Raw genomic sequence first — 144,179 nt, forward strand, 5'->3', positions numbered from 1 at the left:
CTATTATGTATCTAAGAGAGAAGTCAGAAGCATTTGAGAAGTTCAAATGGTATATGACTAGAGTAGAGAAGGAAATAGGGAAAAGATTGAAATGCTTAAGATTAGATAGAGGTGGTGAATTCATCTCTAATGAATTCAATAACTTTTGCATTGAAAGAGGAATCAAAAGACATGTATCAACCCTGGAACTTTTGAGTAGAATGGAATAGCTGAAAGGAGGAACAAATTTATCATGGATTGTACAAGGACTCTAATGATTGAAAAGAACATTACTATCAAATACTGGAAGGAAGCTATCAGCACTGTAGTTCATACCTTGAACTGAGTACAATTGAAGAAAGACTCGTTCAAAACCCCCTATGAGTTATGGTATGGCTATAAACCCAATGTAAGTTATCTAAAAGTATTTGGAAGTAAATGTTATATCTTAAAAGAATCTAGAAAAGGAAAATTTGATGTGAAGGGTGATGAAGGTATATTTTTGGGATGTTCTTGTAAGAGTAAGGCATATAGATGTTTGAATTTGTCTACTCACAAAATCATAGAAAGTGCACATGTGAAAGTTGATGAGTTTGTGGAAAGGACTGAAGAAGAAAGCAAAAAGGAACTAGAATATTATAGGAGATTTATTTTCATTGAACCTGATACAGTGCCAGATACATCTATCAATTAGGAGACTTCTACTCCTGAGTCTTCTTTAGTCAACAAGTTGTAAGAAATTCAAACTGAGTCACAAAGACTCGAGTCACATTCTGAAGCCACTAAGCCAATGCCTACTAAGTCTAAGCAACCAAAACCTAAATTTGAAGTTCAAGAGGATGAAAATGCAACTCATTCAAGAGGCAAGGAACCTATATTGGCCAAGTATGTTAGAAGGCATCATGCACCAGATCAGATTATTGGAGACAAATTAGAGGGTACTATGACAAGAAGTAAGCTAAAAGGTACCTATTTACTTGCTGATTTTGAATTTAGAAATGTCAAAGATGCATTGGAAAATGAAATTTGGATTGAGGCTATGAATGAAGAGATAGAGAAAATAGAGAAGAATAAAACCTAGACTCTTGTACCTAGGCCTAAAGACAAAAATGTAATTGGAACAAAGTGGGTATTCAGGAATAAGTTGAATGAAGATGGTAATGTATCAAGAAACAAAGCTAGATTGGTATGTAAAGACTACTCTCAAGAACAAGGAATTGATTATGGTGAGACTTTTTCTCCTATTACAAGATTGGAAGGTATCAAGACCCTACTAGCATATGCAACACATAAAGGATTTAAGGTTATATTAGATGGATGTTAAATCAAAATTTCTCAATGTTATTCTTGATGAAGAAGTCTACATTGAGCAACCTGAAGGTTTTGTTGATATAGACAAAAAGGACATGGTCTACAAATTACACAAAGCATTGTATGGTCTAAAACAAGCTCCTAAAGCATGGTATGAGAGATTGCATAACTACCTTATTCAGATTGGTTTCCAGAGAACTAATGATAATAGTAGCTTGTACATCAAGGAAGGACTAGATAGCAAGATTGTTTTGGCAGAAATATTTATGAATGATACTTTGTTTAAAGGGAATGATGATCTATGAAAAGAATTTTTAGAGAAAATGAACAAAGAATTTGAAATGTCTATGTTTGGTGAGATTAAGTTCTTTGTCAATCTTTAGATTCAGCAAAGCAAGAATGGTATCTACATCACTCAGTCTAAGTACATCAAGGAGATACTCAAAAAGTTTGGTATGGAAGATTCAAAACTAGTTGGAAAACCCATGTGTACTGGACTAAATATTACTGAAGATGATGATTCAAAAGAGGTAGATCAAACCTTATATAGATCAATAATTGGAAAATTGCAGTATGTAGTTCATACAAGGCCTGATATTGCTCTTGTAGTTGGTATAGTGGCAAGATTTTCAGCAAAACCCAGAGAAAATCACATGATGACAATCAAAAAGATCTTGAGATACTTGAAAGGCACTAAAGATTATGACTTGTGGTATAAAATAGGAGGAAATTTGGTCTTAAAAGTGTTTATTGATGCTGATTAGGTAGGAAAAATTGATGAGAGAAAGAGTACAAGTGGTGGAGAATTCTTTCTTGGAAAAAAGTTGGCATCTTGGAAAAGAAAAAAGTAAAATTGCACATCCCAATTTATAGCAGAAGTAGAGTATGTTGCAATAGTAGTAAACTCTTCTAATATTGTTTGGTTTAAGTAGTTATTGGAAGGCATGAAGGTTGAGATCAAAGAACCAATTGTTATGTTTTGTGATAATACAAGTGCAATTAACATATCATAGAATCTAGTGATGCATTCCAAAACCAAGCACATTGCTATAAAGTACCACTTTGTTAGAGAATTGGTGCAAGACAAGGAAATCAGATTGGAATATATACATACAAAAGAATAGATTGTAGACATATTAACCAAGCCATTACCTAAGGATGCATTCTTGTATCTAAGAGGTAAGTTAGGGGTCATTCCCTAATTTGAAGCTCACTAAGATAAATTTTTAGTGATGCATCAACATGAACTAAGTTGAAGATCTATCAGTTGATGCAACATAATCAAGGGAATATTGCATATGAATAAGTACTCAAGGTACATTGATATTCATTTGGTATGTGTTGTCAAAGAGGGAGAGTTTACTATCATATCTTTTTAAAATTTGTTAGTGGAAGAGTTTACTATTTGGAAAAGAAGCTATGTAATTCCTTTACAGAGGGAGATTACTGCATTAGAGAAGTTTATGGCATAAAATCTAAGAGGGAGAAAAAATTTTGTTAGAGAAAGACTTGTTTTCGAATTTCATTGTGCTATGACATGTTGTGTTGCCATCAATGCCAAAGAGGGAGATTTTTGGATATAATTGTCTAATTGTGTGTTGTCTTTGATGTTACACAAATGTCATATCAGTTGGCAATCAGTATCTACCGAGCTCAGTTGGTTAGCATAGCAAATTTTTGTGTCTACCGAGCATTCCTAGAAATTACTCCAAGGAAAGTTAGTGATTACCGATTTCACTTGGTCTCTAAAGGATTTTTGCACTGTTAACCGAGCCTCTATTGGTTAACACAAGAAATCTTTTCAGGAACAATGTTTACCAAGTAGTGTCGACTAATGAAGGATTTTGTTAATTTGACAAATAAAGTTTAATTATTTGAATTATTTATTCTAGCAGGCTGAGGTAATGATTATTGGTAATTATAAGTTGTAAATGAGCCGACTTGATAATCTGAAAGGTATATATGAAAGGTCAAGTTGAGAATTCTATTGTGTAATGAGAAAGTATGCAAGTGTATTGATTGTTTGAAGAGGAAAGTGTGAGAAAATTTGAAGGATGGATGGATATCCTTGAGGTGCAGCATAGTTTTATTTGATTAGGAAGGATCTAGGGAAGCAGAACAAAGATTTGTAATTAGTAATTCAATTACATCTCATTTAGGTCATTTCATTGTTACTTTCTTACCATTGTAGTAGTGATTCCTAAATCTATTAACAGAGTTAGTCTAATAGCCATTTGTAAATCCTCTAACAAGGTGACAGTTCCATTGAATAGTTCTAAAGACCTCTTGCAAGGCCACTCTTAATAGGGTGATTAAATCCTCTAACAAGGTCACACCTAACAATGTGTTTTGTACCCTTTAACTAGGTTGGCTCCTAGCAGGGCTCACTTTAGAAGAGTGAAAATCAGTAGCTAGTTACTTGGTGGTTTTCCCATATTGGGTTTCCATGCTAAATCTGGTGTCTCATGTGTTCATGTTATTTCTTTTATGCTTGCATGCTAATCATTATGAATGTTTAAGATCTCTTAAAGTTAACATACACTAGATCTACTAAGTTACAACATTTTGTGTATGTTTACCGAGTGTCAGTAGTAACTAGTTTTATCAGACATCTAAGGGATCTCTAGATTTGTTTTTGGAGTAATTGATTTGCCCCCCTCTTAGTTACTCCATCTAGATTTCCAACAACTACAAGCCACAAGAAAGTGTTCAAATGCATGGCCTAAGATGAGTTAGAGTTGATAATGTTGCAAGAGCATAATAAGCTATTGAAAGGATACCTAAATGAGGTGGTAGGACCTATAGAACTAGATAATCCTAAGCTCTCTCTTAGAGTTGCACTTGGAAGGAAGTAGGAAGGGCCACAAATACATTCATTTTTGGATGCATGTCACCAATGGTGTCACAATTTTGAAGAGTGAGAAGTGAAAATAATATAGGGAAATTTGAACCTATTACACAACATCCAAACTAATGTCAAATAATTAGTTTCCATTATAAGCTAAGATTTTGGTCTAGTGGATGAAGTTTGTACCTAGGCTAATGACTTGTGGGCACTTAGATCTATAAAGGGGCAAAGGTACCAAATGGTTATGGAGATATATTCAATAGAGCTACTAGATAAACTATATGATTGAATAGAACGGATATCACTAGGGAATAAGGTCATGGAGGGACTACATGAAGGTATTCAATAGATAAAGAGAAAATCTAAAGAGCAATTTTTGGAAGTGGATACGTTTTATAATGCCGCTAGCCCTGAGATTTTTGAAGATGAGTTGAAGACCAAGCTTTCCTCATTGAAAATAATGGTTCAACAATTTAGATATACATTTCAAAATTATTCATCAGAAGACGATGCACAAAAAGTGTTTAAAATTGAAGAAGCATTGTTGGAACTAGACACCAAGCTTGATAATTTTTTGGATATAAGAATAGAAGTAAGCAACTAATGAAAAGTAGTCAAGAATAAGTATGATTCATTAGATTTATTGAAATCTAGTAAAGTAGAAAATATAATAGATAAGTTCAAAAGAAAGCATCGAGACATCATTTTGGTATAAAGGGGAAGAAAAACTAGATGCTGGAAATTAAGTTTTGACACTTCAAAGATTTTTTTGGATTTTTGGGTCCTGTCATCAAGGTGGGCAAGTGTGCAAGTGCACTTTTCTCATATGTGCACCAATAGTTTTGAAGAGAAGTAGAGCACTGATAATTAATTGCCAGCTACTATTTTAAGGCATTCCATGCATCAGAATCACATTTTGACAATAATTCAACTCCTAGAAACACTTAGAGAAGGTTGAGCTTCCATTTTTAGGGCTCCTAAAGACTCCTAGATCATCTCACTACTTCTTATCTTCTCATTCTTTTATTGTTTTAAGTCACGTAAAGGCTCATGTACGCATTAATAAAAATAAACAAGGGTGGAGACCTACTTGGCACCATTTAAAGAGTCAATTTGTATATAATTAGCTTTGTTGTATTAATTTTTAGCATGAGTTTGTATTAAAAGAGCTCTTACTCCTAACACAAAGGGAGGAGATGATTTATTTAAATACATGGATGTAATATGTACTCCAAGCTATTATTTTGATGCAATAATATATGATATTGATGCACTCATTCCAAGTGTAGTTATTCTTGTTGGAGTGTGTTATTTTTGTGAATGCATGCTCATGAATAATAATGGAGCCAATGATTTTATTACGTTGTTATGATTGTGTGATCTTTTAGTTCTAGTTTTTTCCTCGTGTTAATGAATTCCTCTATTGTGACAAACTAGAGAAAGGATCATCTTTGTTATTACATAGTGTTTTGTCTTGTATGAGTGCACTTTTTGTGGCCTCACAATTTCATGAAATGTGAAACATCTTTCAGTTATTATTGAATTTCCCATTGATGATTGCATCAGTGGAGTTGAGGAAGTGCTACTCCTAATTTCATTAGTTTCCTACCTAGACCCTTTTGATAATTTAATTTGCAAACATGTTGTTACTTTGGCATATGTCTGTTAGGAATTTCTCTTTCAATAATTTTCTTTAATCTCTTGTCACTCTATCTCTGTTATTTTCTTTTCAAATACTTGGTTAAAATAAGAATTCATATAGTCACATTTATAAACTGCATTCATCATAAAACAAAAAATACAAAAATATATCTCTTTTGTGGTTATATTTTGGCAATAGGTGTGCAGATTGGTTGCTACCAACAAAGGCCTCCTCATGAACATACACATCTATCTTTTGAGTTACCCAATAGGTTGAAAGAAAACCATATAGAACCTTGGAGTTGGTCATTGATCATCTTTTCAAGAGAGATATTCGAAAGGATTTGTGTCATTCAACATCGTGCAAAATGACAGCTCAACATATGCAGGGTGTGCATGTACGAGTTTCGCTTAGGGGGGTCTTAGTTTTATTCTTTTTAAGGGGCATTGTATTTTAGGTGCACACATGCACATCTTTTGAAGGTGTGCACCTTCACTTGTGTGCACCTCAAAAGGGTGTCGTATTTACCTTTAGGAAGGTTTTTCAAAGATGCAGATGTAGAGCTGCAAACTTCATAGTAGTGTGACATTAGAGAGGGAGGCAAAAGATAAGTGACTAATATTGGGGAGAGGAGGTTTATTTATAGACCTTGACACAAGTGCATGCCTCCAGAGGGTGCATGAGTACACACTTAAACCTTTATGCATAAAATCTCCCCCTAATTGACATTTTTGCCCCTCTAACCTACTCGACATTGCCTGATTAGAGACTTGGGCTTGACCTAAACCCAAAGGAGGGTCCTAAATGACCAAGGCACCTGAATGGGTGCCTCATAGAGGATTTTAAAATTAGGTAGTCCCCATTTTGTGACTCAAAATGGGGTGTGCATCGTGAGACCACAACACATCTTTGGGATGACCTTTATTCCTCCTATATGACCTCTTGTTTTCTTTTTAATTTTGTGTGGCTTTCTCTATTGTTCCTTAAGTTTGTGATTGCAATGACATAATTTGTAATGATAATTGTTATATTGAAATACTTTATTGAGTAATAATTTTCTCCATCACTTTCTTGACCTCATCCCAGGAGTCCCTATATTTTGTTAGGATAAAACCATAAATAGAAATAATAGTTACATGCAAATATAGCCAATAACAGAAAATAATAGGTCACATAGAAAAGAACACAAGGCACCAAGATTTAACGTGGTTCACCCAATCCCTAGGCTACATCCACCAAACAACAAGTCTGATATTTTTATGATCAAGTGATTATAATCTTATTACAATTTGTAACCCCTTACAGCTCAATACCGCCGCAAGAACCAATTTTGCATCACAACTCTAAAACAATCCCTAACCCTAAGCTCTTTTATACAAGTGTTTTTATGGCTTTAGGGTTATAATTAATAATTACATGTTAGCCCAAAACCTTGATAAAATAGGGCCCAAAATTTTTTTTCAAGGCGATGCCCCGAGGCCCAAAGAATTTATGAAGTATGTACAGTAGTTTCCTGATCAGTCACCACAATCTAACATATTTTAATTCTTATATGAATGGGTTTTCTTCATGTTGATATTTGGATGCTGAATTTATATTATCTATAACCCTTTACTGAATGATTTTTAATGAGTCTTATTGCCAATAATTGTACATCTACATGTAAAATTTTCAAATATTTATGTGCCACAATAAATGCATTTTTTGAAAGTGAACTCTCCAAGTGACGAAGGTACCAAAGGAACTATACTCTTCTTTTGCTAGTCATAGAAGAGTTCATCTATACTCTCCATCTGTTTTACATACTCTAATGAAAAACCCTCTCTATCACATGATTGTAAGTTTGTGGAGATTTATAGTTGATCCATAAAACCTTAACACAATAAATTCTTCAATGAGGAACCAATCTGCCAAATGTATTTGAGATTTGAGTTAAATGAAATATCTACAAGAAATAGGCAATCTAGGCATTGGATTTCCTGTAATTTTATGATATATTGGTGCCAAAAATAAGTCTATAAAATGGTTATAGTTCTCTCTATTATCAGACATCCTTATCTTAGGTGACCAATCATATATTGGAGCCACTATTCTATCCTTGTTATTCTTATACACTTTATTCTAAAGCTTGTTGCTCTGGAATGTTGCTTGGTATTTTGCCAAAAGAAGATGACACAAGTAGGATGTGAACCTAAATATCTTTGAGGAACCTTCTTTAATTAGTACAAATTATTTTTGCATGGAGTGAACAATGTGGTCCACAAAATTATATATAACTAGTTCACTAATACAATGGATTTCAAATATCATTTGAAGAAGGCTTGCACCGACTTCTCTTTCACTATCCAATTTGAGGAAAAATGTTAGTGGGATAATAGTATACTTAACCAATTCCACAAAAAGAATCAAGGTTATAAGGATGTTTATGCTTGTGTTCTAATTTTCTACTATCCATTATTATACCTCTTATAAATGCATCTATCTCAACTTCACTGACTCTTTCATAAGCCTATACAAATTTATCTAGGTCAATTTAGACATTTGAGTTGGCATCTTGAGGTCCTAATCCCAATAAAAAATCTTAATTAATTCTTGTTGATGTAGAGGAATTTACTTTTGGGTTCTCTTATTAACAATATCTCTTATGATTTTATTGTTGTGTTTAGTGCATACCATGATAAGTTCTAGGCAAGGGAAAACTTGAGGTAAAACCATGTGTCCCAAACCAACATCCTACAATACAATCTTATTTGCATATTCTCCTATCAAATTGTTATAAACAACCTTTTTGCACCTCACCCTCCCAATGGGAGTTTCTGACTTACTCTCCATTCTAAATCTATTTTTTAATGGTTTATTTTCATGGAGCATGGGATGAAAAATGTCATGGTATTCATTAGTTTAACCTATAGTTTGAACTAGTTTGATATAGGTTTCAAATTCTTTCAGAATCATTGTTATTTTTGTTTTTGTCACCTTTGATGATAGTTAAAAAATGGTTTTCTAGCAGATCTAAATATTAAACTTATTAATTGCAAAAAAAGTATTGGGGTTTGGTATTTTACTCAAAAGTTTATGCTTTAATTTGTAGGGTTGAATACATGAGTCTCAAATAGGTGCAAGAATTTTTTTTTTGTGTCCCTTTATGTCCTTCCTAAATCTCAATCTTGCTTAAAAAACATAGATTTTTCATTTTTTCCTCTTTAGATGTATTAGTTTTCTGAAGACTATGTCATGATTTTATCCATTCTCACAAGTTTGGCCCAAAATAGAGTTCTTACCATACCTCTTATGTTATCAAATGGTCAATCATGAATGGATGGATTTTAGTATCTTTAGACATAATAATTAATAAACTTTGTTAAAAATTACATCTTTATTAATATTACTAATGGAGTTTCGCAAACATTTGTAGTGGATTCTATGTGGATAGTTTTGTAAACATACATACATATGTCTTGATTTCAGGGACTTTGAGAAGGTAATTTGTCTCATAAGAACTTTGGCCCATAAATAGAGGTAATGTTTATGAAGTATCCAAACTAGCCTATTTAATAATTTAAAATGTATTAAAGTTATCTATGATCAAGAGATATTTTTACAATCTATGGCAATGAGAATGGATAATTGATTGTATAAAATATATAAATTTAGAAACTTGCATATATTACTTGATAATGCAAAACCACAAATTGGGAACACCTCTCTGTGTGAAATTAATTGATCTTTTGTAGAGGCTTTTGTATTAGTACAAGTCATGTAATGATCACAGGTTGTCTCATCTTATTAGGGATGGATGTTTTCTCCTTCTATAGATTTGTAGCTTTAGATTAAAAGGAGACAAGTTGCGTAAACTCTTAAAATAGACAAATTTGGAAAGATAGAATTGGGTAGGAAATTTTTTGTAATGCCAGAAGTTAAGGGTGTGGAGGAATTCTTCACCCCTTCAAGATAATCATTGGAAGTTCTTAGATAAATGAATAAGAGGACTATGAAATTGCAAACCTTGCATTTGAAGCCCTTTTATATCATTGGAGATTCACCTATGTCTAAGAGGTTATACTACTTTTACATTTTCCTCTTTGAATATGGGTAGCTTTAGACTAAAGGATTATGGTTACTTTTAGAGTGAGGAATAGTTGGTTCTCTAACTGCCCTCTTTCCCACAAACACCTCAAAAAGAACAAGATGGAACATGGCATTTCCTTCCTTGAATTGTATTGGCCTCTAGTTGGGAAAAGTGTATACATTGTGAGTGATCCCATCTTTTAATCATGACTCATAATTTCCTCTTCAAGGGAAATCATAGGAGGAATGGTATGGGAGTGGTCTCATGTCTAGAAGCATTGGTTACATTGGAAAAAAGAAACAAAAGTCTTAGAATTGAGAACATTGGCTTACAATTGATGGAATTGGAAAGGGGGGATTCTTTCCATAGCCAAAAAATAATTTGTCTCTTTATAAAAATGTAATATTATGATTCATTATTAACAAAATAATTAATTACTAGTTTTTTTAAAATCAAAATTTTCATAATAAGCTAATGTTGGTAAATAATTCTTCACTATTGATTTGTAATAAGGAATTGTTGTTTATGAGAATATTTGTCAAAAAAAATTGATTAGTAATTATAGATTTTATTAATAATGTAGATTAGCATTACATAGAAAAAAAATCCACAACATGGAAAATGGTATGAACCCCTTACTAGGCACAAACCATAGGAAAAACAATATTACCCACTAACCTTGAATATAAACTAACACATTAGAGATCACCAAATTTGAATTGTATTTCTCATTAACCTTTGACATCATTGGTTTCATATACAATTTTGATTTATGAAAAATTAACAAAATATGACCCAAATTTAAACTACCCCTCAATCATCTACCAGGTACATCCTTATCCATTTTTCTTATTCCTAGTCATATGGCCAGTGAAATTGTGTCACTTTTCCCATAGCCACTTGGTAAGGATTGTATCCAACTACTGCCTAATAGGCATCTTAATAAGAATATTCATAGAAGGTGCTAGTTGAAATAACCATATCCATGCACTCTCCCAGAATATCTATATCCATATCCTCATAAATCCTTTCATTCTTCTCTTCAACTGCATCTGTGGCTTGTTGTTTCCAAACATGAAATGGCTTCATGTTCCTCTACTCATCAATAATTGGAGAGACAAGGATATCTCTGATCAAATTTAAACTCTCTAGTATGTCTCTTCCCTTTCTCTCAATTTCCTTAGGCAAGAACCTATAATCATTCAAATTTTTAACCAACTCATAAGTTGGTATCATAAGGGTAGGTCTCTATGTGTAAAACTTTGAAGCCTTTATCACATCCTTCACATTATATGTTTTTTTTAACCACATCTCCACTATAGGGAATGTATTTTCCTTTTCAATTGCTAAGGTCTCTACCATAATCATCAATAGGTTGTACAAATCATAAAATTGAGAAATCCTCATTTTCACCCTATTGTTTAGGTGGTGCAACATTGAAGATATAACAACCTCTTTGTTTATTCTCTATTGCACACCTAGCCTCATTTAACAAATGCTCAAGCTCCTCAATTATTTTCATGCACTACTCCTAGGTGGGATCAATAGACCTCGTTGTATCTATTGTAGGGATCATTTTCAATGGGGGAGCCCTAATGACAAGTTATTTTTGGCTCTTTGACATTGTAGTTGGGGGAGCTATTGATGATGAAGCACCACTTTCAAGAATTTGTATCCTTTCCTACAATACCCTCTTCTCATTTTGCATTTCAATATTGGCCCTAAGAAGCTTAGGATATTCTTCAAAAACTTCTTCATACTTAATTTTATATTCTTGTTTTGCAAATATCTCTCTTTTGGATGTATCTTAAGAGGTCAAAGTAGCAACAATTGTGAGTTAGTTTCCTCAACTCCCAAGGTCTTAGATTCTCTTTTGATTATGAGACTCCGAGAAAGGTTGGGATACCCAACACTAGATCCATTACCTATACCTCCCCTAGATAGAGACCAAATATCTAGTGTTGAAAAATTCTTGTTCCAAGGAGATCCTTTGAGATATTTTCTTACCTCTTCCTTTGTCTTGTACTTTTGTACCTTTTTTTTCCTCACAAAGTTTAAGGTAGTTGCATAAACAATTTCCAAATACAGAAAAAGGAGGACATCATCTTACTTCACCATATACCTCCCCTCACTCAAACAAAGGCTCATTAAACTAAATAATCATGTCCTCCTTTACCATGGCTTCTATCTCATCCTTTATATTATTAGGATTAGTAGCAAAAGATTTCTCACACCTACTCTTGTAATCCTCTATCCAATTCTACCACATCCATTGTAAGAAGGTCTTACTCTTAACAAATATTGGATGAAGGAATCAAAAGATTCCTTTCTATCATCCCTTAAAGAAACTCCCCTCAAATAATCTTCTACCATATCTAGGGTAGTGGTAGGAGGGAGAGTAAGAAAACCAACTTGTAGTTCCCTATTTTTGATTCTAACTAAACCAAAATGATTAACCCCCATAGGGTCATGTATTTTCTTAATCTTCTTCTTTCATGGTGAATTTGGTGCATAGGGGGGACTTTCACCATAATGATAAAAATTATTGGCTCACAAGATCTATCAAGTGGAAAAGAAACAAGAGTACTTCTTGAAGAAATATCCTTACATGTTCTCTTCTTCTCCTCTTGATAATAAATTGCACTTTCTTCAACAATAGGAATAGTAAGGGTAACCTCCATACTTCCTGCCACATTAATAGAAACCTCCTTAGTGACTTCTTCCTTTTATAGCATACCAAGGATGTTTGGCAATTCCCAACCCTTGCCTTCCTAAGATGAGCTAGAATTGTTCACCACTGTGTATGTCCATCCATGAGTAGGATGAACTGTAAGAATTTTCTCAGTCTCATCTAGTTTAGGCCTAACTTCCTCATTTGGCACATGAATCTATTGAGTGACTACTAAGATTCCAAAAACTTTTCCCTCCATAGATTTCTCACTTGGTAACATCTTAACACTATTAGAAGGGATTCTATATTTAATATTCCCCCAAAAGTCTTTGTCAATCTTTAGGATTTACATTATTGCTTCAAACTTTTCCATTAAACCTTGGATCTTAGTGGATAACATTGTATACCCATTTGGATGGTCATATGTTGGACTCAAATTCTTTAAAATTCCCCATAAATTATTGTAGGATAGCCACTTATGCTTGTACTCAACTTGTAGCTACAAAGAAAAAAAAATAGCAATAGAATCTTCAGGGTGCTTATTCCATTTTGGAATTGTACATTAAAACTCTCTCTATCATTAAACTATACAATGTTTGTATACAAACAAAAAGGCTCAAGGAATTTTTCAAGATGATCCCACCCTCCTCTACCAATCAAAAAGTAAGAAACTAATGTATAATCTAAGAACAAATTTCCCTTTATTTGATTAGTTAGCTCTTGGTCTTCAATCTATCTCAATTGGAACATAAGCTCTTCAAAACCAAACCTTAGAAGAACCTCAATGGAAGCATGTTGAGTGTTCCCTTAAAAAAATATAAACTAATTGTTGTGCAAACAAAATATGGAATTATGTCTTCCCAGTAGTGAGAAATATGGATCTCTAGCCTCCTTTCCTTGGGCCTGATAAAATCATGTAGCTCCACAAGAATCTAAGTTACATTTTATATTAACCTAGCCCTTAACTTAGATGCAAATAAGTTCTTAAACCATACAAAACTAGCATCATCCTTGTCCCATGATAGGTCCACTCTCTAAAATTATACAAGCATATCCTCACCTACCCCAACTCTTGCCAAATTCATAAACTAAGTAGTCAACTTGATTATAAAGAATCATATGCATTACAAGAGTATAGTGATAGAAATGCAATACTTCCTTCTTCACTTTAATTATACCCTTGTGAATTTCTTGTGCAAGAAATGTACCATAATCATAAATTGTGATGAAGTCTGGATGTTGTATTTGAATCACCGTCTATATGTAATTTGGGGGAATGGCCTTCCTTAGGTGCCAACCAATGATCTTTCATAGAGAAAAGAAAGTACCATTTGCATTAAAATTAAATGCCTCAATAGGGAAGGTGTTGGAGTCATTTCACCCACATAAAATTTTGAACCTTTTTTTTTTTTTTTTTTTCTGAAGTGGTGTGACAACAATGTTAACTCTTATGAATTCCTTCATTGCAATATAGTCCTCTAAAAATTTCTCCATGTCAATTGGAAAATTAGTATTAAAAATGATTAGAATAATTGATGGGGGGGGATGGTGAATTAGTTACTCAAGGTCTCTATGTACCATTTGAACAATAATTAAAATATTCATTATTCTATTAATCATGTTGTTTCTCAGTCTCTACTAGAAATAATGTCTTAAACATAACTTGTTTTGCATAATTAAAACATTATCAATTGTAAAACATATAAATAATTCATCATAGATTTGACACTAGGATTTTTACATGGAAACCCAATTTGGAAAAAACCACCCCCAACATGTCACTCTTTTTCACTCTTGCAAGGTGAGCTTTGTTATGACCCAACCCTATTAAAGGTTACAAAATACACTGTTAATAATGACCTTGTTAAAGGATTTAATCACCCTATTTGGAGTGGCCTTATCAAAGGACTTTGATAATTCTATTTAGAATGACACCTAGTTAAAGGATTTACAGAGGCTGTTAAGCCTTCTAAATGATTGTTAGGTCAACCTTTGTTAAAAAAATTTCAATAAAAAATGTTTAAAATGGCTAGAAAAAATAGTAGGTTTTGATATGTGTGATTACAACTTTCTTTTGTAGGTTTAGATCTCGGTTCGTTCCTTGTGATGTCTTTTTGATAAGCCTTCCATTGTCATCTTTGATCTTGATTCACTTGGAAACCCTTCAAGCAATCAATCCACTCTTCTCAACAACACCTAAGCCTTTTGATCATATATTGTTATCAACATCAACATCATCTCTATGTTCTTTCTCCTTTAGCATCACATTCACTCACACTTGTGTGTTTCTAACCAATCTTGCTCTGTACGTCTCTTTTCACATACGCTTGCACTTCACACATACATACACACAACACCAATTATTTGGCATTGTATCTCTTTAAATAGGCAATTCATCCTTTACCATTTTCTACATCCATCATAGATATTTGGGTTTACGATTATGTTCGACTTGATTCATTGTATATGTCCATCTTCTTGATCTTCTTCTAGAAACTTCTCTAGAACCCACTCATTAGATCTTTACCTAATCCTTGCCTTGAATTTAATCCTCCAACTCATCAATCTTATCTTAAACATGGTTTACATCTCTAAAGAAATCAAATGTATCATCTTGAATTCATGATTTCATTCTCATATTTTTCACTTGACAATCTCTAAATTCTGAAACTTGGTCATCACTAAATTACTTGATCACTATAAAGCTTTGTGGCTCAGCATTGTCTCACTCGGTCGATACTAATGTTTGGTCAACACTAAATTTTCTTAACACTAACTATAGCTTGGTTGAGACTAGTATTACTTGACATTAGCATTTTACTCTATTTCTTGACTTGGCTTAGCTTTCTTGACGTAAACAATCACTTTGCTTTATTAAAGTCTATCTAATAAAATGTACATTATAACTTCCTTCTCATAACTCAACCTTTCCTCTAGGTGCTATTGTTATGAAAAACTTCTCAAATTCTCTTCATCAATCAAATAGATACAACATTTAGATTAAGTAGCAATATATCTTATCAATAGATTTGACATCAATGACAAAACAACAATTGTTCCAATTGTAAGTTTCTAACAATCTCCCTTTTTGGCATTGATGGCAACATCTCAATATCTCAATTATGTAGCAATACTTGTTACCATACAATCCAATATATTTCACATTGATTTCTTTTTAAAAAATAATTCTCCTTCTTTGTAGTAATTCACTTTGTAGTAATCTTTCCCTTTGTCAATAATCTCTCCTTCTTTCAGTAATCTCTTCCTCTTTGACAACAATGCCAAAGACACTTTGCTCTCTAAGCTTCAAACTCTTCATACATCTGAATTGTGTAGATTTTGCATGTTTAGCTCAATTCTATCATTTATCTATGACTGATTAGTTATCTTGTACTAAATTATCTACCTTAGGCATGTCCCAAAGTAGAGCTGTATTGCATCACTGTGTAGGATGTTCTGAGTAGCACATATGATGCATTGCACCTTAACTTCTTAGGTATCCTTTTAAAGGGGAATCACCACTAATTTACCTCTAAGATATTCTTGAGCATCTTTAGGTAAGGTTTTTTGGAATATGTCATCAATCTATTCTTTAGTATTCACCTATTCTAGCTTCACTTCTTTGTCTTGAACTAATTCCCTCAAGTAGTGATACTTGATAGAAATGTGCTTTGTCTTAGTGTGCATCACAAGATTCTTTGAAATGTTGATATAAATTGTGTTATATTAATAAATAACCACTAGATCTATAATTTATTCTTTCATACCTTTCAACAATTTTTTGATCCACATAATATATGAACAATTTACTATAGCTGCCACATGCTTAGCTTCAATTATTGATTGAGAAATAAAATTCTACTTCTTGCTTGTCCATGAGACCAATATCTTTCCTACAAAGAATGCACCTCCACTAGTGCTTTTTCTGTCATCAATATTTCCTACCTAATTGAGTTAGTAAATACTCTAAGTTCAAACTAACCACTTCTCTTGTAATACAATCCACAATCTTCTATACCTTTCAGATATCTCACGATCCTTTTCACTACCATCATGTGATTTTGATTAAGACACAAACCACAAATAGAATGAATGCAATAGGAGAAAAGGGGAATATTATTATTAGTAAAATATTCTACTACATTTAGTCCATGTAAACAAACCTAAATACATGCTCTATGGGCTTACAATGGTCAGATCCTGGAGAAAAATTCTCCTCACAATACCTTCTCTCAAACTCCACCAAGAAGTGCCTTTACAATGTTAGAAATGTTCTTAAATAAACCCCAATTAGGTTTAGGGTTAGGAATAAATTCTAGAATATTCCATTAGGAATCCACCACCAAAACAGAAGGTTCTAGAAATCACATTAGAAGCCGATGTAAATTTAGAAGAATCTAGAAATGGTAGTCCAAATTCTGGGAGGCATAACTTTTGATGCGGGACTTTGATTGACAAACTGTTTACATTTCTAGAAAGCTCTCAAAGCACTCTATATCCCTATGGACCAGTTTTTTTTGTACCCCATTTTTTGAGCCTATACAGGGTCATTTAGTGCCTCAAATCTGACTCAAAAGCACTGTTAGGAGGTCTCCAAGCAACTTAAAACTACAATAACTTTCAAACTGTAAAGCCTTTTGACCTAACTCTTTTTTTGGAGTGTTTTAAATTACAAATATAATCATCTCTCCAAGTTACACCCTCTAACTCATCATAATTATGGCTCAATTATGAAATAACCTATTTTCTACATTGACATGTATCCCAAGGTGCTCAAAAACTCTAACCTAGAAAACCAATAGTGGAACTATGAGAGTTGGAATCTTTATTTGTCCCAAATGGGTATCCAAAAATGAAAACACTTTAAATAGAAACTAAAAATAAGCATATTTTTAGGTGATATAGGATTGCCCTTACACCACTGGATGCTCTTGCATCAGACATCCAAGGTAGATTGAAAACTGACCCTATCACTTTATAGCTGGTAGAGGAAAACCCAAATGGGAAACCTCCATTAGCGATATCCAAGTTGATTCTTCTATTGGTCATCCTTTTCACTTCACCAGGTATTCTTCACATTGCCTATTTCTGGTACTCTAGCCCACACGACTATCCAGAATGTCTTCAATCTCTTCCTTCACTGAAGTAGGAATTAGGCATGGCTCTAGCATCAACCCCTCATCTGTACCATCATCATCATATTTTGTTAAGTCTGTATTATTGAAGATAGGAGAAATGTGAATCCCATGTTGTAACTCCACCTCATATGCATTTTTGTTGTCATTTTTCTTCAAGATTTTGCAGGGACCAAATTTCTTCACCTTCAACTTGTTGTAGGTACCTATTGGAAAGAATTCCTTCCTCAAGAATGCCATAACCAGATTGCCTACTTGAAACTCTTTATGTCTCCTCTTTTGATCTGCCCTAGCCTTATACTGTTGGTTCATCTTGGTAAGATGTGCATATACCTCCTCATGTAGATTCTTGACATGTTCAACAAATTCTTCTACCTCAACACTTGTCCTCTCCCCTTGCTCCATCTTTCTCAGCTTTGGTGCAGTCCTTGGACTATTCCCATACACAATTTGGAATGGTGATCTACTAGTACTCCTATTTATAGAATTATTGTAAGCAAATTCTGCTTGTGGTAGAATTAAATCCCATCCCTTGGGCTTATTTCCCACTAAACACCTTAGCAAATTGCCCAGACTTCTACTCATCACTTCAATTTGTTTGTTAGTCTATGGATGATGCATAGAACTAAACTTCAATTCCATCCTCAACTTCTTCCACAAAGTCCTCTAGAAATACCCCACAAATTTAGTATCTTTGTTAGAAATAATACTCTTTGGGAGACCATGTAGTCTCGCCACTTTTCTAAAAAACAAATCTACAATATGTACTACATCATGAGTCTTGTATCATGGAATGAAATGTGCCATCTTAGAGAACCTATCAACCACCAAAAATACTAAGTCATTACCCCTTTGTGTAATCGACAATCCAAGAACAAAATCCATACTTATGTCCTCCCAAGGCTTTGATGGAATAGCCAATGGTTGATAAAGTCTATTATTGTAACTAAATCCTTTGGTTTCTTGACATACTTGACAACTCTACACAAACTTCTTCACATCCTATGACAATTGAGGCCAAAAATAATGTTCTCTAATAATAGCAATAGTCTTATCCCAAACAAAGTGTCCTAACATTCCTCCATTGTGTTTCTCCTTGATCAAGTTCTCCCTCATAGAACTCCTTGGAATACATAATTGACTACCCTTGAACAACATATGATCTTGAATTAAATAATCTAGCCACTTGGTCATGTCTAGAGTAATAGGTTCTTTATAAGCCTTCCATGCTTCAACAAAATTAGGATCCTCAGGGTACATATTCTTGAGTTCATCAAACCCAACCACTTCAACCTACATTACTATCAACAACAACTATCTCCTACTCAATGCATCAGCTACCCTATTAAACCTTCCACTTCTATGTTTCAATACAAATGTATAGCTTTGTATTAACTCTACCCATTTCAAATGTCTCTAATTCAATTTAACTTGGCTGTTTAGGTATTGCAATTCCTGAAGATTAGTATACAAGACAAATTCTTTTGGAAATAAATAATGCCTCCATTTCTTTAAGGCTTGAACTATTGCATAGAACTCCTAATCATAAACATAATACTTATTCTTTGCATCATTCATTTTTTCACTAAAGTAGGCAATAGGCTTACCTTCTTGGCTCAATACATCCCCAATAGCAATTCCACTAGCATTGCAATCCACCTAGAAAACTTTATTGAAATCAGGAAGTGCCAACATAGGTTGCTCTGTCACCTTCTTCTTCAATAATTCAAAACTCCTTACAACTCCTGTAGTCCACTTGAACTCTCTTCTATTCCCCCCTCATTGTTTCAGTCAGGAGTGCACATATGCCGCTGAAATTTCTAATGAACCTCCTATAAAAGCTAACCAGACCATGAAATGACCTCACCTCAGTAGTAGACCTTGGAGTAGGCCATTCTAAGATGGCCTTTACCTTCTTTGGATCCATTTTGAGACCCTCAACTAATAAAACACACCCCAAATAGACCAACTCCCTTTTGATGAAGCTACACTTCTTCAAATTAATCAACAATTTCTCTTCCCTCAACCTTTCAAGGACACTACAAATGTGCAATAAATGTTCATCCAAAGACTTGCTGAAAATTATTATATCGTCCAGATAGACAATAACAAATTTCCCCAAGAATTTCTTTAGTACCTCATTCATAAGCTGCATGAAGGTTCTTGGTGCATCAGTTAGTCCAAAGTTCATGACTAACCACTCATATAGACCCTCCTTGGCCTTGAATGTAGTCTTCCACTCATCTCCCTCTCATATCCATATCTGGTGATAGCCACTCTTGAGATCAATCTTTTTGAAGTATTGAGCTCCACTCAAACAATCCATAAGATCATCCACTCTTGGCAAAGGGAACCGATATTTGATGGTTATTCTATTTATAGCCCGAGAGTCTATACACATTCTCCACTCTCCATCCTTTTTTGGTGCTAGCACTGTAGGTATTGCACATGGACTCAGGCTCTCCCAAATTAAACTTTTCCTCAATAGCTCTTAAATTTGTATGTTTAGCTCCTTAGCTTTAGTAGGAGTCATCCTATGAGTAGCTTTGTTAGGCAAACTAGCTCCAAGGATTAAATCTATTTGATGAATAATTTTCCTTACTAGTGGGAACCCTTATAAAACATTATTAGAGATGACATCTCCATACTCACTTAATAGGCCTAAAAATTTAAGTGAAATTTCACTACTTCCTTCCTTATCTTTTTTAGGAATCAAAGCATAACACATATGTTGATGTTTCATGCCATCCAAAAATTTTCTTCCATCAACAAGACAAACCCTAGGACTACTGCATACCTTTTCACCTTCCTTTATCAAGGGCTTCAGTTTGTGGCAAATTCCATCCTTTGTTAGAGAGTATGTATTTGCATGACCATCATGTACAACATGCCTATCAAACTACCACAACCTTCCCAAAAATAAATGGCAGACATCCATTGGAATGATGTCACAGAGAACCTCATCATGGTAACTCCCAATCTCGAACTTCACCAGACATTGTTCACTAACTAGAACCTTATGATCATCCTTCACCCAAGCAATCCAATAGGGTTGGTGGTGTTTCTCTCTCTTAAGATTTAGCTTTGAAACCATCTCTTCTGACACCAAGTTGTCAATGCTTCCACCATCAACAATCACATCACAACATTTACCCTTGCATTTGCACTTGGTATGAAAAAATTCCTCCTTTGTCCAGGTTTAGTCTCACTGCTTAGTAAGAGCCTTTCATTTACTAGAACCTCTCCTCTTTCTATATCCTTTAAATGTGTTGACTATGCATCCTCATCCACATGAGCAACCCTTGCTTGTCCATCAACTCTCCTATCTATCCTTCCTTGGCGTTGAGGACATTCAAAGGCACGATGACCTTCTTTATTGCAATGAAAATAGGTACCACATAATCCTCCTCTTATATAACCTTGTCCACATCCTCTACCTCTTCCTCTCTAATCTCCAAGGTTTTGACCATGAGAGTGGTTAAAACTCTCATTCCTTTGGTTTTGGCTAGTACCCACATCTTCATTTTTCCTCTAGTTCTCATTTTGACCTCCAAATGACCTGTCACCACTCCTTCCTCCTTGAACATGCCCTCTTTTCCATCCATCAAACCATTTTTTTAGCTTCTCCTCAATTCACAGGGCAAATAGCATGCCTCTTCAATGCTAGTCATTCTAACAAGACTTAACTCCTCTTGAATGCTAGGTCTTAACCCACTAATGTAATGGGAAACCTTCTCCTTGTTTGCTTCTACACGTCCTACCCTGATAAGAACTCTATAAAATTCCTTTTTATATTCCTAGATAGATTTTCCTGCTTGCTTTAACCCTTGCATTTTATTGAATAAATCAAGCTCATAATCAATAAGAATGAATTGCTTCTTTAGTTTGTCCACCATGCGATCCCATCTTGTGATTTTCTCCTTTCATCTTCTATTTCTTTCCAATTGAACCTTTTGCCACCATATTTTAGCATGGCCTTTCATTTTGGCCTTTGCATAATTAACCCTATCTAGGTCCCCAATATCCTCATAGTCAAAATATTCCTCTAGTTCATTGATCCAGTCGATCAACTCATCCAGGTTTAGACTTCCTGAAAACATACCCACGTCAATTTTAGGTCTTTTCCAAGATTAGAAATGGCCCTAAAAAGCATCTCCTCTGCTAGGTTTAGGACTTCTCCATCTCGTTCCCCTTCTACCCCAATATTTCCTTCTTCATTTTCTTCCTCACTTTCATCGACTGCGGCAACATTCATCCCTCTACGGATCTCCTCTTGCACTGCTTGGACTTGTCTTTGGAGGGCTCTAACCTCAGGAGGAATAAATATATCCCTTCCACCACACTCCCTTCATGGAGGAATCTTCTTGTCTCAAACCCACAACCACACAATCCTAGTGCAAACTGCCTTACAGTCGGTGCTTTGTTTACACATATAGGAAAACCTGCTCTATTACCACTTGATGAAGACACAAACCACAACTAGAATGAATATAATAGGGGAAAAGGGGAATATTATTATTACTAAAATATGCTACTACATTTATTACATTTAAATAGACCCAAATACATGGCCTATGGGCAATGGTTAGATCTTGGAGAAAAATCCTCCTCACGATACCTTCTCTCAAACTCCACCAAGAACTACCTTTACAATGTTAGAAATCTTCTTAAATAAACCCCAATTAGGTTTAGGGTTAGTAATACATTCTAGAATATTCCATTTGGAATCAACTACCAAAATAGAAGGTTCTAGAAATCACATTAGAAGCTAGTGTAAAATTAGAAGAATCTAGAAATGGTAGTCCAAATTTTGGGAGGCATAACTTTTGATCTGGGACTCTGATTGACAAACCATTTACATTTTTGGAAAGCTCTCAAAGCTCTTTATAGCCCTATGGATCATCTTTGCTTTTCCCCCATTTTTTGGGCATGTACGAGGCCATTTAATGCATCAAATTTGACTCAAAAGCACTCTTAGGAGGTCTCTGGGCAACTTAAAACTACAATAACTTTCAAATTGTAAAGCCTTTTGACTTGATTCTTTTTTTGGAGTGTTTTAAATTATAATTATAATCATGCCTACAACTTACACCCTCTAACTCATCATAATTATGGATCAACTACAAAATAACCCATTTTCTACATTGACACATATCCCAAGGTGCTCAAAAACTCTAACCCTAGAAAACCAATAGTGGAACTATGAGAGTTGGAATCTTTATTTGACCCAAATGGGTATCCAAAAATGAAAACACTTTAAACATAAACTAACACTAAGCATATTTTTGGGTGTACAAGACTGCCCTTACACCATTGGATGCTCCTGCATCAGATTCTCTTGAAGATTTGTTGAAAATCTAACAACTATCCCAACTACTAAAGAAATACTTGGTCTACTATGAACAACATACTATAGTTTTCCAATCATTGATCTGTATAGGGTTTGGTTCACATCAGTAGAATTATTAGTCTTAGATAGCTTATGTCCTATAGACATAGGTGTACTCACTGGCCTAGAATATTCCATACCAAAAGTCTTTAGTATCTCTTTCATATATATGGATTGTGTAATGAAAATACCAAATTTCATTTGACATAAATGTAATCCAACAAAGAATTGCATTTCACTAAATACATACATTTCAAATCCCTTCTTCATTTCATCACCAAATGATTTGCATAATGCTTCTCTTCCTCCCAATATGATATCATTAAAAAATAGTTCAAATAACAAAACTTCATTGTTCTTACCATTCTTCAAATATAGATTACTATTATCATTTATCCCTTCAAAGTCAATCTTCACCAAATAGTTATGTAATCTTTCATACCATGCTCTTGGGGCTTGTTTTAATCCACAAAGGGCCTTGTTTAGCTTATATACCATGTTCTTTTGGTTTGGATCTAAAAATCATCTAGGTTGTTCAATATATACTTCTTCCTTCAGTATAAAATTTAAAAATGTAGATTTGACATCCATTTGATATACTTTGAAATTCTTGTAGGTTGAATATGCAAGCACAGTTCTGACTCCTTCAAGTCTTGCCACAAGAGAGAAATTTTATCCATAATGAACTCCTTGAGCATAACTCTTGCATACAAGTCTTGCATTATACTTCTCCATTCTCGTTGAACTTGTTCCTAAAAACCTACTTTGTCCCAATGACATTTTTGTCTTTAGGACTTGGCATTAAGGTCCAAGTATTGTTCTTCTCAATCTGGTCAATTTCTGTGTTCATTGCCTAAATCCAATCTTCATTGTCTAAAGTATCCTTTATTGATTTGGGCACAAACTCACAAAGTAAGCATGTATCATCTTTGAGTCTTTTTCTAGTCATAACACTTGATTCAACATCACTAATGATTTGTTCAGGTTTATGGTGTCTTCTCACATATTTTGTTAGCACAATCAGTTTCCTTATTTGTTTTTCTATAGGCTCATCTTGAAAATTAATATCAAGTTCATTTGCTCTTTCTATTAAGGTTTTGCTTCATTCTTTGCATGCTCAAAATTTTCTATCTAATGGTTGACATTTCCTATCTATAACTTGGCATCTAAAGTCTGTTGCTCAACACCCTCTCTCTGTTACTCAAGAATTTGCATTTATGTTTGATTAGTTTCTATCTACTGAGACACTGCAATTTGATTTTCTTGAATATTAGGAGTGCTTGTAGATTCACCATCCACATAGATGAGTGTACTATAGTCTTTAAGCTCTTCTTTACATGTAGTGTCACTTCTTTCTACAAACTCATTAACTTTCACTTCACACTTTCCACAGTTGTGTTAGTGTTAGAATTTAAACACTTATAGGCTTTGCTCTTGGTGGAATAACCTAGGAATATACCTTCATCACTTTTTGCAACAAGTTTTCCATTTCTATTATCTTTAAGTATACAAAATCTACTTTCAAGATTTTGAAATACTTTACATTCGGAGCATAACCATATCATAGTTCAAAAGATGTAGTATTTGTACCTTTCTTGACTTGTACTATATTTAGGGTATAAACAAGAGTACTAACTGCTTCTCTCCATTAATTCTTTGATATACTTTTCTCCATCATTAATGTTCTTGCACAATCCATTATTGATCTATTTCTCCTTTTAGCTATCCCATTTTGAGGAGGGACCCTTGGTGCTGACATCTATCTTTTAATTCCTCTTTTATTGCAGAATGTATTGAACTCATTTGAAATAAATTCACCACCTTTGTCAGATCTCAAGCACTTCAGAATCTTCCCTATTTCTTTCTCAACTTTGGCTAAAAACCAATTGAATAAAAAATAAAATCAGAATTAGCTTTAAGAAACATCACAATCATCATCTTAGAGTAGTCATCAACAAATAAAATGAAATACTTATCACCACTCTAGCTTTGAGCATCAATGGGTCCACATAAGTCAGTATGAACTAATTCCAACATATTACTAGAAGTGTATATTTTTCTCTTGAAACTAGACCTGGCCATCTTTCCCAATTTATATTGTTTACACATAACATTGTCAAGATTCTTGAGTTTAGGGAACCCTCTTACTGTAATCAACTAAAAATGGTCATCTAGACTATGAGCCCCCTTTCTAGCATTTTTCCATAATTTATCTAATGGTTATTTTTTATTAAATCCTCAAAAATCTATTTATTTGACTATAACCTATGGTATGACCACTTTATCCCAAGTTTATACTTAATTAAAAGAACATGTCCCCCTTTTGATTAAATAAAATTCCCAACTCATCTCTTATCCTAAGTGTGCACACATAAAATAATATTCCTATTTTAGAAATAAAAGAAAAGGCATTTTTGTCTACACATGAATGCACAATTTCCTATTTGAGAGGAATCTTCTATTTTTTAAATAACTTTAATTCTCCTCCACACATTTCAAACCTTCTCAAAAGTCAATCATTAATTGTGATTGGTTGATATACTTATGCACAGGGACCACTCCTAATTTCAAACTCCACCCTTGATTACATTCATCTTACCTCTTAATTGTAAGGAAACTCGGGTGTGGAAACAACTTCCTACACTAATATCATAAGGAAAGTATGATGCAAATCCTATTAAAATCTTCTACACTTACAGATTCAATATCATGTAAACAACAATATTGCAACCAACCATGCATACAGAAAATAGACAGAGAAAGGAACACATAACACAAGGATTTGCCGGTGGGGAAAAACCTTTCGGTAAAACAACCCCACCCCTTCAGAACCTGCACAATGTATTATCTTCAACACAAGATTACAATACACTTGCAATGAAATTTTAGCATCAACAACAGAAGACTCCACTAGCTACTCGCAGTACCAACAATACACCTTTTTCGCATCTCTTCACAACCCTAAAAATGCTTATAACATGCACTTCAGTTTAGGGTTACTCCCAAAGGTAAACCGTATTAGGGTTTTACCATTCTCCGAGAAAATAGGAACCCCACTATTGGGGTAGAGTGTACAGTACTCAAATATCTTAGTTGCCACATGTCTTCACCTATCATTGAATCTTCCTAACATAGCTCTTATGTGTCATAGGAATCTGTCATAATCGTTTTAGTCATGAACTCCTTACACACAATTCAAGATGTCGACACATCAACATTATTTGCAAGAAATACATTTTACAAAAAAAATAATAAGAATAGGAATTATATAAGGTTGAGACACCTTATTCCTCACATTCTCCCACTTGTCGAACACCTTGTAAGAGCAATAGGAACATAACAGGAACTAACCACTATAGGCCGAAAGGCCCATAGACTCTGAACACCATCTGAACTTCTCAGCGCCCACCGATTTCATTAATGCATCTGCAACATTCTTCACAGTATCTACCTTTTCCAAATTTACCTTTCCATCTTCCACCATATCTCTCACAAAGTGATACTGCACATCAATGTGCTTCGTTCTGGCATGGAAAGTTGGATTCTTTGCAAGGCAAATAGCACTCTGACTGTCACACCAAATAGTAATATGTTTTGTATCAAAACCAACATCAGAACACAATCTCTTAAGCCAAATGGCTTCCTTACAAGCATGAGTAGCAGCCATGTACTCAGCTTCTATAGTGGACAAAGCAACCACAGGTTGTCGCTTGCTCATCCAACTGATGGCACCACTAAACATAGTGAACACATAAGCACTGGTGGATGTCCTGCGGTCAATATCACCTGCCCAATCTGAATCCACAAACCCATGAATACAAACTAAATGCGGAGATCCAGAAGAGTTACCATGATAACATATGGAGTAATCTGATGTACCCCTCAAATATCTAAATACTCGCTTAACTACATCCCAATGTATCCATCCAGGATTAGCCATAAATCGACTTAGGACTCCCACTACTTGGGCAATGTCTGGTCTAGTACAGACCATAGCATACATAAGACTACCAACTATACTAGCATAAGGTACTCTACTCATGTCCTCCACCTCACTAGGAGATATTGGACAATCATCTATAGATAACTTTGTTCCCATAGGAATAGGAACACATAGTGGTCTACAATCTGCCATGCTGAACCTGTCCAACACAGACTTCACATACTTACTCTGACTCAACCAAAGTTTTCTGTTAGACCTGTCTCTACTAATTTCCATACCCAAGATGTACCTAGCTGCCCCAAGATCTTTCATCTCAAACTATGCTGACAACTAAGATTTAAAATCAGAAATCATACCCTTACCCTTCCCAAACAGCAACATATCATCAACATATAATGCAACAATAAGAAGGCGATCATTTTCAATTTTGAAATAAACACAATGATCTGATTTCAATCTTACAAATCCAATTGACAACACAAAGGCATCAAACTTAAGGTACCACATCCTAGGAGATTGCTTCAAACCATATAGAGATTTCTTTAATCTGCAAACTAAGGATTCTTTACCTTTAACAATGTAGTGCTCAGGCTGTGACATATAAATCTCTTCCTCCAAATCACCATGAAGGAAAGCTATCTTCACATCCATATGTTCTATCTCTAAATCATATGATGCAGCAAGAGATAACAGAAATCTAATGGATGTCAACTTTGCAACAGGAGATAATATTTCACCATAATCTATTCCCTCTACTTGTGAATACCCCTTTGCAACCAATCTAGCTTTGTACCTTTCAACACTACCATCTGCACAAAATTTCTTCTTGAACACCCATTTATAGCCAACAGATTTTCTCCCTTTAGGAAAAGGTACAAGGTCCCATGTTTTTTTTTCTCTAATGAAGCCATCTCATCATCCATAGCCTCAATCCAGGAACCTACATCTTCCATGCCCAAAGCCTCTTTCACAGATCTAGGCTCATCAGTGTTAGTAATCAAAGAAAAAGCACAACTGGAATCCAACATAGAATAACCAAACCTTTCTGGTTGCTTTCTTTCTCTCGTGGATCTCCTCAAGGGCTGAGGTTGAGGTTGTTCTTCCTCTTCTTCTTAACTATCAGAGCTGCAAGAGCTCTCCTCATCATTAGACCTAACATGGTCTCTCTATTCAGTCTTCTCAGGGGTAGGAGACAACTGAACAACATCTTTTTCCTTTTCTTTTTCATCTGGTTGTAGCACAATAGGATAAGATGTTAGCTCTCTAAAAATAACATTTTTACTATACAACACCTTACTAGTCACAGGATCCCAAAGCTTGTATCCTTTAACACCAGCATTGTACCCGATGAAAATACATTTAATAGCTTTGTTTTCCAACTTAGATCTTTTCTCCATTGGAACATGTGCATAAGCTTCACAACCAAAAACATGAAGATGTCTAACTAAAGGCTTCTTACCAGACCACACCTCCATGGGTGTCTTACCAACAAGAGTTGATGTAGGAGATCTGTTAACCAGATAGCAAGCAGTGGCCACAGCTTCGGCCCAAAACCTTTGTTCTAAACTAGCTCCACTAAGCATACTCCAAGCCTTCTCCATCAGTGTCCTGTTCATTCTCTTTGCAACTCCATTTTGTTGTGGGCTATATGGAGTTTTCTTATGCCTCTCAATACCTTGTTCTTTACAGAACTGTTCAGACTTTGCTGAGCAAAACTCACCACCATTGTCAGTTCTCACACACTTAATCTTCTTACTAGTCTGATTCTCTACAAGGGCTTTAAATTCCTTGAATCGACTAAAGTCTTGTGTCTTACTTTTAAGGAAATAAATCCATGTCCTTCTACTGTAATCATCTATGAAAGATACAAAAAATATAGACTTGGAGATTGAAGGAACTTTTACAGGACCAAATACATCAGAATGAATAAGATCCAAAACATCAGAAGATTTGTGAGAACTAGAATAAAAATGAACATGATTTTGTTTACCATATACACAGTGTTCATAGAAGTCAAACTCGAGATTGCAATCATTTAACCCCTCAACAAGATTTTTATTTTTTAGGGTTCTGAGACCCTTCTCACCAATGTGACCAAATCTCAAATGCCACAACATTGTAGCTACTCTCTTCTTTGAAACAGAAGAACTATTACACTGAGAAATGTGTGCATCAAGTTGAAACAAAGTACCTCTCCTAGTACCCTTAGCAAGCACCATAGCTCCTCTCATCATAGAAACAGAAGAACTATTACACTGAGAAATGATAGCTACTCTCTTCTTTGAAACAGAAGAACTATTACACTGAGAAATGTGTGCATCAAGTTGAAACAAAGTACCTCTCCTAGTACCCTTAGCAAGCACCATAGCTCCTCTCATCATCTTACATCCATCTTTAGAAAAAACAACTTGCACACCTACATCATTCAGCATACTTACAAATAATAGGTTTTGTGCCAAACCTGAAATGTGCATAACTCCATTGATTCCCTTTACTCGTCCATCAGGAAATTTGATAGTGACCCTTCCGCGTCCAACTATCTTTAGGTGAGAATCATCACCCAAGTACACCTTTCCACCATCAAACTCTTCATATCTTGAGAACCAGTTTCAATGAGAGGTCATGTGAAAAGATGCACCCGATTCAACCAACCACACATCATCAGATGCATGGGCTGCCAAAGCTACGATGAATGCATCGCCATCTTCTTGAGATTTTTCAAAACCAGAATCTGAGGCTTTCTTCTTCTTCTTAGGCTGTTTATAGTCTTTACGGAAGTTCCCAATCTTATCACAGTTCCAACATTTTGCCTTGGACTTATTGGAAGTCTTTGACTTCCCACGGGATTTGGATCTACCCTTATTGTCAGACTTATTGTCATTTTTTTTCCTCTTTTCGTGGATCTCCCACGAACAACAAGGGCTTCTTTTTTTGAAACAGAAGCCTTTCTCCGCATCTCCTCTGATAGCAATGAAGACACCACATCATCCATTTTGAAGGTGACTAATGTGCTTTCGAGAGCCATCACAAGATGGTCCCATGAATCCGATAAAGAACACAACAGTGTGTAGCAACGATCCTCCTCCTCTAACTTGACACCAGCTGATGTCAACTATGCAGCCAGTGGATTAAATACATTTAAATGATTCGTTAAGGATCCACCTTCCTCCATTCACAAAGAATACAACTTCTTCCTCAGGAACAACTTGTTCACCAAAGATTTGGCCTGATACATGGCCCCAAGTCTCTCCCACAAACTATATGCAGTTTTCTCATCTAGAACATTCAGAAGGACCGCATCGGTTAAACAGAGTCTTATGAGACCCTTAGCTTTATGATCTTTGACATCCCAATCCACTTGAGCTATAGTTGCTAGTCTTGTAACACTTGTAGTCACTTCCCATAGGTCACGATCTTCCAACATGTCTTCCCTTTTGAGTTTCGACAACTCAAAATTAGTGCCATTAAATTTCTCCACCTCCATTCTTCCATATGATGAACTCACCATCTCAATCTGCAAATAAGATTCAGGATGCTCTACACAAGACTCCCACTCAACTTGAGATTAGCTCAAAAAACCCTACCCAACAACTAGGATCAAAAGTTGATCAAGCTCTGATACCACTTGTAAGGAAACTCAGGTGCGGAAACAACTTCCTACACTAATCTCATAAGGAAAGTATGATGCAAATCCTATTAAAATATTCTACACTTACAAATTCAATATCATGTAAACAACAATATTGCAGCCAACCATGCATACAGAAAATAGACAGAGAAAGGAACACATAACACAAGGATTTGCCGGTGGGGAAAAACCTTTCGGTAAAACAACCCCACCCCTTCAGAACCTGCACAATGTATTATCTTCAACACAAGATTACAATACACTTGCAATGCAAGTTTAACATCAACAATAGAAGACTCCAGTAGCTACTCGTAGTATCAACAATACACCTTTTTCGCATCTCTTTGCAACCCTAAAAATGCTTATAACATGCGCTTCACTTTAGGGTTACTCCCAAAGGTAAACCGTATTAGGGTTTTACTCAAATATCTTAGTTGCCACATGTCTTCTCTTGTCATTGAATCTTCCTAACATAGCTCTTATGTGTCATAGGAATCTGTCATAACCGTTTTAGTCATGATCTCCTTACACACAATTCAAGATGTCAACACATCAACATTATTTGCAAGAAATACATTTTACAAAACAAATAATAAGAATAGGAATTATACAAGGTTGAGACACCTTATTCCTAACATTAATCTCTACCATCTATTTTTCTTTAAAAGGGAGGGCTCTCTCTTCATTCAAAAGATCTTAGTCTCTCATGCTATTGTTATGTTGCAGGCTTTCTTGGTGATTTTGAAGACTTAGAGCATTCTTGCATTTTTGCATTTTTGTTTAGCTCTCATTCTACTTACATTATGCATATTTTTTTATCTTAGTTTCATTTGTGATTTAGCTTAGTTCTCTTTGTTAGCTTGCATTTCATTTAGAGTAGCTTGTATTTGCATTGCATTTTATTCTATATTCTTGGATATTGGCACTCTTGCCTCTACTCTTTGAATCTCTTGTTCTATAGTACACCTTGCAAGGGTTGTATAGTTTGGTTCATTTGAGATCCACCATCTCATAGCCTTTTCACATCATAGATAGAGAGCTATAAGCCGGCTCTCTAGACTCCCTCTTTCATGGGTTCTCTCAAGAATAATGGTTTATAGAAGTGTGATACTTTTATGCATACATTTTTTGTGCCCACCATGGGGCTAGAACCAAGTTTCTAGCTCCATTTTCTTGCTTGCATTTTGGTTATATTATCATTTCTGATTTTTTTATAGCAACTTCTTGGATCTAATCAAGTGGTTTTGCAAGTTTCTTACTTTGTTTTTAGGCTAAGCCTTGTGAAGATTTGTTTGAAGGCCAAAACCCTAGTTTTGAATGATTTGATCATATCTCTTAAACCACTTAGAGTTTAGTTCTAAATTTTATTTTAGGTTGAATATGTGTCCAACATGTCTCAATTTGATTTTCAGATCATTTTGACTTGATTTTTGTTAGTTATGAATTTTTCTTTGTTTTTCATAAAAAGTCATTTTTGGTCACAAATTAGTGACTTTTTCGAAAAAACTTACATTTTTAGAATTTTTTTTTGAATTCTAAAAGGGGTTCTTTCTTTGTGGTTTGAATTTTGAGGTCATATTAAGGATCAAAAACTTGATTTGATAAATATAGTATGTTTTGGAAAAATAGGTCCCTAGGGCACAAATGAAGAGATTTTTTTGAATTTCTTACATTTTTGGAAAGCTCTCTGATTTTTAGTCAAGATCTCTTCTTTTAAATTCTATTTTTGGATCCAAAATAATAGGAAAAGAGTTCAATCTTGTTGACTAGGTCAAAAGCAAAGTATAAAAATGAGAGCATTTGTGATTAGCTTGCACTTTCTTTGCATACACTTGGTTGGAAGATAAATTGAATTTTTGAGGCAACTAACCACTTTTATGTTTCAAGTATTACTTGGTTTTTATGCCCTTACCTTGGTTGGTTTGAAGGGAGTTTCTCATTCTCATTGCTAAAAAGAACACATGTCAAAGCTTCAAATGCACAAGGGCTACTAACACTTGTTTTTAGGGCTACCCAACTCAGAAAAACCCAACTTACTTACTTTTTTTTAATTTCATGTGTGGCATCTACTAGTTGTTTATTTTTTATAGGCACATTAAACTTGCAATTGTGATTCCTTTGTGATAGGAGAGTATGCTCTTCACCTTTGTGGCAAATCAAAAATCTTGACCCACCTTTGAATTTTGAAAGCAAGTCAATAATTGAATCTACTTGGTGTGTTTGGGGGAAGCAATCAAGGTAGGAGAGTATGCTCTTCACCCTTGAGGTGAATAAGAAATATTTACCCTTGAGAGTGGATCAATTTTGTGGTAGTTAGGATCCTTTAGAGGGCCTGCTCTCAAACAACCTGAGAGGAATGACCCAAGTGGGGACAAGAAACTTACTTGGCTCTTCCAACCCACTATAAACTCAAGGCTATCAAGGACACAAAACCTTGGTATACATAGTGTTCATCTTCTCTTAGTGTGTTCGCTTATGGGATTTCGACCAAAAGGGGATCACTAGGCAAGAATGCTTAAGGTGCTCTTGTGACCATGATGTTTGTTACCCACCGTAAGGTGGAGTGTCTCTTAATTAGGTGTGAGAGGAACATTATGAATAGAAGCCCTTTCTAAACACCCTAGGTTAGTATCTACCCTATTTTTCTACTCAACTTCTTGGTGCAAGGATCAATCCTAGTGGACTACCTAGATCACCCCAAGATTTTACACTCACCATCTATGTTCCCTTGGTTGTGCTTATGGAACTTCCATGAAAAATCTAATATCTCTTGTGGGAAACCACCTAGTGTGAGGTGAAGGAGAATCAAGTTTGGACCAAGTTGTTGAGTAATGAACTGTGGCTTTTAGGTAGATATTGCTTGATGTGTTCTCAAATGTGCTAGACTTGTGGAAATATTTTGAACATACACATGACAATAGTTCTAGGGGTTTCTTTTAAGACCTCACATATGCTTGTATCATGCAAGGTTTCTTTTTCCCTTTCTTGATTGTTTGAAGACTACTCTATGTGTCACTATCTGGCTTGAGAAGAAATTTCTTTTGAACATCAAACTTTCTATGCTATCAACTATTGTCAAACTTGGTCAACCAAGTCAAAACATCAAGTGCAAACATTTTCTTGTGTCACTTACTAAGGGAGTTTCATCATTTGACTTTAATTTTCTACATCTCTAGTTTTTGAACTTTCTTAAAGTGGCTCTTTGTTCTTAGTGTTCTTGGTCTTTCTATCTTCATGGTCTATGTTTGCTTGCTAGTTACCTTTTTGTTGAAATGGTTACCTTGATTTCTTGACTACTCTCTTGTGTTGGGAAATTTTTTCACTTGTCACTTTGCTTGCTCTATCCACTTGGAAATTTGGGCTTCTTTCCTAGCTATTAACTTGAGTCATTCATGTCATAAGTTTCTTGGACATGTTGTTTGACAAGTCATTTTCTCATTGGTACTACCCTCTATTTGACAAGTGAACACTCTACCTCTCTAGTTCGGACATCAAGTTATCTTCTTGTCTCTTTCATGCTTACCTTTTTGTTTACCACTATGGCATTCAAACCTTGTGCTACCAAACCTCAACCAAATCTATATTATCATGATATCCTCTATGCCACTAAAGAGTTTCAAGATCTATACACTCAATACAAAGAGCTAGAAGAGACAAACGATCTTTCTTACCTTCATCTCTCTAAGCATATAATAGAAATTAAGTCTAAACTTGAGAAAAGATTAGATAATATTTCATTCTTAAATGAATCTCTTTTAAGACCTTTACATACACATGGTTCATCTTCTTCAAGGTCTACATATTCTACTCTAAGACATCAAATGTCTTCATCTTCTAGATCTAAAGACCTCCTTAAAGAAAAATAAAGTGGTACCTCCTTTGAGCCTATTCCAAGCTATCATGATGGACCTATCTTTGACCAAGATATGGATGCATAACATTCACTTGAGAAACAAAAAAAGGACTCTAGACACACTTTTAATAGAACTTTTGCAACCTTGGAAGATTCTTATGATTACACTTTGCAAACACTTCTTCGCACCATGCTCATCACGTTATCTAAGTCTATTTCATATGGAAACCCATTCTTGGATATCTATTGTGCTTATCATCAAAATAATGAGCATAGTACTTTATATTGCATTGAGCTAAAACATAAAATCCAAGATCTTATTGATAATGGGATTATTGATACCTCTAATGACTCATGTCATGAGGATACTTTTCTTGAGAGATCATATTAATGAACCTATGTCTAGTGGTGTTTTCCTTGATACCTCTACTTCTTCTATCACTCATACATCTCCCAAAACTTCAAATACTTCCAACATGCCTCCATTAAATAAAGAACCTAATGCTTTTCACATACATTATGCCTATCCTCAAGGGCTACATCTAAATGAAACCCGAGCTAACCTTCACTTGGCTACAAACCTTTTCCATGCTATTAAGCCTAAAGATCCAAGCACTACTCCATTCACTCTTCATTATCCCTTGTCCTTAGAAGTGGCTCCATGTCAAGATGACTCTCAAAAAGAAAAATCTATAAATGTCAAGAAAGATCAAGATTAAGCACCCTTTTATCTCCTTCAAAATTTCACCTCTTTGTATCCTATGTCTTTTCTGTCCCTCAAGTATGATGAAGATACCACTTCCATTATCTCCCTTGAGATTACTAAAAATTATGAGAAAAGTTCTCTTCCTATGCTATCCAAAGCTACTTTTCAAGATCAAAGCATCCCCTCATGTTCTACTTCTCCATATCCCTTTCAAAATTGTGCTCAAGCTTCAACTACTCCTGTTAAAAATGTTGTTCCTATCAAAGCTACTTATGAGGCTATTGATGGATTTGAATATTTTGCTCACTCTAAAGATGTTGATATCCATTTTCACTATCCATTTGCATATCCAAAGTCTATCCTTGGTCCTTATCCATCAAAGCTAAAGCCTTCAAAACTTCCATCTATATTAGGACTTTATGTTCCTTTATCTCCTACATTTTTCACTCTTAGCTCTTCCATCATACCTCAAGATCAACAAAGACACTCATCCTTGATGAATTTACACCCATCTATGCATCTAAACTAGTCATATCATCCTTACTCATCCACAAATCCCAAGTCTTTTGGAAGCAAGAATAAACATAAGAATCCATTGAAAAATGAAGATTACTATGTCTCATCTAATCGACATGTGAATGCAAAGAAGAAATTCAAGAGACCACAAAGGTCCACTATTAAAAAAGATAAATCAAAGAAAATATGGGTTCCTTAACTTATTATTGAAGAAATACATTTTGAAGTATCCAAAGGAAAATCTAAAGCTATATTGATTCCCAAGTCTCTCTTTAAAGACTTGAACATTGAAAAGAAATAAAAGTTGACATTCAAGCTTCGAAAGGCTTACATTCCATCTTCTTCCAAAAATCTTCCTAAAAAAATTCTAAATCCTTCCATTCCACTTTTTTCCAAATCTCTCCTACCACCTCATACATCTAAACCTCAGGCTATTTCATCCATGATTTCTCCATCATTCTAATACCCTTCAAGGTATGTGTCAACATTGATCTTGCCCAATATTTTAGCTAGCCTCATGAAATCCTCTAAAACTTACACTTGCTATCCATGCTTGTTCATTTGTTTACAAGAAATGAACCCTTATCCTTCATATACTCCTACTATCATCTCCCTTCCATCACCCTATCAACATCTTTGAGCATACTTCTCTGTGGTCTTATCATGACTTATTCTTCCTATAGGAGCACTATCTAAATTGACAAAGCTTGAGCTCTTTCTAAAAATTCAAAAAAAAGTAGAAAAAAGATAAAAATTCAAAAAAAAAAAAGTGTCTTGGTGAAAACCACTTGTTATGGCAACCTGGTAGTAAAAGTAAAGAGAAATAAATTTTTCCTATGGTGAAAACCACTTCTTGTGGCACCTTGGATAAGTACCATGATGAACACCTGGTAAACAGGCATCATGCATAATTCTTCCATCATCCATCTATCCCCTTTTCCCTCTTCCTCTTTGATTTTGACATTGTTGAGCTATCCTTTTGTATTGGCTATCTTATCCATTCAATTCTCTATTATGCTTGCTCATTTGTTCGTATCCTTCATATCCAACTTTATTCTTATTGCTCCATCCCATTGCTATCCTATCTAGTTGACCCCTTGGTCTTGATCACACAAAGAAAATATGGTTCTGAGAGGTCTCTTGACATGGATGCTCATTTATACTACATGTTTTCATGCTATCTCACTTATTATCTTCCACTACTTATGCCATATGCTATCTCACTTATTGGATTGACCACTTATCCTATACGCTATCTTGCTCATTGCTTCCATTTCTTATCCAAAACCTAATTTATATGCCTATCTTTCCCTAGCTTGGGTACTTTTGAGGAGTCAAGTTCTTGAGGAACACTTTCACTTGCTTCATATTCTTGCCTATCCATCTCTATCTATCCACTAGCTTCCTACTCCATATTATACACCTTGAGACATTGGAAGAAAAAAATGTGATCTTGCTTGAGAATTAGTGATTTCTAAAAATCGTATATGGTCCTAAAAAAATTCTAAAAATTAAAAAATGTCCTAAAAAAATGATCATCTTAGTGAAAACGTAGCAATATGCACTTTGATGTATCACCAAAAAAATTTAAAAAATTAAAAATACAGAAAAAATAATTGAAAAAAGTTATGAATTTTTTTTCCAAGTGGTGAAAACCTAGAAATAGGCACTACTTGAGACCCTTGCACCTATGTCTATCAATCTTAATCACTCACTTTGCAACATACTTCCTAGCTTGGGATTGTTTCTTATCCTCGTCTTGGGGGGCACAACTACTTAGTCTATTTGAGGTCTCCTTGTGCATTAGGGTTTCTTTGGCAACTCACCAAACAATGTTTTTCAACACTACCCCCCAACTCAACATCAAGTCTTTCTCAACACTTTTTGAATAGTTTACCTATAGTCTCTAATGTTGCCATATTTCTCCTTTTTAGATTCAAGTCTTGAAGAAATGGCCAAGTGACTTATACACACACACTTAAACATTTAAATGACTGAGCTATGATGAACTTTATCTTCTTTGTGTATTGTCTACGATGATTTCTTTGCTATGTGTTCTATCCCTAATAAGTCTTTTGAGGATATCATGGACTAGAAGACTAGGGGCATGGGGCATATTTTCTTGATTTCTGCTTATTTGTTTATAGTGTTTAAAGCGTTCATGCTTGTCCTATCTGACACTTTGAACTATAAACATATCATACTTGACTATTTTTCAAGACCACACTCGGGGGTTATCATGGCACTTATGCCTTGATACAAGTGTAAACTTTCTATAGTAATCTTAGGGAATATAACTACATAGTCACCTTGACCTATATGTCTTTGATGCTTAAGTTGGATTCCTACATTTCTATCTGACGTAGATCATATTCATATCCTCATAGTTTTACTAGTGATGATTGTATAATCTTATGATGTCCCTAACAAGGCTTGATGATAAAAACTAGACCTACTTATGTAACCCTTACAATTGCACCTTTTCATACCAGCTTGCATTCTAGGGCTCATTCCAGCTTAGCTTTGCATTTTGCATGTTGAGAGAGCTCCCTTCTTTATCTTTCATGGATGTTTCAACTAACTATGTTCATCCTTTTCTTACCTCTTCTCGATCTTATCTTATCTCTTCTTTTCTATCTTACCATATCATCTATGCTTTTGACCTATCTTTGCTAATCTCAACATCTTGGATCCGTTTTCAAGATCAAAATCCAAATTTGGGTTCATCTTGCTACTCAAAATTTCTTCCTTCTTCTATGTAGTTGGCTAACCTATTGAGGCTTAATCTTTGAATCTTGTAAGGGAAATCATCATTTCTTCATTTCTTCTTCATTTCTACTCTCTTCCACTCTTTGCTTTCATTTCATTTCATCTTTCTTCTTTCTTTGACCTAATTCTTATGCTCTATCTATCATTATCAAAGTTAGTCAAATAGGGGCATATCTTCATTGCTTGGTGGTCACTCTTTGGTCTTAATCTCTTATCTATCATCGTGAACTTTTCTTTGTTTTAAATTTATCAAATCTAGCTTATTTTTGCATCTGCTCTATCTCCTTTTGATTTTGATCCTAAGGGAGCATGACTATTCTATCATTGTTGAAAATTTATTTCTTCTACAACTATCTATTTTCTCTTGATTTATCTACTTTTCCTAGTGTCAGTACTCTTCTTGAGTTCTTATATAATCTCTATCCTATCGTTTAGTAGTATCGCTATTAGACTATACATTCAAGACTTGCTATCTCTTTCTGCATTTCATTCTTCATAATCATATCTCTCTATCTATTGCTGCCTACTTGGCTTTTATTTTCTTTGATGTCATGTTTTCCTAGATCAATCATACATTAGTCAAAGAGGGGCAAATATAATCAACTAAAAATGGTCATCTAGACTATGAGCCCCCTTTCTAGCACTTTTCCATAATTTATCTAATGGTTATTTTTTATCAAATCTTCAAAAATCTATTTATTCAATTATAACCTATGGTATGAACACTTTATCCAAAATTCATATTTAATTAAAATAATATGTCCCCCTTTTGATTAAATAAATTTCCCCACTCATCTCTAATCCTAAGTGTGGACACATAAACAATTATTCCTATTTTAGAAATAAAATAAAAGGCATTTTTGTCTACACATGGATGCATAATTTCCTATGTGAGAGAAATCTTGTATTTTTGAAATAACTTTAATTCTCCTTCACACATTTCAAACCCTCTCAAAAGTCAACAATTAATTGTAATTGGTTGAGATGCTTATGCACATGGATCACTCCCACTTTTAAACTCCACCCTTAATTACATTCATCTTGCCTCTTAATCTCTAACATCTATTTTTCTTTAAAAGGGAGGGATCTCTCTTCATTCAAAAGATCTTAGTCTCTCATGATATTCTTATGTTGTAGGTTTTCTTGGTGATTTATAAGTCTTGGAGCATTCTTGGATTTTTTCATTTTAGCTTAGCTCTCATTCTACTTACATTATGGAATACTTTTTATCTTAGTTTCATTTGTTCTTTAGCTTAATTCTCTTTGTTAGCTTTCATTTCATTTAGAGTAGCTTGCATTTGCATTGTATTTTATTCTAGATTCTTGGATATTGGCACTGTTGCCTCTGCTCTTTGAATCTCTCATTCTATGGTGTACCTTGCAAGGGTTGCATAGTTTGGTTTTTACATCATAGATAGAGAGCTATAAGCCAACTCTTGAGACTCCCTCTTCCATGGGTTCTCTCAAGAATAATGGTTTATAGAAGTGTGATACTTTTATGTACACACTTACTTTCTTCGTCTGACTAATATTCACCAAATTTTCAAAGTTCACATGACATAATATCTTGTTCCATAACCAAACATCTTCTTGTTGCGCAAATAAACATCTCTCACTTGATAGATCTAGATAGTACAAATTACCTCTTATATTTTCACCACTTCCTACGAGCTTACCATCAACACCATGTATCTTGGCCTTCCTATTGTGTAATCCAACTCTATAACCTAATTTGTTCAGCTATGAACACCCAACAAATTATAGTTAAGTCCTTCAACCCAATAAACATTGTCACATGTTATCTTGTTGGTCAATTAAATAGATGTTCCCTTACCCTTCACAACACATGGAATATCATTACCAAATTTAACACATCCATCTTTTTATGGACCAATATCTTCAAATTTAACTTTGTCACTAGTCATATGATTGGATCATCCACTATCTATTATCTATATGTCATTGTTGTTTACATATGAAATTAATGTAGTCTTCTTATCTTCATCAGAATCTTCTTTCATAGAAACATTAACAACTTCATCATCATCACTCTCAAATTCATTGCAGTTTCTTCTTCAACAATATAACCATATTTCTTACCTTTTCCATCCTTTCTTTTCTTGTAGTCTTTGTAATCTCTTCTACCTTTGTACTTTATTTTCTTTCTTTACCCCTTATCCTCTTTGTCAGGATACCTAGCAATAATATGACCTACTTTGTTGCATGACAAATAGATAATAGGTAGTTTACCTTTGTATTTACCTCTTCCTCTTCCAATTTTTTTTTGAATAAGGGCTTCAAGTTCATCAATTTCATCATCAAAACTATAACTATTACTCTTCACATGTTTACCTTTCTTCTTGCTAAGTACTAGTTGTGACTTGAAAGGAGATTCAATAGTAGTAGGTGTGTAGTTATCAAAGTTAGACATATCAAAAGCAATAATTCTACCAATTACAACTTCCAAGGTCAAAGTGTTACCTGGTGTGCATCTCAGTTCTTGGATTACAGAGACTCTAATGGAATAGATAAGGAGTAGAGTCCTCAATACCTTGCTTATCATTGTTTCATCTTTGATTTCTCCATTTGCACCATGAATAGCATTAATAACCTCTTTAACTTTTGTGTAATATTATACTTTGTTCTCACCTTCCATCATTCTCATGTCATCAAATTTTCCTCCCAAGCTTTTTGATTTGGCTCTTAAGAAGTTTTCATCACCTCTATATATGGTCTTTAGTCTATCCCTAAATTTCTTTGCATTCTCACAGTCTTTTAGGTCATCAAACTTGACATAGCTTAGGGATGAGGCAATCTCCAACATTGCTTGGTTGTGTTCTAGCTTCTATTTTAGTTGTTCAATAGTAAGAGAAGTAGTTGTTATCTTTACATATTCATTGCAAAAAAAATTGACAACAACATCATTGATATTGGATATGTGCAATCTCACCAAGGTCTGCCATGTAGGAAAGTTCTCCTTGTTCAGCTTAAGTATATCTATTTTATGAGTTTTGATCTTTATCTTTAAGTACCTTCAAACGTGACTTTGTAAGCATCAAGCTCTGATACTAATTGTTAGAAATGTTTATAATAACTTGGGGGGGGGGGGGGGGGGGGTGTGAATTGGTTACTCAAGGTCTCTATGTACCATTTGAAAAATAAAACAAACATTCACTATTCTATTAATCCTATTGTTGCTTAGTCTCTATTAGAAATATGATATAAGGAGGCTGGAAAAACTAGGGCCAAAGGCACACCTAGCTATCCAACACCACCATGCAAGAGTTAACACAGTGGAAACACAATACAAAGGATAACAACCAAAGGAGGAAAAAGAGAAAACACATTTGTTGATTCATTGAATAATCAACATACATGCCCAGCTATAAGGCCTTCATGGTTACAACCACACAAACACAAACACACACACACACACACACACACACACACACACACACACACACACACACACACACACACATATCAATTCAATTACAATCTTTGATGATCAAAATTTTCATTCCTCTCTCTCTCTCTCTCTCTCTCTCTCTCTCTCTCTCTCTCTCTCTCTCTCTCTCTCTCGCCTCTCCCTCTAAGACTCAAACCAAAGTCTCTTAGATACATGCACAGTCACAATTTGACCTATTGCAAATACAAAAAAATAAACTCCCATATTAAATGCTAGGACAAGCCACAAGTTAGCTCGTAGAAAATATCTAACACTAAATTAAATGCAAAGGTCAGCCTCAATAGGAAACCACACATAGGAAACTCGACATCCAAATGAACTTAGCAACAACATAAACTTGGCATCCAAAGGATGATTCAAAAACCAAAGATCACTTGGCAGCAAAGGACACTCGACAACCAAAGAACATGTGGCAAAAAAGGACACTCAACAACAACAATAAACTCAGAAACAATTGGGAATCTTGACACCCACTAAATGCTTGACAACCATTTAGAACTTGGAAATGGAAGACATAGCAACTCGGTAGAAACTAAGAAAACTAAAAATATGCAAGACAACAGTGCAACCTAGGATGCTCCTGCATTAGAAAACTAGGGTAGAAAGAAATGATTCTCTTGAATCATTGAGATGTGACAACTCAACCTAAATCCAACTTAGATTAAGAAACCCATGTAGCATATTCACTAAGTCTATTTTTCCATTTTATCAAATACTCATAGTAATCTTTCCCTCTCGTACTCTTACCAACTCTCTACTCCAGTATTTGTTCAACTTCTTCAATCTTCTTCTTAGGATAATCATTTGACACATCCACTTCATCTTTTGACTCATGATATTTGTATAAATCAGAAACATTGAATATAGGAGATATATCCATGTCTTTAGGTAACTCAACTTCATAAGCATTACCACTATCAAACTTCCTCAAGATCTTACAAGATCCAAACTTATTCATTTTTAGCTTATTGTATGTTCCAACAAGAAATCTTGTTTTCTTCAAATGAACCATCACCTTATCAAAAACTTCAAAAATATGATTTCTTCTAGACTTATCAACATTCTCCTTATACTTCTTATTACTTTGTTCCATCCTTAACTTTACTTCCTTATGTGGAGACTCCATAAAATCAGCAAATTCTTCCCCTACAACACTTGTCTTTTCTTCACGAGCAACATATCTGATACTCCTCTAGGCTGCATCCCTATAACAATCTCAAAAGGTGTTTTCCCTGTACTCCTATTCACAAAATTATTATATGCAAACTACAATTGTGCTAATACCATCTTCCAATTACTTTGCTTATTTCCAACTAAACATCTTAGCAAATTATCCAAGCTTCTATTGACAACCTCTGTCTATCCATTTTTCTATAGATGGAATGTAGAACTAAATTTCAACTTAGTACCCATCTTATTCCATGAAGTCTTCCAAAAATAACTAACAAACTTATTGTCTCTATCAAAAATAATACTTCTTGGTAATCTACTCAATCTCACAATCTCTTTAAAGAAAAGTTCAACAACATGCTCAACATCTGATGTCTTCTTACATGGTATGAAATGAGCTATCTTAGAAAATCTATTCACAACAACAAATATAGAACCATACCCCTTCCCTATTTTAGGCAATCCAAGAAATTTTTTTTTAGTAATGTCACTCCAAGGTTTCTCAAGAACAACAATAGGTGTATACAAACCGATATTCTAACTTTATCCTTTTATAACTTGACAAACTCCACAACTCCTTACAAATCTCTGAACACCCTTATACATTTGTGGTCAATAATACTTATCCTTCAACAAACTCAATGTCTTATCAATTCCAAAATGTTCAACTAATCCACCACTATGTTTTTTCCTAATCAAATTTAACCTAATAGAGCTCCTAGGAATACACAGCTAAATTCCTTTGAACATCATACCTTCTTGAATGAAATATTTATTATACTTATGTGATCTATTAGATTTGGTGCTCTATACTCTCTCCATACCTTAGAGAAATTAGGGTCAGTATCATATAACTCTTTCATGTCATCAAAACCAAGAACTTCAACCTTCATCTCAGTCAACAAAGAATGTCTTCTATTCAATGCATTAACAACTCTATTAGTAACTCCACTTTTATGCTTGATAAAAAATGTGAAACTTTGAAAGTACTCAACCCACTTCATATGTCTTTGATTCAATTTATGTTGACTTCCCAAGTACTTTAAAGCTTTATGATTAGTATACACTCCTTAGTAATGAAATAATGTCTCTACTTCTTCAAGGCTTGAATAATAGCATGAAACTCTTGATCATACATAGAATATTTCCTTTTAGCATCATTCAACTTCTCACTAAAGAAAGCAACAAGTTTACCTTCTTGATTCAATACAACTCCTATTGCACTACCACTTGCATCACATTCAACTTGAAATATGTTATTGAAATTAGACAAAACTAGTATAGGCAACTCAACAAGCTTTTGTTTCAAAATCTCAAAACTCTTGTCAGCTCCATGTGTCCACTTGAATTCCTTTTTATCTGCTCTCATTGTCTTAGTCATAGCATTACAAATGGAACTGAAATTCCTTATAAATTTTTTTTAAAAACTAGCCAAACCATGAAATGATATTACCTCACCCACCTTCTCAAATGTAGGCCATTCTAAATTTTTTTAAACCTTCTCTAGATCCATCCTCAATCCATCAACTGAAATCACAAATCCCAAATACACAATTTCCTCTTGCATAAAATAACACTTTTTAAGCTTAATCATTAACTTCTTCTCTTTCAATCTTTGCAATACTTGTCTAACATGATCAATATGTTCTTCCTCAGCCTTAGTAAATATCAAAATGTGATCCAAATAGACAATTACAAACTTACCTAAGGATTTCTTTAGAACTTCATTCATTAACCTCATGAAAGTACTAGGTGCATTAGTCAAACCAAAATGTATAACCAACCATTCATACAAACCATCTTTTGTCTTAAAAGTAGTCTTCCACTCATCACACGCTATGATTTTGATCTAATGATATCCACTCTATAAATCAATCTCAGTAAAATACTTCTCCTAACTCAAACAATCCATTATGTCATCCATCCTCGGTATAGGAAACCTATATTTCACTTTGACCTTGTTAATAGCTCTAGAACCAGTACATATTCTTCATTCTCCATTCTTTATAGTTACTAATACATCAAGTACAACACATGGACTCAAACTTTCTCTAATTAAACCTTTCTAAAAACATTCATGCACATGTCTATTAAGTTCTTCATTCTCTATAGGTGTCAATCTATGTTGGAAACAATTGTTCAATTGTGTGTTGTCTTTGATGTGACACAAATGTCATATCAGTTATTAGTTAGAGTCTACCAAGCTCAGTTGGTCAGCAAGGAAAAAGATAGAGTCTACTGAGCTCAAAAGGTTAGCAAAGCATATTACAGAGTCTACTGAGCATTTCTGGAGGTTACATTGTGAAGATAGTTTCTATCGAGCTCACTCAGGCGATGAAGGCTTCTATGGCAGAAGTTAGTTTCTATTGAACTAGCAAGGTTAGCGAAGGAAAGTTAGTTCTTACCGAGTTCACTCAGTCTCCAAAGGATTTTTCAAAGTTTGCACTGTTTACCAAGCTTCACTTGGTTAACACTAGAAATCATTTTTGGAGAAGTTTTTGTTGAGTAAGGTCAACCAATGAAGGATTTCATTGTTTTGGAAATAAAGTTTATTTGTTTAATGTAATATTTGTAGCTGACTAATGTATGGTTTATTGGTAAATGTAACTTGTAAATGAGCTGACTTGATAGTTTGTAATGTATAAATAAAAGGTCAAGTTGTTGATTCTAAAGGTAAGGAAAAAGTATGCAATGAGTTAATTTTGTGAAGAGGAAGTATAAGAAAATTTTGAAGAAGGATTAGATATCCTTGAGGAGAAGTAGAGTTGTATTTGATCCATGAGGATCTATTGAAGCAGAGCAGAGATTTGTATCAACAAAGTTCAATTGCATCTCATTTTAGGTCACTTATTGTTCCTTTCTCACCATTGTAATAGTAATTCCTAAATCTCTTAATAGAGTTGGTCTAACAACAATTTTGTAAATCCTCTAACAAGGTGGACAATTCTACTAAAATTTTCTAAAGTCCTCTAGCAAGGCCACTCCTAGTAGGGTGATTAAATCCTCTAACAGGGTCACACCTAATAGTGTGTTTTACAACCTTTAATAGGGTTGGCTCCTAACAGGGCTCACTTTAGAAGAGTGAAAATTGGTAGCTAGTTACTTGGTGGTTTTTCCCATATTGGGTTTCCACATTAAATTTGGTGTCTCTTGTGTTCATGTGGTTAAATTTTGCATGCATGTTAATAATTATGAATGCCCAAAGATCAGTAACAAGTTAATCTATCGAGTTACATCATTTCTTTGTGTGGCTACCAAGTGACAGTAGTAACTAGTTATTTAAGACATCTAAGGGATCTTTGAATTTGTTTTTGTGGTAATTGATTCACCCCCCCCCCCCCCCCCCCCCCTCCTCTCAATTACTCCATCTATAATTCCAACAATTGGTATCATAGCATTTGTTGCTTGCAGGAAGGATTTTGAGGATCTAAGCTAAAGGTCAGGATGTCTTACAAGAGGGAAATTCCAAGGCTTAATAGGGATAACTTTTCAGCATGGCAAGGTCTCATGAGACTCCATCTGGCTTCCATTGGAGATACATGACTCAAATATCTAGATGAAGCATATGTAACTCCTTCTAGTACATTATCTACAAATGACATTGCTGAGAAGAAAACTCATAACATCATGATGATAGACATTGCATCTACCTTAAGCTATGAAGAATTTGATGATGTCAAGGACTGCAAAACTACCTTTGAAATGTGGAACAAGCTGAAAGATATCTATGAAGGTGATGATAATGTGAGAAGAGCCAAAGTAGAAAGTTTGAGAGGCCAATGTATTAGATGAGGATGAGAGAGGATGAAAACATTGCAAAATATGTTGAAAGAGTCAAAGCAAGTGTTAGTGCAATCAAACCATCTGGAGGAGATATCAAGTAGGAAACATTTATAAGTAAAGTTCTTATAACATTACTTCCCATTTATGCAATCAAAGTTTCTACAATTCAAGAAAGAAGATGTGAAGCAAATCATAAGATAAATCTAGAGGCCATAGTTGGAAGATTGACTGCGTTAGAGCTAGATAACTATGATAACTATGTTCCATCTACTAAGAACATTGAATCAGCATTTGAAGCCAAGCTTTCACTCAAGGAGAAAGGAAAAAAGATAAAGGATTCTCAGTCAGAAAGTGAAGAAGAATTAAGATAGAGTTCAAATAGTTATCTTGAGGTGGTTGAAGCTCTGCTAGCAAGGAAATAGTCAAGAGGCAAAGGGAAATACAAAGGTAAGGTTCTCTTAATCTATTTTTCTTGCGAAGAAATTGGACATATTGCTGCTAGGTGCCCAAATAAGTAGAACAAGGATGAGAAGAAAGGTCATAAGTGCAATGGAAAGAAAGACTTCAAATCATTCAAGGACAAAGGTAAGAAAACATGTTTTATGGCTAAGAATTCTAATGATTCTAATGATGAAGAAGAAGATGAAATTGTTTAAATTGCTATGAAAGATGAGTCTGATAATGATGAGGAAATGGCACTCATTTCTCATGTGAGCGAAAATGATACATGGATCATAGATAGTGCTTGTTCTCATCATATGACTAGTGATAAAACTAAGTTTGAACATTTTGAAGACTATGATGGTGGTAGTGTGAGGTTTGGCAATAATGAACCTTGTTGCATAAAAGGAAGAGGAACAATCTCACTAACCAAAGAGCTTGTATGTGATAATGCATATTGGGTAGAAGGATTAAAACACAATCTGTTAAATGTGGCACAACTAATCAATAATGGATTCAAAGTGGAATTCATGCATGGAAAAGAAAGACTGTTGGATGACAAAGGAAATCTGATTGGATCAAGCACTCAAACAAAAGGTAACTTTTTTATCTTGAACGTGGTGAATGTTCATGCTTTATTGCTCAAGCTGAAGAAAGTTGGTTATGGAATAGAAAGTTGTGTCATGTAAAATTTGATAACTTGGTGAAAATAAGTAAATTCAGGAAAGTAAGAGGCATTCCTAACATAAAGAAACTTGAGGTTGGTCTATGCAAGAATTGTCAAATTGGCAAGATGGGAAAAACTAGCTTTAAAAGTAAGAACTATCAGTCTGAAGAAGTTTTAGAAATTGTGCATACTAATTTGTGTGGACCTATTAGAATTGAAAGCTATACTAGTGAAAAGTTTTTCATTCTTTTTGTTGATGATTATTCAAGAATGATGACTGTCATGTACTTGAGAGAGAAATCAGAAGCATTTGAGAAGTTCAAATGGTATTTGGCTAGAGTTGAAAAGGAAATAGGCAAAAGACTAAAATGTTTGAGGTCAGACAGAGGTGGTGAATTCATCTCCCATGAATTTAATAACTTTTGCATTGAGAGGGGAATCAAAAGACAAGTATCATCCCTTGGAACACTCGAGCAAAATGGAATAACTAAAAGAAGGAACAGATCTATCATGGACTATACAAGAACCCTAATGATTGAAAAGAGCATTGCTATCAAATACTGGAAGGAGGCTATCAGCACTGTAATTCATACCTTGAACTAAGTATAGCTAAAGATGGACTCATTCAAAACCCCTTATGAGTTATGGTATGGCTATAAACCTATTGTAAGTTACCTTAAAGTATTTGGAAGAAAATGTTACATTTTGAAAGAATCTAGAAATGGTAAATTTGATGTGAAGGGTGATGAAGGAATATTTTTGGGATATTCTTGCAGGAGTAAAGAATATAGATGTTTGAATTTGTCTACTGAAAAAGTCATAGAAAGTGTACATGTGAAAGTTGATGAGTTTGCAGAAAGAACTGAAGAAGAAAGCAAAAGGGAACCATAAGACTATAGAAGATTTGTTTTCATTGAACTTAATACAGTGCTAGATACACCTATCAATCAAGAATCTTCTACTCCTGAGTCTTTAGTAACTAGGTTGCAAGAAGCTCAAACTGAGTTGAAAGAACTCAAGTCACATTTTGATGCTATCGAGCCAATGCCTATCGAGTCTAAAGGACTCGAGCAGTAGATAGAATAGCCAGAACCTGAAGTTGAAGTGCAGGAGGATGAGAATGCAAAGTGTTCAAAATGCAAGGGACCTATATTAGCTAAGTATGTCAATAGACATCATGCACCAAATTAGATCATTGGAGATAAATCTGAAGGAACTATGACAAGAAGTAAGTTGAAAGGTACTTGTTTACTTGCTGATTTTGAACCTAGAAATGTCAAAGATGCATTAAAAAATGAAAGTTGGATTCATGCTATGAATGAAGAAATAGAGTAGATAGAGAAAAACAAAAAATGGACTCTTGTACCTAGGCCCAAAGACAAAAATGTAATTGGAACTAAGTGGGTATTTAGAAATAAGTTGAATGAAGATGGTAAGGTATCAAGGAACAAAGTTAGACTAGTATGCAAAGGATACTCTCAAGAAGAAGGTATAGACTATGGAGAGGCTTTTGCTCCTATTGCAAGAATGGAAGGTGTCAAGATCCTACTTGCATATGCTGCATACAAAGGATTTAAGGTTTATCAGATGGATGTCAAGTCAACATTTCTCAATGGTATACTAGATGAGGAGGTGTACATTGAGCAGCCTAAAGGTTTTGTTGATCCAGACAAGAATGTTATGGTCTGAAAATCACATAAAGCATTGTATGGTCTGAAACAAGCCCCTAGAGCATGGTATGAAAGACTGCATAACTATCTTATTAAGATTGGTTTTCAAAGAACTAATGATAACAATAGCTTGTATATCAAGGAAGGACTAGATAATAAGATTGTTTTGGTAGAAATATTTGTAGATGATACTTTGTTCATAGGAAATGATGATCTTTGCAAAGAATTTTTAGAGAAAATGAATAAGGAATTTGAAATGTCAATGTTTGGTGAGATCAAAGTCTTTATTGGTCTTCAAATTTAGCAGAGTAAGAATGGAATCTACACCACTCAATCTAAATACATCAAGGAGATACTGGAAAATTTGGCATGGAAGAGTGCAAACTAGTTGGGACTCCTATGTGTACTAGATTGGAACTTACCAAGGATGATGAATCAAAGGAGGTAGATCAGATAGTGTATAGATCTATGATTGGAATGTTGCAGTATGTAGTGCATACAAGACTAGATATTGCCCTTGCAGTTGGTATTGTAGCAAGATTTTCAGCAAAATCAAAAGAAAATCACATGATGGAAATCTATAATTCCAACATCTATATGGTGCTTTATTCATAAAACTAGCTCTAGGAATAAGATCCATACAATGACTTATACTCCTTGTTGGTGGTAAACCATTAGGTATATCCTCTACAACAATATCTTTATACTCATTCAACAAATTTTTAATTTCTACTAGTACTCGGCTTCATCAATTTCTATTTTTCGGTCACCACTATTTTCTATCACTTTTTTGTTATTGGCACAACTCTGTCTCCTTAGAATTATATAAAAAATAGACTTGATTCTTTTTTATTTCCTTTTCAAAAATTTTCCCATTAACCATGAAAATTCTTACAGTAGTAGAATTAACCTCATCTGGACATTCAATCAAAGGAAACAATATTTGCTTCTTCCCATTCACCCAAAGAGTATATTGATTCAATCTTCCATCATGTATAGCATATCTATCATATTGCCAAGGTCTACCCAACAAAATATGATAAAAATTCATAGAAATAATATCCACAAAACATCTTCAAAGTAATGTCCAATCTTGAACTTCACAAGGCATTACTCTCTTACCAAAATCTTATGCTCATCTTTGATCCATGAAACATGATAGGGTTTAGGATGCTTCAACCTCTACAACTGCAACTTTGTAACCAGCTCTTCTAATGCCAAATTTGTTGAACTTCCACTATCAATGATTAACTTTCCACATATTCTAGCCATCTTACATCTGGTTTTGAAAAGACTTCTCCTTAGGATAGGTTCCTTATCACTTCCCTTATTACATAAGGCTCTTCTCATCGATAGTTTTTCTCTAGCCTCAAGTCCACTAGGTGAACCCTCAGTGTCTCCTTGAACCACAATATTTCTATTATCTTACCCATTTTCATAGAATTTACATTGAAAGGATCTATGCCCTTCTTTACCACATCTAAAAAAATTATTACAAAATCCACTTCTAGAATAAGAATTACCTATTCCTTGATAAGAACTAGTACCTCTTTGGTAAGAATTTCCACCTTTCCACTCAGTCTTGCCTTTTTCATCATTCTTCCATTTAAATTTTCCCTTATCTTGCATAGAATTATTAGATCTAGCACCTTCTCCATAAGATCTACCTCTGCCTCTCTAGAATCTACCACCTCTACCTCTTTTTCTTTGTTTATGCTTCTTTGTCAAAATCTCTTTAGCTTTCAAGGCATATTGGTATGCTTCTTCCACACTTTCAAATTTCACAAAACTTATGTCATCTTGAATTCCAGATCTCAATCCATTTATGTACCTTGCAATTTTCTCAACATCATCATCCACATGTCCAGATCTAATGTCCAATGTATAGAATTCCTCAATATACTCCTTCATAGTCATGTTTCTTTGTCTCAAATTTTGCATCCTTCTCAACAAGATAACTTGGTAATTAGTAGTAAGGAATTTGATCTTTACCTTTCTCACCATTTTCACCCATGTTCTGATCTTCTCCTTTCCTCTCCTTTGTCTATCATTTTGAAAATGCTCCCACCCTAGTGAAGCATGACCTTTCAACCTTGTAACTAAAATTTTCACCATCCTATTATTAGGAGTGTTTTCATACTCAAAGAACTTCTCCATTTTAGAGATTGAATCCAATACAAAATTGGTGTCCAATTTCCCATCATAAGGAACAACTTATACAACAAGCTTTGAATTTTCCCGAGACAAAACACTCAATAACCTTGCTTCATCTTGGTCTTCTTCAAGTTATGGGTTAGGGTTTGGTGCTACTACTTCATCATCACTTACATCATCAATATGTGTTCCTCTCCTCTAGGCTTTCTCTACAACATCTAATCTTCTTGCAATTTGACTTAGTGTATCCAATAGTGCATTATCAACATTTCCTCTACCTTGAACCATCTTTATAAATAAGGTTCCTACAAGATTGTAACCCTCTGCAAATTGTAGGTCCAATCCTTAGATCTACTACCCCACAACCAAATTCACTTAGGGTGCTACACAATCCAATCTCCACTAGGACAAACCTCAAGCTTTGATACCACTTGACACAGGGTGGGGTGGAAAAACTAGCATTAAAGGCACACCTAGTTATCCAACACCACCATGCAAGAGTTAACAAAGTAGAAACACAACACAAAGGACATCAACCAAAGGAGGAGGAAGAGCAAACACTTTTATTGATTCATCAAATAATCAACATACATGTCCAATTGTAAGGCCTTTTGGGTTATGGCCACACACACACACACACACACACACACACACACACATCAATTCAATTACAATATTCAATGATCAAACTTTGCATTTTTCTCTCTTTCTCTCTAAGCCTCTCCCTCTAAGAATTAAACTAAGGTATCTTAAATACATGCACAACCATAAGTCAACTATTGCAAATACATCCAAAAAAACTCTCATATTAAATGCTAGGATAAGCCATAAGTTGGTTCACATCAGATATCTAACACTAAATTAAATGCAAAGGTCAGCCTCAACAAGAAATTGCACATAGACAACTTGACATCCAAACGAACTCAAAAACCGCATGAACTCAACATCCAAAGGATGACTCAACACCCAAAGAACACTCAACAACAAAGGACAATTGACAACCAAAGAACACTTGCTAGGAAAGGACACTCAGTAGCAACAAAGAACTTGATAACAATTGGGAAGCTTGGCATTCACTAAATGCTCGAAAACAACTGAGAACTTAGTAATGCAAGACATTGTAACTTAACAAAAACTAAGAAAAATGAAAATATGCAGGGTAGCAATGCAACCCAGGATGCTATTATATCAAAATATTATTTTAAACATAACTTTCTTTGTATAATAAAAACATTATTAAATGTAAAACATATAAATCATTCATCATAGATTTGACACTATGATTTTAATGAGGAAACTCAATTTGGGAAAAACCACCAACAACATTTCACTCTTTTTCACTATTTCAAAGTGAGGTTTGTATTAGGATTAACCTCAGATAAAATAATAGTTACTTGTAAATATAACCAATACCAAAAAATAGTAGATTGCATAAAAGAGAACACATGACACCAAGATTTAATGCGGTTCACCCAATCCTTGGGCTACATCCACCAATAGCAAGTCTAATATTATTATTATCTAGTGATTACAACCTGATTACAATCCTTAATCCCTTATAGCTCAATACCACTGCAAGAAGCTACAATATCACCATTCATCATGAAATCCCTAACCCTAATCCTTTTTATACAAGCTTTTGCCACTTAAAAAATTAGGGCTAGAATAATAGAAAAATAGTAGCCAATGCCTTTTACAATATAAGGACATTTTTGGCTTCAGGGGCACTACCCTTGCGAGGGTGTTTCCCCTCAACCCCACCGTATACTATGACAAGAAGCACACCTAGGGTACTACCCTAGGACCCTGCAGGGATGCTACCCCTTGACCTCATCTTGGAAACCCCCATAGAAATAATTTGGAGGGAAATGCATCGAATAAAACTTTGAGAGTGATTAGGCTCCACATCACAACACTCTATTAGGAGCTAACCCTATTAAAGGTTAATAAACACGTTGTTAAATGTGACCTTGTAAAATGATCTAATCACCCTATTAGGAGTGGCCTTATCAGAGGACTTTGATCATTCTATTTAGAATGTAACCTAGTTAAAGGATTTCAATACAAATTGTTTACAATGGCTAGAAAGAAAATAATAAGTTTTGATTTATATGATTACAACTCACTTTTGTAAGTTTAGATCTCAGTTTGTTCCTTGTGTTATCTTAATGATAATCCTTCCATTGTCATCTCATATCTTGATTCACTTGGAAACCCCTCAAGCCATTAGTCCACTCTTCTCAACAACACTTAAGCCTTTTGCTCAAATTCACTTATCAACATCAACATCATCTTTGCAAGCTTTCTTCTTTAGCTTTGTATTCACTCACACTTGTGTGTTTCTAATCAATCTTTCACTATATGTCTCTTTTCACATATGTGTGAACTTCACACATACACACACACTACCAATTATTTGGCTTTGTATCTCTTTAAATAGAAAATTTGTGCTTTACTATTTTCTACATCCACCATAGATCTTAGGGTTCATGATAAGGTTCAACTTGATTCATTGTATTTGTCCATCTTCTTGATCTTGTTCTAGAAACTTCTCTAGAATCTGTCTGTTAAGTCTTTACCTAATCCTTGCCTTAAATTTAATGATCCAACTCATCAATCTCATCATCAACACAGTTTACATCTCCAAAGAAATCAACTATATCAACTTGGTATCATAATTTCATCAAATTCATTCTCATACTATAACTTGAAAATCTCTAAATTATAACATTTGGTCATCACTAAATTACTCAGTCACTATAAAGCTTTTTGGCTTGACACAACTATCTCGCTTGGTCAATACTAATTCTCAGTCAACACTAGATTTTCTCAACACTAACTATAGCTCGATTGACACTAGTATTACTTGACATTCCTTAGCATTTTACTTTATTACTTAGCTTGGCTTAGCTTTCTTGATAGAAATAATCACTTTGCTTTATCAAAGTCTATCTAATCAAATGTCCATTGTAACTTCCTTTTCATAAATAAACCTTTCCTCTAGGTGCTATTGTTGTGAGAAACTTTTCAAATCCTCTTCATTAATCAAATAGATATGACATTTAATTAGGTAGCAATATGTCTTATCAATATATTTGAGATAAATGACAAAAAAACAAATTTTCCAATTGTAAGTTTCCAACAACTAGAAGCACATGACTCATTCAAATTGAACATTTTTTTCTAATCTCTTTAGCACTTATCTTTACCAAAATTTCTCCATGATTATCCAAAATAGTCCTCATCACATGATCATATATGTCTACTTTCATTCTTATCAAGTCAACATCAATAAAAATCCCATACACCATCACCTTCCCCAAACCAAATTCCCATGTAGTGGAGAATGGGTTAGATTTCTTTCTCTATTTGAGCCACATTCTAAACGATTCAAGACCCAACATTAGAGTCCTTGAATCACCAATCATACTTGATTTTTTCACTAAAGCCTCACCTCACTTTTTTTAAGCCATTAAAGGCTCACCCAACTCGACTTTACCTATTGATTCCACTAGCTAGTTCAATAGGTCATCATATAGATTCTTCTTTTGATACTCAATAGTGACTAGAATGTCCTCTCTTTGGCATTGTTGTAAAATTTTACAGAAAAAGAGAGAAAAAACATAAAACTATGGCATGAGGTAAAGATAGGGAATCCTATCTCAATGCAATAAAATTCCCCTTAAAATAATTACATTATCAACCAAACACTATGCAAAATGATTCCCCCAACAATTTAGAACAAGTAAACCTGAATCATTTGTTTAAAAACTAGAAAAATAGAAGAATTACTTACAACTTATTCTTGCAAACCCTAGCTCAATTTTGCATAAAAATACCGTGTATGAAATATTTGATTTCCAATACATTTGTAATTGACAACTTCGAAATATTTTGGTATAGAAACCACCAATAAGTCATGACTTTAAATCAAAGAAACACAGAGAATCTACCATATTTTTCCATTAATTCTTTCTCACATGAATAAATGAACACCAAAAAACCTCAATCTATTTTTTGAATCTTAGGCATCGATCTTGTTTATCTAACAATTTGGCCATCTCTGACATGATACAAAGCCTAGATTGGAAGATTTTGATGCAAGAGCATCCTGGGTGTAAGAGCAATCTTACATCACCCAAAAATATTTTCTTTTTAGTCTTTTCTATTTTAATAAGGACTAGTAGACAAGGTGATTACTATTTATGGGAATTTGTTATTTTTAGTAAGTTTGTCATACGAGCTTGGAATGTTCTCATTTTCTACATGAAGGTTCATTTTAGAGTTATAAGCCTACCATAAAAATCTCATTCCTCCAACTTAAGTATCAGAGAAGTTATTGTGGATTTTCAATGGAAATATTTATAGAGAAATCTTCAAGCTCACCGTTGGAGGCATTAGAGTGCCTGGATGAGGTCTAAAAACTTGATGGAAAGGCACTTTCACAATTCCAAGTCTGTAGATCAGGAGCTAGCAATTTCAAAATGTGGTTATATCAGCCAATTGGAGCAACAGTTTGTGAATTATGGCCTTTCAAAGTTGGGCTACTCAAAATATCTAAAATAATTGTCAAAGATGTATTTGGCCAACTCTATATGTATTGTTAGGGTCCATCAGCCCTAGGTATTAATTTTCAATGTCTAGAACCTTTTCAGGCGGCATAAAATTGCCTATTTAAGAAAGGCCCGAACATTGTCCAAGACAACTCAAGGTGGTAGCTCACAGCTTAGTCTTGCAAATTACTATGATGAAGGTTCCAATGTGGGTTAGCATTTTATACTTGTGAATTCTATAATTCCACATTCGTGGCACAAATAAGAATTCCATATTTTTCTCTTGCATTTGTTGTTGTTGTTCCTTTGTTTCTATTATGAGTTTATGGTTTTAAGGGGAGCACCCTTCATTGGATTTTTAGACACATTACCATAATTTCTATGTGCAATAGGTAAAGATAAATCATCTTTCTTGATACATTGACAAGGTCCTTTAATGTTTGCATGAAAATTTCTCAAACAATAGGGTTGTATCCTCAAGGGAAGAATAAAGTTCTAGCATCTTTCTGTATGAAACAAGAGATATCCTTCCAAATTTTCACATGAAAAAAGAAAAGCATTCTAGTAGCATGATATTTAACACAACATAAACATATAACCTTTGACACTCAGGAGAAGACATTGGCAACTGTAGGCAATAGTAAAACACATCACCTTAGTGTACATGCATGAAGGGACCAAATAGTTACATTAACCATTGAGCCATTACATGGAAATTATGACCTTAACTACAAGCATTTAATCAAACCCTTGACAAATATATCATGTAAAAGGGACTTTTAAAAGGCAATAAAGCATGCAATGAGTGAAAAATTAGAAGGGGCGTGTATACATAATTCATATAACCTAAGGGGTGGTCCCATCCAATGATGGTATAACCTATTCATTAAGTTAGAATTAGAGTTTTTTTATGATTTATCTTTGTGGGTTTTTTTTTGTAAGTGGGGTCAATGGGGACATGTGTCACTATAACATACATGCATGAAGTAACCAAGGATTAACATTAACCTTCAACTCTAATATGTGGCAACATTTCCCTACATGTTAGTTAACATATTTTTCCAAAACTGAATTCACAAATTTAAAGTTACAACTCTATGCCTATTTAACAATTGGAATTAATTTGTCAACAATAATTGGGATAATCTCTCATGCTTGGCCCCTAGTATGAAGTTTCAACTACTTCTATCAATATTTAATATTTAATTGAATGAAAAGAAAATATAAAATATGAATTTACTTTTAACCTAAAAGTGCTTAAAAGTTGAAGCATTCATGCAGACACATGATATGAACATTTGATAATATTTAGAATATGGAATAATGACTGAAACAAGCCAACAAACTCACCTGTGCCAATTTTGCATATAAATCTTACTAATTTGATAGTAACCCAAAACTATCAATTATATAAATCCCCAAAGAAACCCTAAAGTAATAATATATTTTAAACAGATATTGAATTCTAATAGAAGATCTAAGAACTTGACTTTAGGAAATTATATTGAAAGCTAAGATATACTTCAATCAACCAACATATTAAACATCTTTACTACTTGCAAAAAATATATACTTTGAAAATATCACAAAAGTAAAAAAATTTGCTAAACCAAGAATTGACCAACCCTTCAACCATCATATAGCTCTAAGGGCATAAGTGTTTTAAAGTAAGCAAAGTCTTAAAATAAAGCTACTCGAGAGTATAAAACTAGTAAAATTTTAAAATTACTCTAATCAGGAGTGAAAAGCCACCTACCAAGACAAGAAGCCAAAAATAGCTATACAAGGTTGATCATCACAATAAAATGTAGGAGATTGGGATAATGGATGAGTGGTGGTAGTGGTAGGTGCAGACTGGCTTTGAACTATTGACAAATCCTTTTGCCTTTTCTACTTTGCATGTGCATTGGAGAAATTGATGATGTCTTCATAGTTACATAGGCTAGTATGTGCAGTTCTTTATTTCCATACTTGTTGGTCATTTGGAACCTGTCTCACTATGTCTTCATCTATTTCAAGATGTTAGAGGAAAATAAATATCATAGACTCAATTTTACTAATCTTCAAGAAATTATCTACTAAGAGTTACCTCCCTTTCTTAATGTCCTACACTTTTTCTTTGAAGGTCGTGATTATCTCCTCTGGTTTATCCACTACTTTTCCATCCCCCTTTAGTGGTTGTACCTCAATCCATTTGAGGTCATTACCCATCACGTCTTCAAGTGGTATAAGATCCCTTAATACTTTAGTGGATTCTTTGTTCCTTTTTTATCAGTAAGTTTTTCCATTCCATATTTTCCTTTAAAACATAAAAGGATATTATCATCCAACTATGCAAAGGGTTTCTCCTGCAAGAACTTCATGAAACCAAATTTATGCACATGTGTCATTTATGCATCCATTGTTGTTCATTAAATCTTTTATTTTTCCCATGCCCCAATTACCACTTCTAAACCTTCTCTTTCTATTGTAGCTTCCTTATAGGTTTTACTCAGGGAATCAATGTATTTTGTATCAACTTTAATTATGGAGTCTATCCATTCAATTCAAGCCTTGGAAATTACCCTATTTTAGTGTAAGCCTTAACAATTATCCTAGTTCTTTATTAGTTAATTCTCTAGTGATTTAATATCAAATGAAAAGGACACCTTAGAGGTAGGTATAATGGAAGGGTTATTGATGGAAAAAATGTAGTGCACCATCTACTTGAGTGCTCTTTTTAATTCCTTCTATCCCTTTCATCTTTCCATGTCTGGTTGAGAATCCTCTTTACTGATGAATTCAAATATTTAGCATAAAAAACATGACTGATTGGCCCAATATGTTTCATTTTAATTTTTAAATATTCCACATTTACATCATTGACATCTTTGTCAATAGATGGTATTGCGACCTCTACCTCCCACCTCTTCATTTCTCATTTTCCTCTACCATGACCTTTATTTTTGGTTTCTTAACTTTTACCTCTTTTATTAGAAATTTAATCATCATGTCCTCTATTAGAAATAACATGGGCATGATACTCTTTTTTTAAAAAAAAAAATTAAAGTTTTCAGTGACTTTGAAGCACTAAATGGGGTTTTCACCGATGGAGTTTGTAGTTCTATAGGATTGGCTACAAAAAAATTTTCCACAACATCTACATCTTGGGTTGCCTCAACATCAAACATCTAGATATCCATGGCTTGAAAGTCCTTTTCTATGGAATCCAAACATACAACCTCCCTATTCATTGAAGCTTTCTTGTTTCTTTTACTTCTTTCCCTAGTAGATCGAATAGCAGAAGAGATTGAAGTGACAGGCTTTGATGTCTTGCTCAAGATCTTTTCATTTTATCTTAGAACTACAAGATCAAGAGAAATAATATATTTGGAGCATATTATTATATTACCAAAGAGTGTATATTTATGCTTGTTTGGAAAAGTTATATTTCTTTTGCTAGTAATTTTTTGTGCTTGCATTATTTCAACCATTTCTTGGTTCTCCTTATTACGTTAAGTGTTATATTTTTACACTATCCTCTCCCTTTCTATCCCATGTTATATTTTGTATTGGATCTTCTTGAACCTTCTTTGGGAGCATGGGATTAAGAACTTCTCACTCTTTCTCTTCTACATCTTTGATGTTTATGGGTAATTGCAAAGTTACTATTTATCCCAAAGTCAATCGTGATCATATCATCTTCCTAACTTAAAATTCATATTTATATTCCTCCCAATAATCTTCCAGTTGAGGAATATGGGTGAAGCCTTCTTTGATATTAAGGTGAGCTATTCCAAATCCCTTTATATCAAATTGTGGCCTCACTATGAGCATCTTGAAAATCAACCCCTTAGTTTTGGCTTCTAAGTTGATAGCATAAAAAGTATTTTTATAGCAATAACTATGTGAGTTCGATAGACAACCCTTGAACCATTATTTCCTTTCACCTTCTTGTCAATATGGGTTAATTATTTGTAGACTTCCATCAAGACTAAATTATCCAGCACATACCTTGGGAGTTTGTGAGGCTTCCCTTCAAATCCTCCAACTTTGATATATGTTGATCTACGAAACTATATGAAGAAGCTTCTAGAGATGCTAATCAATTCTATTTCTTAACCTGACATCCTTTTTTTCACATTTCCCTATAATTCAAAAACTATCCTTTCTTAAAAAACATCATTAACCCCAACATTTTTTTGGCATAATATTTATGTTGCAAGCATGGATTATATTCATATATCTTCATGTCGAGAACCTAGGGTTTATGAGGGGTATTGTTCCATTCCCTGATACATGCTATCAAATAGAAAAAATAAGAAGATGTGTAAAATTCCCTTATCCCAAAAGGGCTAGTAAGACACACATTAAATCTTTCTGGTATAACCTATGCCCAATCCAAAAAATTCTCACCATTCAAGAGCACTTGGATGAATAAATATATCCAATCTTCCTAATAGAAAGACACATTGATCCCCTTACTTTGTTAAGAAATATCACCAAGTCTTTGACTTTACTAATAAAATTCTTGTATATTAATGGGATAGGTAGCCTAGATCCTCCTTTCTACTACTTAGAGAGAAAGTCCCTAGAAATCACATTTTTGTACATGCACTTTTTAATAAATAAGTATGAGTGTGATGATACTATAGACCAACCTACATATGGATATTTGTGTGGAATGCCCATGGAATCCATTATTGTTTCTCTTTCCACTTTAACATTTCTAGAGGCAATATAAATGAAAATATTTTCTATTTCATATTTATTCATCCATTTAATAACTAGTTTAAAGCACCGAGCTAAAATAGAAAATATGTTGCATTCCAACACCCCTCTCTTGATAACTCTATTTTCCACAGTACCCTCCTTAGGATTTTTTAAACCTCTCACAAGTTTATTCTATGGTAACATGTAACAAAGATGTATCACCCATCTTAGGAATAGGACTCATAAGACTGGTTGTGCACTCAAATTTAGGCAAGGATTACTTAATGTACACCATTTTACTAATAGACTAACTCCACATAGATGGAATAGAGGAAAAAATATAGAGAATGCCAAAATATATCTCTACTTAACTATAGAATCAAATAGAGTATTCGTTTTTAATAACAAACTATCTCCAAATAGATGGAATAGAGGAAACAAGAAAGAGAATTCCAAAATGTATCTCTACTTAACTATAGAAACAAATAGAGCCTAACATTTATCATAACTCACCAAAATTCATGAAGCCCTTCAACCTTTCCCACACAAATGCTAATATCTTCTTCACCTCCTACTTTTCTTATGTTGAATATTTCAAGTGTTTATAAAATAACTTGCGCACTTGGATTAACTTTAATTACCACTTTCAATGATGATGACTTCATACCAAACTGGCATCTCATTAGTTAGTGGTACTTTCCACAAGCTTGTGTTGTCGTTTCTATGATTATTGAAAATAATTTTTGAAAAATTGAAATGCCTCGCATATTCTCTTTGTTCTCCACTTGTCTATTAATGTTTATAAAGAAACATAAAGTTTTACTATTAAATATTTTGAACTTTGAATTTTGATTCAAAATAGTTCAAAGTTCAAGTTCATAGTTGAATGAGTTGTGGCAAATTTTTAACTTATTGAAAAATATGACTCGTTAACCTTCTATTCCTTATAAAAGTGGAGAGACTTATTTTAAACTAGGAAATTTGAAATTTTGAATTGAGCCTATGAAGGTTCAAACTTTAAATTCATACTAAAAAAGACACCGCACTCAAATTTGAATTGGACCTATGAAAAAAATCTTATACCAAGTTTCAATATTCAAAACTAACCCAAATATTGACCAATTATCTCTTCTCAAAACCTTTTGAATGGAATTGAAGATGGAATGAATTACAAAAATTTAGACAAGGATTTAAAATTTGACATTTGATTTGGTTTATAAAAAAGGACACAGAAAATGATAGAATATTGAAAATTCTACTATTGAAATTACCAAAGCCTCAATCCATTGGGGATTATCTTCTACAACCTATGAATTTGATTTTTCAAATACCTCTGAGATCCTCTATGACTTGATTTACAAATTCATTATGGTTGTAATTATTTAGACATATTCCAAATGCTCTTAAATGTGATTGAAGTGATGTATTTTTAAAATGTGCCACAGATAGAATTGAATGGATGGATAAGATGAGCTTTTATGAGCACCTAACTTACCACCCTAAGGCACAACTTTTATCTTCCCCCAATCCATAATTGCTCTCATTATAAGGTTGTTGATTACATAATAGAGTAGCTAGAATGGAGGCTTCATTCACTCTCACATACAACAAACAACATAACCCTTTCTATGGAGTGGCTAGGAAGGAGATAATGGATCAAATGTTTAATTTCAAGCATTGATATATAACTAATGTGGTTGAGCTACTAATTGGAAAAAAAAATTCTTGGTGGACAATCAACATCCTACCAATACTGATATTTACTCAATCGTTCTGGCTTAGGCCTTGAAACTCAAGGAATCCAAAGACAAGGTTCATTTTATCATGCAAACTTGTATTCCTTCATGTGCCTTGCTAGGCATGGAAGAGATCATTTCCATCTTGATTCTAGGATGGGGACTTCTTTTATGGGGAAAGTAAATAGGGATTGAAAAAACCCCAAGCATCAAGATTACACCCTTTGTGTTGCACTTGGTACAGAGAAAAAGACACCAACAATTCAAGAAAGCCACAAATGATTCATATGTTCTCAAATTAGTAGTCATGGAACATATTATTAACTAGGATGAGGCATTGAAGTCTAGGGTTGGATGGAAACTAATGGATGATACTAACATGGAGGTGTGTTTGAAGGCATGGGTTGTAGATCATCAAGAAAATCTTGATGACAAAACCTAGTTAGAACATAATTTGAATGCTCTATTGGATGAGTGAATTGAGGGTTACATCCCACCATCCCCAAAATGATGCTAGGAGATCTTGGTCGGCCCTTAAGCAGGTTTTTGGTATGTTGTTGGTTTTTTTATTATTAGTAAGATTCATGGAAACTTTTAGCTACTCGTTTGTTTGAGTTTTCAATAAAGATGAAACTACTCAAGAAGGTGGTAGTCTTAACATCCCCTCTCAGTTTCTTCCTTTCTCTCTTCCCCAAAACATTTTCTCTTTCTCTTGCTATTTTGAATGAGAATTGGATAAATCTAGTGTGGTTTTTATTTTTTCTCTATTACTGGCTATGTTGGACTACCCAGATTTTGTGGAAGGTAGTGGAGGGGAACCTTAATCAATTTTTGTTGTTGGAAAAAATAGTTTTTGTGAGATTTTGATTGGGTCCTCATATTGTAAAATCCAAGTATGTAATGTAAAATTTTTAAAATCCAAGAATGTATTATAAAATTTATAAAATCTAGCAATATATCAGATCCTTGCAATATAAAATTTGTAAAATTCAGGAACATATTAGATCCTCGTATTGTAAGATTTGTAAAATCTAAGAATATATTGTAAAATTTTCACTAGATCTTCATGAAGTTTTCATGTAATGAGTCCTTATTTTATTCATCTTTACTTTATTTATATATATTTAGATTGATAAAAGGAAAATACTTATTCTATTAATATCAAAGATATTTTACATTTTATACCCTAGCTCAAAGTGTAGGCACTGGGAGGAAAAGATTGAAAAAGAAAAGTCCTGGAGTATCTCAAGATAGTACTCTTATTTCAAAAAATAAAATTTCCTGTAATTGGGTCCTGAGGAAGGAATACCTTATTTTACATTTAAAATTAATTAATTATCTTATCCAAATTGACAATAATTTCTTTGAAGAAAACATACCTTCTTTTTCAATTATGTGCTATTAAGGGGAGATACATGAATGAATGATTTTACAAATACCATGACTTATTGTACCAATAGGAGGAAAAATCCCATCACAATAATTGAAGATTACTAAAAACTTCTCAATACCAATTCCTCTTTCCCAATCATCTCTGTCAACCTATTCCAAGCAAACCACCAAAGAAAAACATATTTTCATAGTAGTAAAAGATAGTAGGTGGTATGAAAAGAACATCATAAGAGTTAACAATGATATCTTTCTTTTGAAAAATATTTTACATTAAAAAACCAAGTCAATCTAGTGTTGATGTCTTCCCTAGATAATTGGCATAACAAAGAGAGTTATTTTTCTTAGACTAGTTCCAAAAATTCCACCAATTCCCTAAAAGCCTATAAATCATCAATCAAGAATCCAAGTAGAGAAATAGAAAATTCATACAGAGCTTCCTTGATAAGGAATTCCAAGAAAAGATATTGAAATAAAACCTACATCCTGAGCCTTGGCATATTCATATTAGATATTTTTTTTGATACTCAAGAAAATTAATTTATTCCACTTCAAGCATCATTCACCCCATTCACCACCCTCCCCCACATCCCCCCCCCCCTACGCCTTCCCCATTTTAAATTTTTTTTAGAAAACTAAAGTGAATAGGAGAGATAGAATGACTACCAAATTTAAGTTAGGAAAAAAAAGAATCTTAATCACTAAAGTAGCAAGTATAATCCCATTTCAGCCAAAAAGGACCACAACATAAAGTACCTTTGTTTTTTCAAACTTAACCAAATATCCATTAAGTTCAAGGAAAGCAAGAGCTTCAACTAACAAAATAACTATTACTCAGAATTTCTAGTAGTAAGCTAAGATATAAGTTGAATGTTAAAAAAGAGAGAGAACCCAAAATACAAAACAACTTTTTTGAATCCTTAGATGAACTAATTATTAGAGCCTAGACTATACCTATATGAAAGGTCAAAAATCTTCTTCTAATAGCTTCCATAAAATAAAAAATTACCACTTGGAGACCTTTCATCCTAGGTGTCTTCCACTAGGATATATTCTTCTAGACAATCATATTCTATTGAGTCCAGAACTCTATAAAAAAGAATGAGGAAGTGAATATTTCACTCATAAACTTCTCTATCATCCCAAAAACCTTCTAAATGTTTAGAGAAAATAATAGGGTAGCTTGGAACAGGTTCCCCACAAATATAAAGGATACTATAATTATCTACTAATGGAATAGTAAGATCATTGTTAATTATGTCCATCACTTTATCCAAATCACCCAATAACTCCTTTGTGAAAAGTTCTTGATATAGGTTAGCTATGAGATCCTTATTGATGTTATATATATGCATTGTAATGGTGATGAAAATTTACCATTATATCTGCATTTTTTTGGAACCTATTAGCACATTTAGTATATTGACCACAAAACTACAAAACATAACCCTCCAAATGACTATATTCTTGACATGAATGAACTACTAGAGTTTATCCTATATAATAGAACTGTAGAAAGCCATTTTTCTATTGAGGAAGCATAGTTTTATGGGGTAATCCATTGATCTATGGTGCTCGTGCTAAAATCACAAACTTATATATAGGAAACTTCTATACAAAAGTGAAATACCAACTTTCCTAATCCTAATAAATGTTGTGTGGGTTCACAACAAATAAAAATCCAATTTAGCAATTCAAGGACATATCAAGCATGGGACAAAAATATCACTTTACAATCTAACCATATCTTTATCACAATCCACATTAATTAAAAGTAAGGGCATTATCGAAGTTCTCAATTGGTTAGGTAAACAAAAAGATGACATTGTTAGTTTAAGATTAATGTTGGAAGTCAATTTGGAAAGTGAGATACTGAGAGGGGTGTAGGGAGGGTGATTCAAGACCTATAATTTGTTTAACCTTTTATGCACTTATCAAATTGGTAGCTTTCACCACTAACCCTTATCTCATCAATATCATAAATAATAAACTAAAATAGATCTAACTATTCATCACATCCATAAACATAAAAGTAAATCATCAATGCACAAAGATTTTGGTTACCTAGATACCCTCCAAGGTGAAGGTAAAATTGGGGTGGGGATGAGACCCACAAATCTTCACTACTGCAATAACAAACTTTTCTCGTTAGGTGTATGCCTCAAATATAAGCACACTTGTATGAGTCATTATATCCAATATTTCTCAAGAATGAGGTTTCGAATGGCAGCTCATAGCTCTCTATTCATAGAGTGCAAGGGTTTGTAATGGAGGCCCTTAGTTTGACCTAGTTTTTGCCCATGAAAGTACACCATGAAACATGAGATTCAAGGATAAAAATATGAATGCAAATGAAGATGCAAACTAATCTAAATGATGACAATGCAAAACAATGCAAGAAAGTAAATCTAATCTATAAAAGGAAATAACAATGAGTCAAACTATTCTAAATGATGACAATGCAAAGAAATGCAAGCAAGGAAATCTAATCTATGAAAAGGAAATAACAATGCAATATTAATCTATGGAAACAAATATGACTCTAAGATAATATGAAAATGAAAGGATGAAATCTCATGATGGAAGCCATGGATGCAAGAGAGGATAAGACAAGAAGATAGAAGTTCTCCAAAAAAAGCGTTAATGCTCAAACTCCTCGAAAAATTGCTCTCCAAACTTGCAGCATAACAATAGCATAACCATGGATCAATCGTGGATATCTAAAGTGAGGAGAGGGCTCTCCCTTATAAAGGAAAATGTGGTAGTGGGAGGCTTCTCACAAACAATATGGCATAATAGAGTTTGATCCATGTGAGACAAAATTCCACCAATGACAAAAGAGGAGTGTTTGAGAAGAAAGTGGAAAGAGGAAAATGAGGAATCCCACTTAGAGATATGTACATTTAAGTGTAGAGAAAATAAAAATATATTTATTTAATGTTTATTTATTTTATTTCCCTTTTCAAGTGGGTTTAATTTTTATTTATTTAATTTCCTTTTCCATCACAAAGAGATATTTAAGTGGGAATTTTATTTAATTAAAAGGAAGCAAGTTCTTTTAATTAGATAAGAAATATTTAATTAAATTAAAAGAGGGGTTTTTTTCTTAATTAATTAAATATGGATGAATTATTTAATTAAAAGAGAGGTTTCCTTTTAATTAAATGGGGACTTATTTTATTTAATTAAAAGGGAGATTTTCTTTTAATTAGATAAGACTTAGAATAAAATGATCAACCTTAGAAAAATAAATAATTGAATTCGATCAAGGAAATTGATTTGAATTGATTTAATAAAATATTACAAACTAATGATTCAAGAAACTGATAAATTGAATAATGGGGGCCCATAGTCTAGATGACCATTTTAGGGTGCATTGCCCCTCTTTGACTAATGTGTGATCGATTTGGGAACACATGTAGTCAAAGAAAGAAATTGAATTGTGAGATCGATTTGAGATCACAAAATAACCCAGATGTACGGTCGATTTGGGAACACATCAGGACAAAGAATACAAATAAATTTTGACTTAAAAGAGTCAAGGATAAAATTGATAAAACTAAATCAAGGATTGAAGTTTGATAAGTACTACCCCCTCATGATTGAAATCGAAATAAGATAGAGGAGAAACAAAAAATTTATAAATTTGATTGAATTGAACAAAGGACAAAGTTCTTGATGTACTATTGAAAGAGATAAAAATCATAAAACCAAGGTAGATCATCAAGCATGAAATATTATGCCCCAAAGGTGAATTAGAAGAAAAGAAGTGACGTAAAAGTGAATGGAAGGTAGAAATTTGGAAGATATAGAAAGAAACAGAAAGAAGAATATATATATTTTATAAGAAATAGAATGCCCCAAAATTAATCAACTGTTTAAGATATAAATTTTGATTGAGATCATGAAAGAAGATAAGGAAATGAAGATCAAAACATGAACACAGCTGATTAAAAGTCCACAAGAAAGATGAAGGGAAAACCCTCTCAAACTCATAATGTAGCCTAAAAATGCAAACTAACATGAAGTCTAATAATGCAAGCTACATGAAAATGCAAATGTATACTTTCAATAGAGAAACTATAACATAGGATTTTGTGTTCATCATTCATTAGAGAATGTAAAGGAACTTATTTTCATCACTAGGCCATTATTAATGGACATCAAAAAATCACACAATCATCACTAGTTACAAGCACAACTATGAAGGTATGAATGTGATTTATATTGGATTGGAGTGTGGAAAGATTCTAACATAAGCATCAAAGACATAAATGTCAAGATGACTACTTTAGTTTACCCAATTTAATGTAGCAAGACTATTCTCACGTCAAGGCATAGATGCTAGGATGACTAGAAGAAAGATTGTGCAAAAACAGTCAAGGATGATGCCTCAATTCTCCTAAGTGTTTCAAGGGGACAACAAGAGACATTCTAGAGTTTCAAGAACACAACCAAAAATATAAAACAAATAAAAACATGCCCCATGCCCCAAGTCCTCTAGCTATGCATCCCAGAGAGACTTATCAGATAAGGACACTTTAACAAAAATCAATAACAATCGGCACACAAAGAAAAGGTCTTGACATAAGTCAAGCATTAAGTGTTTATGTTAAAAATTTAAGTGTGTTAACTAATACTAAGTTCTAGGGATAAGGATTGAATGCTTTCAAATAGGGAAGATCACATGATGAAACTGGGTGAGACCAAATCAATGAGTGTTGAAAAACACTCGATGTCAAGGGTTGTATTGAAAATAAAAATGAAAATTGGGGTGCTATTGAAAACACCATTTGTGAGGTGTCCTAAAGACTAATGCATCCAAGAGACCAAAGAAAACATAGTTATGCCTCCTAGATAAAGACTAATTCCAAACCAAGGCAATAAGGCCAAGGCATGATGGAGAAAGGCAGGGTGTTAAGGACGCGCACTAAGAAACAAGGGAGCAAAGGCCTCAAGTAGTGCCTATATCCAGGTTTTCACCACTTGGATTTTTTTAATTTTTTCATGACTTTTTATTATTTTGGAGATACATCAAAGTGCCTATTGCTAGGTTTTCACTAAGATGATCATTTTTTCAAGACATTTTCTAATTGTTAGAATTTTGATAGTATATCATTTTTTTGTATTTTTTAGGATCAATAAATATTTACAAAGATTCCCCTAGATAGAATGAGCATCACTTCCAAGGAAGAGAACATTGTTTAGTTCTAGTGTCAAGCAAGGTGGAGGACAAGAGTGGTTAGCAAGCTGGTGGAAGAAATGAAAGACAACAGAATAAAGGGGAATAAAGGGAAGAAATCCTCAAGGAAAACTCCTCAATAGTACCTAAGCTAGGGAAAAATTGTCATGTAAAGAACATTTGGACAAGAAATGAAAGGATGACACAAGATAATTCATGAAAGCATAATGTAAAAGTGGGAAAGATGCAATCCAAAGGAGTAGACATGTCAAGAGACTTCATAGCATTGTATTTTACTCTTTTTTTATTAGACCAAGACCAAAGGGGTAAATGAGAAAAGGGTAGTGAAAGACTATAATGAATGGAGGAAAATAGATATGAAGGCTAAACATGAAAGGAATGAAAACAAGATCATCATAAGATAACTCACAAGATAGCCAAATGTTTGTGTATAGGTCAACATTGTCAAGATCAAAGAGAGAAGATGGAATGGATGAAAGATGTAGAAGAACTACACATGAGGCCTGATTGTTAGGTTTTCATCATGGTAATTATCCAAGGCACCACAAGGGAGTGGTTTTCACCATAGGAAAAAATTATTTCTCTTTACTTTTGCTACCAAGATGCTTAATTACCAGGTTTAAAACCAAGGCACACTTTCAAATTTTTCATTTTTTTCTTCCTTTTTTATTCAAAATTTTTAAATTTTTTGGAAGAAGTCAAGCTTTTTTGATAATTCTCTTTGAAATTTTAAACCATGACATTCAAAGGAGTTGAAATGATATGCGCAAAGATGCTGATAGGGAAATGAAGATGGAAGACAAAAATGGAGGATATGACTTTATGCAAAGTGAGTGAGATTGGAAGATGGAAATGAAGGCAAGATCAATGTCAACACACACCTTGAAGGGTGGCAAGAGGATGGAGAAAAGATGAATAAAGGAATAAATGAAGGAGTATGGTGAGTGCATAGAAGAGGTTGTGGTTTAGGCACATGAAATGGAAGAATGCTTTTGGAAGAAGATGAAATGTAATTCTTTGGAAGCTTGAATGTCAACTTCAATTGTTGTTCAACATTAGACTCTCCTAATAGAGACTTTGGAATCCATATAGCCATAGGCCTCTTTTCATTTATTTTTGATGATTTAGAGATAATATCTTTAATGATGGATTTTGGAACCCATAGTTGTCTTACAATTTTTTTCTTAGATATCTCTTTTGACTTTATGCCCCCATGTCATTTAGAGGAGACATGGTGGTCTTTTTTTTAATATGAATTCTTGAATTGCTTCTTTTTCTTGTATTGAACATCCAGGTTACTTCCAAAAGACTTGGGAATTGTGGAAGAAGAAAGATGATACGACTGGTTTAGGTGAGTGGGTGGATGAAAAAGATTCAAGGATATGCATCTACGTTGACCTTGAGGAAAGATAGGAGAGGGAGGGACGTATGGACCCAAGATGGATGATGAATTAGGAGAGTTGGGAGGGGAAAGTGAATGGACATAAGGACCCAAGATGGAAGGAAGATGTGAAGCATTTAGTAATAGTGGGGGAGGTCCAAGGGTGGATGTGGAAGTCGCACAAGGGTAATCAATAAGTTCATCAACATCTATATGACAATCAAGGACATCAACATCTTTAAAGTGAGAATTAGGATTTTCAATAGGATCATGAACATCTTGAATAGGAGAAACTCATTTGATGGGAGTACTTGAAGCTTGAGAAGACTTAAGAAGAGTAGAAAGTGGAAGGGAACATGGAGTGGTAGAACAAGAAGATGGAAGACTTTGATCTTGACAAGAAGCTTTGGATAGTATAAGTGTAAAGTTTTGCTCTTAATTTTCAATAGGCTCATCATTGGAAGTAACAACACTATATTTAATAACCTTAATGGAAGTATCATCTTTGGAAGGCGCAACTGTATTAAGGTCATTTTGATTGTCAATAAGTGGTGTAAGTAGTAGCTTGATCTTGCTTAGGAGAAGACTTAAGACATAGTGGATTGAATGAGGAAGGGCATGAAGGATTAAAAGAACCATGAAATTGATCAAATACTTCATGAAAATAATTGGATGACATGGAGGGTTCTTAATCTTGATCTTTTTTAATATTATTTTCTTTATCATTTTTAGAGTCCTCTCGACATGAAGCCACTCCTAGGGAGAAGGAAGCATGTTGGAATTGTATGGAAGACTTTGGAATAGATGATGAAGGACTAGCTGAAATAGGCATTATAGCACATGAAGGCTTATGCTTTTTAGGTTTAGAATTATCAAAAGTATTTGCATCCAAGTGAAGGTTAGCTTGAGTTTCTTTAAGAGGTAGCCTTTGAGGATAACTATAGAAAACAGCATGAAAAGAATTAGGATCTTTTTTGGATGAATGATTGGTAGAAGATTTGAGAGACTCAAAATCTTCAGGGGATGTATGGATAGTGGAGGAAGTAGAAGACAGAAGGGGAGCATCAAAAGACAAATGTTCAACATTAACACGATCTTGCTCAAGATTATAATCTCTATTTTCAGAACGAGGGTTCTTAGAAGAGGAACTCTAATGGTATTGATGTTTTATTTTAGCACAAAGAAATGCTTTCTCTTCCTCAAAAAATGTAGATTTATCATTTAGGTATTGTTCACAAAATTTATCAATATTGTTTTCAAGATTCAAGTCATATGGATTACTATCAATATCTATCCGTGACTCATCCCCTTTAAGCACAAGCATGGGACTAGGAGGACTTTTAGGACTCATAGGAATATAATAGTCATCATCATCATAATCATTGTCACTATAGGCATTATAGATAGCCATATCACAAGAATTTTCATGTTGTTCATTATGGTATATTTCAATAAGAGGAATAATACTCTTGGTAGAAGTAGAAGAAAATGATATTGTGAAGAAGAGGTAGGTGAAGACCTACATGAATGATATTTAGAAGAATCATGGTAAGACTTGAAATATGAAGAATGTGAATGGCATTTCAAAGAATCTTGATAAGACTTGGAAGATGAAGAATTTGAATGATATTTAGAAGAATCATGACAAGACTTAGAAGATGAAGGATGTGAATGCTATTTAGAAGAATCATGATAAGACTTAGAAGGTGAGGAATGTGAATGATATCTAGTAGAATAATGATAATACTTGGAAGATAAGGAAATTTTGGAAGAGGGATATCATGATATGATCTTGCATATGATCCTAGAAAGAATGTCTGATTTCTTCCCTCTTTTCATCATTTTTGTCACAAGGTTAGCATCCATATATCTATTGGAGTAACAACACTTTCCAAATTCAATAAGGAGATCAATTTTATCTGTGCTCAAACGAGGGTCCATGGCTTTAGAAGAAGAAGAATCAAGCATGGGAGAAGAGAAAGGATGAGTAGAAGAAGGTAAACTATATGATAATAGGAGGAAAACAATCAAGAAGGCATGAAGAAGAGGAAGAATGGAAATGGGAGACTAGATGGACATGAAAGATGAAGAAGAAAGAAGACCAAGAGTTATTTTGTGAAATTTGATACCATTTGAGTTCATTTGAATGTTGAGCAACATGTAATAACACTTGTAACCAAAATGAAAGAAAAGGTACTAGTTGATACGATAACCCTAAGAAATGTTGGCACCAAACTAGGATAGTAAAAGCACACACTTGTCCAAAAGAGAAATGATAAGATAAAATATTGCAACAGGCATAAACCAACACTACCACAAAGGTGCCCACAACTTTGGGTGAATACCCTAGCACATATGGATTAGGAGGATGATTTACCCAAATTTTAATTAATTAAAATTGGGTTTTGATAAAAGTGGATGGACAAGAGATTACTAAGATTCTCCAAGTGTAATATCAAAGAATCCATGGTATATCTTTCTCAACAAGGATGGTCTCTAACTCACCAACTCCAAACAAGGTCACTTGTGAAATCAATGATTACTAATTCAAGGGGTCAAAGCACAATAACCCAAGGTGCAAACAAGTTTCTAAAATTGGGGTAAGTAGCCTAATCTAAACTGGATCAACTTAGGAAGATTGGAAACAATAGGACAACAAAGTAGTTTGATAGTAAAGTCTTGAATCTGGAACTTAGGTTTTATTTGTTTTAAATGTCCAACTAGGTGTATCAATATATTTTTAATCATGAACTAGACACGCAAGATAATAATCAGGGATTTCAAGTAAATGTCTTCAAACAATGAGCAAGGGACAAAGCAACCTTGCACATGAACAAGAATAGTGTTGTAGTATCAATCTAATTCCTAGAACCACTAATGTATATGTTCTCAAAATTTTTTCCAATCACACACATAGTCCTAGAAAAGAAATTTTTGTAGCACTATGGTTCTTAGTAATGTTTAACTCTATAGCTTTTGCAATCTAGAGTGGGTGAAATCCAATCCTGACACACTAGGATTTTGGTATATTCCAAGAATTTAATCAATCAAAGATACTGAGGAGATCTAATAGCCCAAGAAAAGATTACACCTATGAGGATTTCTCCCATAAGGACATCTATATAGTGGTTGCTACTACCACATCAAAAATGGCAATTATTGCTTGAGGTTCCATCCATGTGGTTGACTCAATAAAGGAAATGTCCACTATGGTTTAACCCTCTCTAATCAAGGAAGACTCATAAAGTTGTACCACATGGGGACTTGGTTTGGATTCAAGGGTTCCAAGTTTTTGATGTGCCCAAAAAAGAATAGAGCATACTCCTCTAACCTCTTCACCTTACCCAAACATAGCAAACAAGATTCTTTGATACACTAATTTGAAATTACCTCACCAAATTTTTGAAAAATCTAACAACAAACACCACCAATCTCAAAAGAGAAATTACTAATGGATGTTGAGGACAAATCCAAGCAGAATAGTGAGATAATAACAATTTTTTTTCCCTACCTACAAGGGGATCCATCATCAAGAGGAGCTTTGCATGTAAAGCAAGTGAATGAAGATTAGTATCTCAAGATCTCTCAAATAGTGTTCATAGGGCTTAATTACTATGTGAAATACAGATGCGTGAAAGAAAATGTAGATCTAATTTTAGAGCACCAAATGAAGTGTGAATCTATGAAAGCATGTAAGAGCACTTAAGCCAAACACATGAGATGTTACTTTTAATTCCAAATCCAAATATTATAGAGATCCAAAAAAATACTTGGTAATCCTTTCAACATGTCTTTTCTCTATTATACCTTTCATTTAGACTTGAACACTCACTTGCAATGAACAAAGCAACAAGCAAAACAAGCAAACACACGATATACAGTATATATCCAACTTATGCAAAACTAGAGTTAGATCTAAAAATCTAATTTTTAAGAGTGATAATAATTAAAAAATAACTTAAATGAAGCCCCATGTCATGTATTGATCCATTGTAAAAATTAAATACACGCTATTCATTAAATGCCCCTTTTATTGATTTTTGACCTAGTCATCAACATTGGACCTGTATGATATGAATTTGGATTGAAAACCCTAAATACAAAAAAGAGAGCTTTCCAAAAATGTTAGAATTTTGAAAATATATTTTTATTTGTGCCCTAGGGAGCCATTTTGTCAAAATAGACCAATTTTTGCAAATTAAATTATTGAGCTCTAATATGATTTCTAAAATCAAAACATAAAGAAAAAACTCTATTTAGAATTTATAGAGTTTTCCAAAAATGCATACTTTTCCCAAAAATTTGCTAATTTTCTACTTAAAATGATTTTTGATTAAAAATAAGGAAATATTTATAAAAATATGAAAATACCTCAAAAAAATATAAAAATTGGACTAAAGCTTATCTGATATGTCACCACTTTGGAAAAAAATTCAGATCAAAATACATAGTTGTTTGGGAGATATGATTGAATCTTTTAGATCTAGGGTTTTTTGTCTCCAAAAAAATTTGCACAACTAGCGGGTTAGCTCCAAAAATATCTAAAACCAGTAAGCAAAGGTGGGTTGCCTCATGGTGGTGCCAAAAATGTATGCCTAAAATGTAAGCACACTTCTATGAGTCATTATATTCAAGATTGCTCAAGAATAAGGTCTTGAATGGCTGCTCATAGCTCTATATTCATGGAGTTCAAGGGTTTTTAATGCAGGCCCTCAGTTTGACCTAGTTTGTGCCCATGCAAGTACACCATGAAACAAGAGATTCAAGGATAAACATATCAATTAAAATGAAAACACAAACTAATCTAAATAATGAAAATGCAAAGGATTGCAAGAAAGGAAATCTAATCTATGAAAGGAAATAACAATGCAATATTAATCTATGAAAACAAATATGACTCTAAGATGATATGAAAATGCAAGGATGAAACCTCATGATGGAAGCCATGGATGCAAGAGAGAATAAGACAAGAAGATAGAAGTTCTCCACAAAAAGCTTTAATACTCAAACTCTTCCAAAAATCGCTCTCCAAACCTACAACATAACCATAGCATAACCATGGATCAATCATGGATCAATCATGGATCTCTAAAATAAGAAGAAGGCTCTCGCTTATAAAGGAAAATGTGGTGGTGGGAGGCTTCTCACAAACAATATGGGATAATAGAGTTTGATCCATGTGAGACACAATTTCACCAATGAGAAAAGAGGAGTGTTTGAGAAGACAGTGGAAAGAGGAAAATGAGGAATCCCACTTAGAGATATGTGCATTTAAGTGTAGAGAAAATAAAAAATGATTTTTTTAATTTTTTTAAAAAATTTATTTCCTTTTTCAAGTGGGTTTAATTTTTATCAATTTAATTTCACTTTTTCATCACAAAGAGATATTTAAGTGGGAATTTTATTTAATTAAAAGGAAGCAAGTTCTTTCAATTAAATAAGAAATATTTAATTAAATCAAAAGAGGTCTTTTCTCTTAATTAATTAAATTTGGATGAATTATTTAATTAAAAGAGAGGTTTTCTTTTGATGAAATTGGGATTTATTTTATTTAATTAAAAGGGAGATTTTCTTTTAATTAAATAGAACTTAGGAAAAAATGATCAATCTTAGAAAAATAAACAATTGAATTTGATCAAGGAAATTGATTTGAATTGATTTAATAAAATATTACAAATCATTGATTCAAGAAATTGATAAATTGAATAATGGGGGCCCATAGTCTAGGCGACCATTTTAGGGTTCACGCATTAGGCTACAATTTTGATCACTTCTAATGATCTACCCTATGAGGGTTCTACCCTACTAAGAGCTTACAAGAATTATTTAGTCTAAGTTTATTAGAGGATTTAAAACTTACAACAAAGTAAGCACTCTATTAAGATATTTATACAATCTTGTTAGAACTACTCTATTAAGAGATATCCTAATTCACTGTGCTAAAAATGTATCAGTACTTGATCCTTTGGTTAGAATTGTAATGCTTGATTATAGATCTCCTCTTTGCATTGTCTGATCCTTCTCTGATATGATGTAACTTTGTTACGCACTTCACATCTCTTCTTGGTCACACTATCTTGCTTCACCTTCAAACTTTACTTAGGCATCCAAACTTTTCTCCTTACTCATACTCTTTACATCCACACATTCATTTAAATTAGGGTTTGGATCCTCCTTATAAAACCAATTGGAGAAGGTTCCAGATCAAGATCAATAATCCATATTTCTCCCTTTTCCACTTAGTCCTTCCATTTTTGATTCCTTAAATACCTTTCATTGGGATTAATGATCCAACTGATAATGTGTAATCAACTCCATAGGTTACTCCTCGATCATTAAATCATGCAAGAATTCATCCAAATATTTTTTACCTCAATGTTTGTGCAATTCCAAACTAGTATCTCAAAACTAGTTCACTCAACACTTGAACACTCAGACACTCAGTCATGATTAGTTATTCATATTGTCCCTTGACATCTGAATGCTCAATAATCACTTTATAACTTGGCATGAACTAACTCTGTATTGCTAATCTAACATACTGGATAGCATAGGAGCACTCGATGACCATAGAATTGCTCAGCAATAAAAATTGCTTGACCTTGCCTAAAATACAAACAATTCTAAATACATTTCTTAGCTTTAATAGGATGGCTTAGTCACAGTGATGACCAGCCAACATTGCCAAATAAATAGCTAAGTGTGTGACACTAATAGATAATAAACTATAGGGATCAACAAATTAAATCATACTATCATTTGGATGAAAATGACTCTTTAAAATAAATGTTTAACTTAGAACATTTCCCCCTTCATCTGCTAGTTTATCCACTAAGTATTGTATTCTCTATATATGAGATTTTTTTTTAATTCCTTAAATAAACTAGAAATTTCTATAACTTAGATAGTAATGACCCTAATTTACAGTTTGACATCATTTTCTTTTGAAAGGTTTCCAATTTTTAAATAATGAACTTAACCACAGTCCTTCCAAGAGACTCAAAGTTTTACTTTATTGTTAGAGGAATGACTAATCAATTTAGAATACCTTGCTAAAATATATCCTTGTTGATCCCTAATGTAATATTCAATACGTGTGATCCTTGGGTTACCCCTAGAGGCAACATCAAAATTAATCATATACCACCCTATGGGAGAAGGGAACCATTTACATTCATTTTTTTATAAGATAAAAAAAAAATCAGCTATATGTTATTAATAAAACACAAAAAGTCATTATCGAGGACGAAAATAAATAAAATTATGGCCTACTTAGAAAATCCTTTGATTAATTCTATGAATATTTTGAATTATTCTCTATCAATTTAATTGATCTTTGATCAAAGCTAGGAATAATGTAAAACCTTGCAATACATAAATTTACAAATCAAACAATTAACCCATGAAAGATTCATCAAAATAATTTCTTTCTCAAAGTTTCATACAATCAACATACCAAAATGATTACTTTCACAAATTAGACATTAGAATTATTCTTTGTATTTTTATTTTATTTTGCAATAAAGGATTACAAATAATTCTAACATATATCTTGTATTCTACCTCACTAAGAATATATATATGCTATTGCTATTTTTCAAAAGTTACTTAGAACCTTTCTCAAGTGATCTTGAAAATCCTTTATAGTATAGGATTGTAACAAGCTACAAATCTCTTGAGGGTACAAAAAAATAAAAATTTAACCAAAAATTGATGCACAGACATGGAACTATATAGATAGATAGTTGACAGTCTCTTCTTTAGGTGCAACTCCAAGAATGTTACACAAAAGTATTTGTAGAAAATACATGCAAGATCAAGACACCCCATAATAATAACTAACCTTCCTCCAAAGTGTTTTCATTGATTGGCAACTAGTCAAAGTAGATGAGGATGTTATAAGGGAGTTTTTCCTCTAATAGAAGAGTAAATCAGTATACATGCATATGGTAATAGAAACTATGTCACAACTGCTAGACATGCATAAAGATTAGTTGATCACATATTTCTAAGAGGAGTCACCATAGATGTGATAATACACAAGGTCAATTAGAGTTTATGTGATAGGGATATAGGTTGAAGTGACAAAGGGATACAAGGAAACAAGCCTAGTTGTAGGCTCATAGATGGATTGGTAGGACTACTAGTCTAAACCCTACTAGTAGATATCACAAGTTTTCATTGAACAACTCAAGCATGAATTTAGAATTAGAAAATGAGTAGAATTTTACTTTGGTTATTTCTACCCAGTCACTGCAGATTATTTACTCAGACTTCATTAGTGAAGTTTTTGGTTGTTGTCACTTTTTCTAAGATAGTATTAGCATTATTTGAAATGCAAGCTAGTGAAGAACACAACTATAGAGGATACTAAACTTCTCTTCCCAAAGTGTAGCGATGGAGAGTAGAGCAGTGAAGAGCAGTAATTTGAATCAAGAATTAGGTGGAAACCTAGAGAACATGGGCATCAGGGATCATCCTGCAGGTGCAAACTAGGAAAAGGGGGGAGAAGATGTCGATCCATCCAAGGATGGGGACTTATTGGAATTGCAGCCTCATTCAGGTGAGATGATTCTTCCCCCTTGGATGGTGGGTCTTTTGGGGCTTGGGGTCAATGGTCGAATCTTTTTGGGGTCAAACTAATAGGTAAGTTGACCTTTCCTAAAATTATTGACAAATCTGATAAGGAGAAGGACATTTTCACACTAGAATTCCCCAAAGATATCATAAATCATAATATCCTTAGTATGGAAACTACTCTAGTGGGAAAATTCATTGGTCCATGGCCTAACATTGACCTAGTGAGGATCTTCATGAGGAAAAAATGGGAGCTGAAGCGGCATGTTGAGGTGACTATTATGGCCAAAGGGTTCATAACTTTTGAGTTCTCTTGTTCGAAGGACTATGCTAAAATCTTGTGTGTGGGAAAATGGTCTTTGGGGAGATCTACTCTGATCCTGTAGAAATGGACCTCCAACCTGGATCTGAACAATGATTTCCTTATCCAGGCCCCAGTTTGGATTAGATTGCCTAAACTTCCTCTTGAATACTGGCATGAGGATGTCTTAGATGGTATTGCAAGATCATTTTGAGAACTCCTTTCCATTGATCCTGTCACACTAGCTAAGAAGAGGCTTACTTATGCTCGGATTTGTGTTGGTGTGATGAAAGGTCAGGACATGCCCCAAGTCATCAAAATTTAGTCCCATTTGTGAAGTAGGGTTCAACAAATCAACTATGAAAGTGTTCCCTTTTCATGTTTTCATTGCAAAAAGGTAGGCCACAAAATTGGCACTTGCCCATTATAAAAAGGCAAAGGAAAGGAGGGGAAGGTCCAAAACAAAGCCAACAAGAATACTGCCAATGCTCCCAAAAAGGAATGGAAGAAGAAAGATGCTCTAGACAAGAAAGTAGGAGACATAGTAGGGAAAGTCAATACTAATATGGTTACAGATCCTCAAGATGAGGTCTTAGCCCTTCAAGATGTGGAGGCTAACTTAGATAAAGATATGATGAAAAAACCTGTTGGCATGGCTTGCCCCCCTCACAAGAAGGCAACCACCATTTTACCAAAAGAGCCAGGTAAGGGGGTGACCCAAGGGCCTAAGAAGATACATGAGGTCATGATTTCTACCAATCTAAAACCAGAGTTATCCTTTGTCCTAGACTCTCTGGAGGAACCTATGGAAGATGATCCTCCTCTATCCCAAGAATCCAACACAAGCCCGATCAATAGGGTAACCCCTAAGATTGTGAATAGAATAATTGAGCGACTCTCAGCCACCACACAAGGAAATTTGGCCAGACTGGAGGCTTTGTTTGATAATTGCAAGGAAACTGATGAAGCTCCCTACTCTGTGGTAAAAAATTGAAAGAAGAAGAACATTCGAGACCCTTCATCTACTTCTCTAGCTACTACCAGGAGTAGGGTAAAAGCTAATCTTGGCCTTATCTCCAATCAGTTAGGCAAGAAAAGCAAGAACCAACATAGAAAGGAGATAATGAGAAGAAATATTATGGATGGAATGCAGCATACCATCCTGGAATCTTGCTCATTAATCAAAGCATGAAGATCCTATCTTAGAACATTTGTGGACTCAATGGAATCCACAAATAGGAGATTTTTAGGAATATGATCAGGGACCTAAGGCCTGATGTTTTTTTAATTCAAGAAACCAAAATGAGGAAGGAAAGTTTGGGGAACATTAAATATAGCAACATCATGAGTGGTATAGCTTTAGACTCAAAGGGTGCATTTGGGGGCCTGCTGATTTTATATAATAACAAGCATTTTAAATTTGAACTAGAATATAATGAAGGTAACATTCTCTTTTGTAGAGTCTATCATTTGCATTCTAATGAAAGTTGGTTTTTTCCTAAATTTATATGCTCCTAATAATAAAAGAGAAAGAAAGAATTATTGGTCTAAAGTAGGAGAGTTGGTGCAAACTAGTAACTTAAGGAAATGCATTATAATGGGAGATTTCAATACTCTGCTTATGGATGAGGATAAGATGGGTGGCCTGGCACCTGATTGGGAGAGTAAATAGGACCTCTCTAGTTTTATTAATGATTTGGCTTTTTTGGATTTGGATCTTACGGGAGGTGTCTTCACTTGGTCTAACAAAATAATAGGTCAGGAGTGTATTCGGGTCAGATTGGATAGAGCTTTAATTTCTCCTGATTGGTTGCAAACTTTCTCTTGTAAGTTATCTTTGCTTCCTAGAGTTGGTTGTGATCACTCTCCTATTTCCCTTTCAGTTGTACCTATTGAACCAAGAAGGAACTTTCCTTTTAGGTTTGAAAAAATGTGAACTTCTCACTCAGAGCTACTAGAAAAAGTGAAATTCTAGTGGGGGATTGATGTGGAAGGAACTACAATGTTCAGAGTTACTAGGAAACTGAGCAATGTGAAGAGGATGATTAAAGTATGGAACAAAATGGACTTTGGTCATATCTTTCATGATAAGGAGGATCTGTCTGATAAATTAACTTCTATTCAAGACAATATTCAATAGGAAGGCTATAAGGAGATAAATAGGGAGGTTGAGCTAACCATTCTTTCAGACTTGCACAATATTATCAATAAGGAGGAAAAGTTCTAGAGACAAAGATCTAGGATAAATTGGCTCAAGGATGGAGATCAGAATACAAATTTTTTTCACCTTTCTACTCTTAAGCATAGATCTAATAACCAAATCTCTAGAATCAAGAGGGGGTAGGTTTTGCTGATAAAAGATATTGATATCTCTACTAAGGTAGTGTCATTCTTTTCTTCTCTTCTATCTTGGGACCTCTTGTTATCAAGGGTGGATTAGGATAACATTGTTTCTTGTATCCCTCAGATAATCCAACCCCACCACAAGAAAATGCTTTGGGCTATTCCTAATGCTCTGGAAGTTAGAGAAGCTCTTTTTTCCATGTCTACTAATAAATCTCTAGGTCTAGATGGGTTTCCTACCTTTTTTTTCAAATGTATTGGTAGGTGGCTATGGAAGATGTGGTGAAGGCTATTCAGGAGTTCTTTAGATCTAGAAGTATTCTCAAAAAGATAAATTCCCCTTTCTTAGTCCTCATTCCTAAATCTCCTAGGGAAAACTCTTTGGATAAGTTTAGACCTATCAGTTTATGCAACTCTTTTTATAAGATCATCTCGAAGGTGCTTACTTCTAGGATGCTCAAAATTCTCCCTCTGATTATATCTCAGCAATAAACTATCTTTTTCCCTGGAAGATAGATTTTAGATTCAATAATGATGTTTCATGAAGTTATTCATTCTATGGAAGCTAGTAAATGTGAAGGTATGTTGCTTAAACTAGATCTTTCTAAAGCCTATGATTGGGTTGATTGGTCTTTTCTTGGTTTGGTCCTTCAGGCCTTTGGATTCAATCAAAAAGTCTATAAAATTATCTCTCAACTTGTTTTAACCTCTTCTCTTGCTGTTTTGTTTAATGGAGCTCCTTCAAACTTCTTTAAACCTTCTAGAGGTCTTAGACAGGGAGACCCCCTCTTGCCTATTCTTTTCATTATTTTAGCTAAATGTATTGGTAGGCTTATTGAGTGCAAAAACAAAGATGGAAGTCTCAAGGGGATCAAGCCTTCATCAAAATGTGATCCTTTCTCCCACCAGCAATTTAAGGACAATACAATAATGGGGGGTGAGGTTTCTGTTAAGGAGGCTAAGGCTATGAAGGAGATCCTTGATATTTACACTAGAGGGTCAAGTCAGCTGATAAATTGGGATAAGAGCTTGATTTTCTTTGTTAATACCCCAGAAGCCAAACAGAGAGAAATTGCTAGGATCCTTGGCCGTGGAGTGGGAAAGCTTCCCTTTACCTATCTAGGGCTCCCTTTGGGCTCTTCTCCCCCAGACTCCTTTTGGAATGGGATATTAGATAGATTCAATAAAAAGTTGGTTGGTTGGAAAGGTGCTTCTCTCAACTAGGCAGGAAAATGTCAATTGGTCAAATATACTCTACAGAACCTGCCAATGTATGCTTTGAGCTTGTTTGAGATTCCAGTGAGATTTTCTGAGAAAATGGAAAAAATTCAGAGAGACTTTCTATGGACAGGCCTTGAAGGGAGAAAAAGGTATCCTCTTGTTACTTGGGAGAATGTTTGTCTTCTAAAGAGGTATGGCAATATTGGCATAATAAAGTTAACCCATCTCAATAAGGCTCTTCTAGCTAAGAAAATATGGCATATCTTCAATAGCACTGGTGAATGGAGGGATATCCTTGTAAATAAATACATCAAAAGGCCTTCTCTTTATTTTATTTTAAACAATGAAGACATTCATAAAGAGTTGATCATTTGGAATGGTATCTTAAAGGCCAGGGACCTGCCAAAGCCCAAAGTTTCTTGGAAGTTGGGCAATGGGGAAGATATTTAGTTCTAGTTTGATAGTTGGCTATTTCAAGGTCCCCTTATTAAAAATCCTATTTATGAAGTTTGGGTGAATGAATGTATGCAACAATTTGGGTTTAAAGTTAGCAATTATAGGATTGGCCAAGGATGGAGAGATCTTTCCCTCATATCTAAGGATCTAAAAAAAATTATGATAGTGTTAAACTCTATGGTTCTAAGTAATAAGAGAGATGAAATGATTTGGGGGGATAATCCCAATGGTAGTTATTCTATCGCATCAGGCTATAACTCTCTTTGGTGTTTGAGGGAGAAACCCCCTTGGGTGAATGCTTGGCTTCCTAGTCTTATTCCCAAGATCAACATCTTTTATTGTTCAGCCCTTTAGAATAAAATCCTCACTCAAGATAATCTTATAAAGAGAGGACATGTTATGTCTAATAGATGTTCTCTTTGTAAAAACTAGCTGGAGTTGAGAAACCATCTTTTCATTCATTGTGTTTACTATAGGGAGGTTTGGGAGTTCCTAACCCAAGATTTTGAGATTTTTTGGTGTATGCCAGACAATCTTCTAGATTTTTTTTAGTCAATGAAAAATTCTGTTTAAATCTTCTATTTTGCAGGAATTAAGCACCTGGATTTTGCCTCACTTTTGCTAGAGTATTTGGAAGGAAAGGAACAACAGAATATTTAGGGATAGAGAGGAGCTGGCACTTGTTCTTGGGAGGAAGATTTATAAAAACATAAAGGAAAACTTTCAAGTCAAGAAGGGGGGAGAATTTGAATTTGGTGGCAAAAAGATACAAAAGGAAAAAGACAGGTAGCGAAAAAGGCAGGAAGCCAGATGGCTTCTTCCTCCAAAGGGATGGCACAAAGCCAACTTTGATGGTGCCTCTAAAAGAAATCTAGGTCCCTTGAGAAGTGGTGGAATAATAAGAAATAATTTTGGTGAGGGAGTCATGACTTTTTCTCTTTTGTTGGGATTCCAAACTAATCATTTTGTAGAAGCTAGAGTAGCATGCCATGTGGTTAAATTGGCTTTTGAAGTTAGAATAACTAAACTTTGGTTAGAAGGGGACTCCAATAACATAATAAATTGTATAAATGGAAAATCTCATCCTTCTTGGTTGATTGCCAATCTAATAGAAGAGACACATAACACTCTTGCAAAATTTGAGACTGTCCATGTCACACATGCGTTCAAAGAAGAAAATCCAATTGTAGATTGGTTTTCCAACAAAGGTGTGGGATCTAACAAGTTAATTACATGGAAATCAAGAAAAGATATTATGATGGAAGCCAAGACCCTTATCGACCTCAAAAAAATCTAGGGGTCTACGGTGGAGATCTAATTGCAATAATGAATATTAAAGGAATTTAGGAATTGAGTACGAGTCATAAAGGCTTTTTTGGTTTTCACAAGAAGTTGAGGTTATCATTTTCTTTTCAACACATTTTGTGGGTCAAAATCTTCATTTACTGCTTGTGTTTTTGTAAGGTGAATTATTTTAGTGCTTATCAAAGAAACAGTGCCAAAATTTCATTTGCAAAGGAGTTACAGAGCCTAAAGTATATGAGAAATGTAGGAGCTAAAATTGAAGAGATGGTGGGAGAACATTGCAAAAAGGAGCTAGTGGGGAAAGTGGAAAATTTTGGAAGAATTTGAAAAAGGGAGGGGTTGCAAGTTACATTGCAAAACTTCATGGTTTTGATCTTGAGGTCACCAACAACATGGTGAATTCATGGAAAGACGATAAGGTGAAGGTGAATGGTGTCTCATTTTTTATCATAGAGGAGGTCGTCACTATAGTTACTGAGATTCCAGTGGAGGGTTTCATGTTTTATAGGGATAAAATACTCTTAACCAATGCAGTGAAGGATTTTGTGAAGAGCACTAAAGAAATGAATGAACTGATTAAAAGTGAGACATTTTATGTGATGGAATCCATCAAGAAGCTTTGGAGGTATTTTTTCATGCTATCATTGAATATATTACTCTGGACCCTAGGTTTAATCGAGTAAGAACCCATCATTTCATTCTTCTTAATCATTTTTTCCATGATAGTAAATCATTTTTCCCTTACTATTTATTTAATTGCATGAGTAAGGCTATCACTAGCTTTAAGAAGAAACCTATTGTCAATCCTACTCTACATGAGGAATTGTTGCTACTTATCCATGAGTACATCAAAGCTCAGACGATTGGCAACAATCCCTTGCTAGATGTGGAAGATGACAATGGTAGCTCTAGCTACTCTTCTAATTTTGATGATATTTAGAGCATAAGCTCAGAGGAGGAGGGGAATGTTTCTTCTAGAAATAAAATTAAGGGTCATGTTAAGAACTCATCCTCTGATATAACCCCAAAAAGAAAGAGCCCAAGGGACCATGGCCAAACCTCTAGTAAAGATGATATGAATTATAATGAGGATGAGGAGGACATGGCTTCTGATGATGAGGGCAAGGAGATAGAAGAGGAGATTAAAGAGGAACATACTAGAAAGAAACGAAAGAGGGATGATGTGGATGATGAGAGGGTTTTGAATTAGGGGCTAGATGTTATGATTCTCCCTCTTTCTCCTATTCATCCTCATCCTGATTCCCATCTCAAAGAGAAGGAGAAGGATAATACTAGTGGTGAAGAGGGGGAAGTGCTTGTCAAAAATAGGAGAAAAGCTTGGAGGAATTTCAATGTTAGAATTATGATGATGGGAATTTTTAGAGAAGCAATGAATCCTTAGATTCTGGTGGAAAACCAGGAATAGCCCTGGCTTGAAAAGCTCATAGACCCTGCTATTTTGGCCATCATTGATAATGCTAGGGAGATGGGTATGAATCTTTTGAACAATGCTCGTAACAACATGATTGATAATTTTAGATCAATCAAGTGGTTGTACCATGAGCTGGAAGAGGTTAGAGAGAAGGTTTGTTAGTTGGAGGGCAACAAGAAGAAGATAGAAAATGAGAATCAGGAGGATTAGGATGATAGAGTCAGTCTAGCTGAGAGGAGAATTAAGAATTTCAAAAACTACAATCATAATTTGGCTAGTTAGATGATCTCTCTCCTCAATTTGATCAATGAAAATATTCTCTCCTTAACTAGTGCATTCAAAGATAGAGGTCTACTGGTAGGTGAGGACAGAAAGGATAGAGGTAGAACCAAGTTTGATGAAGATATGGCCACTAATACCACCTCTACCAATTTGGACCATGAAACTAAGAAAGTCTAGGAGCAGATGGTTGAGGAGCACTAGAAGATTTATGAGGCTACCTAGACCATGCAAGATCTTGAGAAGAAGAATGAAGAGTAGCCCTCTTGTTATGTCTTTTTCTGTTTTTGTTGTTTCACGTTTGGCTTTTGGTTTTGGCATTTGCTAAGTTATGTTAAAGACAATTTGTTTTTCTAGCTTTTTTGTTGGCCTCTGTTGTTGGCTAGGCCTCGTGCTTATATAAGCCATTAGACTTGTTTTATTCTAGTTGGGCTTCTTTTTCTTATTTTCAACCATGTTTATGTAACTACTTTTTGGTTTCACATTCCCTGTAAAACCTATTTATCTTATCAAAAACTATAGAGGATACTATAATAGATAGGCTCTTTGGAACAAATAGAAAGAGGTTAAATTGAACAACTCATGGGGAAAGAAGAGTAGGGAAGAAGACTAGTGTATCTTCAAGAATACACAAAAAAGATCTATAGTGCAAAACAATGTTATCACTAGATTGTTTTAGTTAGATCACTTTCTTATCATTCCATCTATTTTTAAGCTCAAAATAGTGAAAGTTTTAGTAGAAATATTTTGTATATCCCCTAACAAGGTATCTCTCATAAAGAGATTTGTAAATCCTCTAACCAAGTAACTCTCATAGGTTTTTTTAATCCTAATAGGTTATAAACATTCCTAATAGAATGTGTTCATAGAAGGAACAACTATGGCTCTTAACTAGGAAACCCTTTACATGCATTACAAAGACTAGTGGATATATTACTCCTACCATGGTTTCATCCTCTCATTAATGGTTTCCACATATAAAATCATTATGTCACTTGATCTATGCATTTGTGTATGAGTTTGAATACTTTTATTGTTGCATTACTATTAAGATAACTAGTGTTAAGAATATACTCTATGATAGATCAATTCATTGGTAGAAACATTTTTAATGATTCAAATACTATTTGAGACCAAAATTTGGTATTAGATCTCAAACCCAATCAGTGACATGCTTGGTAACTTAAGGAAAGATCTGATCGAAACCTACAAATTATAGAAGAATCTCGATGAAGCACTTGAAACTATTGAAGGTTTGAAGGAAAAAATAAGAAAGTCCTTGACCTAAAGAAGAAGCTAAGATAAAGTTAAATATTCATAGGCAACTAGAAGATCATAGTGGATCTGAGTAGTCTGAAGAAGCCATGTTTGATCTAATGGTTGATAATGAAAGTTTGAAGGAAACTATTGTACAAATAAGGAGAGAGAAAGAATAATTGGTCAGAGAAGTAAGAAAAGATCAAGGAGAAAGAGACAATATAATATTAGCCATAGATTGATTTGAAGCAGCAACAAAAAGAAAGGACATGTGGAAGAGAGAGGAGAATAGTCATCCTCACATAGAAAAGTTTAGTCAGATGACTAAACACTTACTCAAGCTATCTGAAGAGATGAGGAGTAAAAATCAAAGGAACAAGAAGTTGAGAAATTTCAATGAGAGCTTAAAGAATTTTGTTGAACATTTGCAAGCTTAAAGAGGAAACACGACTACCACTGATCTTGGTTATGTAGGTGTCAATAAGACTGAATGAGAAACCTTAGGAGGAGAGAACCTGAACTACAAAAGGTTAGGAAGCACATCTCCAAAAGGTACAAAAACTTCCAGACCAACCTATTATTACTATGGTAAGAAGGGACATACATTAATCATGTGTTGATTTAAGAAGATAATACATGTCAAGTAGTATACCTTTGATGGGTACTATAACAACTACCATCTATATGATCACACAACTCAACAATGCATATCTAATTTTTAATGAGAAGAGAATAGATGGACTAGTGCATTAAGTATGGGCACAGAGTTGAGGACTGTAGATCGAGAGAAATATCTAACCAGTTGTCTCCAAAATTAATGAGTCCTACTAAAAAGAGACAAGCTCCCCAAATCAGTCTACACTACATGTGAAATGATGATCATCTGATAACTCACTATAGGTTGAGAATGAACCAAAGGAAAAATATAGGACCATGGAAAGGAACCAAAGTGACATGTGCCACAAGTGTCACAAGATTGATCATCTAGAAAGAGATTATAGAAGTAGTAGATGACCAAGAAACAAGTCTTCTATTGGGAAAGAGAAAAGGCAAATTGTATACAAAGATCAATATGGGAAGGAATTTTCTAAAACGTGGATGAATAAGAGTGAAGTAGTGGAGGCTGATAAGCTCAATGAGGTCCAAGCTCATCGGTCATTGGTGAGACCTCATAGAAAAATTAAACTATGTTATCTTAAATGGGTTAAGAAAGAAAGAAAAAACTCTACATAAGTCCCCTAGACTAAACTAATAAGTCACATTGTGATCATTGGTGATACTGAGTGATTGATTCATTAGCCAGTATGCACCACCTATAGCTCACATGATGAAAGGTGAAAAGTGATAATTTCTCAATGAATTGAAAGCATTAATGACTTATGTCTAGTAGTAGGTGAATATTTTTCTAACCTTTATAACCCTAACATTACAATTATTAGATATAACTTGATTCATTCCTAGCCATTTTTCACTTTGAAAGAAAGAAATTACTCATGTTTTCAAGATTTTGAAATCCTAGCTTTCAATGTAAAATTATAAAGCAATGTGACTAAGTGAATAGTGAAGTACAAGAGCATAATCATAGAACAAGGATCAATAAAAGAATGAGTAAAGAAAAACTAGGTCAAAGAAAGGAATTCAATTGATGAGGAAGATAACAAAATAATTTTTATCGATAGTAGAGAAAGTGATTGCCTTGGATACAAAGGCACACTACTAAAAGGAAAGGATGTAGAAGGAGAAGGATTGACATCCCTACCTAATGATGTTTTACCTACTAAAGATATAAGTGCATACTTGGATGTTGAAATAAACTAATTGGGTGACAAAGTGATTCATGAGTTGTACAACTCATTCTACTCAAAAGGAGTGTTGAAAGATGAACATAAATATATGGAGATGTCTACCCTAAGTTGAGTGGTATATATACCTACTTTCATCCATAAAGAATGGGTAAGATTTATGTTGAGTTGAGGTCATGACTAATACATGTGATTAGATGATTCATGCAAAATTACAAAGTCTATAATACAAAAGGTAATTGGATTTAGTGCTAATGGAATAGATTTATCTATGAGTTTAGTTTTAGTGAAATAAGAAACATGAATCACAAAAGGGCATCTGATCCAGAATGGAAGGGCATGCATAATAAAGAAGATCTTAGACCTAGGAATGAGATTTCCAATGATGGTAATAGGGTTAAAATTATGCCACTCAAGAAGAGAAAACTAAATCCCTAATGGAATAGTCTATGGAGCACATCAAGTAATCCATAATTGATCAATGATTTTTTAGTCTCAGATCGGTTTTGACGATTGAGTATCAACACACTGTAGTGCCTACCCTCGTTCACATCTTTTCTAGACTTATTGTTGCTATTATTATCAGACTATGTAAACTAGTTTTATGTTGATGGTTTAGTGGTGTTGTTTTGACACTATCAGAGATTATGATAGGGATTCAGTTGATATATGATGAGATCATTTAGACTTTACATTTCATGTATGTATGATGATCATTACATCATTTTTAGTTATTAACGATGATTAGTTAGATGGTCTATTATCTCATGTGTTTTATTATGGTTACTTACCCCATACTTGCATGTGTATGGTGTGCATGTTTTCTTATTGTATGGCATTTTTGATGTGGTTAAGGAAGGGAGTCGTAGTCACCTGCTTAGTCAGGATCTACATGATGCACCACTTCTTGCCATTGTCTGTTTAGCTTAGCATTATATATTGTATGTACATGCATGGTTTTTCTGCAGGTTGCAGGTACCGGGTATCGACTTCCCTGAATTGCCAGGATGAGCGTACCCTATTATACTATCTCAATGATAAGAGAAGGGAGATAAATTTTCAAGTCCAAATCCCAAACCTAAAAACCATTTGTCCTAGTGAGTTAGGACAAGTATCAAAGTTGAATACCCACCGAATGTGTCGGATGACATATTTCATGATTTTTAACCCTTTAGATTTATTTTGTATGATTTGTTCTATGATGGGTTTTCATATTTTATCTTGGAGGTCTATGGTGAATTTTCCATTAATTAAGTCTTAATAAATAGATTTAATTAATAAATTATTTATTTGAGAAAATTAATAAAATATCACGATCTTTGATATTTTGATTGTGATTAATTAAATGTGAATTATTGAGGAAAGGAATTAAATAAAAGAAAACTAGAAATTAAAATTAATAATAATTATCAAATAATAATAAAGTAATAAATAAAATAATAATAATAAAAGTTATAAAAATTAAAATGAAAGTTATAAAATTTAAATAGAAATTATTTAAAAAGTAAATTGGAGTTATAAGCTTGCATGGGAATTAACATGTGTCAACAACACGGGGGTTAGTGCATCAATTAAGCACAAGGTGTCTACAACTCTATGACTCATCAAAAAGGTTGGAAAAGACCCATGCTTAGTTGGTGACACCTTTCAGTGGTTTCAAGAAGCATTCCAAAGGTTTCTTGAGAGCTCTTTATATTCAGGCATTCATAGAAGCTTAGAGATAGCGTGGAGAGCAATTGGAGCATTGGAGGACTCAAGAACTCTGAAGAAGGGAGCTTGCTCTGCGGGTTTTCTGAGGAAGAACGAATTAGCATCAGAATTCGGGTAGATTCTTGTGATTTTACTTATGCTATTTCGGCATCATGCATTCCTATCTTCTTCATGTCTTCCATATTTCTTCTGAGGAATTTCATATTTTTATTGTATGCATTTTCAATTTGGGCAATCAAATTTATTTGAGAATTTTATATGCATGGATTTAAAAATAGAGAAAACGGGGCTAGGGTTGAGATTCATAGCCAAACCCATTAGATTAATTGTTGGAAATTTTGGAGATCAAAGATCTATGGAGGAATTCTGAAAAATTGAAATTGTAATCATAAATTGTCAATTTGCTTATACATACATACATACATACATACATATATATATATATATATATATGAAAAAAAAAAATATATATATATATATATATGAAATTATATATATATATGAAATTATATATATATATATATATATATATATATATATATATATATATATATATGTGTGTGTATATATGTTCATATATTGTGATATTTTTAATTCTGTATATATTTATATATATTTGTTTAAAAAAAAACCGATTACATACTGTGGGCAAAAACGTTTAAGAAACGTTAAAACCAAATCACAAAGTCTATATGGAAATTGCATAAGCAATTGTTAAAAATATATATATATATATAAAACGTTGGGCGGGCGGGTACTTCGTACCCCACCCACCGCAGGCCTGCGTGAACGCAGGGTACCTACGATCGCAGTGTACCTGCGGTGCGACACTTTAATAGTCGTGCAATTTTAAATCGCATTGTGTTATATGTGCTGGTTTTAAATTATATTTGCAACGATTATTTCATATACGATTTGGATATGAATTTTGATTTCATTTTTTTATAAGTTGCAATGTTATTAATTATTAAATGTTATATATATATATATATATATATATATATATGTATATATATATATATATGTATATATATATATATATGTATATATATATATATATATGTATATATATATATATATATATATGTATATATATATATATGTATGTATGTATATAAGTATATATGTATATATTATTAATTATAAATGATTATTATAAAGTTCTCAATTAATGGATCACTCTTTTAATGATTAAAATATTGCTATTAAGCTTGTCAATTATGAGGAGATATTAACAATTAATTTAATTAAACTTATTTTTTAATTAAGATTAATTATTAGAATATATATAATCATTGAGAATGTCAATTTTCAAACAATGACATATAAATCAATTAGAAAATTGAGTCTGATGGAGAAACTTTTATCTATCAAATGAATACTTGGGTTAGATAAAACATGAAAATTCTCCACTTGATGTTAATTTGGGAATACGTAAACTAAGACTTTTGAATTCAAATTTGAAAACTTAGCAAAACCAAAACATGTGTTTACATTGTGTATTCTTTATGCTATTGTTTTGGGTTTTGGGTTGACTAGTATAGGACGTCTACCAGAGGCATGGGGGTTATGTGATTGTGATGCCATGATGATGTTTTAATTTTGATCTTTATAACCCAAACATGGTTATGTGATGGAATGCTCTGTGTATTGGATGTGAATACTGATTGTTATAGTTGAGATTCTTATTTATGAGACACTTGACTTAACCATTATTTTTTGTCATCAATCAGTTATCCTTGGTTATTTTCTAATCGCCATGATGGGACTGAAATGTGGATTTATTCTTGATGATGTCATGTTGTCACATGTTTGACTCAACCATTTTTGGAGTCTTCGATTAGTGTGTTTGAGATATATTTTGGTTATTGAGAACCATTGGATACTTTTGATTATCAGTGATGCTTCAGTTTCCAATAGAGAGCTGTTGTGGTCATGATTTTCTATGGATGTTTGCTCATGGAGATTTGATGATTTTATTATGGATTATTTTTGCGATTTTGAGATTTATGATTCCATGAGCATTAGGGTAGGATATCTGCATGTAGTGACGGGAAGTGGCTTGCAATGGGGGTCGGGGCCCTAAGAGGCTGCCAGGGTAACTCATTGTAAGTTGGATTAATAAGTGATAACATTCACACCTAATACTAACTGAAAGAACCTAAAAAGATAAGAGTTTTGGTTCTCGCCCATGCCTTGAGTGCTTGTATAGGCTAGGATGGGAGTAGTGAGAATGCATGGTTGCGACCTTGCATTCCATAGTATGCCTTGTCAGTATGAGAGGATACTAGTGGCCGCATGAGATCAGTATGGACTCATGGAGTTTAGCTAACTACCATAGTAACTTGTATGTGATAAATGCGATGACACTTTCCCGCTTGCATAGTAGGTTCCTACATGTCATTGTGTGCCTCTGGGAAGTAGATGTCAGTTTCGTGATTGGAACCTTTGAGATAGTATACTTTTAGGATTCCTGGACTATAGAGATTTGTGCTATGTGTTATGGATAGCCTGTTTGGAACTTGATATTATCTCCTCAGCACGGTGGGAGTGGACCACTTAGGTACCAGGCGGTCGGGTGGTAGTGCATTTTCCACTCTTATCATTTGAAATTCATTGAGACATTGTGGCTGATGTGTCCTTCGTGATGGTGGATATGTATCCTATCATTGATGATTAGCATATGTTAGATGATGTTATCTTATGCTTATATTTGCATGTTAGATTACTTTCTACATATGATGTTGTATATGTTAGGAGTGACATTCCTACTATGTTAATACCAATGATCTCTTCAGTGATTTGGGATGTTACGCACGGAGGGATGGCTAGGGCCCACGATGGTCTAATGATGCTATTAATGGTTGGGAGGAACTGTGCACTTAGTTAGTTATGTTTGATCTTATGATGAATGTATATGTATTCTATGATGATGTATCATGTGTATCATGTGATTGTCTTTGATGTATCATGGATTAGAATAGGATGATGTACCTTATTTCACATATTTATATTCTTTTAAGCCTTCATACCCTGTGACATGTACAGTGGATGATTGAGCATTTGGAAATGTAATGTATGAACATTGGACTTATCATTATTATTTCATGTGGATGTTGTACTAGATGGATTCATGTATGTAATTCAACGTTAAGGGATCTTAAAGAATGTAATTTGTTATGTATGTTATGTTTACTTTTTAGATGGACATTGCTATTGCTTCCGTTATTGTGAATAAGTTATGTATGGTATTTACTTTCATGTAAAAAAATAAAAAAAAATGTTACCAAACTTAGTGAAATTCTAGGTTAATTCTTTGGATCCCTTGGCGGGGCATTACACACACTTAAGAAAATTTCTTAGATAATGCCAAGTATAATATAGATGTCAAGTAGATAGACAGTGTCGAGCAAGTTTCAACTACCAAGTGACTAATAGATACCATGTCAATATAGGTGTCGAGCAAGAAAAAATTTCTATATGAGTTGAGCATCAGTAATCAGTAAGTGCTGAGTAATATAGAATCAACATAAGAGTTTGTGCCCTCACAAACTAAGATGTAAACCATTTTTGAACTGACATATGATGAATCTCAAAGGATTTAAAGATAAGATCGAATCTTTTTTATTCCCTATGAAATCAACATGCAACCAATCAAAAAAATGGAAAGATTTGAGCAGGAAAAATGGATGAATCTCAATCATAGATTCATACCTAACCCTAAGTCATGAAACCTTTTCAAGGAGGTTGAAACCCCATAATTCATGTATGTATGAGAATGTATGTGAGAGTGTGCGAGAAGAGAATGCATGCAAGGAGAGAATACAAGTGAAGTTTGAAAGGGGTAATAAGACTTAGAAGAAGGACATCATTGCATAATCAATTATCAGAATAGAGTATCAGCACTTCAAACAGAATCATATCCGATCAAGGAGGATCAGATCAGAATGGGCTAAACATCAGACTAAAATCAACAATGGAGGATTATAAGTTATCAGGTCAACATGTTCAACTATACTTTCTAGCCATTGTATTAGGAGAATGAAAAACCTATGAAGATAGGTTGGTTTAACAACCATTTTGTAAATCCTTTAAGTAGGTGACATTCCAAGTGAATGTTTGTAAATCCTTTAGATAGGTCACTTTTAATAGTGTGTTGGAGCCTTTGACAGGGTAGGCCTTTCACAAGGTAGACTATTGATGATGGTCAAACTTTGTAACCTTAACAAGTTACATATTGCTGCAGTGATAATTAGTGGGTGTCATTGCCACCCCAGTTTTACCTTCTCATTTTGGAGGGTTTCTAGGTGATCAAATATTGTGTTGTCTATTTTCATGTATGGCTTTACTTTCATGTTATTTAAAAATATTTCATGCATGTATTGATTTTATTTAAAAGTTTCATAGCTTATAGTTTGGTACTTTTGATTTACCCCCCCTCCTCTTAGAAGTATGCTTCCCACTTTTGAATTCCAAAAATTGGTATTAGAGCCAAGTTATTACAAGGAGAAGCCTTACAACTTGAAGAAAAGATCCAGAAATGGAGGTCTACAAGCTTCGGAAGATTAGAGAGAACTAGGAGAATGAGATACATCTCATTCTACATTCTCTAGAAGAAGCTAGGGAAGAATTGAGGAAATCCCTAAAGAGAAGAAAAAATTGCCATAGTTGAGAATGATACACAATACAAGGAGATTGACACCTCAAAAGTATTTTCCAATGGAGATTCTAAGGAGTTTGATGTAATAATTATAGACCTGATGGAGAAGAATAGAGCTCAAGTAGAAGAGATCAGAACTCTCAAGATTGAACAAGAATCACAAGCCATGTTGCTTTGTGAAGTGACTGAATAGAAAAAGAGAGCTATTGAAGATAAAGCTATGATGGAAGATGATAAGAGAAACCTTTCCAATAGACTAGAAGAATAGTCAATTGAGCTTGCAAGAGTTTCCAATATGCAACTAGACACCCTAAGCCATATGATGAATGCCCATCATGAATTGAATGTCAAGGATATTGAGATCTCCACACTGAAGATGCAAAATGAACAACTGCAAAGTGACTTGAGAAGAGAAAAATAAATTGTAGAAAGATTAAAAAAACCTAATGACACCATCAAGTACTTGGAGTAGCTACTAAAATCACCAAGATCCAATAATGACACCTCAAGACTAGGATACACCAGCATTGAAAAAGGAGAGTCATCTAAGACTATAGAAGAAAGAAGTGACAAAGGTAAGGGCACTAAACCCACTTGTCATTTTTGTGGTAAAAAGGGGCATACCTCTAATGTATGCAGGAGCAAGAATGCTAATCATCATGACAAACTTAAAAACATGGGACACTATCATAAGTGCAATAAGCAAGGTCATCGGGCATATGACTACACGACTAGAACCATTAGGACACCAAGATTTGAAGGTCACTACTACAATTGCAAGAAGTATGGACATAGAGCCTTTGAGTATAGATAAAAGCCTATGTGGACACCAAACCAACCAGTAAAGACAAATAGTCATGGGCATCACTATAACTGGGACTACAACACAAGGCAGAGCTATCACTATTGTCAAGAATATGGACACATTCTAGAGAACTGCATAAGAACACACTTTAGTGGCAATTACAATAGGTGGCTAAATCAAACCACTTGTTTCAGCTATCTAAAGACTAGACACATCAGCAAGTATTGTCCAACAAGATCAAAGGCACCCAACTTAAAGTTCAACAAAGGAAAAGGGAAAGTTAACGTTGAACACATCAGAGGAGAAATGAATAGAACATGGAAAAGAAAAGATGAAAGCAACACATCCAATGGAGGGATCACTTCACCTAAAAGGTCAAGTGGTCACACTTCATCCAACTAAGCAAAAGAAGGTATGTGGGACTAATATTTAAATTTTTTATCATACATCATCTCCAAAACTAAATCAATACTGAAAAGGATAGCTTAGCATGAATAAAGGTGCAAAGATAAATCTTCAAAATTTTCACATTGTTGCCAAATGAAATCATAGTATAAGCTAAGTTGTCTCCTAAAATCAGTAGAAGCCAAGTAATTAGTTGCTGCTGAGTGAAGGGAAATTCCTATTGAAGTTGAGTGAAGGAAAACTCTAGTGTATGCTGAGTGTTGGAAAATCAATGGAAGCTGAGTGAAATAAAATTGCATAAGAAGCCGAGTGGACAACTGTATATGCACTAAGCATTAAATGCTATGAAATGAAGGGTATAAAGTCAAGTTTTCAATCATTTTTCATCACCATGAACATAGAGCAAGAGCAAGAAGAGTGTAGAAATGATTTCCAAGAAGAGATTGAAGATTTTGCAAAGATTCAAGTCAAGATTCAACATCATTTTGTCAATTCAAGGTATTTATACTAGTGCTAAGCAACATAGTTAAACAATTTTTACATTTTGAAACCCTAGTTTGAAGAAATGGCATCTAGCTCTAGGAAACCCCAGGACAAGGAATTGTTTGAGGTTCAATTGGTCAATAATGAAGTAAAAAAACCTAACTTTAGACCAATTCCCAAAGTTGCATACAAAAAAGACCCTGTTGGAGCTTTATCCATTATTCCACCTAAAGTTTTCATGGCGCAAGAAGTTAGAAGGTGTTATAATTGTAAAATAGGTGCAATTGTTGACATGGAGATTCGACAAGCATATGATGAACTTTGCGAGCATGGGGTCTTGAAGGAAGAGTTTCAAATTGTTGAAAGGAAGGGATTTGCCCACTATATTCAAAACTAAATGGATAAGAATTGTTTTAAGTAGAATCCATGATGGCTGCCTTGTTGGATACAATTGTCTAATTGTGTGTTGTCTTTGATGTTACAAAAATGTCATATCAGTTGTTAGTCAGTGATTACCAAGCTCACTTGGTCAACAAGATAGTTTTCTTTGTTTACCAGGCATTCTCAAAGATTACTCTGCAAAGACAGTGTCTACCAAGCTCACTCAAGCATCAAAGGAATTCAAGTAGGAAATAGTGTTAATTGAGTTCTCATGGTTAGCGAAGGAAAGTTGGGTAGAATCAGTGTTCACCGAGTTCACTTAGTTGCCAAAGTATTTTTGCAAGTTTGCAGTGTTAACCAAGCTTCTATTGGTTAACACAAGAAATCATCTCAGAACCAGTATTTACCGAGCAGGGTCAGCCAATGAAAGATTTTGTTGTTTTGGCATAAGAAGCTTATTTATTTTAAGTATTGTTTCTAGCCAACTGTGGTGATGATTATTGGTTATTGTAATTTGTAATTGAGCTAACTTGATAATCTGGATGGTATAAATGAAAGGTCAAGTTGACACTTTTAGTGTGTGGAGAAAAAAAGTATTATTTGATTAGGAAGGATCAAGTATGAAGCAGAATAGAGATCTGTAATTAGCAATTCAGTTGCACCACAATCAGGTCATTTCATTGTTACTCTCTAACCATTGTAACAGTGAGCAGAATCTCTTAACTGAATTGGTTTAACAACCAGTTGTAAATCCTCTAACAAGGTGATAGTTCCATTAAATTGTTTTTAAGACCTCTTGCAAGGTCACTCCTTACAGGGTGATTAAATCCTCTAACAAGGTCACACCTAACAGTGTGTTTAGTAACCTTTAACTAGGTTGGCTCCTAACAGGGCTCACTTCAGAAGAGTGAAAACAATAACTAGTTACATTGGTGGTTTTTTCCATATCGGGTTTCCATGTTAAATCTTGGTGTCTCATGTGTTCATGTTATTTCTCTTATGCTTGCTAATTAATTACTGTGAATATTTTAAGATTAGCTAAAAGTAAATCACACTCTACATTTACCGAGTTACAACATTTTTGTGAATTTACTAGATAACATGATAAATTAGTTTTTATGGTTGACATCAAAGGGATCTGGGATTTATTTTAATGGTAACTAATTAACACCCCCCCGCCCCCGCCCCCGCCCCCCTCTTAGTTACTCCTATATTTCCAACAATTGGTATCAGAGCTTTTGGTGCTTGCAGGAAAGGTTTCAAGGACCTAAGCTAAAGATTAGGCTGTCTTACAAGAGAGAGATTCCAAAGCTAAATAAAGACAACTTTTCAGCATGGCAGGGACTCATGAGACTTCATCTAACCTGCATTACTAATTTAGGCTTGAAATACCTTGATGAAGAATACACAACTCCCACTTGTATATTATCTATTGTTGATATTGCTAAGGAAAAGAACCATAACATTGTGATGATTTATATTGTATCTGCTCTTAACTATGATGAATTTGATGATATCAAGGTCTACAAAACTATATTTGGTATGTGGAACAAGCTAAAAGACATCTATGGTGGTGATGACAATGTGAGGAGAGCCAAAATAGAAAGCCTTAGAGGATAGTTTTATCAAATGAGAATGAGAGAAGATAAAAATGTTGCCATATATGTGGAAAGAATCAAAGCCAGTGTTAGTGCAATCAGAACTTTTGGAGGAGAAAGCAAGGATGAAATTGTTGTAAGTAAAGTTCTTAGAACATTGCTTCCTATCTATGCAATTAGAGTATCTTCTATTCAAGAAAAGAGGTGTGAGCCAAATCACAAGATAACCTTGAATACCTTAGTAGGAAGATTGACAACTTTTGAGCTAGACAACTATGACAATTATGTTCCAACTTCCAAGAATATTGAATTTTCATTTAAAGCCAAACTTTCACTCAAAGTGAAAGGCAGAAAAATAAAGGACATCTAGTCAGAACATGAAGAGGAATCAGAGGAAAGTTCTAATAGTGATCTTGAAGTTGTTGAAGCTTTACTTACAAGGAAATATTCTAGAGGTAGAGGAAAATACAAAGGTAAATTTCCCTTAATATATTTTTTATGTGAAGAAATTGGTCATATTACTGCTAGGTGCCCAAAGAAAGAAAGAAAGGATGAGAAGAAAAGTCACAAGTGCAATGACAAGAAGGATTTCAGAAATCACAAATCATTCAAGGATAAAGGTAAGAATATTTTTTTTATGGCTAAAGATTCTGATAATAGTAAAGATGAGATAGTATACATTACTGTGAAAGATGAATCTAGTGAAGAAGAAGATAAGATGGCACTTATCTCTCATGTCAATAAAAATGACACATGGATCATAGACAGTGGATGTTCACATCATATGACTGGAGACAAAACAAAGTTTGAACATTTTGAAGACTATGATGGTGGTAATGTAAGGTTTGGAAATAATGAACCTTGTTGCATAAAAGAGAAAGGCCAAATCTAATTAACTAAAGAACTTGTATTGGACAATACCTATTGGGTTAAAGGACTAAAACATAATTTGTTGAGTGTGGCATAGCTGATCAACATTGGATTTCTTGATCTTGGTGATTGTTCATGTTTTATTGCTCAAATGGAAGAAAGTTGGTTATGGTACAAAAGATTATGTCATGTAAACTTTGATAATATGGTCAAGATAAGAAAATTTAGAAAAGTGAGAGCTATTTCTAGTTTGAAGAAACCAAATGTTGGTTTATGCAAGAATTGTTAGATTGGAAAAATGGGAAAGACTAGTTTTAAAAGAAAAAACTATCAGTTTGAATATCTCTTGGAAATGTGCATACTAACCTATGAAAACCCATTGGAATAGAAATCCATAGTGGAGAAAAATTCTTTATTCTTTTTGTTTATGACTATTTTAGAATGATGGTTGTTGTGTATCTTAGAGAAAAGTTAGAAGCATTTAAGAAATTCAAATTGTACCTAGCAAGAATAGAAAAGGAAACAAAGAAAAGATTAAAATGCTTAAGATCAGATAGGGGTGGTGAACTCATCTCCAATGAATTCAATAACATTTGTATTGAAAGAGGAATTAAAAGACAAGTATCAGCCCGTGGTACTCCCGAGCAGAATAAAATAGCTGAAAGAAGAAATAGATCTATCATGGATTGTGCAAGGACTCTAATGATTGAAAGGAACATTGCTATCAAATACTGGAAGTAAGCCATCAGAACTACAGTTCATACTTTGAATAGAGTACAATTGAAGAAGGACTCATATAAAACTCCCTATGAATTATGGTATGGCTATAAACTCAATGTAACTTACCTAAAGGTATTTGGAAGTAAATGTTATATCTTGAAAGGGTCTAGAAAAGGCAAGTTTGATGTGAAAGATGATGAAGGTATATTCTTGGGATATTCTTGTAGAAGTAAGGCATATAGATGTTTGAATTTTTCTACTCATAAAATCATAGAAAGTGCACATGTGAGAATTGATGAGTTTGCAAAAGGAACTGAAGAAGAAAGAAAAAAAGAACCAAAAGATTATAGAAGTTTCATTTACTTCCAACCTGATACATTGCTAGACACATCTATCAATAAGGTAGCTTCAACTTCTAAGTCTTCCTTAATTATTGAGTTGCAAGAAGTTTAATCTAAGTCACAAGGACTCGAGTCACATTCTGAAGCTATTGAACCAATGCCTATTGAGTCTGAGCAACCAGAGCTAGAAGTTAAAATTCAAAATGAAGATAGTGCAGTTCATTCAAAAGACAAAGAACCTGTATTGGACAAGTATGTTAGAAGGCATCATGCACTTGATCAAATTATTGGAGATAAAGCAGAAGGTACTATGACAAGAAGTAAGCTAAAAGGTACATGTTTACTTGCTAATTTTGAACCTAGAAGTGTTAAATATGCATTGGAAAATGAAAGTTGGATTGAGGTTATGAATGAAGAAATAGAACAAATAGAGAAGAACAAAACTTGGACTCTTGTTTTGAGACCTAAAGATAAAAATGAGATTGGAACAAAATGGGTATTCAGAAATAAGCTAAATGAAGATGGACAAGTATCAAGAAAAAAGCAAGACTAGTGTGTAAAGGATATTCTCAAGAAGGAATTGATTATGGTGAGACTTTTACTCCTGTTGCAAGATTAGAAGGTGTTAGGACTCTACTTGTGTATGCTACTCATAGAGGATTTAAATTATATCAGATGTTAAATTTGCATTTTTCAATGGTACTAAATGAAGAAGTCTACATTGAACAACCAGAAGGTTTTGTTGATCCAGACAAAAAGGATATGGTTTGCAAATTACACAAAGCACTATATGGTCTGAAACAACCTCCTAGAGCATGGTATGAAAGGCTACACAACTACCTTATATAGATTGGTTTTAAGAGAACTGATGATAACAATAATTTTTATATCAAGGAAGGACTAGATAACAAGATTATATTGGTAGAAATATTTTTGGATGACACTCTATTTATAGGGAATGATGAGCTATGCAAATATTTTTCAAAACAAATGAACAAAGAGTTTGAAATGTCCATGTTTAGTGAGATAAAATTCTTTATTGGACTACAGATACAACAAAGCAATAATGGTATCTACATTACTCAATCTAAGTATATCAAAGAGATACTCAAGAAATTTGGAATGGATGATTCTAAACTAGTCGGAACCCCCATTTGTATAGGACTAAACCTTACCAAAGATGATGATTCAAAAGACATAGATCAAACCTTATACAGATCAATGATTGGAAAATTACAGTATGTAGTTCATACTAGGCTTGATATTGTTTTAATAGTTGGGATAGTAGCAAGATTCTCAACTAAGCCTAGAGAAAATCATATGATGGCAGTCAAAAGAATTTTGAGATATCTAAAAGGTACTGAAGATTATGGTCTATGGTACAAACTTGGAGGAAACTTAGACCTAAAGGTATTCACTGATGCTAATTGGGTAGGAAAGCTTGATGATAGAAAGAGTACAAGTGGTGGAGCATTCTTTCTTGGTAAAAGATTGGTATCTTGGACAAGCAAGAAGCAAAACTGTACATCCCAATCTACAACAGAAGTAGAATATGTTGCAATAGCAGTGAATTGTTCTAATATTGTTTAGTTTAAATAGTTGTTGGAAGGCATGAAGGTTGAGATCAAAGAACCAGTTGTCATGTATTGTGATAACACCAGCGCAATTAACATATCAAAGAACCTTGTGATGCATTCCAAAACTAAGCACATTGCCATAAAATATCATTTTGTCGGAGAATTGGTGCAAGATAAAGAAATTAGATTGGAATATGTTCACACAAAAGAAGAGATTGTAGACATATTCACCAAGCCATTACCTAAGGATGCATTCCTATATCTAAGAGGTAAGTTAGGGGTCATTCCCCTATCTAAATCTCACTAAATAAAGTTTTAGTGATGCATCAACAGGAACCAAGTTGAAGATCAATTAGTTGATGCAGCACAATCAAAGGGAATATTGCATATGAATCAGTACTCAAGGTACATTGATACTAATATGGTATGTGTTGTCTTTGGCATGTGTTGTCAAAGAGGGAGAAGATTACTATCATATCTTTCTAAAATTTGTTTATATCTTTTGAGTAAGAAGTACACTATCTTAGAAGTTATATAATTCCTTCATAGAGGGAGATTACTACATAAAAGAGAAGAAGTATTTGGTAAAAATCTAAGAAAGAGAAAATTTCTATCAGAGAAAGTTTTGTTTTCAAATTTCATTGTGCTATGACATGTTGTGTTGCCATCAATGCCAAAGAGGGAGATTGTTGGATGCAATTTTCCAATTGTGTGTTGTCTTTGATGTTACACAAATGTCATATCAGTTGTTAGTCAGTGCTTATTGAGCTCACTTGGTCAGCAAGACATTTTTCCTTCTCTACCGAGCATTCATGAAGATTACTCTACGAAGACAGTGTCTACTAAGATCACTCGAGCGTCAAAGGAATTCAGACAGGAAATAGTGTTAACCAAGTTCTCATGGTTAGTGAAGGAAAGTTGGATAGAGTTAGTGTTCACCAAGTTCACTCGATTGCCAAAGTATTTTTGCAAGTTTGTAGTGTTAACCAAGCTTCTATTGGTTAACATAGGAAATCATCTCAGAACTAGTATTTACCAAGTAGGGTCAGCCAATGAAGGATTTTGTTGTTTTGGAATAAGAAGCTTATTTATTTTAAGTATTGTTTCTAGCTGACTATGCTGATGATTATTGGTAATTATAATTTGTAATTGAGCCAACTTGACAATTTGGATGGTATAAATAAAAGCTCAAGTTGAGATTTTTAGTGTGCGTGCAAGTGTGTTGATTGAATTGAGAAAGAAAGAGTGAGAGTGAACTAGAAGGATACACAGGTATCCTTGTGGAGCAGAAAAGTATTATTTGATTAGGAAGGATCAAGTATGAAGTAGAATAGAGATTTTTAATCAACAATTTAGTTGCATCACAATTAGGTAGTTTTATTATTACTTTCTAACCATTGTAGCAGTGATCTAAATCTCTTAACAGAGATGGTTTAATAGCCAATTGTAAATCCTCTAATAAGGTGACAATTCCATTGAATTGTTTTTAAGACCTCTTGCAAGGCCACTCCTTATAGGGTGATTAAATCCTCTAGCAAGGTCACACCTAAAAATGTGTTTTGTAACCATTAACTAGGTTGGCTCCTAATAGGGCTCACTTTAGAATAGTGAAAACAATAACTAGTTACATTGGTGGTTTTTTTCATATTGGGTTTCCACGTTAAATCTTGGTGTCTCATGTGTTCATGTTATTTCTCTTATGCTTACAAATTAATTACTGTAAATATTGTAAGACCAACTAAAAGTAAATCACACTCCGCATTTACCGAGTTACAACATTTTTGTGTATTTACTAAATAACATCAGAAATTGGTTTTTATGGTTGACATCTAAGGGATCTAGGATTTATTTAGTGGTAACTAATTCATCCCCCCTCTCAGTTACTCCTTCTATATTTCCAACACGCCAATGGTTGGAAGATGGACCCATTAAATTGTCTAAAGGAATTATACATAGAGTAACTAGGTACCCAACCCTAGAACAACCAAAGACCCTAAGGAGTGATTCTAAAGAAGCCATAGAGAAGAACACTAGGGCAAAGTGAAACAAGAGAGGGATGATTATTAACACCACCAAAGATCCTCTTGTAGAATTTTTTGTTAGTCATATCTCATAAATTATATCAGTCAAGCTGACTCAACAGTGTACCTTGTATTGCAGTGGACGTGGGATACAAAATTGTTAAGAAGGATCATACTTATGATTTAGCTAAACTACAATTACATTAGATTATGGAAAATTTGGGAGCCATAAGAAGTTCCAAGGGTGCTCAATGCAAATTTGGAGCAATTTTGAAATGCATATTCTTTTATATACAAAATAAATTTCCTTCCTTTGGAAAGTTAAGCTAGAAAACAAATAGGTCAATAGCAGTACAGGTGAATGAATACATAGAATAGATGGGGACAAATTTTGAAACTATAATGACCAACTACTTTGAAGACTTTAAGAAGTCAATGAAACAGAGACTCAGGATACCTGTCTCTCTTGTTGAATAGCATATTAATGACATTTGCTTCTTAGTTGACATTGATTTCACATTCATCCAAGCAACAATACCAAGGGTGAGATGGCTAAGGCCACTTGGATATGAAATCAATATTGATGAGGCATCAGTAGCAATCAAAACATTACTAGTAGAAGATCCAAGGTGGACATGAAACTAAAAATAGCTTCAGTTTTAAAAAAGAAAGATAAACTAGTGAAGAAGCTAAAGGATAGATTTGCGGAAGGCACTACAAAAGGTGAGCAGGATGATGAAGAGGAAGATGAGGATGAATAAGAGTAGGATCAAGGGCCACTTGCATTGACCCAAGGCATGGGAGAAGATGTAGAAGAGGTAAAAGGTGCTAAGGAGGAAGAGGAAACCAAGGAAGCACATACCGAGCCAGAGGCAAAGAAAAGAAAAGCCTCCACCAAACTAATTTCCAAGCCCAAGAAATTTGCTAAGCCTAGCCCAACAAAGCCTACCACAAGGGCTAGTACAAGAGCTAAAATAAAGAAGGCTAAGGAACAAGAAAAGAAGAAGGCTACTAAATAGGAAGGACCAGCCAAGAATAAGCAGAGAAGAAAATATGTTGCACCTCCTGAATTAGATGAAGAAAGAACAAAATTTGATGACAATAGAAAATTCAGAGTGGTAAGTCACATCACTAAGTCTGATTCAGAAAGCATATGTTAACATTAGGGATAATGCAGACTGTTTAAGTTTAAAAGGTATTGATTTTAATAAGTTGAATAGAGAGGAATAGAACATGGTTGAAGAGTCAATCTACACCATGATGGAAAAGTTCAAGAACACTCTGCTTGAACTTGACAATACAATACCTAAGGAGTTATATTCAATTGTAGAAAATAAATGGCATTATTGCCTCAATATGGAAAGAGAAATAAGAGATTCAACATTGGCTTGAGTAATGCCTGAACTTACTAAAGGAAAAATTAGCAAGGCAAATAAGAAGCATGAGAGAAAATTTGCACCCAAGTATAGAGCCTTTAGTATTACGTAGAATGAAATTGAGGATGTTGTAAAGAAGTCCACTCAAATGTGGAAATTAATTTATGGCCTGAAAACTATGAAAGAAGGAGAAGCAAATCTCTTTGAGGGAAGAAACACTGAAGAAGAAGAGGAAAATGATAAGGAGGAAGAAGGTGAAAAAGAAAAGGAAGATGAAAAAGTGGAGAAGGTGACACAAAAAGATGATATGACAACTATTGAACAATAGCAAATAGAACAGAGTGTGCAAGACACACAATTGCCACCACCAAGTCCTCCACATGTAACTCCCACAATTGTAGATATAGTAACTATACAAGATGTTCCTAACAACTCTGGTCAGAACATCAATCCATTGACTATGGAGGATCTCAAAAGTATTCTTCACTAGACTACCCTACAAGCTCAATTATGTACAAATCCAATATTGATGAGTGTGGAAGAATTACAAAAAGTTGTAGCTGAATTCACAAGGGATAAGGTGAATCCACAAGAACCACCTTCTAATATCCCAACAACTATAAGTGGAAAATCAATAGTGCAAATAGTAGTAGATACATCTCCAAAGGTTGAGTCCACAATACCAGTCACTACAACTACTGAGGAGCCAGTAAAGGATCAAATAGGACAAATGAATACCTCTATTTCTACAACACAAGAACAATGTGCACCCCCATAGATCACAATAATTGACAAGGAAAGATCTAAAGAGGACAAGGAAAGTCCTAAGGAGAAGGAACAAGAGGTAATACAAACACTAATAAATTTGCCTATAATAGGGACTCCTACTGGAACATCTCAAAAGCTTAGCATTGAAGCAATACCAATTCAAATTTCAACACTAGGCTTGAGCTCTATAAAGGTTGCAAGGTTACTTCACTATGGAGACCCTGTACTAGATGATGACATAGTCATTCCCAAGTGTGACAATGAAACTATGAATATTTATTAGATAAATGAAGTGCAAGAGGCACTAGAAAAGAAAAAGAAATAGGAGATACGTAGAAATGAGTATAAACAAAAGCAAGCATTAACTGAGATTAAAGACATCTTTCTAGATGCATTTAGCTTGCAAGTACATGATGAAACCAAGCCTATTATGGAAAAACTATCCAGTATAGTGGACTAGGTACAAAATGAAGACCTTGATGCAAATGCAAAACTATTAGAATGGTCTGAGAAGAGGTTTCAAACAAAGGTGAATGAAAGAATATAAAGTGAAATAGCACTTTCACAAGTTGAGCTGACTAAGAAGATTGAAAAGGTAAAGGCAACACTTGAGAATGTATTCTCATTGTACTCAAAATTGTGTGACCCATCAATTTTCACACAAGAAACTAGCTAGTGGATAATGAGCTTGGAGAGGAATCTAAAGGTATCAAGCATGCAACTACCCAAGGATCTAGCTGAGAGTGAGAAGCATTTTCAAACTACACTTTACACTCAGAAGGAACTATCTATGTTAACAGCAAATAAGGCAAATACCAAGGCCAAGTTAATACAAATTCAATTTTCCATAACCCTAAACATGGAAATTTTGCAGAAAGAACTGGCCTATGCTGAAAATGTGTTAAAGAAAGATCCCAATCTTTCTATATTGGAATGCCTAGTTCACCTTGTATTACAGATAGCCATCTAGCTTAAATCACTGGAAGTTGCATTAGAAAACTAGGATACTACTCTAAGGAGAGTAATAGAGGTAAATAAATCCTTTTTGGCTAAATATTTAGTTAATGTATAGAACCCTTTGACATAAGTATCAAAAAATGGGAAGATAAAATTTTGAGAGATAATATTGTTGAATTGGGTGAGATAAAATTTTGAGGGGGAGAAAATAGAAAGGCCAAAAGGAAACTATAATTGCAAGGGAAGATGTGTAAAAGGGGGAGTCAGTATAGAGTAGACAGAGAAAGAATGACAAGGCAAGCCAGAGATAAAGAGTATCAAAATTAGCATGAGAAGTTGTGGATATAACTATGGCACATCAACTTAGGGGGAGTTAAAAAAATTTGAGGTATCTTCACAAAATTTTGAACAATTTTTGAAGTTTTGTATATATGTCGAACATATGTATATTACACTCATAAAAGATTAGATTCATCATGTATAAGTAAGTGTTTATGACACTCATGTCAAAGGGGAAGATTATTGGTCTTAGATTGGTTTTGACAATTGAGTGTCATCACACTTAAGAAATTTTCTTAGATAATGCCGAGTATAATATAGATGTCGAGTGATAGTATGTGCCAAGCTAGAAATTCATCAAGTGCCGAGTCACTCAGATGCTGAGTAGATAGATAGAGCTGAGCATTAGTAATCAGTAAGTGCTAAGTAACAAAGAATCAACATAAGAGTTTTTGCCCTCACAAACTAAGATGTAAACTATTTTTGAGTTGACATACAATGAATCTTGAAGAATTTAAAGATAAGAACAAATCTTTTTTATTCCCTATGAAATCAACATGCAACCAATTAGAAAAATGGAAAGATTTGTGCAGGAAAGATGGATGAATCTCAATCATAGATTCATACCTAACCCTAAGTCATGAAACCTTTTTAAGGAGGTCAAAACCCCATAATTCATGTATGTATGGGAATGTATGAGAGAATATGTGAGAAGAGAATGCATGCAAGGAGGGAATACTAGAAAAGTTTGAAAGGGGTAAAAAGACTTAGAAGAAGGACAACATTGTAGAATCAATTATTAGAACAAAGTATCAACACTTCAAACAGAATCATATTAGATCAAGGAGGATTAGATTAGAATGGATTGAACATCAATTTGAAATCAGCAATTGAGGATTGTAAGTTATCAGGTCAACACATTCTACTATACTTTCTAGACATTGTATTAGGAGAATGAAAACCCTATGAAGATAGGTTGGTTTAATAGCCATTTTGTAAATCCTTTAACTAGGTGACATTCCAAATGAATGTTTGTAAATCCTTTAGACTGGTCACTTTTAATAGGGTGTTGGAGCCTTTAATGGGGTAGACCTTTCACAAGGAAAACCATTGATAATTGTCAAACTTTGTAACCTTAACAAGATACATATTACTGCAATGATAAGTTGTGGGTGTCATCCCCACCCCAGTTTTACCTTCACATTTTTGAGGGTTTCTAGGTGATCAAATATTGTTTTGTCTATTTTCATGCATACCTTTACTTTCATGTTATTTAGAAATGTTTCATGCATGTATTGATTTTAGTTAAAAAAATTATAGCTTAAAGTTTGGTACTTCTGATTCACCGCACCCCCCCCCCCCCCGGCCCCCCCACCTCTCAAAAGTATTCTTCCCACTTGTGAATGCCAACATGATTGATCCAAGAAGATGTCTTCTAGATGAAATGATGGGAAACTTAGGTATGATAAAAAAAAAACCATAAAGGTCAAAGTCTGAAGTTTGGTTCCATATTATTTTGCATACCCTTCTATCTTAGAGGATAATTCCTAGGCCATCCACCCTTTAAGTGGAAGGAAGACTAACCTGTTACAATACAAATAGGCAAGTTATACAAGAAACTCAAAGGAAGAGGCAATTCTATTTTGTGGGAGTACTTCAAGAACTTTTATAAGGAAATACATCAATGAGAGAGAACCCCTACTATATTGGTTGAGATGTACAAGAATGCAATTTATTTTCTATAAAGTACATACAAATGCATCATTCATGTTCTATAACAAAGAACTCATTGGCTTACACCTTTTCAATATATAGTAAGTGAATATACAAAAAAGCCACACATAGAGAGACTATTGGAATTTCTAGAAAGGTTAGTTTTTCCAAGATTTAAAACTTGTACATAATTTAAGAAATAAACTTCTTAAAGAGAAGAAGAAGAAGAAGTAAAAATAAGCTATTCCAAAAAAAGTAACAAGAAGCCAAGCAACAAATCCATACAAATATACATAGGTTGAAGAAATGGGTGACAAAGAAATGAAAGTATAACTTGCTAGAGGATCCCCACACAAGTATCAAGTAGAGGTAAAGGAGAAAGGATCACCACCAATATTATATGAGAAAAGGTCACTAGAGACTGTGACTGACAAAGAGGTAGCAAAAATAGCGAAGAAAGGTAAGAGGAAATCTACCTCACTCTCAATAGATGAAGTTGTAGATCCAACTATCTAGAAAAATGACTATGTAATATTAAAGAATAGATGCTCTAAGTTTCCTAAAGAGAATTAAAAAATAATCCATAAGGTAAGTCCTTACAAGAATGAAATAAATTGATGGAAAACTAGAAGACATCATAACATTGATACCCAACAAACTAAAGAAAATACTATATGAAAAATGGAGCACTAGTACAAATAATTTTGGAAAAGATGATATAAGATTATTTATCCAAAATGAAGACAAATATAGAATAAATACATAAGTGGACATTCATATAAGTATACATGAACAAATTTATATGCCCAAAAAACATGATTCGTATAGTAACTAGTCATATCAAAGTGTTTAAAATATAAGAGGAGTAACTAAGAAAAGAGGGGTGAATCAGTTACCACAAAAATTAATCCCAAACCCTTAGATGTCAATATAATTCAAAACCAAACTCTATTGAAACTAAAAATACTATTGTAACTTGGTTAGCACTAAATCACTTAGCAAACACTAAGAATCTTTGTTACTCGACAAACACTAAGAATCTCTATTACTCAGCAATTACTAAAATAAATGCTTCTTAAAATGTTTAATGTTATTAACCACAATTAACTTAGTTGCAAAAATAAAAAGCAAATAAAATGAACATATATGACACCAAGATTTAACATGGAAACCCAATTTGGGAAAAACCACCAATTGCAACTAGTTACTTTTTTTCACTCTTCTGAAAGTGAGCCCTATTAGGAGCCAACCCTATTAAATGTTACAAAACACACTATTAGGTGTGAACCTATTAAAGGATTTAATGACCCTATTAGGAGTGGCCTTGTTAGAGGTCCTTAGACACTTCAATCTAGAAATGCCACCTTGTTAGAGGATTTGGCAAATAGTTGTTAAGATAACTCTATTAAGATATTTGATACACTACAATTATTAGAGAGTAACAATGATACGACCTGATTGCTGATGCAGCTAAATTTCTAATTTTAGATCTCTATTCTGGCTTGAATACTTGATCCTCCTTGATCAGATAAAACTTTTCAGCTTGGTCTACTTAGGATACTCTTCTATCCTTCCAATTTGCTTCCTTGGTTTATCTTTTCAATCCCATGCTTCTCACATTCAATCCCACAACTTGACCTTATACTTATATCTTTTACCTAGTTAAGTCAGCTTGAATACACTTTACAAATATTCAATATTCATCCCTTAAATCATTTAGACTTAAGAAATAGATTCATCAAACTAAATACATTGATTCAAGAAAATCCTTCTTTATCTGACCCAACTCGGTCAACACTAACTCAGAAAAGACTTTCTTCATTGTTAACCACATGAACTCAGTTGACACTACATCCTAAACTAAATTCCTTCGGTAATCAAGTGAGCTTGGTTAACACTGGTTCCCTACAAACTTCTCTTTGGTGCCCAAGTGAACTCAATAGATATTGTCTTCCTGCAAACTTCCTTTAGTGCCCAAGTGAACTTGACATATATTGTCTTTAAAAGTGATTATCTATGGAATGCTTGATAGATACTAGAAACTATCTTCATTTCTTGAGTGAGTTCATTAGACACTGATTGGTAAAGACTTGAAATTTTATGTAACATCAAAGACAATATACAGTTGAACAATTGTTATCAACACAAAGAAGGTGAGGAAAGTGTAGCTATACACTGGTATGAGGTAACTCATGAAATAGATGAATACAACTAGAAAAAACCAACAAGGAAGTGTCAAAGAATTACTAGGATCAAGAAGCAAGGAATCATATTAAGAAAAAGAAAGGCATAAGAACAAGGTGTTAGCCAAGGGATAGGAAAAACAATGTAGGAAAAATGGAAGACACACATAGTCCTCTAAAAGAAAAGGAGTCACAAGAGAAGGAAAACATGGAAAATAAAATGGAAACAAGTAAAGAGAAGTCTCCAAAATCTCAAGTGTAGGAGAGCACACCTCAAATTAAAATAGTGGATCAACAAGGAAATATCCCACCAATCACACATGACAATATTTAGACTAATGACTCACCAAGGAGGGAAGAAACTGTAGATAGAGTCAAGTCACAAGAGACTATGACTCAATAGAAAATTGATGAAACCATCAGAGTAGAAACTATAGTAGTTGAATCATCTTTTGAAAAAGAAAAGGAGAAAGAGAAAACACCTAAGACCACACAAGTATAGGAGGAAAAACCAAAAATAACTAGACTCTAAAGGAGAAAGTACAATAGGAGTCAATGAAAAACAACAAATTTATCTTAGAAGTAGAGGAAGTCCAACATGATGATGTCAAAACAACAACCATAGGGCCAACATCCTCAAGGATCAAGATGTCAAAAAGTAAAACCCTTGGACAAAAAATCCCAAGGAGTGCAAGAAGCATCTATAGAATAGAGAATGGTGAATTAGGCAACAAGATAAGACAAAAAGGTTGACATATTATATCATCCTCATCATCTTCAATTTTAGAAGATGAAGGAGAATTCTTTGATAAAGATGTAAAAATTGAAGAAGGGGAGAAAGCTCTTAATGCAATTATTGCAAAAAAGAAACCAAAAATCAAGCGTATGGATCTAGATAAACTCAAGGAGTACACAAAGCTTTTGAAGAGGCACAAGAAGCTCGATATAATGAGAAAGAGACAAGAGAGGAAAAAAAATGGTCATCACCAATAGTACCATTACAAAATCAACCTTAGATGCCACATATGATCCCAATGCAAATATGATCAGTCAACTTACCATTCTAGTTGATGACATCAAGGAGCAAGTAGGAGACATTGAGGTCCTACTAGAAGAGAGGGTAAAGGCTAAAAGAATCAAGAAGCTTTTAAACCTGGTCAAGCTAAAAAAGACCACACTATAAGAAGTCAAAGATGAAATGATCAAGGCACTAAAGGTCACTATACCACTACAAAAGGTGTTTGATCTTAGATCGTCTGCACATACTTCGAGAAAAAAATACATCAATCTCAACAAGAGCTTCACTTAATGAAAAGATTATTCAATGCAGTAACTTATTCCACATCATAATATCTATCCAAGACCTAGGGAACACTGCACTTAATTTAGTTAGTCAAGAATGAGAAAGAAAAGAAGATTATACACGTTCTAGAAGTGCAAATCAACTTGTCATCCCCAATAGGTATTATTGAAAGACACATTAAGGATGTAGAAACACTAATCACCAGAGCAACAATAAGCATACTAAATGGACTTGAAAAGCTCCTTGTAGAGATACAAAGTGAGACCCTTGCTCTCACTAATCTCAAGGCATTATGGGAAGCCCATCTTTTAATACAAGGATCTATTTGACAACCTTTAAACCCTTTTTCATTGATGAAAAAAAGGGGAATAATAAATGAAGAGAGTGAAAAGGGGAGAATAAAGGTAGTCTAGGTAGGGGGAAGAAAAGAAAAGTAAGAAACAATGGATGATATAGAAAGGGGGAGAATAAGATGAACAAGAAAGGAGAAAAAAAACTTGAGAATAAAAAAGAATAATGATCAAACTTGCACATCCACAAGGGAGATATCAATGAGGCAATCATGAAAATAGAGACAATTAGACAAAATTCACACATTGATGTAAACCTATCTAATGGTATATTTAGATGAATGTAAAGAGAAAGGAATTCTGAGAAAGAAAGGAAAACATGGTTTTAAAATTTTTTGTCATCAATGCCAAAGAGGGGAATAGTTGGACATACAAGTCTTATTGGCATTAAGTTGTAAATTAGTAGGGCTAACACTTAGGACACCAATTTTTTGTCATTGATTAGCAACTGGTCAAAGAAGATGTAGGTGTTACAAGGAATTTCTTCCACTAGTAGAACAATAAACTAGTATATATGCATATGGTAATACAAATTATTTCACAACCAACATGTGTACGTAAATATTTTTTGATCATAGATCATATATGAGGAGTCACCATGGATGTGAAAAGAGACAAGGTCAATTAGAGTTGATGTGGTAGGGATAAAGGTTGAAGTGGCAGAGGGATGTAAGGACACAAGCATAGGAATATGCTTACAAATGGACTAGCGGGGCTACCAATCTAGACCCTCCTAGTAAATATCAAAAAAAATCTATGACTAACGCAAGAATAAATTTCAAATTTTGAAAATAAGCAAGATTTTTTTTGGTTAACTATGCAAAGACACTACAAAGTGTATAAGGGCACTCAAACTTCATTAGTGAATTTATTGGTTGTTCTCATTATTTTTAAGATAGAATTAGCTTTGTTTGAAGTGCAAGCTATTGAAGAACATTGTTACAAATGATAGTATAACAATAGACAGGTTATGTGGAAAACCTAGAAAGAGTTGAGACTAAAGGGATCATAGGGAAAGTAGAGTAAGGAAGAAGATCGATGAATCTTCAAGAATATCCAACAAAGATCTAGAAGGAATGATAGTTCTATCATTACATCATTTCACTTAGATCCCTTTCTTACCATCACATTTATTTGTAAGCTCTTAATGGGGCAAGCTTTAGCAGCAAGCTTTTGTAAATTCTCTAACAAGGTGTCACTCAAAAAGAGATTTATAAATCCTCTAACTAGGTATCTCTTACATGATTTTGTTAATCCTACCAAGTTATAAACATTCCTAATAGAATGTGTTCCTAGTAGAAACAATTATAGATTTTAACTAGGCAACCCTTTACATGCAGTATAAGGGCTAGTTAGTATATGATGAAGGGTGCTCCCCTTAATAACATAAATACATAAGAGAAAAAAATAAATGACAAAAAATATGATAATAAGATATGGACTTCCTATTATCACCACAAATGCAAAATTATAGAATGCACAAGTACAATATGCTAACCCACATGGGTGCCTTCATTACAGTAATCTGCAAGACTAAGCTATGAACTACCACTTAAAGTTGTTCTAGAAAATGTTCATGCCTTTCTTAAATAGGAAATTTTATGCCACTCAGGAAGGTTATAGACATTCAAACTTAATACCTAGGGCCGAAAGACCCTAAAAATACATATAGAGTCAGCCAAATACATCTTTGACAATTATTTTAGAAATTTTGGGTAGCCCAAATTTGGAAGGCCATAACTCTTGAACCATTTTTCTGATTGTCTATTATAAACACTTTTAAGAAATGCTAGCTCTTGATCTATAGACTCAAAACATTGCAAACACCCTTCCATCGAGTTTTTAGACCTCATCTAGGGCCTCTAAGGCCTTCAAAACTAAGTTCAAATATTTTTCTCCAAAATTTTCCACCAAAAATTTGCAATAATTTATCTGATACTTAAGATGGAGTAATGTGATTTTTATGGTAGGCTTATAACTCTAAAATGAACCTTCATGTAGAAAATGAGAACATTCTGAGCTTGTATGAAAAACTTACTAAAAAAAGTAAACTCCTAGAAATAGTAACCCCCTATCTACTAGTCCTTATTAAAATAGAAAAGGATGAAAACAAAAATATTTTTGGGTGATGCAAGATTTTTCCTACACCCAATATGTTCTTGCATCAGACACTTGAGGTAATTTGAGAAGTGACTCTGTCATGTCTCAAGTGTTTAGAGGAAAACCAAGATAGTTAATCTCCTCCCTTGTTAGCCATGATGAATCCTCTGCTAGCCTCTCTTTCCATTTGACCAAGTATTCCTCATAATCTATGTTCCTTGTACTTTTGCCAACACAACTATCCAGTATCTCCTCAATCTTCTTTATAGCCGAAGTAGTTGTTGGAATACTCCACTACACTTTTACAACTTCATCTCCATCACCTCCTTCGTAATACTCTATCAAATATGAAATATTAAATTTTGTAGGCAACTCCACTTCATAAGCATTCCTAGAATCATACCTTTTCACTATCTTGCATGGTCCAAACTTCTTCATCTTCATCTTATTATATGTACCTATAAGAAAACACTCCTTTCCCAAATGAACCATGACTTCATCTCCAATCTGAAATTCCTTATACCTCTTTTTCACATCTTCCTTATCTTTGTATTGTGTATTCATCTTTATGATGTGTTTCCTCACCTCCTCGTGGATGTTCTTCAAATGTTTAACAAGTTCTTCAGCTTCAACACTACTTATCTCTCCTTTATCCAACTACCACAATTTAGAATCATTTATGGGACTACTCCCATATAGAATATGGAATGGTGATTTACCACTACTCCTATTGATAGAATTATTATATGCAAATTTTGCCTATAGTAAAATTAGATCCCATCCTTTTGGTTTGTCTCCAACCAAACATCTCAGTAAATTTCCCAAACTCCTATTCAACACTTATGTTTTTCCATCAGTCTGTGGGTGATGCAATGAACTAGACTTCAAATCTATCTTCAACTTCTTCCATAATGTACACCAAAAATACCCAACAAATTTGGCATCTCAATCTAAAACTATACTCTTTGGCAAACTATGTAGTCTCACCACTTCTCTGAAAAACAACTCTACCACATGAAATACATCGCTAGTCTTCTTGCAAGGAATAAAATGTGTCATCTTTGAAAACCTGTCAAGCATGACAGAAATAGAATCATGCTCTTAATGAATCCTTGGTAATTTGAGAACAAAATCCATGATGTCATCATCCCACAACTTCTCTGGTATAGGTAATGGCTAATACAACCTTTTTTTTCTGCTCCACTCCTTTCACCATCTTACATAATCTGGAACTTTGTACAAACTTCTTCACATCTTGCTACAACTATGGCTAGTAATAATTCTCAACAACCAAAGGAATAGTCTTATCTCTACCAAAATATCCAACCAATCCTCCACTATGCTTCTCCTTAATGAGATTCTCTCTCATTGAACTTCTTGGAATGCACAACTACATTCCTTTAAACAACATACTGTCCTGGATCATGAAATCCAACCACTTTGTCTGATCAAGTGTAATAGGTTCTATACAAGCCTTCTATGTTTTACACAAAATTAGGATCATTTGGATACAAAGTACTAATTTCCTTGAACCCAACTACCTCTATCTTCATTTTTGTCAGCAAAAGTTATCTTCTACTAAGAGCATCTACAACTCTATTAGACTTCCCACTCCTATGTTTCAAAACTAATGTATAATTGTTCAAGAACTCATCCCACTTCAAATGCCTTTGGTTTAATTTTCCTTGACTATTCAAATATTACAAAGCTCAATGATCAATATACAAAAAAAAACACCTTAGGAAGAAGATAGTGTCTCCACTTCTTAAATGCTTGAACTATAGCATAAAATTCCTTATCATAAACAAAATATTTTCTTTTTGCATCATTCAACTTCTCACTTAAATATGCAACATGTCTACCTTCTTGGCTCAAAATAACTCCTATTGCAGTACCACTAGCATCATAGTCTACTTGAAATACCTTGTTAAAAAAAGGAAGTGCTAAAATACGCTTCTCAGTAACTTATTGTTTCAATAGATTAAAACTCTTATCTACTCCTATAGTCCACTTAAATTCTTTCCTATCCTCTCTAATTGTATCAGTCAAGGGTCCACAAATATTGCTAAAACCTCTTATGAACTTTTTGTAAAAACTAGTCAGTCCATGAAAAGATCTTACCTCTATGGCACTCTTTGGAGTAGGCCATTCATGGATAGCCTTCGCTTTTTCTAGGTCCATTTTTTGACCTTCTACTGAGACTACAAATCCTAGGTACACCAACTCCTTTACAAAATTGCACCTCTTTAGGTTTATCAACAAATTTTCTTCCCTCAACTTATTAAATTCCTTTTGAATATGAATCAAATACTCCTCCAATGTCTTACTAAAGATCAAAAATCATCTAGGTAAACAATGACAAACTTACCCAAAAACTCCTTCAATACCTCATTCATGAGCCTCATGAAAGTGCTTGGTGCATTTTTTAGCCCAAACGGCATGACTAACCACTCGTACAATCTTTCTTTTTGTCTTGAAAGTAGTCTTCCACTCATCACCTTCTTTGATATGAATCTGATGGTACCCACTCTTCAAATCTATCTTTGTGAAATACTCAAGTCCACTCAATAGTCCATAATATCACATATCCTTAGCAATGAAAATCTATACTTGATTGTGATCTTGTTAATAGCATAAGAATCTGTGCACATCCTCCATTCTCCATTCTTCTTTGGTGCTAATACAATTGGTACAAAACATGGGCTCATGCTCTCTTGAATCATCCACTTCTACAACAACTAATGAACTTGTCTATTCAAATCTCCATTTTCTGGTAGTGTCATTCCATGCACTACCTTGTTTGGCAAACTGGCTCCTAGAACCAAATCCATTTGGTGACTAATCTTCCTCATTGGGGGCAATCCATCCGGTACATTATCTGATATAATATTAGAAAACTCTCCCAACATATCTAAAAAATTTGTAGGCACCTCCTCTACTTCTTCTTTATCATCTTTTGGAATTATAGAAAAACACATATGCTCATGCTTCATACCTTTAAGAAACTCTTTTCCATCAAAAAAAACATATTTTGGCAATGCTACATACCTTTTCTCCTTTTTCCTTCAACAACTTCAACTTATGCTTCACTCCATGCTTGGTTAGATTGTAGGTATTTTATCACACGTTGTGTACATCATACCTGTCAAATTGCCATGGCCTACCTAGCAACATATGATATTTGACCATAGGTATGATATCACATAGTACCTCATCCTAGTAGCTTCAAATCTTAAACTTCATTGAGCACTACTCATTGACCATGACCTTGTGGTCATTTTGCACCCAAGCAATACAGTATGGATGTGAGTGTTTTTGTCTCTTTAGCTTCAACTTGGTGACCATAATTTCTAACACTAGATTGTCAAGACTTCCACCATCAATGATCATAGCACAACACTTATCTTTGCATTTGCACCTTGTGTGAAACAAGATCCTTCTTTGATTAGGTTCTTTCTCACCACTCAATAGGACTCTTCTATTAACTTTAACTTTTCCTCTTTTAGCATCTTTAGAATGTGATGATTTGGCATCTTCATCAACATGTGTAACTCTAGCTTCACCTTCTATTCTTCAATTTGTCCTTCCTTGGTGTTGGGAACATTTAAATGTTCTATTTCCTACTTCTCCATAGTGAACACATTTCCCATGGAAGCCTCCTCTTCTAGATCCTTATCCTCCACCTCTTCCTCTCTAATCTATATTGTTTTGATCATAAAAATGATTAGAATTGTTTCCCCTCTAGTTGTGACTACTATTTCCAACCTCATCCTTGTTCTTTTGATCATCATTATGACCTCCATAAGATCATCTGCCAAATCCTCCACCACAACCTCTTCCACTATTCTCTTTGTCAAACTTCTTGCTCAGTTTCTCCTCAACTCTTAGGGAAACTGGTATGCCTCCTAAAAAATATTCATTTGAACTAGAATTAGCTTTTCCTGAATACTTGACCTTAACTCATTAAGATAATAGACCACTTTCTCCTTATTAGCTTTTGCATGGTAAGTATACTCTTGAATAGATTTTCTTGCTTGCTTCAACCTTGCATTTTCTTCAACAAATCAAGCTCATGATCTATGGGAATGAATTGTCACTTCATTTTAACTATCATCTAATCCCATCTAGTGATTTTTTCCTTTCCTTTTATATTTTGCTCCAACCAAACCTCCTGCCACTAGATCATTGCATGTCCCTTCAATTTCACCTTTGTAAACTTGACCCTATTAGGATCCTCAATATCTTCATACTCAATGTACTCCTTTGATTCATTAATCCAATTGATCAGCTCCTCTAGGTTAAGATTTCTCAAAAATGTGGGAACCTTAAACTTAGGTCTTTTTCCAATATTGGAGATGGCCTAAAAAGCCTCTCTTCATCTGGGTCTGGAACTACCTTTGGTTCAACATCTTCTTCTTCTTCATCCTCCTCCTTACTTTCATCTCTTATGGCAAGATTTATTCCTCTATGCATTTGTTCTTCCAATACTTGCATTTGTCTTTCAAGGGCTCTAAAACTCTCAAGTGTAACACCTATAGCTCTTTCACCATGCTCTCTTCATGGAGGCATTTTTCACACTTTTGTTGAAACCCTAGTGCAAACTATCTCACAATTAGTGATTTGTCTACATACTCAACCCAAACCATGGTCCTGGTGTGAACTATCTCATGGTCAACAATCTATCCACACACTCAAGAACAATGAGGCTCCAGTACCACTTGATGAAGGGTGCTCCCCTTAATACCATAAACACATAACATAATTAAAGAAACAACAACAAATGTGAGAATAAAATATGGACTTCTTATTATCACTACAAATTTGGAATTACAAAATTCACAAGTAAAATATGCTAACCCACATGGGCACCTTCATTACAGTAATCTGCAAGACTAAGCTACAAACTACCACCCAGAGTTGTTCTAGAAAATGTTTGAACCTTTCTTAAATAGGCAATTTTATGCCACCTAAGAAGGTACTAGACATTCAAACTTAATACCTAGGGCCGAAAAACCCTAACAATATATATAGAGTTAACCAAATACATCTTTGACAATTATTTTAGAAATTTTGGGTAGTCCAACTTTGGAAGGCAATAACTCTTGAACCACTTCTTTGATTAGCTATTATAACCACTTTTCAAAAATGTTAGCTCCTAATCTACATGCTTGGAACAATGCAAGTGCCCTAGTGTCGAGTTTTTGGACATCATCTGAGGCCTCTAAGGCCTTCAAAATTGAGTTCAAATATTTTTCTCCAAAAATTTTTGCCAAAAATCCACAATAATTTCTTTGATACTTAAGTTGGAGCAATGAGGTTTTTATGGTAGGCTCATAACTCTAAAATGAATCTTCATGTAGAAAATGAGAACTTTCTAAGCTCGTACAATAGACTTACTAAAAATAGTAAGTTCCTAGAAATAGAAACCCCCTGCCTATTAGTCCTTATTAAAATAGAAAAGGCTCAAAACAAAAATATGTTTGGGTGATGCAAGATTGCTCTTACACCCAAGATGCTCCTGCATCAGTATATTACTCCCACCATGGTCTTTATCCTCTCATATAAGGTTCCCACTTATAAAATCATTGTGTCACTTTATGTATTCATTTTTTGTTGTATTTTTTATAATTTTTCCTAACTTCTTTTATTGTTCTTTACGATTAAGATAAGTGGTGTTAAGAATATACTCTGTGATAGCTTCATTCACTAATAGAAAAAATTGTACTAATTCACCCCTCCTCTCAGTACTGGTTGGGACCAACATTTATATTAAGTTTAAATACTCACATTCAATGATGGTTTCCTATTAGTAGACTACATAAATATATACCCACAATAAAATAAAAGGTTTTGGTTTCCTCAAATTAGAAGTGACAAGCTTCCAACTATCATACTTTTTATTTTCAATAATTATATTACAAAATAAAATCCATGAACTGTGATTTCTTGCAAAATAATTTTGATTCAGAACATCTAAAAATTATTAATATCCCATTTCTTCAACACATCTACTATCTTCTCTTATAATTAGCAAGGTTCATCTCGAAATCAATGAAAAGATCTTGAAGGTATGCATGCTCCTATTCCTTTTCTATCACAATCATATTCTCCCTAGGATTAGCATAAATATTATGATATTTTATCATAAGACCTATGAGGATATCATTGCCTTTTTCGTCTTTATCCTTAGTTAAGTTGTGATGAATGACTGAGCTTGGATTATTATTAGAATAATTTCAATTGTAGGTAGCCTCATTCTTACAGTAAGATTAATTGTTTAGGAAACTAACAAGTAAGTCTACAAATATAAAGAATGTCTTTCTAATAACTTTTCCATATTATAAATGCATAGAGACATTTTACATGATGCATTCATACTTGGAAATGATATTATCTAGTTCACCACCTTTACATGTCATTGATTCAACAATCTTATCACTTCTCCACAACATATTTACAACTAATATACTTTCGTTTAGTATTGATTGTAATCTTTTAAAAAATGTAACAACCAATTTTCCACCCATACAATCAATTCTAAACAATTTATTTGCCTAGTAATGACATGTCACCTACCAAAGATGTGATTTATTTTTTGTATCATACTACTCACATTTCTTTCATCTACAAAATGCCATAACATTGTTATTTAGCATGGATCAATTTTAGGCTATAATTTCAAATTGGATAGCCATGAAATATCTTGACTCTTCTACTACTTGTTACAATATATTAACTACAATATATGATAAGGTAAGCTTGAGCTTGAGATAAAGTATTGTGTACATTAAACACACCATCCACTATTATATACTATCAATGTGAAATAACTAAATCCATTATAAAGATTACCCCAATTGAATTTAATTTTTTCTCTAGTAAACCAATTAGAAAGAGGGCACACATTGTTGCACAATTAACATATTGAAAGTAACCTTCCATGAGTCCACACAAGTATTTTTTTAATATTAATTGATTACCAAAATGAATAATCACAAACGACAATTTAAAATGAATATTTCTTCAAATGTTGAGTATTTGTATTGATTCAAAATTTCAAAAAGAGTACATAAGAGTTCATGGTTCTATCACCAAGTGCATAGTCTTGGTTCCCCTTTTATACAAAATCAAGGGAAGAAAAACAAGTTTACTTTTTACTAAATAAGTTATTAACTAACTAGAGTGCACAACCAAGCCATAAAAAAGACTAGTTATCCTTATTTAAAAATAAATAAATAAATTATCCTTACTAAAAACTTGGTACCATGCTATATATCTATTTATCATCATTTCCTTTTTTCATCCTCCAACTCTTCATGAATGTTCCCTACTTTGTTGGATTTCCTATCCCTTTCTATTCCTTTCCAATTTGCTTACACTTTTAAATTCATTCTAGTTAATAGAAGGACCCAATTTCTCTTATTTGTGGGCACTTGAAGAAAGAAGTGATATTGGAAATAAATAGAATTGGATGAAACTCTTCTTGACAGTTTTGAGCTCCATGTTCAATTCATTTCGAAATGCACAAATTTTCATCTATGTTTTCCAAAACAAGTTCCAACTCTTTAAGCAGACGTTACTTAAAATGGCTCCCACATAAATCTAGGACAACCCTTTTATCCTTTTCTACATAAAGGATTGTAGAAGTGGAAATAACTACAATGTTAGTATTTATCTTTGGTCTAACAATGAGGAGATAAAATTCTTTATCGATGATTTTCATCATTGTCTGTACAATGAAGAATTCCCTGTATTGGTGTTAAGCACGAGCTTTAGCTGATGTTCAAAAATAGATCCCTGAAAGTTCATCTTTGGTTTAGTCTTCTTTATTCTAATAGGATTATACATGTCAAGCTTGAATTCAAACTACCCACAAACCAGAGCCTTGAGGTAATTCGAAAGGAAGGGCTTGGGGGAATTAAATAAATCCATAATCCATGCATGTTTACTCAAAACCTTTCTAGCAAAAATTTCTTTAAGAAACTTTCTTCCTTCTCAAACTGGTTAGAATTGAGACATGTGATAGATTATTTTTAACATCATAAATTTTTTTAATGTGAATGAATAATACTAACAGACAACCCCAATAAGGAAAACATCAAAAATGAATGTGAGGCACAAATGGTGAAACTATGAATTGGGAACACATGTTAGAACTCAGATCTATCCAAATCAAATAAAGTACATGTAATAGTATGATACAAAGAATTGATAAAAATAGGAAGACATGTCAAATTAGTCAAATCAAAATAATATGCAAAGATGTGAAATGTAAACACTTGCATACACTTATCAAATAAAAAATCATTTAATTCATATGATTTATGAAACTATCAAATATGAAGGCTTCTCTACATCAAAAAATTAATATCTAGAAGTAACAGAGCCTTGGGGTAATGAATAAGGGAGGCCCTAGTGAAATTAAATAATCACATAATCCATGCATGTTTACTCGGACCCTTTCATGCAAAAATTTGTAATGAAAATTTATTCTTTCTCAAAGTGGCTAGAATTGAGACATGTGGTAGTCTCTTTTTTTATGTCATTAGAAAAAAAATATTAACTTGAATAAATAATACTAACATGCACCCCCATAAAGAAAAACTAAAAAATAAATGCGAGGCACAAATAATGAAACTACAAATTGGGAACATGTGTTAGGACTCATATTTGTCAAAATCAAATAAAGTACATGTAATTGTGTGATAAAATGAATTGATCTTGTATGAATTATGAAACCACCAAATGTGAAGGCTTGTCTACATCGATATTTAGTAGTATTGTGAAATTGTAAAGTGAGAACATGTGTGTACATTTGTTTTGTCAGAATTTCCTTGAACTCCAAATATTAGGAAACTACAAAATGTGAATGCATGCATGGAGTCACATCAAAGTACACTATCATCTAATATTAAGATTGTTGGCTTGGCTTAAGGTCTAATCAATTGAATTAAATTTGATTTTTATTGACATCACTGAATAGGCATTGTAATCACCTAAAAATGGTCATTTAGACTATTAGCCCCATTCTCAATATTTTGGCTAAATTATTTAATCATTCACCTAGGCCAAATTGCTAAAAATCAATTGATATTATTTTAACCTGTAGTTTGAATATATTATTATAAGTCCATATTTGATTAAAAGAACATGTCCCCTTTTAATTAAATAAAATACCCCATTCTTATAACCCACTCAATATGCACACATAAGTCATTTTTCTATTTACAAATTAAAAGAAAAGGCTTTTGTCTCACATGAAAGTTGGATTCTTTTCATTGGTTGAATTTCTCTTACACATGGATCATGCCAAAATTCAACCTTCACCCTTTATTATCCATTCCTTGATCTTGATCTCAACCATTGATCTTGTAAGGCCCATATGTCATTGCACCAAAAGCCATGATTGTTAGTGAACATGGAACACCACATAATTAACCACCTGTGGGCAAGGGAGCGCATCGCATCACCCAACAATCTCCCCCTCGACGTGCATACCAGGTGCTTACACGGGTCGAGAAGGCACCGGGGAGATTTGAACCCATGACCAAGCCAAAACCAGGCTCTGATACCAATTGTAGGGCCCATTTGCCATTGCACCAAAAGCCATGACTATTAGTGAACATGGAACACCACATAATTAACCACCTGTAGGCAGGGAAGTGTGTTGCATCACCCAACAGATCTACCTTTAAAAGAGAGAGCTCTCTCCTTCTCAAAGGATCTCGATTTTGAGCTATTGTTATGCTATAGGTTGCTTAACAAGTTTTCTTGGAGCACTTGTGGAGAACTTCTTGCTTCTTCTCTCTTTCTTTCATTCTCATCCTAGTTTAGATTCATTTGCAATAGTGTATCTTTCCTTTTGTATTAGCTTAATTAAAAGGTTGTAATACTCTCCTTTTTATAAACTTTACCGACATGCTTTTCTATGGTATCAAGTTTAAGTTGCAACTTATTTTCCTTCATTGTTATCTCTATGCAAATCTTACATCTGCATTCTATAGGAGGCTCACAATCAATTGGATTGGCCACTGGTTCAATGAACCAGTACTTTTCCACCCATTCTAACTAAAAATTCCTTTTGGATAGATTCTAGTGAGATTGATCTTTCTTTGATTCCAATTTTCTTTTCCCCTTTTGTGCATGAACATGATTTATGGAATCACTTTCGATTTTCTAGCCCAACTAGTTCAGGACTAACTCCAACTCTATAATATTAGTTTCTAACTCCCTACTCAAGGGAAGTGCCTCCAAATCATGTTCAAGTTCATCCTTGACAGAGATATCAAGTTCACCAACTTGAACTTCAATACGGTCTGACTCTCCAACTTGTTATGAATCTCCTTTTTCAATAAGCACTAGAGATCTAACTTGTGAATTTTGTAGGTTGCCAATATTTCCACCACCAAAATAAGTCACTATGCTTCTTCATTTTGGTAATGGTGACCTCTCTTGGCTTTTAGGGATCCTACTAGAATCCCTATTACCCCTCTTGTTTGATATTGCAAACCGATAAAGGCTACAAAAAATAAATCAACTTAGTTGTTGAACAAAAGAATCAAATAGTGACGACTCAAAGATTGTGAACAGTGATAGTAGACTACTTAGACTACATATAATAATAATAATATGATTCATTCTCCAAAGAATAGTACTACTACTATAGTACTATAGTCTACGATACTACCCAATATAATTTGCAAACCTATAGGCTATCTTAGCATGTGAGATGTCCAGTCACCAATGGATTTTGGATAGTAAAACTAAAAAATAACCAATACCACTATATTAGTATGGTAGTACCACTATCAACATAAGAAAAAAATTAAAAATCACTTGCCTTTTATGAAAACTAGGGTCCATGAGTCAATAGACAATGCACTCAACATTCTAAAACTTTGGCAGCAATAAGAAATGCCAATCTCTAGACAAGCAAATAGTGAATTGTGTAGAATAATAATATCTTATATTCCAATGTAGGTTGGTGAATTATGTGGGATTAATAAGCAAGAATGTCAAACGTAGGCAAAGCACACCTTCCTATGCAAGCCCACAATAGGAAATAGTTGGCTAGATAGGGCTGGTGGTCAACACATGTTAGGAAAATGGTAGGTAACACCCAACCCAAGGGAAAATTATTTGGTTGTAGAGATAGAAAAATAACGTGGGCCAATAGGAAACAAACATGCAAAATTTGGCAAAATTTTTTTAAAAAATGTAGCCAAAATGTATATTGCATTGGCAATTGGACCGATATTATTGACCAATCATGTGATAACTAATGGGTGACTACCACGGGCATTGAACCCAAATTTGATAAATATCTGGTGATGTGGTTGGCCTATGTTGCATGTGCTATTCGCCATATGATGATCAACCCATGAGATGGGATCTCCAAAAGGCAAATATTCGCCACTAAAGTAATCTTTGGGGTAGACCTCATGACTCAGAATCTTTCCTTTGGAAATGAAAGAAGCAGTTACTACCCTTTGGGAAATATGAAAGATACCTGCAGTTCAACAACTAGAGCAAGTATGAAAGTTGATTCTCACTCTAGACTTCTGTAGCTAGTTCTTAAATCACTTGAGGAAACTTATGTTTTCTTTACAAGGGATGTCTTACCTCATATAGGCTTCAAAACAAGGAACAAGGCATTAATTATGAGGTGAGCATAATGAATCCTTACATGCCATGGGAAAAGGGATGATGGGACTACTATGACATCTAGCATTAATTACAAGGCAAGAAACTCAAGTGATATTTTACCCCTGCATGAGCCAAAACTATACTCTTACTCTCTTAATTAGCATCTTGGCATGATTATTAATGATGAACCCATCTCAAAATATTAATTATACATCACCTTTCCATAAATGATCAAATTATACACAAGTGTGTCAGTTCCAAAATGGCATCCAACTGTAACGAAAATTTCCCTTGAACTTTGCAACATGTACAATGAGGGCCCACTAGAAAGTATTGTGTGAGACCCAAAGATAAGTTGAACCAAAGGAACCATTGAACTATTGAACCTAAATCTAGGGTTAGAAAGAGATTCATCGCTACTTTGTACCATTTAAGAGTGGTACAAAGTGGTTCAGGATTACTTCAAGAAACTTTGAACAATTTGATATGATAAAAACAATACATTTTCCATGGAGGCTTTATGGGTCAAACTTGGTTAACAATAGGCAAAGAGAGAGAGAGAGGTGTCATTAGGAAAAGGTTCACTAACGAGTCACTAGGAATTGTTGATTGCATATCAAAATACTAGACTGACAAATGACAAAACCAATGGCTCAAAATAAACAATGAAAGCAGGAGAGAATCAAAAAAAGAAACCAAAGAAATAGTGACTTTGAAAAATCTTGAACTAACGCACATTTAATCTCAATAAATTTCATTTGAATCATATCTATGAGATAATGATATTCGATCTCTACAAGTATAGATGTTATAAAAAAATAAGATTGACTTAAAGTTTTTAATAGTTTTGACTATTAAAAAACAATCATAGTAGGATAAATAAGATGACCAAATAGGCCAACAAACTATAATTTATGAAACCACATGTCTACTTTTGCATCTCTACATGCTACAATATATTCTACTTCAATAGTGCTTTGAGTCACACAAGTTTGTTTCTTGTAACACCAAGAAATAAAAGCTAAACCCAAGCTTAAATAGTAACCCAAAGTTTTATTTTTGTTCGACACACACCATACTCAATTTGAATCAAATAAACCTTTTAAAGCTGGCTCAAGATATGATGCAAATTTTAGTCTACATTCCATAGTGCCACGAACATATCTCATAATATGTTTGGTTGTAAGAAGATGAATCTATCTTGGTTCACACATATAATGACTCAAAGTATTCACCTCATAAAAAATATTAGGCCTTTTGTTAACTAAATACATTAATGCACCAATTAGTTGTCTACACATGGTAGGATCAACCAAATTTGAAGTGATTGCATCCTTGTGTAATTTTTTCATCTTTTCTTCCATAGGAGTGACTTCGGATTTACAATCCATCATCCCAAGTCTTAAAATATCTATAACATATTTACCTTGACTTAAAATAATACCATATGAATTTTTCCATATCTCAAGTCCAAGAAAGTAATGAAAATGACCAAGATTCTTCATTTTAAAATCTATAGTAGGCTCACTTTTACACTTAACAATAAGATCATCAAAATAGAGCACAAGGATCAACACTTTATTTCCTTTTATTTGGAAGTACAAGTTTGGATCAACATCATTCATTTAGAAACCCAAGTTGAGAATACGATTATCAATTATTTCATAACAAGCTTGGGGATTTTTCTTTAGACCATACAAAACCTTTTCTAAGCTTGCATGCATGAGATTCTCTATCATGGATTATAAATCCTTCAAGCTATTCAATGTAGACTTCCTCTTAAATGACATCATTTAAAAATGTTGTTTTAACATCTATTTTATGAAGTTTCAAACCCTTTACTGTTGCAATAGAAATTGATAGGGTCAAACATTTCCTCATAATCTATGCTTTCTTTCTGAGAAAATCTTCTTGCAAAAAAATTAGCCTCATATTTCTCTAGACTACCATCTATAACATTCTTAATTTTAAATAACCATTTAGAAGAAACTATAGATTTACCTTTTGGTCTTGGAATAACATCTCAAAAATCACTTTTAAGTATAGACTAATACTCTTTCATCATTGCATCCTTCCATACTTGTTAATTAGAGGCTTCTTTAATACTGGAGGGTTCTGAAGTAATTGTATGACTCATTGATGCAACATAACCAACAAACTTTTGAGTTCACTTACTTGCTCTAAAAGTGTCACAAGGATGTACATAGGTTTCAGCTTCTTCCATAATGTTTCTATCCCATAAAGTCCTTCTCTTATTTGTTGGAGTAACACTTGGACCTACAAAAATATTAATGTGATTAGGAGAAAGAGAAAGAGTGGCATGAAACTCTAAATCTACAATATCCCTCTAAATCTTTGAAGGTGACATTGGATTAGTCATAATAAAACTTTGTGAGTTCTCATCATTTTAAGAATTAGAGTCTTTGGATAATTTTCACGTTATAGCTTCATCAAAAGTGGCATCTTTGCTAATTTCAATTTTTTATTATCCCAAAACATAGATTTTTTATACTTTAGAATAATCACTATTGCCAAAAAAACTCCCTTCTTTATCCTCTTCTCTTTAGGAGTGTGACTATAAACTAGGCAACCAAAGACTAAAATAATTGATATTTGATTTGATTCCAAAGAAGGCTTCTTTAAGAGTCCTGTTGTCAAGAATTTGTTATGCACAAATTTTTTGAATATGAATCATTTTTCTATAAGATTCACACCATAGAAAATTAGGAAGGCTTTGATCACAAATCATAGCCTTTGCATCTTCAAAAATTTTCCTATTCTTCCCTTTGTCCACACCATTTTGTTGAGGGTCTTAGTGAAAAAAAAACTCCATATTAATTCTAGCTTTAGCACACACATTAAAAAAAAAAAATTCTAGACACATACTCTCCACCAACATCTAATTTTAGAATATTTACCCTTTTGCTAGATAGATTTCCAACCAAGGCTTTGAATTCTTTGAAACAAGACAACACTTATCATATTACTCAGACTTTAAAAAGTATATCCAACACTTACAAGAGAAATCATCAATGAAGAAAATATAATATCAATAGCCACTAATCAATGCAAAAGATATTGGAGCATATAAATCTAAATGGATGATTTCTAGATTTTGTTTTAGTTCTAGATTCACTACTATGAAAAGTGCTCTTAATATTCTTGCCTAGATGTCATCCCTTGTAAACTCCTTCATCATCCTGATTTAGTTTGGGAAGTACAACAATAGCATTTTCCATTGAGGTTACAGTTTTGAAATTTAGATACCCAAACCTATTGTGTCACAATTCACATGAATCAAATGAATTTGAAGCAAAAGCATGAAGAGGATGAGCAAAAAGTTTGTAGAGATTTTCATGATGAACTCCAATTTTAAATGTAAATTTAAAATTGGAATTATTTTTCCATGTCAAAATATTTTGACTAGAAAAATAAACATGATATTCTTTATACTCTAAGGCTGATATAGAAATCATGTTTCTTTTAATACCTAGAACAAATAACACATCACTTAGATGGAGAGGAATATCATATTCTAATTTAAAAGATGTAGAGCTGGTACCTTTTACCAAATAACTAAAATCATAACCAATAATGACTTGCAAGTGAGAATCTTCATCTTTCAAATCAAATAGGTATTCTATGAAACTAGTAATGTGACAAGAAATACCATTGTCAATTAAACATATATTGTTATTTGTAGGAATATTACTAGAAAGTGTATAAATAAAAAAGAATCCTCTAGTTCTTTGCATATTTCTCCCTCCAAATGTGATGATTCTATTCTCAAGGAGTGGAAGTATATCTCTCTCCCAACCTTTCTCATTATTAATGGTCCCTTGAAATTGGATAGATCTCAAATCAGATGGTTTTCATGTGAGTATGGAGTTATTAAGATTAACTTTGATGGTGCCTCTCGAGGAAAACTTGGCATCTTAGATATTGGTGTTTTCTTGAGAAATCACTACATGTCTCCCATAGCCTTTAAATATTTTCCAATTTTGATGGGGTCTAATAATGTTGTTGAAGCTTCCACTTTGTTTCAAGGTTTGGTTCATGCCTCTTCTTTGAAGATTGCCCGGGTCCATGTCAAAGGTGATTCTATGATTACTATTCAAGGTTACATTAATAGGAAAGTGCTCAATCAAAACTTGGCTTATATTTTCAAGAAAATTTGGAGGCTTATTGACTCATTTTGAAGTTGTGTTATTTCACATTCTTACTGAGAAGGAAATCAAGCTATTGGCTTTCTTTCAAATTTGGGATGTGATGACATTAAGGTTGATATCTATGACATGGCTAGAACTCTTAGTGCACATTCCAAATTGGTGGATATAATTAATGATGAGTTTGTCACTATATAATGTCACTACAATCATTTGTCCTTATAGCCTTGGCCTAGCTTTTTTTTCTAATTTGGTGATATCTATAATTGTTGGTTTGGGAGTGTGACTGTCAGCCTTAGTTCTTTCTTGGCTGGCTTCATATTTCCAAGTTGACGCATAGTTGTTTCTAAGTCTCTAATTAGTCTTCAATATGCAGATTTTGATGTTCTATCTTGGCATATAAAAAATTTAATGGATATTTTCATGCCATGATTTAGGAGTTCTTAGTAGTTTACAGGATTCTTGTGAGCTTTTTTTGTAATTAGAATGAGAAGTGGGGTTTTCTGGTTGGTTCATTCCCCATGGAGTTATTGAACTAGTTTTTTTGTTATATATATATATAGTGGTATATACCACTTTTTCCCAAAAAAATAAGAATCCTCCAAAATTAATGCATGACTCTTTTTAAGGACAAGAGTTTTCCACATTTGCAACAACACCTCAATGAGAATGTTTAGTTTTCACATCACAATGTCTTGCAAAGTGACCAAATTGTCACACCTAAAGCATTGAATTCGAGAGAGTTCTATTTTCCTTTTCCTAAATTCATTAGTTGGTTCATGATTCTTATTTCTAAATCTTTTGAATCTTTCTCTCTCCCATTTATCTTTTGATGTATGGTTTGCAATAATGTGATCATCTCCATGATGACCTATATAACTACTCTGTCTTGCTTCCGACCTACATTCTTCTTGAATTAAATCAACACTTAATCAATCAAATTTTGAAAATTCATCTTTTCCACTAATGCCTTGAATGAATGAATCCTAGGAGTGAGGAAAACCATTCATAGCAAAAATTTTACCAATGGCAACAAGTTGATCTTTGAGTTTTGAAATTTTCATGAAATAGGAGACCATAGGTTCTCCTCTTATCATCTTAATTTGCAACAGTTAACACCAAAGAGCAAGAACTCTACTATTTTTATTAAATCTATATAGATACTTCAAGGTGTTGAACATTTATCTCACATATTCAAACTTTGAAATAACTAGAATCGAATGACTTTTGACAGAGTCGATCGTGATCTTTTTTGGCCATTAATTTATTCTTCTTCTACTGAAGATTATTAGTATCATTTGATGGTTCTTCAACATTAGAATTTATATATTCTAGAAGATTATTTTCATTAAGATCAATTAGAACTCTACACTCCTAAGAAGAAAAGATAGATGATTTATTCATCTTAGATTGGTTTTGACAAGTGAGTGTCAACACACTTAAGCTACATACTTAGTTCTGCCAAACTAGTAATTCATGTTGAGCACAACATGCAAGTATTAGTCCAAGCTGAGCTATAGTGAGTGTCGAGCCACTCATATGTTGAGTCCCTCAAGTGTTGAGTAGATAGACCATGCTGAGTGATTCAAGAGTCGAGTAATTAGTGGATGGTGAGTAATGTAGGTGTCGAGTCACAATATAAATTTTAGTACATGTCAAGCATCAGAGAATTCAAATGCCAAGTAAAATAGTTTTTTACAAACTTGTTTGTAATAGCACAAACAACTATGTAAACTATTTTTGAGCTGACTTAAGATTAGTTTTTGATATGTTGGAGACAAAAATGAATCTCTAGTTGGATTCCCTATGCAATTACATGCAACAAATCTGAAAAAGAGAAGAATTAAGTGGCAAAATGGTTGAATCTCTATTGTAAATTGTAATGACCCTGCTCAAATCTACTCTCAAAATGTTGATAAAGGCTCAAGAGATTTCATCAAACAATTCACATGAAGGGACATATGACTGATATAGTATTTCAGCTTTCTTTAAATGACTATTTCTTCAATTTGCATCAATGAGAATCTTTTGCTAGAAGACTCAAAATGGACTACACAATGACCTAACATGAATGTGTAACTTATTTTGACAATATTCAATGCATATATACGACTGAAACTACTTGCAATATGTAGCTACAGCAACTAGTAATTATGACAAACACTTTGGATGCAACCTATGATGGCATTAATGCACTTATAGCCAAGTGGCATTAATACAAACACTTGATATGCATAATTATAACATTATTTATGCCAAAAAGAGAACCTACAACCAATTGACATGTTGTCAAACAATTGGCATGAAAACTAATAAGTTGATCATGAATGATGAATACATATTCAATTACACTATATCAGACCAGCAAATTATGTCTCCTTTATTGCACATAAAATGTTAACTACAATGCTAGTATGAAATGGCCAAGACTCTTGGCTTACATCCACAAGAATAATGCTTAAATCTATTACAACTTTCACCTACAACCTTACATTCTAATATGCATCTAAATTATAAGAACAATGCATGTAATATCCAAAGGAACTTGATTCTAGATGGTTGTATTAATTTTCTCCAATGCTACCTTTCTACTTTGCTTTTTCTGATCTGCTTTTTCACTTGCTTTTTTTGGATCTACTTTTTTGCTTTGCTTTTTCGAACTGCTTTTTTGGATCTACTTTTTTGGATCTACTTTTTTGGATTTTCTATTTCAAGCTTCTTTTTTAGATCTACTTTTTTGGGTCTACTTTTTTGAACTATTTTTTTGGATCTACTTTTTCGGATTTCTTTTTTGGATCTACTTTCAAAAACTCAAACCCTCAGGTAGTCTAAGTATACAAATTAAGCTCAACTTGAAATGGCTGAATACCACTTCCAAAGTGCAACCTTTCAGAAGATCTTTCACTTCCTCAGTTATGTGATCTACTAGGAGGTATCATTCCCAAAAACCAATAGACTATCTGAAACACTTGGCTTCATAATAGATCATGTGATTGTAGTCACAATCTGATAGCAAGAGAAATGATAAAAACTAGATGATGAGAATGAAGCCCAAGATGCCTATTTATTCTTTTTCTCCCCTTTCTCTAGAAACTTCTACAACATTATTTTTATTTTATTTATTAAGTGACTTTATAAGATATTTTTCAAGTCACTTTATTAAATTAATTAAATATAAAGTTACCCTTTTAATATTTATTTTATTTGATGACTTTATAGATAATTAACTTAATACCACTTATTTATTTATTTAAAATAATTAATTAGTCATCCTCATAAAATATTCATTTTTTTGGACAACTTAATTAATTAAATTAATTAAATCAAATTACTGCCAAAATGAGGACATTACAATCCGGCCCTCCTGAAATTGCTTGACCTCAAGCAATTCACCACTTGGATCCCACAAGAAGAACTGCATAATGTCCCTATCATCACCAAACAACTCCTAAAACATTTTCTCAATCCATCTGTCATTATGTTGTACCAACTCAATACCACCAATACATTCCACTGGCCTAAGTGAAATGTACAACCCAACTCTGCAACAATGGTGAACATTCCTGAATGAAATTGTACCAAGTATGGAGAATCCACATATTGTACAACTCCTGCAGTCAACACAACTCTATAGATCACTAGCCACTGTCTCATAACCATAACTCCCATGCATCACTGATGGCAAATAGTCATCATATGATAGATAGCAAGAACTAGAACCCAAACCAAATCTTACGGCCATCAAGTCCTCAACACCTGGATCCAATGTAAACTGATGAACATACCTTGTAGTATAATGTTGATTAAAAGGACCAACTTTAGTCAACAGCTTTCCATACACAGGTGATGCAACCCACTACAACTGAACACTAACCAAGCCGGAACTAACTACTACTTTTGAAGATATTGCCAAGGGAGTAGTGTCACTAGCAGGAACCATGCCAACTACTGGCTTACCAACATCACACATGATCTCTGATACAACATCACTAGTCTCCTTGCCATCTATAGTAGAGACCACCACCAAGTCAAACATACCACCATGCTCAGCTACAACGCCCAACTCAACTGAACCTACCTCTAGTGGAAACAAACCAAACATGCCAATACTAGTATCGAGGATAAATATATCCTCATCTCCACTGCCTCTATCAACCTTGACCATGGACATCTTCAGATCACCAAACACCGTGGCCTATGACTATACAAAATCTAGTAAAGATTAAAGTCACTCTAACTCCATGGTCACCTCAACCAAATGAAAATGTGACTCCTCGAAAGCCAACTGTGTACTCTCAAGGAACTCAAAAGTCACCTCAAGCTGTTGAGTAAGCTCACTCGCCTCATCTTCCTTTACCAATAATATGCCATATGCTATACTGCCCCACTCCATAAGATAATCTTTGTTGGCTACCAACTACATATAATAATGTCTCAGAATCTGGATAGCCTCCCATAAAGAGTGGATCTCTATCAAGGAAAGATAACTGCCTCCCTGCTCATCACTAGTAGGAGAACCCCATCTATAAACTACTAACAACTAACAAGCAGCATCGAAATGCTTGCAAGCGATAGTAATGTCTCACTCACTAACTCTCTACTGACTAGACACATGATTGTGTTAGCTGGTCAAACTCCTATACTCTACCCCTGATACACTGTCCAAAAGAGTAACCTTAGAATAGCTATCATCTATAATACTGCCATCCAAATTCTATAGACCAACTACTGAACTTGTACCATCAAACAGAGTGATTGAAGCATCAACATAAACCTCTGTATCAAAGGAACCCGTTGAAGAGGCTAAGTCCTCAACACTGTTAACAACATCCTCCTCGGTGTCATCTGTAATAATCAAATCCTAGGATTTTTCTATAAACTCTATCATATCTAAGGGATCATCAACACATTCCAACAAGAATGGTCTGCTGGATACATGAACAATGCCTAGCATAGGTTTATAAAAACTAATTCCAACATCACACAAGCTGCTAGCATGGATGAGAACTACACCTGGTAAACTACTAATCAAGTCCATGATAGTGCAACAGATACTACTACCAAAGAATGATAGATATCTCTAGTCAAAACAATCCCAAGTACTGAGATAAGGATTCCAACATCCAATCCACGAATGGAAATCAACTGGCAACTCAAATAAACTCCTCACTTGAGTAATGTGAACAATACCAACTAACTTCATGCACCTATTTACTATACCCACTACAATCTCTGAATCCGAAGTGTAAATGCTAGACATACTCATATCATCATCAACATGTGACCTGACTATAAAAGAAAATTGAGTCCATACCATATGCGCTAACTCTTGAACTAAACTCACTGCAAGATGAAGCTTGTCCACATGTCTCTCAGAATCTTGGAGAGCCAACTGAGTATACATCAAGGAATTCTAAGTACCCTCCAGCTCATGAGAAAATTGGTCGACCTCCTTTTCCTTGTTCTTCAATGCATCTGAATAGATCCCCGCAAGATTAAGGAGATGATCATGATCTAAAAGTAGGTGTATGTACCTTACCTTCATTGCTTCCATGCCTTCTATGATCTATTGTAAGTCATCACAAGAAGAACTTGTCATGACTCCTTTCTGTCTCTCCTGTAGTTGAATCATCCAAATGTGATTCTCAATCAATCCACACATCCTGTCATGATGAGATAAAGCTACGACAATGTCCTTTGTCTTCATCTTTAGCTGGCTTGCCAAAACACATGAAGAACTACTAGCCTCTGTCTCATGTGAAGAAGCATCCAACTATGCCTAATACTCATTTTCTAGAAAGTCTTGAATGCTCACTTTCTGATCAACTGCACTATCCTCAAACATGACAGTATCCTCAACTATTGTAACTTCATCCAACCCAACTATACTGGAATCACTATTTGTTTCAATCATGCAGTCTGGTGTGTCTATTATATCACCTTCTAATGTAACTAGCTCAACCTACACAACATCTATAACCACTTCTGCCTATGAAGATGTTGCAAATAAACCATTACCTAAAGATGTGCTAATGTCTCCCTATATCGAATCAACATGTTTGTTAAACTCCTCATACAAGTTTCTGCCTGTCATAAGAAAAGTAATTTGATCCTTAGGCCTATCAATCAAGCTCTTTAATCACGTACATGCCACATTCCTCTTTTTTGTCCAAACCCGCCATAAATCTTTTGCCAAAAGTTTAGAAATTTCATTCTCCTCCTCAAACAAGATTGTGAACATGATGGAGTGCATCGATGCTAATATGCTTCTGGGATGAAACTCATCCATAATATTCCAAAATGTGTAAACATCCTGTGAATTTCACCGATACAACCTATTTCTAGCATAATGTCTACAAATCTACACCTTGCAAATACTTCAAGTAATCTTGCCCTTTTTGTGAAATAAGGGTCACGGACGTTGTCCAACTTTTCAAAGCTTTTTACCATGGCATGAAGTATCTCTCTCATAATCTGATCATCATAAGAATTAAGGCCAGCTATTATCCTCATGATTTCACTAATGTAAGAGAGAGTTGAAAGTCTTATCACCTCATCATGATGTCTCAATAAGCGGGGCTTAACCAACGATCCAAATGTTGGAGATAAAGTTGTTTGCATAGCATTGAGTTTTGACTGATCAATCTTGCCTAAATAATTTTCCAACTCCTCCAAAGTTTTTAGAAGGTCCTCTGTTCACTAAAATGGGCAATCTAATTTCTTATTTGCATTGTATATTATTTCTTCCAAATCCTTGTCTTCTGTTAATGCCATACTAATAATTGAATTCATTCCAAAATAATCCAGTTAGGCTGGCAGGAAATTGCTCTGATACCACTGTAATGACCCTGCTCAAATCTGCTCTCAAAATGCTGATAAAGGCTCAAGAAATTTTATCAAAAAATTCACATGCAAGGGTCATATGACTGATATAGTATTTCAGCTTTCTTTAAATGACTCTTTCTTCAATTTGCATCAATGAGAATCTTTTGCTAGAAGACTCAAAATGGACTACACAATGACCTAACATGAATGTGCAACTTATTTTGACAATATTCAATGCATATATGTGACTGAAACTACTTGCAATATGCAGCTATAGCAACTAGTGAAAATGAAAAACACTTTAGATGCAACCTATGATGGCATTAATGCACTTATAGCCAAGTGGCATTAATACAAACACTTGATATGCATAATTATAACATTATTTATGCCAAAAAGAGAACCTGTAGCCAATTGACATTTTGTCAAACAATTGGCATGAAAACTAATAAGCTGATCATGAATGATGAATACATATTCAATTACACTATATCAGACCAGCAACTTATGTCTCCTTTATTGCTCATAAAATGTTAACTACAATGCTAGTATGAAATAGCCAAGACTCTTGGCTTACATCTGCAAGAATAATGCTTAAATCTATTACAACTTTGACCTATAGCCTTACATTCTAATATGCATCTAAATGATAAGAACAATGCATGTAATATCGAAAGGAACCTGATTGTAGATGGTTGTAATAATTTTCTCCAATGCTGCCTTTCTACTTTGCTTTTTCTAATCTGCTTTTTCACTTTCTTTTTTTAGATCTACTTTTTCACTTTGCATTTTCAAACTACTTTTTTGGATCTATTTTTCTGGATTTTCTTTTTCAGACTACTTTTTCAGATCTACTTTTTCATATTGCTTTTTTGGATTTTCTTTTTCGGACCGCTTTTTTGGATCTACTTTTTCAAACTACTTTTTCATATCTTCTTTCAAAAACTCAAACCCTCACGTAGTCTGAGTATAAAAATTAAGCTCAACTTCAAATGGTTGAATATCACTTCCAAAGTGCAACCCTTCAGAAGATCTTTCACTTCCTCAGTTATGCGATCTACTGGGGGTATCGTTCCCAAAGACCAATAGACTATCTGAAACCCTTGGCTTCACAATAGACCATGTGATTGTATTCACAATCTGATGTCAAGAGAAATGATGATGAAAATGAAGCCTAGGATGCCTATTTATTCTTTTTCTCCCCTTTCTCCAAAAACTTCTACAACATTATTTTTATTTTATTTATTAAGTGGCTTTATAAAATATTTTTCAAGTCACTTTATTAAATTAATTAAATATAAATTTACCCTTTTAATATTTATTTTATTTGATAACTTTATAGATAATTAACTTAATACCACTTATTTATTTAATTAAAATAATTAATTAGTCATTCTCATAAAATATTCATTATTTTGGACAACTTAATTAATTAAATTAATTAAATCAAATTACTGCCAAAATGGGGACATTACATAAATTCATACCTAACCCTAAGTCACCAGGTCTTCTTAAGGAGGACAAAACCCTAAACTATTTGAGGGTGTGTAAGCAATTAAAGGAGTGAAGAGAGAAGTTTGCATGTGCAAACAGAGCATTAATAGTGACTAAGAAGTTATGAAGAGAGAGTGAACTAGAAAATTAGTTAGAGAAGACCAGAGGATAAAGAAAAGGATACAATATTGAGACATCTGATCAAGAAGGATCAAGAAGACATTTTTTAGAGGTAATCTACTATCAGGAAAGCAAGTGCCAACTACAAGATCTATGCTGAGACATTTTAACAGGTGATTTCAATCAAATCTCTTAATAGAGTAGTCCTAATAGATTGTATAAAATCCTCTAACAGGGTTCTTAATTAGTTGCAAGTTAAACTCATCTAACAAGGCACACTTCTAACAAGGTGTTGAAATCCTCTAACAAGGTAAGAACTAATAGTCTTTGTAAGCTTTTAACAGGGTAGACCTTTCACAGGGTAGATCATGTTTCATGACCAAAAATTTGTAACCTTTATTAGATACACTTTGTTACTATAGTAGTGAAGATTTCTGGGTGTCATCCCCACCCCAATTTTATCTTCTCACTTGGAGGGTTTTTGGGTAATCATATTCGATGTTATGTCTATGAATGCTTGCATGTTTACAAGATTTAGATGTGTATGCTTTACATGTTATTTCAGTTTTCTCATTGAATGCATGAGATGGATGTATGGTGAAAGTTTTATGGGTCCAAGTTTGAACTACTGATTCACACCCACCCACCCACCCCCACCTCTCAGAAGTTTACCTTTCCTATTGTAATTCTAACAATTGGTATCAAAGATGAGTCCTCTGAAGAAGAAGCTTTCTAGCTTTGATGAAAGATTTTGAAATGGAAGTCTACAAATTGGGAAAGATTATTGAAAATCAAGGAATTGAGATACAACTCATTCTACATCAATTGGATGAAGCAAGAGAAGAATTAAATAAGTCCTTGAAGAGAAGGAAAGAAATTGCTATTGCAAAAAATAACACACAATACAAAGAGATTGACACTACCAAGCTATTTGCCAATGGTGACTCCAATGAATTTGATGCAGCAATTGCAGATTTGATGGAAAAGAATAGAGTACAAGCTGAGGAAATAAAAAATCTCAAGTTAGAGCAAGAATCACAAGCCATAATGCTATGTGAAGCAACTAAACAAAAGAAGAAAGCTATGGAAGGAAAAGCCATGATTGAAGAAGACAAAAGAATCTTGAACAACAGATTGGAAGAAAAGTCAACAAAGCTAACCAAGATCTCCAATATGCAATTGGAAACTCTATGTCAAATGACAAATACTAACTATGAATTCAATGTCAAAGACATTGAGATAACTACATTGAGGTTGTAGAATGAACAATTGCAGAGTGATCTAAAGAGAGAAGGAATTTGCTAAAAGTTTCAAAAAACCAAATGAAGCCATCAAATACTTTGAGGAATTATTGAGATCCCCTAGATCCAATAATGATACATCTAGACTAGGATATACAAGTACTGAAGAAGGAGAGTCATCCAAAAGTGTTGAAGAAAAATAAAAAAGGTAAGGACAACAAACCTAGTTATCATAATTGTGGTAAGAAAGGACATACTACTAATGTGTGTAGTAAAACTAAAAATTAGAATGTCTTGCAAGCCTAAGGGCATGATTCGTTAACATAAGTGCAACAAGCAAGGTCATCAAGAAAATTAATGTAGAACCAGGACCATGCATACACAAAGATTGGAAGGTTATTATTACAACTATCAGAAGTATGGACATAGAGATTTTGAATGAAGATCCAAATCCATGTGGTTGTCAAACAGGAAAAAAAGGTAAGAAACAATAGAAACTCATATAACTAGGATTGTAATACAAAATATAGCTATCATTACTATCAATAATATGGACATGTTCCTGAAAATTGCATTAGGACACATTTCAGAGGCAACTACCAAAGGTGGTTAAGTCAAATCACATGTTTTAACTATTTGAAGACTAGTCACATTAGCAAATACTATCTAACTAGGTCAAAAGCACCAAATTGTGAATTTGATAAAGGAAAAGGCAAGGCTGATGTTGAACACATCAAAGATGAGATGAACAAGATATGGAAAAAGAAAAATGATTGTAGCACATCAAATGGAGAAGTGATCACTTCACCCAATGGGCCAAGTGATCACACCTCATCAAATTAGGCAAACAAAAGGTATGTGGGACTGACATCTAAAGGTTATATCATACATTAGTTCCAAAAGGTTCTAGTACTAAACAGACTATATTAGCATAAACAAAGATGCAAGATGTTGATAGAAAATTCCTCAAGTTTTTCATGATTGTTACTGAGCATGGAATATTTCCTATGTATGTTGAGTGGAATACTAGAATATGCCAAGCTATCAGACTAGGTAGTTAATGTTGAACTCGTAGTGGTTGTCGAGTGATGGAAATGTCAACAAATGCTGAGAAAGCCTAAAATTGGTTGATGTCAAGCTTACAGTTGTGTAAGCACTCAACATTTAATGCAAGGTTTTCAAAGAGTATTTGATCAATCTTAGCCCATTTTTCATCATTTCAAATTCAAAGAAGAGCAAGTAGAGAAGAAGGTGATCTAGAAGTCCATCTAAAGTAGTTGCAAGAGATTTTACCAGTGATCTCAAGTCAGTTTGTCAAATTTCACAAGGTATTTATCAAGAGTCAAGCTATGCAATTTAAATTTTTATAAACCCTAGTTTGACATAATGGCATCGAGTTCAAAAAATGTTGAAGAGAAGGAATTTTTAGTTGTTCAGTAATGAAGTTAAGAAGCCTATGTTTAAAGCCATTCCTGACATTGCATATAAGCAAGGTCCTTCTGGTGCATTGTCTATGATCTTGTCAAATCTAACAATGGTACAAGATGTGAGAAAATGTTATAACTATAAAATTGGTAGCATTGGTGACATGGAAATAAGAGGTGCATACAACAGGTTATGTGAAAATAGTGTTTTGAAAGAAGAGTACAAATTTTTTGAGAAAAAGGGTTTAGTACAAGCCCTAGATTTTCCAAATGTTTTAAAGATGGAATGGATATGAATAGTGCTTAGCCAAATTCACGATGGTTCCTTATGGCTAGAGAATGCACCTATCAAGATTACTAAGAGAATAATCCATAGGGTGACTAGCTACCCAACCCTAGATCAGCCCAAGACATTGATTAGTGATTCAAAGGAACTAATTAAAAATGAACACTGGAACTATCTGGAACAAAAGAGGTATGACAATAACCACAATCACTGATCCTCTTAATAATTTTTTTGTGAGGGTAATATCACACAAATTCTATCAATCTATTAGATTGAATAGTGTACCCTGCATAGCTATGGATGTTGGATATAAGATTGTTAAGAAAGATCATATATATGATCTAGAAAAGCTACAATTACAACAACTGATGGAAAACCTTCAAGCAATCAGGAAAACAAAGAGTGCATAATGCAAATTTGGTTCTGTATTGATTTGTATTTTATTTTATGTGCAAAACACATTCCTTTCATTTGGTACTATGGGATGGAAGACTAACAGATTAGTTGTAGTATAGATTGGTGAGTACATTGAGCAGCTAGAAGAAAATTTTGAATCCATAATGACAAGTTACTTTGAAGATTTCAAAGAGTCAATCAAGGAGAGACTTAGAATACTAGTATCCTTAGTTGAGAAACA

The sequence above is a fragment of the Cupressus sempervirens genome, chromosome 3, assembly GCF_028749045.1.
Source record: "Cupressus sempervirens isolate cs-2001-9-10 chromosome 3, ASM2874904v1, whole genome shotgun sequence".
In the NCBI taxonomy this organism is placed as follows: domain Eukaryota; kingdom Viridiplantae; phylum Streptophyta; class Pinopsida; order Cupressales; family Cupressaceae; genus Cupressus; species Cupressus sempervirens.